This window comes from Anas acuta, chromosome 16 (genome assembly GCF_963932015.1).
Source record: "Anas acuta chromosome 16, bAnaAcu1.1, whole genome shotgun sequence".
Lineage (NCBI taxonomy): Eukaryota > Metazoa > Chordata > Aves > Anseriformes > Anatidae > Anas > Anas acuta.
In genome coordinates this window covers 10,485,377-10,588,486 of record NC_088994.1, presented here as the reverse complement: position 1 = coordinate 10,588,486, position 103,110 = coordinate 10,485,377, and the positions used below count along the sequence as shown (strand labels likewise).

At 41.4% G+C, this 103,110-nt stretch overlaps 6 protein-coding genes across 13 annotated transcripts; 2 read left to right on the top strand and 4 right to left on the bottom strand.

Moving 5' to 3' along the window:
* Positions 1-15,570: 15,570 nt before the first annotated feature.
* Positions 15,571-40,371, bottom strand: RTF2 (replication termination factor 2). Of its 2 annotated transcripts, XM_068700655.1 has the most exons (9): positions 40,216-40,371; positions 39,372-39,466; positions 39,177-39,270; positions 38,823-38,962; positions 37,963-38,041; positions 22,315-22,428; positions 19,902-19,956; positions 19,724-19,816; positions 15,571-17,067 (listed from the first exon to the last, which is right to left on the bottom strand). In XM_068700655.1, exons 1-9 carry the CDS (start codon positions 40,282-40,284, stop codon positions 16,880-16,882), a joined length of 927 nt encoding a protein of 308 aa, XP_068556756.1. In that variant the 5' UTR covers positions 40,285-40,371; the 3' UTR covers positions 15,571-16,879. The 2 variants fall into 2 exon arrangements, with proteins under 2 accessions (XP_068556756.1, XP_068556757.1); XM_068700656.1 differs by lacking the exon at positions 39,372-39,466 and having other exon boundaries at positions 40,216-40,352.
* LOC137865526 (beta-1,3-galactosyl-O-glycosyl-glycoprotein beta-1,6-N-acetylglucosaminyltransferase 7-like) lies at positions 26,263-33,370 on the top strand. Its single transcript, XM_068700653.1, has 4 exons — positions 26,263-26,679; positions 30,188-31,385; positions 31,853-31,948; positions 32,773-33,370. Exons 2-4 carry the CDS (start codon positions 30,410-30,412, stop codon positions 32,997-32,999), a joined length of 1,299 nt encoding a protein of 432 aa, XP_068556754.1. The 5' UTR covers positions 26,263-26,679; positions 30,188-30,409; the 3' UTR covers positions 33,000-33,370.
* A 437-nt stretch (positions 40,372-40,808) lies between the features above and the next one.
* On the bottom strand, positions 40,809-67,869 carry CASS4 (Cas scaffold protein family member 4). Of its 6 annotated transcripts, none has more exons than XM_068700646.1 (7): positions 63,929-67,869; positions 51,229-51,775; positions 48,130-48,234; positions 46,978-47,124; positions 43,827-45,152; positions 42,974-43,033; positions 40,809-42,261 (listed from the first exon to the last, which is right to left on the bottom strand). In XM_068700646.1, exons 2-7 carry the CDS (start codon positions 51,673-51,675, stop codon positions 41,848-41,850), a joined length of 2,499 nt encoding a protein of 832 aa, XP_068556747.1. In that variant the 5' UTR covers positions 51,676-51,775; positions 63,929-67,869; the 3' UTR covers positions 40,809-41,847. The 6 variants fall into 6 exon arrangements, with proteins under 6 accessions (XP_068556747.1, XP_068556745.1, XP_068556746.1 ...); XM_068700644.1 differs by having other exon boundaries at positions 51,229-51,657; XM_068700645.1 differs by lacking the exon at positions 63,929-67,869 and adding an exon at positions 60,498-62,823.
* Positions 67,870-68,656: 787 nt separating this feature from the next.
* CSTF1 (cleavage stimulation factor subunit 1) lies at positions 68,657-76,952 on the bottom strand. Of its 2 annotated transcripts, XM_068700650.1 has the most exons (7): positions 75,890-76,951; positions 75,267-75,437; positions 74,436-74,631; positions 72,932-73,209; positions 72,031-72,228; positions 71,056-71,446; positions 68,657-69,549 (listed from the first exon to the last, which is right to left on the bottom strand). In XM_068700650.1, exons 1-7 carry the CDS (start codon positions 76,007-76,009, stop codon positions 69,290-69,292), a joined length of 1,614 nt encoding a protein of 537 aa, XP_068556751.1. In that variant the 5' UTR covers positions 76,010-76,951; the 3' UTR covers positions 68,657-69,289. The 2 variants fall into 2 exon arrangements, with proteins under 2 accessions (XP_068556751.1, XP_068556753.1); XM_068700652.1 differs by lacking the exon at positions 75,267-75,437 and having other exon boundaries at positions 75,890-76,952.
* A 167-nt stretch (positions 76,953-77,119) lies between these two features.
* Positions 77,120-83,571, top strand: AURKA (aurora kinase A). The gene is made up of 9 exons (XM_068700654.1): positions 77,120-77,237; positions 77,455-77,545; positions 78,639-78,921; positions 79,490-79,568; positions 80,254-80,445; positions 80,761-80,899; positions 81,282-81,430; positions 82,100-82,274; positions 82,865-83,571. The coding sequence occupies exons 2-9, from the start codon at positions 77,492-77,494 to the stop codon at positions 83,054-83,056; spliced, it is 1,263 nt and encodes a 420-aa protein (XP_068556755.1). The 5' UTR covers positions 77,120-77,237; positions 77,455-77,491; the 3' UTR covers positions 83,057-83,571.
* Positions 83,572-83,961: 390 nt separating this feature from the next.
* Positions 83,962-90,210, bottom strand: FAM210B (family with sequence similarity 210 member B). Its single transcript, XM_068700657.1, has 3 exons — positions 89,940-90,210; positions 88,059-88,231; positions 83,962-87,247 (listed from the first exon to the last, which is right to left on the bottom strand). The coding sequence occupies exons 1-3, from the start codon at positions 90,108-90,110 to the stop codon at positions 87,031-87,033; spliced, it is 561 nt and encodes a 186-aa protein (XP_068556758.1). The 5' UTR covers positions 90,111-90,210; the 3' UTR covers positions 83,962-87,030.
* Positions 90,211-103,110: the final 12,900 nt, after the last annotated feature.

The window sequence follows — 103,110 nt, the reverse complement described above, 5'->3', positions numbered from 1 at the left end:
AAGTTCCTTCTGTTGGTTTGGTTTTATTACTTTTAAGGGGTGAATTTGCTGGGGCGCTGGCAAAATCCCTGGTGGGGCAGGACAAAGCAGTGTGCTGGGGTATACACCATACTATGTGCTCCATCTCAGCAGACATATGTGTCCTTGCACTCCTGACGCTCAGCAGATGTGTGCTGTTGGACACTGGCAGGGCACAGGTTCGCTTATAATGAACATGGTTTCAGGCTGCTCTTCTGTGGGCAGCTGAACCAATTCGGCTCACCAGTGCCAAAAGACAAGGGGATTTCATCTTTTGTCTCTTCTTTCTCCCTTTTTAGGCAGGACCCAGCTCCTGGCATTTGCTGGACCCCTCCACGTGTTGCTTTTGTTGTGTGACTTTTCTGCCAGATTAGGGCCTTAAAGTGGCCCACGGAGGCCACCCTGACACCCAGTTTCCTTCTCCGGCCTTATTTCCCCCTGCCAGCCACCCAGGGCATTCCCTCTGCCCTTACCTTCCTCTTCACCTAGAGGGAGGCTGTTTCCCAAACCCTGCTCTCCTAACACCCCCTTCGATGTGCCACAAAAACTATGAAACCCCTTGGGCTGGGATCATCCCTTGCAATATAGTGTATAGGGACCACCTCACTGGCAAACCCCAGGGGCTGACAGTCCTGGCTGGTGGCTGGAGGTGAGGAAGGCCCAGCCATAGCTACTAGTCCCAAGGCCACCAGCATGCCATGGCTCGGGCCAGCCCGGTGTTGATTCAAGCCAAGAATTCCTCGTCTGAGGGAGAGAAGGGGTTGCTAAGGCCGGCCTCCTCGTTCCTGGCTTTTATAAGCCCTTTCTGGCACCGTGGCGGTGGTTGGAAATACCTGGCCTTAAAGCCAGTCATTCCTGGCCATTGTATTTGTGAAAACTTTCTTCGGAGGGTGAGGGAGGCTGGAAGCACCACTCCCGGGTGAGCAAGAGCTGAGGCATGCACTCGGCCCTCTGCATCTCACTGGGGGCTTTTAAATGCAAATGCTGCCAAGTGCTCTGCAGCCCCCACCCTCGAAATGGCCATCTTGTGTCGTTGAGATTTATTGTGAAATATTTCAAGTTGTTAATTAGGCAATAATGACCAATGGAAGGGCATTTCCTGGCTGTTAACCGGAGGCTCCTGACCTCAAGGTCAGTTTCAGTCACCCAGGAATTATTAAAGCACGGAGGAGGAGGAGGAGGAGGAGGAGGAGGAGGAAGAGGAGAAAGAGGAGAGAATTGGGCCCAGGCAGCAAACCCCTCACGTCTGGAGCTGGCCATGTTGTGCGCCTTGCAGGCCACAGCTGCCTTGGGTCCCCCAGTTGCTTTAATTCCCCAATTAATCTCGGTGGCCATGAAGAAATGGCACAGTGAATATTCAAGCATTACTTTTTTTTTTTTTTTTTTAATAAAGTTACACCTGAACACGCAACTACCAATAAATTAGGCTGGTACTGGGCTTGTATGCCCTAAGCCCTCCCCACTTTTTAAGAGACTGACACCTACTCTCTGCTTTAAAACTGGGGCCTCTCCCCTGTACAGCCCTGGTGCTTGCTCTGCTCTCTCTTACAGGTGGCCTTGTTTTCACTACAGTGTCTTCCCGGGGTAAATTAAACCAATAGGAATTACTGTATTTCCTAAGGGGTGACCACACGAAATGGTGTGTTGGGTGTTCCCTCTGGAGAAACACAAAGTGCAGGCCCCTCCACGCTGCCCTTGGGCTGCAGCTTGCAGGCTATGTCTGAAGGATGAGCAGTAACAAAAATTAACATCCCTGTGCCCTCCTTAGCCACACCGAACTGGGCAAATAAACACTCCAAATATACTTTAAAAGTGAACAAAGAGCCAGAAGGGAGTGAGGAACCAGTCAGACAGAAACGGGGTGGCAACCCCCCTCTTTTCCTTGCAGGGAGGTTGCTATTGCTGTCTGGGTGGTGGCACAGTCACTTTTACTGACACCTGAGTCACCAGCTCCATCAGCAGCAAAGGCCCAGAAGCCCGACACTGTGGCTACTGACCCCAGGGCCTCTCCCTTCCTCCTCCAGATATGTTTCTCCGAAGGTTTCCAGGCAAATCCTGGAAATAATAGTGCAGTAAGTGGGCATGCAGAGGCTATTAAGGATTTGACAGGGCGCTTTATATTCACATCCTTGACCCAAAGCAACTGTCATGGTCAAGATTAGCTTTTGGCTAAAGAAACAGTGGTGAGGTACTGGATGTAGATGAAATTGTCAAGTTCAGAGCTTTAAACATTCAGTCTTCTGTGAAAAATAATTAACCTAAAAGTTCTGCACAGTTTGCAGTCTTTCTGGTTGACCTATCCTTGGCAGACCTGCAAACAGACAAGGCTTACCATGCCCTGCTAGAAGCAAGTGGAGGGTACAGTGCAGAGCATCTATCCTCAGCAGCCTTGGTGAGAAGACGACAACCCCTGGATCCTGTGGCACCGACAGCTTTGGCCTGGAGTGATTTGCAGTGGTCCCAAACAGTATCCACTCTCCCAAACCAGGAGACAATCTTAGAGACATGAGCACGGAGAAAGTTTCATTTCAGATCAAGCACTGTGTACTGCAGCAGCTCCCTACCTGTGGGACAATTCTCCCTAGAAAGTTTACCATCAACCAGTGGCCATGGTTCATTCAGCCATAATATTAAAAAATTGACCCATTCAAGCAAACAACATTTTTTTACATAACATTTCCTATTCTTCTTTGCCCGAGGGATGCTCTGAGCAGTGCTGTTTAATACGCACCGTATCCAAATGATCTGTCAGATCATCACACCTGGATGCGGGCACAAGTCAGGGTGTTGCTCTCCTTTCCTGTCCAGCTTCATCTCCCATTCCCAGAAAAAGCAGGTAAGTCCTGTTATCCTGTCTGATGAATCCTGATTATTTACTGTGATTTTTGAAGCCAATCACGATAAGTTGGCCCCAGAAGTACTAGAACATGAATGGCTTTTCTTGAACACTTCTTGAGGATCAAAATTCACTCACTTTTTTTCCCCGGGTGATATTATTCCCTTGGGTGGGTGTGTTAAACCAGCAACACCAGGAGGAGAATGAAAGGACCTGTTATGCTCTGTTGCAAGGTTTTCCTATTCTTCATGAAGAGCATAAAGCCCTTGAAACATATTAAGAATCACACAAAGCAGGATTTATATGCAGCCTGGATTGATGAGCTATGTTATGCTACCTTTTAAAAAAATCACAAAGCAAGCCACACCTAGCACAAATCAGAGTGGAATAAAGGCTTTTAACAGACAGTTGCTGCTTGTGAATTCTTTAAAAAATATTCCATCCTGTCTGTACAAAAGGTTGGTGAGGAATTTACAAACGTCCTAATCCCCCTCTAATCCCTTAAAATGCCGAGCTGTGATCGCACATGCTGTTTTGTGATTATATGTCTTCAAGGGCTTGTTTGGATACATATTAAGAGATACCAACTCACTTTTGTCATAGAAAGCCAAAATTGCTTGATATGTTTTGGTTACACATTACATTCTTCTGAGAAGAACCATCAGGTCTGCTTGGAAATGCAAGCTACCCTGCCTCACGCCACTGCCACAGCTTTCTGGGACAACCAGCATCTCTCCTCCATGCAGGAGGCTGGGTACTACAAGCATGTTGAAGAGGTGAGCAGAGGCAGAAATCTGCAGCAGGAAGCAGTGTTACAGCTCTGAGAAGCTGTGAAATAATTTTAAAAGGGAGAAGCTCCACTGCCCAAAGCTGCACATTCAGAGACCCCGTTCTGGTCCTCACACCTGGTTATGCACACGTCAGTGAAATGCCCTTCTCACTCTGCCACAGCTTCTCCTTTGTAAGCGGGTCAGCAATGGCTCATCTCATTTTTCAAAACATTTTAGGACCTATATATAAAAAGCTCTAGAGAAAGACACAGCGTGTTATTACATTGCTTGGTGGTGCCTTTAGCAAGCACTTAATGGAGACTATGGCTGTTTTAAGTTGTGTGATATTTCTATGTGCACAGATAACCAGGGCAGAGCCGACTCTTAACTGCTCATATGTGTTTAATTAGAGCTGCATTTTTAATCCTTTTAATTTGTATCTCTTTCTTAATAACCTCAGCTTGGCAAAGGTTGAAAAGGAATAAGTTTCATTTGAATATTGGGTAAAACTTGGTAACAGCAGAGCAGATCGTTTAGCAAAAGGGTTACAGCATGTTCTTTAAAGACTACAGGTAACAGTTTGGCTCCGCAATGAGCTAAGCCTAGGTTTTTGCCCTTTGAAAATCATTTCAGAGAAGCTTAGTGAAAACATGCTGGAGCTCAGTATATCATCCAAGCTTGCTATGGAAAGTTTAACTGTACCAGCGGGGCGGTATTTGCCTGCAATCTCAAGGCAGGTAAGATCACAGCAACATTGATGAGTTTTTGCAGCATAGTTCTTAAATCTTAATGCAATCGCATTATGAATTCTTATTTAATTTTTGCCCAAAAGGAAAAAAGTCACTGCAGACTACTGCAATACCTGCTGGTGAAATCTCCTGAGATTAAGAATCTACACGAATGCTCCAAGCCGAATTTGCAAAAATGGCTCTATAATCTTGAAATCTTGAATCCAGAGTTTATAGAAAGGATTTAACCTACTTCCCAAACACTTGCTGCTTTGTTTTAGATAAATATTAAACCTTATTTCAGGAAAAAAAAAAAAAAAACTCTCAATAAATACATGTAAATTGTAACTTTATAAAGATTAGCAGACAAAATCAGCAGGTCTGAGTTGTAAATGCTGTCATGGCTTTTACCCAACAGACTGGTGGACCTCAGCCCCAGTCAATGTCCCAGGAAGACAGATCGGACTCCGCAGGCAGATGGCTGCTGGTTTGGAAGAAATAAGGCAAAGAGATCACATAAAAGCACAGTGATTTCCGAAGTGATATTTCAGATGCATTTGGTGACATAATCTATTTCTGGCACAGTTTTGCTGTGCCATCACAATTCCATGTTTTGATGTTAAAAATGACCACACCAGAGAATTGTCTGTGGCCTTCAGTCAGCAACCATTCACATTCCACCTAGAAGGCACAGTCTGATATTTGCTGATTTTGATGTACCTGACTAACTTCTACTGGAGGTCAGTTCTCCACATGGTTAATTTTGGTGATCTCCAGACACCTTCCAGCAGATGCTAGGATCACTGTTTAGTGAACTTGTTTTTTTTTTCCTTTGCTATCATGCACGGGTCACTTGGGAGTAACCCATGAACCCCTGGAGGCTGCTGGAGCTGGCTGGGAAGCAGCAGTGTAGATTTTAAAAAAGGCTGGGTGTAAAAGGAATGACTTAATTTGCGCCCTGGCAAATCACAGCATCCTTATCCTCGGGACAACTACCTTGCAGACAGCAGCAATGCAAGTTTACAAATAACCTCATTTTCCATTCCTGAAGATGTAAGGAGATAGCCCAATTCATAGTTAATCCTCCACTGCTGCTGTTACTGCCTAAGTCACTGCAATGAAAGCACCTCTTGGGCTACCCACGACTCCTTCACTTTCAATATGATTCAATATGAATTTTTGTTCCAGATGCAGAAGGTTCAATATTACTTTCAGGCAGCATTCCTTCCCCTGTGAGTGCCAATGCCCACACTTAAATTAAATATAAAGGCATGTCTCTGCATGAAACTTGTTGCAGCTGTTGCATATCTGCATTAAGTGATCTTCAACAGTAGTTGTGCGAGCAGCACGTCTGCACCACTTTGATTCTCTCTGACTACTCCAATTTCGCCTCAGATTGTTGTGGCCACATAGCACTGGGGTGTTTTGAAATCAGTAATCGGTGCTCTGGTCAAACTTCTTGCTCAACATTGCTCCATGGCTGCGCTGTCCGTGTTTGATGGGTTATTTCATGCTGGGTATTATATGATACTTCCCAGAAGGCATCAGAGTTCTCAGACCAAATTATATAGTTTTCATAATTCCTTTTGTTTATCCCGTCACTCAGTTGTTTTCATATGGACCACTTTCTGACATTGTTGAAGAGCAAGGATAATCTTTGTGATCATGAAATGCCAACATCCTAGAAAAGCACGCAGAGCTTACCACACCAGTGGAGGGCTGCAGTGCCTTTGTGCTGAGGGACAGAATACTGGTGTTTGCAAATACATTGCTTCCCCTTCTAAGAAAACAGCTAACTAATGTGGTCCTCAGTTTAGCTGTTGAAAACCTTTTATCAGGCTCGGAGGAGGATTTTCACAGTAAGATGTATAGGTACACACGGGTACGGGCTGGTCAGCGAGGTACTTCCTCAAGAGTTTGCAGCTGGTGTAAACCTATCTGATGTCCTTGTGTTTGGGTTGCAAAATAGTGTATGACAGACACAGCATCTTCAAAATTACACATTTGCATGTGCATGGGGACAGAGTTGTGTCTTGCTTTTTGAAGTACAGATGGTGTATGACTGATTCTTCTGGAGTCAAACAGCAAAGGATTCCATCTTTCAGGTTGTTTGTCAGTGTAGAAGAGATCCATCTCCAGCACAGCTGCACTGTCAAATGTATCCCCAGGAAAAGAACCCAGTGCAGAGGTAAACTGACAGCAGCAGGGGCTCGATCTCTGTCACAGCAGGGAGTTCCACCTATGGACCTGCCTATGTCCTTTTTGCTGCTCTCCTCTTTTTCTGTACTTTCAAAATCTTTATTGCATCTATCAATCCTTGTTAGTGATACAGACAAATTCCTTGAAGACAGCCCTGCCTTGAATTCCTTTTCTAGCAATACTACTTGACTGGCATTCAAACCAACGCTCTCAACTACACCTCAGTCAGAGCATAATGGCAGCTGGTAGGGAAGAAACGTGAGAGGCTGACACCTGCTTGTTTTGCCCCAGCCAACAGTGCTAAAACACTGACTTTTCTTTATTATTATTGTTATTATTTTCCTTGAAGAAAGCCAGTGTGGGGTGCTGGCCTCTCTCAGACACAGGCTGGCTTCTCCTGGTACCAGGGAATTCTACAGACTTCCCAAATTCTGACCCGGACCTGCGAAGGCCTGCCCTGGCTGTGCAGCACCTCTACCTGATGCAGTGACACTGCCCCGCAGCCGCTGCAGAGCAGGGGCAGGCACATAGCATGCAAAGCAGCCAGAGCAATGGTGGGAAGGGACCCCCAGATGCTCATCCCCTCCCACATACTGCTCCACCAGCCCTGCCAAGGTCCTTTTCCAAAGCAAGCTGTCATGTCCTCAGCTACAAGAGTTCACTTCAAGCATTGCTTCCAGGTGCAAACGTCTTCAGTTTGAGTGAGCACGAGGCAAGCTGCAATGATGTGTACAGAAGCTGGTCACCACTGTCTGCAAGAGGGACGGGCAGTCCTGCCAAAACTACAGCCTGCTTTCGGTGGCTTCTACCAGGCTGGCTCGCTGCTGGAGCACACCGCCCTTCCAGCACCGTGTCGACCTCTAACACCAAGGGAAGACAGAAGCAAAGTTTGCCAGGCTCCGCCACGGTTGTATCATGTGGTTGAAACAGTCTGAACCCACGCTCTGATGCCACCAGTTTTAGTAGGATGTCAACCCTGCAAGCAAGACGGATCATTGTGCCATCTTCTCCAAAAATCGTTCTCTGCCTTTGATATGTTAATTCCGCATAAGGCAAATGCTCCCATTAGAATACAGTCCATGCTGGTCTCCGTGCAATCTGCACTATCCAGTTCAAAGTTAAATTAAAAATCCCAACCTGTGTGAATGTTGCAATCACATTATGAAATCTGTAAATCTATTTTTAATGTCTTAATGCTGCTCTAGTTGAACAAGGCAAATAGACTTGCTGCATTGCATTTGCTTTACACTTTTTTAGATTCTCATGCACTAGTTAAATATTCACTGTGCACTGTTTGCATTTCCAGTACTGCAAGACCCTAAAATAGAAGACAAGTTTTCCTTTCCCTCTTTTGTTTTTAAAATTTCAACTACAGGCAACTTGACTTGGGGATCTCTCCAAATCAAATATGAAGTGCTAGACATGGCAAGGAGAGCTGCTGAAAACTTTTCAAGGTATTAAAGATGTCAGAAAATGGGATTTAAACCCTGAACAGGCAGCTTTTTGCAGTGTTTTTAGAGGATGAGAGAACCAAGTATTTTATTCCAGCTTTGAGATAAATGAAAATGTTAATTCTGTGAGCAGCTTGTTTTAAACAAAAAGAAAACTATTAGAACATAGCTGGAACAACACAAGCAATGGGCCCAGCTGAACCGTCCCAAATCAACGTTACAGAACATTACTTCGGGGGGGTAGTTTGTGCTTTTCATTCTGATCTGGAATGGAAACAAGCTCTGAAGCACTGGAATTTTCTGCGGAACAAATACTCTCTTTTCTGACCAACTCTCTTTGAAAAATCAGCGTATTAAACAGTCAAATAAATCCTGCTGTTTTCACTTGGGAGCCCTCTGTTAAAAGCCGGGCACTGTTTCTCCACTGCCCTCTCCCTCTAGAGATGTTTTTCCCCCTCTTGCAGTCCATCTCCTGATTGCTATTGGTATTGCTCCACTCACAGACGAGATGCATTCCCTGATATTAAGGGGTTTTAATCTGCATACATATGAAAACAACTGAGGGAGCAGGGAAGGACAGAGACGGCAGATTTACCCTGTGATCGCCGGTTCTTCAGGGCAGGCACTTAGCAAACTGCTGCCCAGCTGGCACGCAGCAGCTCCTCCTGCACGCTGCGCTCCTGTGCCAGGCTCCAACATCATCTGCTTGTTGCTCTACAAGGTTACAGGCGAGTGGTGCACATTTCTGTAGGTGACCGAAGGGAAAGCCTTAGCAGGGCTGTTACCTCTAGCCGATTATTAAGGTTGAAAAAGAGATGACTTACAGCGCAGCTGGGGAGTTTTGGAGACTTTGGGCAGCAGAGGAAGCAAACCAGAAGGTTTAGGGAGGAAGAAATTCAGCTCTGGATTTGTGAAGCTGTCGCACTGGGTTGGGAGCAGTGGGGAGAGGAAAAGAGAGGGGGAAGAAAGAGGGGGATGAAGGAAAAGAAAGAGAGAAGAGGGGAAAGAGCGCAGCCGGCGGCTGGGCCGTGCCTTTGGTGCCACCGCATGGACGACAGGGCCAAGTGCACCTCGTGTCTGCTCGCCGCCGTATTTTGGCCCAAAGCCACAGAGAAGAAAAAAAGTCTCAGTGAATGGCCACAGAGGAGTGCCCCATTGCAGCGAGGTTTCGCTCGAGCTGGCTTTGGGGCCGGTGGCTCCTGCAGCAGCAGCAGCTCTGCCTCCAGCCCGGGGTGCCGCGGCTGCGCCCCTGCCCGCTCTGTGCTCTGGGGACCGTGATCAGGGAGAGCAGCACCCGCACACGTCCCCAGGTGCTGGTTCCCAAGCAGTTGGTGCTTGTGACCAAACCCTCACCATTTCAGCCCAATTCCAGCTCCCTTTCTTGGTTTGTAAGCACAGGAGCGCTCAGGCGACTCTGCCTATCTGCCTGGCCCTGCGCAGCTGGCCCGACCGACAGCACCTTGGGACTGTTTAATGACTCCTTAAAGAATGGAAACATGCAAACCAAATGAGCTATGAGTAGCTTAAATCTCAATGGGGAAGTAAATGGCTGCAGCTTAAGAGATCCAACCAGCCCAGCATGCCCACTGCTGACCACAATTCAAAGGCAAGCAGATTCGGTTTCATTGAATTAAACAAGAGGGCTTGTTCAAATATTAGGAAAGCCAAGGGAAAAAAAAAATCTTGGAGAAACAAATCCTGCTGTGCTGGATCAGCTCCATGGACTAACTAATCTGGGACTCTCTCCTAGGAGTTACCAGCCTCAAATCTCTCAGAAAGGTGCAAGGCGCAGACAGCTCACCCCTATCACCTCTGGCCCTAGAGGCAATAGCTGCAGAAAACGCAGATACCTGACAACTCCATAGTCTTGTCAGAATGGACATGGGTAAAGATTAGAGTTGAACTTCATAAACTTGAACAGACAATGCAGCTTTAATGACGGGGTTTTCATCTTTGTTAGTGTAATTTATTGGTCTCAATCAGACCCTGGCAGGGAAGATGAGAGCCGGCCTCAAAGGACATTTACGGGCTTGCAGCAGACACATGGAACCACGTTAGGAGTGCGGCGTCCTCACAAGATGCAGCGCAAAGCTCTGGCAGCTGCTGCCCATGCTCGGCTGCAGCCGGGACAGGAGCAAGGATGCAAGGACATGAGGACAGCAGGACAGGGCACCGGCACCAGTGGACGTGGAAGGGGAATTGCTGGGGGTGGGGGGTGCGCAGAGCATATGCATGTGCTGTGGCTGGCCTCAGTCAGTGCTCATAATCATTTCCATTCATAAGCATGTAAGAGTCAAGTATTCCCACTCCCCCATTGCCATTTAAAAAGTATCTGACCTAATTATTACTATCCCTGTTGTGTAAATTCAGCACTTTGTCAGTCTGAATAAATGTACATTAGCCTTAACATGAGTTAAACAAGTTTAAACAATGAAGCAAGCTTTATAAAGCTCCCTCGCTTTTTAACTTATTTGACACCACACTAAAGAGCCCATTTAGACTAAAGAGTTCAGCACATTTCGGGACCCATTAAATATCCAGGTTGAGACTAGATATTCCCTTTTTCTTTTTTTAATTTGTCCTACCGAGTTTGCTAAAGTCAGCATAATTGAGCAATAAGCTGCTTTGCATTTCTTTAGCTTTGTAGGCAAGTTGAAGAAAGCTACACCCATCCCGTTCAATGCAGCCCTTTCAAAGCTAACATGGCAAAAACCACTTATCGCTGCAAAGTGGATGCTATGTGGTTCCACTGAATTACTTTTAATTAAAAAAAGGGAAACTCATGGAATAAAAATATGACATTTATAACTGCTAGGAAAACTTACACTGTCAAATTGTTTCTGTTTTCATCTAACACCTAACAACATATTTCTTTCCAGAGTCAAGTCAGCCCACGGAAAAGCATTCCTCATGTCTTCTGTTTACAAATTACAGTTTGCTAATACAGACATCTGGTGTCCCTGAACATAACAATTAAGTCTTCAGACAACCTCATACAGCGGGGAAATACATGGCAGAGGAGGGAGTGAAAGACTGGACATCCATCCAGCATCAGAGAAGGAGGAGGGAGACGTGTCCTTAGCAGTAACAAGGAAAGCAGCAGGGACAGATTGAACACCTTGGTGTTCTCTACTGTGGAAACAACCCTGCTCTTTAAAAACTGCCCCATAAGTAGCAAAATAAGTAATCTATACAGCAACGAGACATGGCTCCTGAGTCTACCGTGACTCAAGATGCCATCAGATTTAGGACTTGGCCTGGAAGATGGAGAAAATTCAGCCTGATGAGGCAGCCTGCCTGCCTAACAAATGCAAACCAGCCCAAACGAGCAATCAGGGACCCAAAGCCAGAGCCCCATCACCCTGATCATTCCGTACTCCCCGCTCTGCTGATAACCATTAAGCAGAGCACTGGTCTGATTTCTGTAAGCAGCAGAAACAAAGGAGGCAAACGAGAGGGAAGGAGGGAACACTGGATGCAAAAGCAGTGGTGCAGTCTGACAGATGAATGCTTCTGCAAGGGAACGGGGTTGTTTTTCACTAACTCGTGCCCTTGACTTTTGAGAAAAAATCTTAGAGATGTGATGCTGACAAAATACTACTAAAAGGCTGGATGCGGTATAAAGAGCTGCTAGGGTAACATTTTTAAAAGGGAATTTCATTTTACTTAATGTCATAGTGAAATCGGTTCTTCTCCCCAAAAAGACCTGTGGTCAATTTGCAAATTGAATTCTGTCACTGACCTGTAAGAGATATTTTAATCCACATGAAGCTAAATGCTTGACAAAACCACAGCTATGAAATTGTTAGCAGTACCTCCACAGTAACCGGGCAGTTGGATGGATATTTAGATGAAAATCCTGGCTTACAGGCAGAATTCCCATCAACTGCAGATGGATCAGGATTCCATCCTTCTTGCTCATTTTGAAGGTTGGTGAAGTTTAAAACACAAAAAACCCAACCCAATTATAATTTCTAGCTGTCAGGAAGGAATTATATCAGTTCCATCTTACAGAAGGAAATCTGCGCTGTCTAGCAGTAATCAGTTCCATATTTGTGAAGCCTTCCAACAAAACACTTTTTGTCTATGATTTGTATTCATCTTAGGACATACTGATTTCAGACCCTCTGTGGATTGTAATGTATAAACAGCCCTTTTATTTTTAAATGCAACTAAGAAACTATTTGGCAGGGTCACTGCAGTTCTGAATCTTGAACAAAGTATACCAACTGCAACTGGCGTCTAGGCTGCAAAGCAAGCAAGACGGGACACTTAAAGGCAGTTGTGTTCGTTCAGTTTGGCTAATAATAGGACATTAATAAGAAATATTTTAATCTAACAAACATCATGCTTAAAAGAGAAGAATACTTAAAGCTTTTTTTGGTCAATTTGATAGGCATGTGATGATCTCATGGCATGGAAGTTGGAGACTGACTCAGAGAAGCTCTGAGGTTCCAGTAAAATCCCGTCTTAGCGAATAGCATGCATTTTCCCACTAGACACCTCTCAAGCTTATTCCCATTAGACGGAGAATAATTCTACAATTACTTCTAAAAAAAGGGGTTGAGAGAAATACAATTTTAAATACCTTTACAGAATGAACTGTGTCCCTTTATTATTCACTTTTTTTTTTTTTTTTTTTTTTATCAGCAAGTCACTAAATTCTAATCTTTGCAGCACAGGTATTACTCATTCCTCCTCTTCCACTCTGCCTTCCTGATGGTGTCGGTCATGCGTGTGTGCATGCTTCTTCTCTGAAGGATTTTAATTTAATTTTCTAGAGATTTAAAGCAGTTACACCCTCCCTTCTTTCAGCAGTGTAAAAAATCATTGCCTGATTTCAACTAAGGCTCACAGAGATATAAAAGCCTTGAAGACGCACTGTTTTCTACCAAGGTCTCGCAGAAAAGACAGGCTGGAGAGGTGAGGCCTCCAAGGGCAGTGCCCTTAGAGGGGGACAGGCTGCGGAGTTGAGCAGCTACCTGCTGGCGGGTGGATCAGCACATACCTCCAGCCCAACTTCCAGCAAACACGGAAGGGAAGGAGCTGTGGTCAGGTCAGGAGATGTGTAAGGAATGCAGGTACTGGAGGTTTGGGAACAAAGGACAGAAATCACCTTCTACTACAAAGTGCAGGAGCCACGAGAGACAAACACAGCTCAAACTCACCTCTTTTAGCTCTGAGATGCCTCCATACACAAAGCTCGTTATCCTCTACAAAGGCAAAAAGCACAGTGCCTGCCCCTCCGCTCCTCTTCCCAGATCTCCAAGTGCACGGGGGCCACAAATTGGTTTACGAGCTGCAGGAGTGCATCGTAGCTGTGCCCCCAGCATTGGAGGCTGCAGGCTGCCTCACAGCACCTGGTGCTGTTAAGGGTCACTGGGGACAAGGGGAAAAGGTTCACAGGATCTCCTGTAAGACAGCATGAAATACCACCTCTGATTTGGGGTGACTAGGGAATAAAGGTACAGTATGGACAAGTGATACCAGGCTGACCTCTACGGAGTCTCAAAACCTGAGGGTGTCCATACATTCAGTTTTAGAGGTTCAAATACTGAATGTACTGAATTCTATGTCCGCGTGCAGACAGACAGACAGATAGCTGACAGACTGTAGAACAGGATACAGAACTTTACAGCCCCTTTCCACCGGTGTGTATCAGGCCAGGTTTCATTACCAGCGTGACTGTTAGGCTACGTGAAGGAAATTGTTGAATTTCAGTCCAATTCTCAGTGGGCAGGTTCCACAACACTGACACAGAAATCTCCCCATTATACAACTGACACTAATTGAATCCTTTTTAGGCTCTTCAGAAGAAAGACCAAGACTGGAACTTCATGGAAGCAGAACTAACAGTTCTGTGAACTCCTCAGAACAGAGGCACATGGATGCAATGCTGTGGCAGACTTATGTGGCATCTCAAAAAATATAGAAGGTTTTGGACTTCTGCTGTCTTCAACTTTCACCAACATTCAAATTCACCTACATTAAAAGAAAATTAAATTGCCCTCCCCCACAAAAAGAAAACCACAACAAAGCAAACATCCTCCAGCAAACTATTCGCTTGGATCTATTAAAACTTGCCAAGTCAACGTTCCAGTCTCAACTGCCTAACCCAGCCTGCCAACAACAGAAGTGTCAGTTTTTTCCTCCTCTATTTTACATTAACAAAAGTCAATTGTGGCGATGAATTGCATCACATGCCAACAATATATCACATTCCTTCACAGCTGCTTTTTGTAAAGGGAAGGAAAAGACCTCATCTGTCACTGACAACACTTCTATAAACCATAAACATTTTGAGAACTCCGTCCACAAAGCCAGGATGGTAACCTACCACACAAAACCCTTCCTAATGAAGGGGCATAGGTTTATTTTCTGGAATTGATAGTTTGTGCTAAGTGTATACAAAGAATCGGTATACTAACCAAATCATGGTAGTTGTAAACTTATTTTAATAGATGAGCAGGTCAGACGGAAAAAAATGTGTCTGTTATGCCCCAAAGAGCAGGAAAGGTTTGTTACCAAGTCAGCAGGCAGGGCTTGCCCTAATATACTATGAAGAAAAGGGAGGAAGCAATACTGCACATTATATTTTGCTCCTATTCTTTAGCTGAGTAACAGCTAAATCAAAAGCATTAAGGTAACTCCGTTAATTTACCTCAAGATTTATAACTGATTTAAATGAAAGAAAAATAGACTCCTATAAAATACTAATAAGACTAACTTGTATTGTCAAAACTGAATTAGACTGCAAGTAAAGGGACAGCTATGGTATATATTTTAGTGCATTAACTTCATTATCGTTAACTAACAAATAATGAAGGACAATAATGAACAGGAAAAGAATACAAAAGAGGGAGAACAAAGCCGATTATTAGACATGCATATAAAGTGTGTCTGTTTGCTTCCTGGAAGCTCAAGTGAACCTCAAACTGTTTGATGTGATGGATATATGCATTCACATCTTTGGAAAACAAAAATGCTCACTGCCGTATAAATTCTACAACAAGCCAATAAACATTGGCTTCTTACACCTATCAAAATAATAAAGTCAAACCAGTTTCTTTCAATGCACTTGTATCATGAAGACCACCTATGCAAATATAAACACAGCGTTTTAATTCCTGATTAGTTATTGCCAATTATAAATGGGGACAGTTTAAAAAATAAATTATGAGGATAATTAACTATTTTCACATACAAACGTAACAATGTAATATCATGCAGTGGTTTTAAAAGCCTCCTACTTTCTGCATTTCTATTCTGTTAGTTTGAGCCGAGATCATAAAAGCAGCTTTCATTTCTTTGAAGAGGAATACAGGTGAAAAGCATCTGTCCCTCTCCCTGGTCATTTCATCTCGATGGTACTGGATTCAAATATTCAACCACTAACTGATTGCTATGGAACATGAACATTTTAGTAGGATTCCTGTGTTTGGAGAAAAGCTAAGAAGAAAAGGGCTAAATGAAAGCCTATGGCATTACACAATGGCTACCATTAAAAAGTTATGTTCTAACATTAACAAAATAAATTTTTGTGTGTCTGTTCAACTGAACATGATGCGTTATGGTCATATGACAAGAGCAAGTTTTATTTATATCAAAGTCACAGGAATAAAAAGCACAGATACAAAAGCAAAACTCAGTGAAGTACTATAATGCTGTATTTTCCTGTAACGAGCAGTTAACAGTCAAATAGTCGTTTGTGGTGGAGAATTTTGTCAGAAAATAATGTGTACTACAGATGTTCTCAAAGTCACACGTTTCTGTTGCCCACAAAGTAAAAGAGAAACATTCTCAGAGAGCAACTTCAGCCTTGAAGGGTTCCCTCCATTGGCTACCAACGGGTTTCTGATTTGCATGGCACATACCATATTTATTTTCTCCCTAAAAATCCAGCTAAGATCTGTCCATTTCTATTCTTTTACTAGGCATGCTTTTCTCTCTCTGTATAAATATTCATATTTTCAAGCAAGCTGCTGAATTTAATTCAGCCCAGAAAGGCAAATTCCTCCTCACAGATGACACAGAAATTTACTGTTTCAGCAGATGAGTAAGAAAACTCACACTTTTGTTCCACTCTGTTCTGATCCTCTAACAGAAGAATCAGAGTGCAGATATACTGATACTTCTAGCTTTACAAACACCACCGCTAAGAAACCTCCCAAGCCTTTTTGGAAAACCAAAAACTCATTATTACAGGCTCACCTTTATATCTAATGATTAACTATGAATGTATGTTATTAAAAGCAGATTACAACACGTACAATAAGAATATTGTACAGCTACTTTGCTGTTTGTACAAACATTTGTACAAACATAATGCTTCCATATATACTAACAAAATGTATAGTACTTGAAAGTGCCTACAGGCCCCTTAAGAAACATAACAGTTCCACTGAGAGCAAAGATTGATACTTCAAAAGGAAAGCATTATTGCTTCTTTTACTGTCAGAAAGTCTCAAAAGGCTGAATTTCTGTACCAATACAATGAAAAATTCAAACACATTTGCAGCAGATTTCAACAGACGAGGACAGCAGGCATATCCTCTTATCCTTATTTCTAGTACTGAGACACTGTGACCGGGAACGACAGCATCCAGCTGAGGGAACAAAAAACCAGTTGTGTAAATAATCCATCATTTTAGAATGAGGTCTGCTGATACAACATGGACTCTGGTAATCTATTTCTTATTTAACAAAAGTTGCAACTAACACAAGTTCATTAGCTATTCATAAGTTTATAAACTACTTGCGAACTGAGTAATTCCAGATAACATCAGATTACAACAACTGTTCTGTATTAGAGCTGTACAGAAAAAGCCTTAGGGAAGGAAAGCAGTAATGAACATTAGGATCAGGCTCATCATTGTTTCAGAAACAGTATGCTGTGTGAGTAACCCAATTGGAACACTCTTCCTTTGAACGTTTTGCTGAGCTGTGTGATGTAAAAATAGATTTGTATGCCTCAGATTTCTCCTCGCTGTCTGCGATGGATCTCTTCGTGGTAGTAGAAGCCGCCTTATTGACTTTTCCTGGGGCAGATGAACTTCCATTATCTCCTAGAGAAAAAGGAATAGAGTCAAACATACATTTTTCCAATTGTGAACAGTTATTAAGGCTGTTTTTTTTTTTTTAGTTATGTGTACAGATATGGAGTACATACATTTTTTCATGGCTATCACAAAAATATCCTATAATTGAACTCAATAGCAAGCATGTCCTTAGCTTACAAAATTTATGCTCAAAATGCATTTACAAACCTTGAAGAGAGTAATTCCTTCCTACTTGTGCAAACCCTTGCACTGTAATTCAGTACTGACAACATTTATTCCTCCAGATGAAAAATGGCTCTGAACTCTAATCTTAAGAAACACTAAAGTATTCCATCACCCTGAAGTACTGTTTGAAAATTAGCTATCAAATGACAGAAGCCAAACTTGTGACATACTATCCCCAGGGAATCTACTCTCTTTATTCTGTGCAAAGTCATTCATGACCAACAACTTCACCTACGTTTTTTTTTTGTTTTTTTTTTTTTTATATCTGGGATAGGAAAGTGTCCATCCATCCACTTCTCACACCATTTCTCTCAGTGTTATATCTAGTGTTACAAAAAAAGAACTCTTTCTTAATGACTACTCAGCCTTCTCTGAAGTAGGAGGACAGTGTTTTAAAAAGCATGTGTCAAATCTCTCGTGCAAAGAAATGAACACAGAAAGGTCTGCAGAAACTCTACATATTTAGTATAATTTAGGCACAACTGCATGTAAATAATTAGCATGGAGCCTGTCTGAAAATGCACTTATCCAATTTCTGCATGTAGTCATAGGAATTTTATGTGCAATCTTAAGCATCATATATCGGACCCTTTTTGTATTTGGAGAATGCTGCTTTTAATGCCACTAATAGTTGTCTGGAAAGAATTACTAAACACTGGATTTGAAAGACTGAATACATATGCTGGAAGTCCAGAAACCTTAGGGTGCCATGTTCACAAATTAATTCCTATGCTACTGGCATTCCTCACCCCATGTTTTTTCTTCATTTTCCCTCTCTCCTCTTATTCCCCTACTGGTCAATGTAACTGCTGTCAGAAACAAACCAATGACCTGACATTTCAAAAGGCATATTTTTCTCCTTTATGTTATTGGAAGAGAAAAATATATCATGTTATTAGAATTACTAAGTTCCTCAACAACTTAAAGCAATTATAATAATCACAAATGTAACACGTCTAAAAGCTTAGCCCTTATAAAAACAGAAAGTGGCAGGTTAGACGTTTCTAATGCAAATTCTCTCAGCTTATCACATAGAATAATTAAACAATGAAGTGTAGATAAATTTAGATTCTTCAAACAAATGATTCTGACTTTTCCTGTGGCTGTAATATACACAGTTTAATACTTCACCTTAAAACCTCAGACAGCCTTTAAACACACACCCATTCTTATATTTCTGTATTAACACATCAGTATGAATTGGAGACATTAAATAGCATAACATATATTACCTAAAGAGAGTCACCAAAGGACAGGCAATTTTATTCATACCTTCATAACTACTGTAGATACACCAGTACATCCTGAAGTTATATTTCAATGCTCCCAGTGAAGCATAGCAAAGTAATAGCTAAAACGGGGGACTAAAAGTCATCAGCTTGGGACTTTTTAATAAACTTCACTGAAATAAACCACCATAGAAGACTTTTTGAGTGCTTGAACTTCAGGATAACTACTAATTCTCCTCACACTATCTCTTCCAAAAAAAAAAAAAAAAAGATACACCAAACCCTGGACTATATGACTGTGTGAATAAGAATCTCTCATCATATTTGTTTAAGTCGGTTCCCACCAACTTTAAGCATGGCAACATTGGAATGACATAAACAAGCAAATCTGCCTTGTTTTCATGGCAAAAAATGCAGAAATGCAGTATAGTTAACAGCGTTTATTATTTTCATTAGTTATCACAGCAATTGCCAGTTTTGTAGATTTTGCAGATAGTACAGCAAAACTCCATTTTAAGAAAAAGTTGACTACAGTTTCTGTTGAACAAGGAACTTTGTTAAACTTCAAGAGGAAGCTTCCTACTCCAGCTTGAAAAGACAGCCTTTAGGATATATGTTCAAAACACTAGGTTCTTTGAAAAAAGAACAACATCATGGCTCACTTGAAGACCGGAGTTGACCTTTTATTACCAAGAAAGACAATAAATTAAGATAGGCTATGAAGAAATTTGTATTCTCAGTTCTCCCTGTTCTGCCTTTCAAAGTAGTATGGGGCAGCTAACAAATACACTAGGACTAGTGATGTGGTTAAAATAATGGATTTTTTTTTTTTTAAATGAGAGGGACCAAATTAAATTATTTTAAAAATTGTTTATCTTCTCTAATTTTTAACTGATAGTGTGTAATCAGTTTCAGAATGAAGTTATATAAATCAGTAAAGAAAAAGCCCAAAGAAAATTCCTTCCGTTCACTCACACCCAGGCTCACATGTACAAGAGACTACACTTAAACACACACATTTGGAAAAGCTCTAGCTTAAGAAATTCTTCATGCAAACTGAGTGCAATAACCTACTGCTCAGAAAAGAAGTGACCAAGTAGCTTCTGAAAACTCTGGTACAAAAATACAAAGAAGGATCTCTCCTGCAATATTTTTCAAAGCAGAACTATTCACTTTTTTCACATTTAGTTCAAAGCATTATCACCAACCTGAACTTTTGGTGAAGATGATCTGCCTCTTTTCCCCAGAACTGGAACTGATACAATCCTTTCTATTCTTGACTTTTGAAGGACCTGGAGCTTCTATGAATTAAAAAAAAAATAAATGAAATCATCAACCTATTTCACAACTCCTAAGAGTAAACATAATTAGTAGCTGTGACATTACCTTCAGTGGTATCTTGCTGAGAAGCTGTTGCTGCTGACTTACATTTCTTTGATTTCTGAAACAACACAAGTAGAAGTCTAATGATTTACTGAAGAATATTCAACTCCTAACTTGCACTTGATAGACACACAACAAGAACAGTGGAACTGTTCCCAACATAATTTTTCAACATTTTCATATTTTCAAAAAATTTAAACCATATTTTCAATATTATTTCTATAGGGGAAAAATAATAATATTTGAAACCTTAAAGGAACCTTGAAGAAAGACACAGAGGCCAAAATTCAACCGTCTAGATCTGATATTTTGGTTTGTATACTTTGCAGGGGAAAGAGGTATAATCATTAAAGTAATTCAAAACTGAACTCACATGGCAGGATAATAAACTAAAGGACTTTAAACAGGACACAGCTAACCATAATCAGTACAGACATTTTTCAATATAAAATTCAGAGTAATCCCACATCTTATATCTACTTTTTATTTAGTTAATAAAAAAAATCCCTTCTGGGTAACTTTCAGTAAGTGGGCTCTTTGATGCAAATCGCTTGGGAAGCAAAGGTGTGAAGAGCTAATCCATTTTTTTTAAAACATCTGTGGACCAGATTTTCCAAGTTAATTCATAATTGTCAAGATTAAAAAAACACCACAAGGAAAAAAAAAACACAAAACAAAACAGCAGCAACAGCAAGAATTTCATTACTGGCTTTGATTATATAAAATGTCAAACTGAAAAAGAAAGATATATTAAAACAGCTGTTGGCAGCGTTATCAAAAAAGCTGACTCCATATACACTCAGAATGGGGTACATATTTCAAAGAAGTTATACAACCCCCAAAAAATAAATTCCTTTCAATATGTTGTAAGAATTAGGAGAACCCATGCTGTCAAGAATACAATTAATGCTTGGGGAAAAAAAAAAATACTGTATCACATGCTGCTGCAAAGCTTAGCCAGAAGGTGGTGGCAGAGCGTAACTATTCCAAAAGCAGACTTGGCTCTCCTGCCCTCCTCCACTGTACACAAAAATATTCTTTTCAAGGTGCTTCAAATTTTGTTATTACGAATGGATTTAAAATAAAAAGTTACCTCCCAGTATATGGTATCTGAATTATGAGATGTTTGTCAATATATGCTATACACGAGTATATATTATACATATTTCAGCATGGGCACATATGACACACTTAAACTTGAATTATTATTGTTTTTTTTAGTACTAGTGCTAGCTGCATCTTCCTTATGCTTTGTCTTATGGGTATAAAGAAAAGTACTTTATGTTTTTTGTTCCAACTACAGTTGGTACACTCAGACTGCTCCCCTAGATAGCAGGAACTGAGTAACAGCAGTGCCTACAGGCTCCAAGCCAGTAACTGTTCACTGACACCAGAGCCGGAGCTCACAGATCTCAGGTTATAACCAGTGGAGCCAATGACAGCAGAGAAGAGTGATTCTAGCTGCAAAAATTCATCTGGCAAGAGGGCAAGGAAGTGTTGTAAAACTCATCAGTAACTGAGGACAAAACACAAGAGGCCTGCTGAGAGATCTGCAAATACTGTACCAGCCTGTGATGCACGTCTCTTCTAAAACAGAAATACTGGCACACGCAAATGCCTACACAGTGCTCAAGACCAAAGCATAATTTTTTTTCTGCTGCCAAGAGCAACTGTGCTGGCACCGTAAGAGAGAACTGCTCAGTACACCTTGGTGGTACTTCTCTTGTGTAGAAGTTAAGGATAGCATCAGCCTCCAGTCTATTTGAACCAAAGCTATGGGTGCTTCACTTACAAAAAGAGACACCTTCCTAATGAAAATTGAGTGCAAATGACTGCTTTTGGGAACGATTGCTCATCTGTTGGGATCTGTAATACTTTATCCTCAACTGTCTTTAAAGTCCTTTTAAAAAACATGCTTTTAGCCCATGCCTGGGCTAACCCAGGCCCATGCCCTGTGGTGCTGTACTGGCACATATGAGTGACTCCAATGAAAAGGAATTACATACTTGCTGGTAACTAAACTAGCATTCAGTTCAGCAGAATCTAGGAAAACTTTTGTATGCCATCTAATCTTAGATGCAGACAAAATCAAGCGCAGAAATAAGGGTCAAGTGATTAACATCTCCGTAAAGTCTTGGCTGCTGGAAGCATCAGGCAATGATGACTCACACTCTCAAGATTCCCCTAAACACGTATCACTTAATTCCATGATTTTCTGAGCACCACGCAGTGTCTGCTAGTTAAAAGCGTTTCAGTAGACACAATTTCAAATTGCTATTAACAGAATATGCACACAGAATCTCACGAGTTTTACATCTTCCAGTGGGAATAAAGACCAGGAGACCAAGCTATGTGGTCTGATCAAAATTTGCATTATAGAGAATAACTTATTTTAAGCAATATATAAAAATATTACCTTTTCTAATTTACTTTTGAGCTTTCTATCCTCCATTCTTTTCTTCAACACTTCCACATCTTCTTTATTACCATTAAGGATAATCACATCTTCCTCTTGAAAGGGAACACCACACTTTAAAAAAAAAGACAAAAATCACAGTTTCTTCAGGATCTTTATGCTGGTGAGCCTTTGTTAGAATTAACAGTTCTGTGTTTACCATTTCCAAAGTGTTCCCTAACTCTTCCCTTTACCACTGTATCTTTTCTGATAGTTCTTCTCTTCTAACACAGTCTAAAACAGCTTTTCACTTAAAACATCAAAGGGAAAATCTCCGTAGTTTTTACTACTGAGCAAAATACTACTGACTGACAGCATCCCTCTTCATCAAAAGGAAGATAAATATTCATCTTCACTGTGAATCATGAACTGGTGATAACCACATTTAAAAGCAGCTCCTGTGTCAATTTGTACAGGAAATTCTAAAATAATTTTGGAAGTATTACAATATTTTGTTCTTCAAAGCTGTAGGTTTTTTTTTTTTTTTTAAGTTATGAATGCATTTGATTAAGATCAAAGTATTATGACACACTGCTCTAAGATGTCTTTCAACTTACTAATAGTCATACAAGCAATAATGCCTGAGCAGCAATTCCTTTGTACTGACCAGGAACAGCACCAGGGAACTTTTCTCCCCAGCAGCTACAACAGAAAAACTTTATTTTATTTTAAATGATTATGGAGATAAAAAGGGGGTCATGAAAGTGACATTATTCATTAACCTTGCCTGGCCATCTCACCGTCCTTTACCTGATTTATTGAACACTACCAAGTTTTACATTTTCAAAGTGTACTTATTAATTTACCTGTATGTGATCTGCTTCATGTAATTTCACATTTATTTTCTGATTGAGTATACAGATGTTTCACTGCACAATTTGTAATCATCTAGTAAATCCAGGACATCGAATATGATGTTTTTCTGTTTTACGATCTCATTTTTTTATTTTTATAAGTTCTTTTGGTAAATCCAGAAGCTTTCTCCTTGTCTGCAAGATTAGTTTATAATTCTGTCTCTGCTGCTACTCTTATGTTTTCTGAACAAAGGATTAGAAAGGTTATTCATGCATTTGTAGCAGGGATTGTAGTACTGTACACACCTACTTTCATTTGTTTAACTACAGTATACTCAAGTGATGAACAATAAAAAAAAATTAATCTGAGTACAAGTGTTCAGAATGACAACAAAGGAGAATATTCATGTAAGTCAGGCGCAATAGTAAGTCTCACACAGGAAATGAGTGAGTAGCTCACATTTTTCCATTGTTACTCAAAAAGCTACTGCTAGAAATACCAGCTCAGTATGGCCTCAGACACTGGTGAGAGAGAAGTCTAGATAATCAAGACAGACCATTAATCTTTCTACTAAAGTGAAAATGACTGGAGCTGTACTGAGTCTAAAGAAGCCCTACACATACATTACCAGTCGGATGTTTTCTGAATACAGCCTGAAAGACAGCACCCACCTACAGGCTACTGGTTTGAAAAGTAATTTCTGCAATATTTTAAAGCATAACCTGTTAATACAAAAATATGAGGCTATTTCCTGCAAGTAAAAGTTTACATAAAAAGGCTCCAATCTGAATAAATGTTGCATTTAAAAAAAAAAAAAGCAAAGAAAACCAGGGTTCTCATCTGGAAAACACAGGTGGAACTGTTCTAAAATGAAAAATATTTACAATAAATGGGGAAAAGACTGTGTCCTGTTTTCATACACTGAAACAGATAACTTCTTGCCATGACAACAACCAGATTGTATTACAGAGACCAAACTGTTCCAAACACACTTTAAGTACAGCAAGTTACATACGTAGAACCAACTCCACCTTCCCAGGTTTCACTTACTCCAGTAGATACTATTTGTTGTTTGGATGTGCATCACATTTTTTTTAATTGTCATCATTGGTCGATGTAAAGCTTTATTTATTTTTTTTTGGCTATCTTTTCATACAAAAAATAAAAGGACTTTATCCCAACAATCTGAAATGCTGAGATAAAAAACAAAGAAATTTCAGTTTTGCAAACTCAGGAAGGTTGTTCCTTCCACCTAAGGTGTTCTGTGGCAGATATTTGTCTTACGATATCACAAGGTCCCCTTTGCTGTACCTTGTTTATACTGGGATTTTAAATACATATGAAGGTGCCTAGTGTAGTTCCTTAATGTCTTTGCAGCACCTTGAACAGGAGACGTTCACAAATGATACTGAATTTGTGCACTATTCTGGAGTGGACAAAAGCAGTAGAACAGCAGCTTGTAGATGTGAATGTGAGATTCAAAGGTTAATTGAAGGTTGGGATAAGGCTGGGATGTTAGCTGAAGGACATGCTGGATAAACTGCATAGTCTTTGTCTAAATGTCCTTTCAGGATCCAATTATAAAAAACATATTCATAACTGCTTATACTAAAATGGTTTAACATGCTTGCAACAAGGATTTAGTTAAAGGGTCTACAAGTAATAATAATTTCGTCAAAATCTTTTATTCACTTGTTTATGTACTCTACATACTCTACATGTTCACACACCAGCTTAACAAAAAAAAATGCACCCCAAAAACTTAAAATCATTAGAACAATAAAGGTATTAAGAGTTGTCAGAAGATGAATAAAAAAAAAAGCTGTATTTAAAAAAAACACACCAGTAACAGTCAGATTACTTTTTAGAATAATGAAGACCTTTTAATTTGCAAGTGTTTTCTTTGGTTTCATTTTCAGTAGTAACAGAATCTTAATTCAAGATCATTTCTTGCAACACGTTTCAGCTACAGAAGACGTTTGTACCTTGCTTCTTGCTGTAAGCTACTTTCATTTTTTTTTGTGCGTATGTAGAGCATCTAACATGTAGTTCCATCCCTCATCCCTGACTACTCCAGTCATCTTTGCTTGTTACACAATTGCATTATGTTTCCACAGCTAGATATTTACATCAATGTTACAGTTCAATATCCTATGGAGACCTGAAACCCCCTTCCCAAACTATAAACACCAAGTTCAATCCTGCAGCCCTCCTAAATACAACCCCTAGGAGGAAGGCAAAAGGACATGAACAGTTTTCCAAAAGAAATTCTCACCCACATAGGGGCTACATCACCACATCCTGACCGCCCCTCTTGAGGTAGGATTGAGACCTATTTAGAAACCAGCCTGAGCAGACATCCTACTCAGTCATGGACCAAATCAGTACTCATTTACCAGCCATGTAAGCTGACGCATTAACAGTTAGAGAAGACAATAATCTTTAACTAAAAACAGGGAGTGGGAGAGGGCGTTTTCCAGCAGCTCGTTCCCTAGGAGGCCAGTAGGGCACGAGCAGCCGAACACCACCTCTGGCACTTGTCCAAGGGGCCGAGGAGAGTGGCAATGGGGCAAAGAGACGGGGAAAAGGTAACTCGGGAAGAGTGGAAGAAGCCTCCTTCATACTAAGTCAGTGATCATGAACTTCACTCAGAAATTGTTGCATCTGCTACAAAAACAGTGTCCAAGCTGAAGCCTCTGTTCACAGAGCTGCCCTTAAAGGCGATGTACCTGCTGTACCTGCAGCTGTGCCTTAGTTTACTTCCAGGTTTTCTCCCTATTTATTTCTGAGTAATACACTATTTTAACCTGCAAGTATCCAAAATATGCCAGCCTTCTTATTTCTAGAGCCCCAAAGCTTTGTAATTCCAGTAAACTTATTTTTTTTCCACTTGTTAACACTCCACCCCCCAAAAAAATCTCAGTAAAAGCAGTAATGCAGTGACCACTCAGGAGGAACACATCTCATCTAGTAGCTTTAAGCTTCAGACCCTAAAAGTGACCAGGTACAATTCTTTCATATACCTGTGTGCTGCAAATTGGAAAGTTTCAGCAGGCAAACAGTTAAGAACCAGTGGGAGGAGGAGGAGGAGGAGGAGGAGAGAAAGGCGAGTTTCCCCTGCAGTTCTCATCACCCAGCACTGAGGTTAGAGCCTGTGGTAAAGCGATGCAATTCACAACCACCAGCGATGTACTCCACAGATCTGAAAGCCGGCTTTCGATCCTTTAAAGGCTGTGTCTGAACAGTGGCAACAGAAATTTAGAAAAGCTCAAGTTTTCTCTCATGATAGAGAAGCAGAGGATGTTTCTTCCGAGGCTAACCAGCATTACTGCAGAATAAATATGCTAAGCATTGCGGGAAGCCAGATGAAGCCTTAAATGAAAACATGCACGTTAATGTTTAACCCCTTTTCACTTATGTTGAGACTTCCACATGAGCAACAGAATGAAGAATGCTGTCTGAATTTTGCTGAAGGACAATGGGACTATTTATTTTTATTATGTTGTCTTCTCCTGGCTAATTCTGGGCAAGGTAAGACCAAATAATTTAGATTTTAGGACTTTGGGTTTTTGCTTTTTCTTTATTAAAGCACAGAATATTGTAATTTTTATAAAGTGCCATATCTGCATTTCAGAAAGACCACTTCACTTTAACAAAATACTCAAATCTGCAGTAAGGCTTTCTTTAAATTTTGTTAGAGATGTACAAGAAGGTCATTGCTGCACGTATTGTTTGTATCAATAAACTCAGAATTTAACAAGTATTTATAAATAATGGTCCAACCAAATTAGTATCTTACAACCATATAACTTAACAGTTTAAATAGCTATCACAGTGTTTGTTTTAGATTGTTACAAGATCAAACATTCTGAAAAAAATATAACAAAATAGGAAAAAAATAAGGATCAGAAGGTACACCTCCATAAATCTGTTTATATTTATCAGCAAACACTGATGCAATATGTTTAAGTGAGAACGATTTTAGATTTATAAGACAGTTAACTGGGATATATGAGTAAGTTTTTCTTTTATGTGACACAGAGGCAGCCTCAGCACACTCACCTGGCCTTAATGAAAAAAAGGTAGAATCCATTGAAAGTGCTGATTTTAACATTAAACTTTTAGAGGACTGAATTAGTATTCACTTGCTTATGAAATGTCTACACTAAGGCCTGCATGAATAATCTTTCACCTTTCAGACAAAAAAAGGCATAAAAAGATTTGGAAATACAGGAGCTAATGCCTTTTGCCCATTTAATTAGTACAAGACAAAGTATTCCTAAACCATTTGTTTCATTGGATTATTGCCATACAAACTAAATTTTACCTAACCATTAATATTAACCAGTACAAAGAGTACGGACAGAATAGGAAAATTTGAGATGCAATGATGCAGTCCAAAATCTTATGGCAGGAAGGAACAACGAACTATAAAACAATTCATTACTAACTATGAAATACACTGCAAGTTGTAATGGGGTTTTTATAAACTGAGATGATATTTTACAGGCCTATTTTCAGGTACAAGCATAATTCCATTTTTCTCTAGAGTTGACATTTAATTGAGATGGATTAAGATGACGATTTTCCGTTAGGTAATACCCATAAAAGCAGCCACAAAGATGCGTGAAAATCCCTACAGTGTGCTATTTTTTTTGAAGAATGCCAAGCACTGCTAAAGATTAAGACAACTTCATACTCCAGATTTAGAAAACCTATCCATGTAAGGTCGGATTTCAGAGAGATGTTTTGATAACAATAAATACCTATAGGGGCACTCTAGCATGATAAAACTAACGTAAGGCAAGACAGTTTGGGTTGTGCCTGGACAGTGGATCTTAACAGAAAGATCCCTTGCTCCTCAAGGGCAGGAGTGAATATGGTAGCAGAGTCCTTGACAGCAGGTAACAGAACAGAGGTTAGATGAATCTTGTCAGTCACAAATTTCCAACACAATGGGACCAAGAGCTACAGTTTCAGCTCTAGACCTGCTATAAAACACTAGCAGAAAGCCAATGCTGGCATTCTGTGAACATATCCTGAGGCTGAGTGACGTCAAATTCTGCTCTCTTAGGCAAGGCTTCATCATTTGGTCAACCCCCAGAAACATTTTTACTGTTAGGAAAGGTATTGTTTCCTCTTACGTGACACCGGATTGTTTGTGTACATTTATGCTGCTATAGTAATTCAATAGGAAGAATTCAGAGTAAATACTTAACAAGCTGAAACATCCCTGGTAGATATTATTTGATGGGTAATAAAAACGTAAGTGTACAAAATAAACGGGTTATAGCTTGGTTTCCTTGGGAACTAACCTTTGCAACCCATCCACAAAATCGTGTTCAATTAAAACAACCAAACAAGCAACCAAACACCATGAAACACGTACTGGTCATATACAGACAGATGCTCTCTTTTCTAAGCAAATACGAAGTCCCAAAGATTTCTTTAGCTGCTCTATGTCTCCAGTGTAACTTTTATGTGCAGAGTGGTCTTTCCACATGCTGGATCACAGAGATCTCATCACATTCCCTAATTCAGAGCAACCTCAATGCCTCCCCCCAATCATTTTCTAAGAATAAAACATTTTTTCTGGCTCCAGGTCCATAAAAAACAGTGTTTCCTAACAAACACTCCCTCTCCCTAGCTCCTGCTATTGGGCACATAATGGCTCTTACGCAAATCTATTCTTGGCTCTGGTAGTCAGCTGGTAGCAGGCTACAGCACTGGCATATTTCATTTTTACTGGAAAAATTCTTGCTTCTACCTTTTAATGACATTCTTGTTCTCCTCCCTTCTGCACAATACTAAAAGATTGATGTGGACTTGATTTGCTTAAGTTTTTCATGCAAACGGCTGAAAGACAATCAATCTTGTTTACACGGTAAATGTATCCCTCAGGAGCTAATGAAAAAAAATCTTCTGGGACCTGACTTCCTAATGTTTTTCTTTGGCCTATGCATTCAATGCAGGCTGAGTAGCACTGTTGACAGAACACTGAAACAAAATGGATGAATCCTCCACCTAACACACAAAGTCACTTCCTGAAATGCTAAGTGCAAAAGAGGCATTCTTTCAGCATGAAATTCAGTGCATACCAGTAAGGATAACAAGATAAATACATTCCTTCCCAACAGCCTAATAGATGTCAAAGTTTTAGTGTTTTACGGGATCTGTACTCTTGCTTAAAATCCTGTATTTTTAATGCTTTTAAAATTCTGTTTCTTTCCAACTTCGACTCCAATGACCTCTATTTTTGAGCTTCTAAGACTGTCATATACTGGTTTTTCATTTTAATAAGTCCACTGATTTTCTAACTAATACCTAGATCCTTCTAACCACAACAGTGGTCACAAAGAAACTACAAAACTATGCTTGTTCTTACATAATAGCAAATATGCTGTGATGCTGATAGCTGCAAAACATGGAATACTTAGAGGTGAAAATAACAGAACGCATTAAAAACAAATTCACTGAATAAGGTACAGGAGCATATGAATTTTCTTTAAAAGACATAAAATATTTCTTAACTATCAAGCTTAATGACAGCTGATGGACTCTTCCTCCCCTCCCTGGAACTTTCTCTAGGTAGTTCTGTACCAAATGTTTCAAGGACACAACTTCACATAATAGCTGTGGGATTTGGGACTGCTGCACTATCATGCTTCGGACATTTCAGTAAGAGAGGTGTAAGTAATAAAAAGAAATGGCAGCGGAAAAACTCCTATGCCAACAGCAATGTAAATTACAGTTATCTATTAATGCTAATGGAGGCAGGAGCATACTTTATCTCAGGATACGCACACATGCTAAAAATAAGGGATGACTGTTGTTCGCATGTGCTGTTTTCCAAAGCACTAATGCTAAGACGTGTGTGTGGGGGGGAAGGTCCAAAATGAGTTAGAAAGAAACGTTTGCTGACTTTATAAGGATAAGGAATGACGCATTTTGTAGAATGCATTTTCATCTTTCCCTTTTGTTTATTTAATAAATTTTTTGCTGACTTAATTCACTGAATTAAATTCTGTTCCTCCAACAGAAGCTAAGGTTTCCGAGGCCTTAAGGAAATCTCGTCAATGGCTGAGATTACACGCTGTCCCATACAGAGCTTGCCCACTGTTCCTGTGGGGGGGGGCTGGACCTCGACCAACCTACTGCACTGCTCACCTGCTGGAGCACACGTTGCTTCAAAGTAGGATCAACTTCTCGCTTATGAGCTAGACCCTCACACGATCTGAAGACAGTCTCCGGATAATAAAAGATGAACCCACTTGATGCAACAAAATCAGGATTTTTAGTGTGCATTGCAGTCTGTACGTTCATCTACACCTTCATCTACCTAAAGGATACACTTCTCGAAGATCCAAATGAACAGAAATTTAGTGAAAATACAGCAGAGTGTGGTTTTTACCCAGATGAACTTTGTTCAGCTCTTTTTATGGGGAAAACTGCTGCTTTTAAAATTGGAAACGTTTGCCAGAATACCTACCGACCTGAAACGTTCAGCTGCATTCAGACTCCATGCAACTGCTCCACGGTCTTGAAGACTCTACGCTTTATAACAAGACCACTGTCAGCTGAAGAAGGAAGCTTCTCACTGGCATACATTATCACAATTCACAAGGAGTTGGAAATGTTTGTAAAGCTACTAAGAGCTATTTATATGCCTCAGAATATTTACTGCATACATGTCGATGAAAAATCATCAGAGGATTATAAAGCTGCTGTACAAAATATTGTTAATTGCTTTGAAAATATTTTTATTTCCTCAAAAAGAGAAAATGTTGTTTATGCCGGATTTTCAAGATTACAAGCTGATATTAATTGCATGAGAGATCTAGTTCAATCCAAAATTCAGTGGAATTACGTTATTAATCTGTGTGGCCAAGATTATCCCATTAAAACAAACAAAGACATTATCAAATACATCAAAAGTAAATGGAACGGTAAAAATATGACTCCTGGGGTAGTCCAACCACTTCATATTAAACACAGAACGCAGTTTAGTTACAGAGAATACGTGCGTTCTGGAATGTCATACGTGTATCCAACCAAGAACATAAAATCTAAACCTCCGTATAATTTGACTATATATTTTGGTAGTGCCTATTACATTCTCACTAAAGAATTTGTGGAGTTTACACTGACTGATGCACGTGCAAAAGACTTGCTTGAATGGTCAAGAGACACATACAGTCCGGACGAACACTACTGGGTCACACTGAATCGTTTAAATGGTAAGATTTATGCAATTTTTACTGTGGATAACTCCTGCACCAATATTGCAGGGTCTATGAAACAGAGAGCTAGTGAGCTCCATTTTGGGGTTTAACGCCACCTTGCTTGAATTGTGTTGCATAAATATGGTGATTTCTTCAGTCCTGGTGCTGTTCCTTCAAACCCCATCTCCTGATGGCGAAATGAAGCTTGATTCCAGAAAATATTACTTATGGTGTAGACCATTAGCACTACAAGGCTACAAAAGTGTTGATTAAAAGAGTAATTTTTTAACCTACATAAAAGCTTATGCTCTCACAAAAAAAAAAAAAAAAAGAAACTGAGAACAATAAAATTTCTTATGATTTAAGTAACTGTATATAAATACTTGACAAGGCTACACTTAAAAAGTCTTCAGCAGTGAAAATTATCCCTCTTAGTAGAAATGAGTAGAAAGGAATCTTATCAGAATGTTGTGTTTTTAAAGATGCTCCAGGTGCTACACCAAACGCAGACTGGGAAGGAAACATACGAGCCATTAAATGGAAAGATCAAGAAGGCACCGCACACAAGGGCTGCAAAGGTAATGTGAAACGTGAACTAGAATATGATTCACTGACTAGCATTCATTGCAAATTACATATTATGTGTTAAGCTAGCTATTAAATGTGCCTCACTAGCCATGTATATTTTATTTTGGACGTGTGGAATAAAAGAGCAATCCATCCTCCTCCACTGTATCTAATTTAAATATGTTCTGACAGATTCTTGCAAAGATTGTCACAGTAACCACATACTGACAACCATTCTTTCAACCACCAGTTACAATACTTCAATAATTCAAGGGGGGCAATGGCAGGATTGCATCTATTTTATATTTCGGTGGCTAAGTTTTGCAAGCTTTTGTTTATTTGATTGCCTTCTTCTATTACATTTACCAATGCATTAACTTGGCTTATCAGTTTTCAGTGAGAAGTGTGAAGGGATTTACTCGACAAGCACGACTGTCAGATACTCACATCAGCTCGGAGATAAATCTCCTCATGTGGTGGCCACACACACACACAAAAGTTTAAAATACAAAACCATAAAACTCAGCTTAGTAAAACATTGCATGATTAAATAGGCACCCAAAAAGAAATAGGATATGACAAAAACTTCAGTATGCCCCACTATAAGATACAGTGTGTCACTGAAGCAGTTGGAGATACAAAATCAAGTTTCAAATCTAGTATTAAAAAATAAAAATCTACTGTTAAAAAACATCTAGTATTAAAACCTAGAGCAACAATGCTCTGTGAGAACTCAAAAGGTAATTTTTATTAATAACAGCACAGAGTCAAAATATTTTCAAGTGATTCAGGTCAGCTTTCTGCTGCTTTCAGATGCTTCTGTTTGTCTTTGCAGGTCATTACATCAGAGACATTTGCGTCTATGGACTGGGGGATTTACAGTGGATTATTGAATCACCTCACTTGTTTGCGAACAAATTTGAGCCTGCAACGTATCCCCTTGTTATGGACTGTCTAGAGAGACGCCACAGACTTAAAGTACTGCACCAGGCAGAAGTCCCAATTGAAGATCACTGGCGTTTTCAGGAAGATAGCTACTTCAACATGAAGCTGAACGTTTGAGTTAACCAACAGCTAAAAAAATACTCAAAATATTGACAGAACCCATCAAGATTTTTAGCCACAGACTTCACTTGCTTGGTGTATTGTGCTTACCCTCATGCTTTAATGCTGTACTACTGTTTCACCAGTGAAATAAGCAGTTTTATATATTACAGTAAAAGAAAGAGCAACAACTGCTAAGGGATCAGTTTAAAGAAAATGACATATCTAAATCTGCAACTTACAGAACACAAGGGTGACATTCATAATCCTTCAAGTGACTTATTCAACTGGAAAATACATGTTCCCCATGTGTCTTTAGCTGAAAAAAACTGTATGAAAGTAATAAAATGGAAGTATGCCTGAACAAAGGTGAAATATGAAGAACACAAGTTGTGTCTGCTGTATGTTTTATGAACTACATCACTTTGATTAACAAAGTTGACATAAACTGCAGAGTTTGTAGAGAAGCAGGTGCCAGCCAGCTTCAGACACAGTCCATTTCACTGTTTTTTCATGGCCATCTGCATCTCTAATTTCATTGTGTAGCATGGCAACACCACTCTTGCACTATTCATGCTTTGCTCCTAATGACCAGGGTGTCTGTAGCAGTAACATTAGCAGGGGTCCTGAAATGCATGTTTACCTCTAAGTCCCTGGTTCTGATTCTCTGCAGGAGCTCATGGCAATGAGACATGGGAAATTTGAGGCCAGAGAACAATGGAAAAAAAATGAGTGAAGAGCTTTCAGTCCCAGGGTAGGGAAACAAAACTTCCCTGAATCTTGCAACAGTCTGCGACAAGTGGTGTTAACATCTAGCACCATCTAGGACAAAGATCTTATTTTCCAGATCCTTTGCAGACCAAGCGTAGTTCTCACTAGCCTACAGCAAGGAAGTAGATTTTCGAACTCAGCACCAGGAAAACTAACTTAAAGACTGCACATTCTTCCAAAAATTCAAATGAATCAAGAAATGACCCAACAATAGAACACAAAATTTTCTTATTACAAACTTTCTCCTAGGTTCTTGGAACTGTAGTGCTCCTTTTCCCACACAAGTTTCTTGGAAACAATTTCTTTCAAGTGAACTTTAACCTAGAGGAGGACCATCTGGTCTATATTTATTTACAGAAACTTAAAAAGCTCAACCCTGTACTCAGTCTCATGTAGAACCCATGGCCTATCTTGTGGCTAATTGTTGATGATTTTTTTTTTTTTTTTTTTTTTTTTTTATGAATGGGAAGGAAAAAAGCCATGCACCATGTTCACACCGGGCATTTTGAGAGTCCTTCTGAAAGCCATTACTGAAGCTAATGGGTCCTGGGCACGTAATAACCATAACAATATTCAGACTGAATTTCTCTCCAAACCACACCCAATCCACTGTAAGGCACTCCCAGTGTTTATCTACTCTGTGTTGCTTTTTAAAACATGGATGCAACGTTCCTCATTATTGTCTTTGGAGACAATCCAGCACCTAGGTTTTTTACCTTTCATCACCATCGTACAGAACAACTGTGTTTCACCTCTGAGTTGACTGAAAAGGTGAAATTCAATAACAAGGAATTTAGTTTAACTCGCTTGGTTTGCAGCAACTGACCAGGAAAACTAAGAAAAAAATGTAGATCTCTAAATCCCTCTTAGAAATATAATTTATGTCCTATTTCGCCATGTTAATCTAGGAAAAGCATTGAGGAGTGACCCTCCTTTCTTAAAGAAATTAATATTTTAAACACAAAATTCTACACCTATAAAAACCCTAGGCAAAATCTTAAACAAGCCACCTCATTCTCAATTATTGAGAAATATTATTTTACCTATTACTGAGTGATCACAACTTCATTAAATTGTTGAAATTTTTTAAATTCTAACAACAATTAAAAGAGTAAGTTATAAAATTTTGAAAGCTGAAAGCATTCAACATGCATAGAGAAGCATTCATTAAAGTCCTGTATGTGCTACTGTGAAACAAGTAGATAGATCACAACTCTTGGATCTCAGCAACCAATGTTTACTAACTTTTGGAAACTGTTGATCTAAGAGCATAAATTGTCAATGTCACCGTGTTCTAGGAAACACTACAGTGCATAACATACTGCACACACCTTAACTCTGTGTCTGAAAAATGTATGCATAATTTCTGCTTTAAAAAGCCTAAGGCACATGTTCAATAGCTCTGTATCTAAGTTAAACATTTGATTAAGTGTTCTATATGGCATAAGCTTTAATAGTTAAGGCATTATTTCAAGTGTGCATTGAAATCTGTTAAACCTGGAATCACCTCCAAAAGAAACTGTAAAGACATGCAAGAGATTACACTTCAAAAAGCTGGTTAAGAAACAGGTTTGTAGGATGATCATCAGCCAGAAATTAATTATACAAAGTACAGGAAATATTATAATAAGGCATTCATGCTTCTCCCCTGCCTCCTGCCCCCTTCATACAGGGGGAGCTTCATGAAACTCTGAAGCTGGTCATCCCTTTGATTATGCCAGACCCGTGGAATTTTCAACACTGAGTGATATGAAAGCTCCTTCTCACTGCTGCTCTTTATCCTAATCATTCAATTACATTTAGCCTCAACAAAACGTACACACTGGTACTGGTCTTGCTCAAGAAACAATCAAATACAAACACAGTGATTGGAAACTATATGGCTTGGTCTTTTAATTTTAGTGCTCTGACAAAGAATTAAAACCAACAGTAGGTGGATAGTTCCAATTTAGAAGTGTATATTTTAAATTTATATTTTTTACATCACATAAAATCCTTCCTGAAGAACTGCAGGCAGGAAGGAGGCAGCAGAAAACTGCTATTATTCAGGACTTCCTCCTACAGAATACTCATCACCAGCAAACTTCAGTATCTTAAACAAAGCTGTTTCCCTTCCTGCCTACTGGGAGTCATATCCTGCACATTTGAGCCTACAACTTCCTACTGATAGTTTAAGTTTTCTCAACTTGTTCTACAAAACCTCAAAAATACGGCCCAGACAAAATATGTCTCTGTAAAAAGGTACTACAAGTTATTTGCATTCACAAGTTACTATTTTTTTTTTTTAACCTTTTTCAGCCTAAATAGTTAAAATCTTCAAAATTTGTCCCAAATCCTTCAGCACAGCATTTTGTGATAAGCATCTTTATAGCATGTAAATATGTTAATTATCTAATTCAGTTTATCTAGTTTAAAGCAAATGAGTATGAAGGTGAGGACTGCAGAATTACCGTTCAGGGTGTCAGATACCTGTATTCTTTGGCGAATGTTTTTACTGCATCATTAATGCATCTGTTTGGTAGATTCCTCTGGGGAACTGTTGTTTACAAATTAGCAGACCATCAAGATTGCTCTCTAGGCTCATAGGTGAGACTAACACACAAGAATAGTTTGTTTTGAAAGAGCTTTCTTGAATTTCACAGTAGTGGAGAAAAGAGCTGCTAAACATCTAGACTGACACTTCCCCAGTTCGCATCCATATTAGAAATCTCATCCCCTGGGATGAAATGAAAACAGCATACGTACAACACACAACACTTCATTTTTTTTTTTTCATTACTTTCATCTCATTTTATTATATTGCAATATAAAAACAAAGTGTGCTGGGTCAATGCAGCTAATTAGGGCTATGGATACTAAAACTGCTAGCCACCAGAAAGCATGGCAATCAGTTCCTCATGATCCTTTTAATAAAAGTTACAGTCCCTCTTCCTGATCCCGAGCACAGAATGAGAGCATTACCATCGTGTATCTAAAAATCTACTGAATTACTCTTAATCAAAGGGAAGACTAAAACATCCTCATGGCTGGTTACCATTGCCTTGGTGAATAAAAATCCAGTAACGAAAGGAAGACAGACTAAGCTATAATATATTCACTTCATTATTTCCAGAAGCATCCTTCTGTATATAGTGAAGTCACATACACGTAAAAACACTTGCACGCAAATAATGAAATTATGATAAATACTTCCTAATTATTAATAAAATTACATAAAACATGTGGGACTAATTTAGTTTTTATCAGATTACTAGGCTGGCCAAACCATAGAAAAAACATCCGGTTTCTGCATCTACTAATCCCATTACATCCATCTATCAACAACAAACTTAGAAACAGAGAAAAAACACATTAAAAATAAAGCAGCATCTGGCAACAGGAAAGCAGAGCCATTATCTAAAGGGCTATAGCAGCATTCTATAGAACAAAATTAACACTGAATGCAGCAAAATGAGGCTAAAGCTAATTAATTCTATTTCACATCACATACAACACCGTACTGAGAAAGTATTTGGTTCACAGATCTTGTTTATTGTAAGTACACGGTACAGCTTATCAAATATCAGGGTATTTGGTGAAAAATAACTGTGGCAAGTGTCACCACAAATCAAACGCAAATAAAAGTAGTGATATGAAAATGAGAGCATTTGCAACATGTATCATTGCCTTCATCTCCAAAGAGACCTTCATAAGGAGATCACACCACTATTGTGAAAATGAAACGCGGCCAGTATTTTCAACAGCAATCCATGAAATTGCTGAAAATCTGATTTTTTTTTTTTGCCTCCAAAAAAAGACAATGGCCCTTCAAAATACAGGGATCAAAACGTAATTTGGAAATGTAATCATTTTAAGCAAATATAGCAGACACTGATAAATACAAAGCAGACAAAGAAATCACCTTCTTTTAAACAAACTATAACCAAACATTTGAAAAATGACGTTTTGAAAGTAATTATTGCAACACCAAACTGTCTTTGAGAGCAAAAACATTCATTTTGACAATTACGTAGAGACTTAATTTAAAAAAAAAAAAAAAAGTATTTCAGGCCACCATAAAACAGAACTTATACACATTTCAATGTGCATATTCTGATTAAAAAGCCGCCTTACAATAGCGGATGTGAACATAATTGTTCATATATATCTACATCAATCTCTGTGGGTTACGTGTAAACCCATTGGTACTGAAGTTGAAGGAAAAACTCACCTTGTGACAAACTTCTGTTTTAATCTCTTTGAGAGCACGTTCCGAGAACACACAACCACACTTCCTCAAGAAGCAAAACCTTTAAAAAAAAGACATAAGATCACTTTTAAAAAACCCTGTGCGTCTGAAGCATGTACCTGCAGTGCCAAATTAACACAAAACAAATACTGCAAACAGCTGGTAGGACACAGCTAACTTTCTCTTTATACATGTTTGCAGCTAAACAAGGTATCTGCACATTTTGGATGTGCGAATTAATATGTACCTAATGTAAGTAGTGATGGAAAAATACTGGCTAATCGTTCACTGAACGAAGAAATACTTTGAAACTATCAAGCTGTGAACCAAACCTCTCTCATCTATCAGATTTAATATGTACAGAAAAAGAAATTTGTAATTTGCCCAAACCAGGATGCAAAGGAAAATCCTTCTTCAGCAACATAAAAAATAGATGCTAGCACAGGATTTTAATAGACATACACCTCCCCTTCATTCTTATCCTAGCACAGGGCAAAGTAGAATTCCTTGTTGCAATTTATCCCACTGCAAAAGGAGGTCTCAGTTGACCTTCTTCTACTTGCCCGTGTCAATCTCCCATGGTTTAGCCCCAGACAACTTTAAGTCACTTTTTCGCTGCAAACATCGCTCTCTACTCCTTTATTATAGACATAATTTGATTTAGGAAACAGGTAACATTTCATCTTTCCTCTTAAACATGGGATGAATAAGGACATGTGGTCCCCACAAAGGCTCAAGCGTGTACATGAGTTGCAACACTACTGATTTAAAACTTTTAACCCGCTACAAATTTAACATAGTACTCACTTTTATAATCTACAAGCAGTAACTAAAATACTGACCTATGCCTTCCATTCATTTCCAGTCCCACCACAGGGCATATAAAGCGTGCAGACTGGATGTCATCATATGTGTCACCTTTCTTGCTTTCTTTATCGCCACTCCAAGCCGGATTATCTGCAAGGTTTAGTTCTGTTACGTTCTGAAAGATAAATAAAATAAAATAAAATACAAACATAAGCCTCAGGCTTTTTACAACTGAATTTTGAGCCACAGTAACATGTCCAGAGATGTTTTTCATGGAGGATTGCTATTTTTAATGATTTTAATATACAGTGAGAAGACAAGCCAACTGAATTTTTGCAGCACATTTTAAATTTTGTGGCACGCTTTGGCATTAAACACAACCTTTTTACCTTAATGCTCTTGATATGTGATGCAGCTTCCACAGGTGTTTTATCAGCTGACTTGTCCAATAAAAATTCAATGACAGCATCTTTGTTATACAACCTATAACATAAAATTTTCAGCAATCACATTTGATGCTCATAATATTATTTTATTTACAAATTAGTACCTTTCAATATAGAAATCTGTATAGAAAGTCGTACCTGCCTAGCTCACAGGCTACAATCGGTCGACAAAGCTTTTCTTGACTCAGAGTGCAGTAGTACCACCTTGCCACCAATTCAGCAGTTTTGTCAACCTGAATGAAAACATACCCATGATTTTAAAGTAGCTTTTCTATAAGCAAATTGTTTAAATATCAATTCAAACAACACTTGAAATATTTATCAAATCCCCATGCACCTTACCAAAGGCGCACGCACCTTTACATTTAAAATTATCCCATAAAATAACAAAAAACTTGTGGTGAAAGTTCATAATTACTTTTTAGCTACTGAGCTCATTTCTGCATCTCGGGAGCTACTTTTTAAGTCTGTTTTCTTCCGTTTTGTCACCTGCGCTTAACCGCTGCCCTCAGCACTGTCACTATCTCTCCACACCTTACCCACAACCCTTTTCTCCCTAATCCTGGATCTCACCCCTCCCACCTCACCAGCTCGAGCTAACTACCGGGGCCATTCCTATAACGAGGGGAAAACCAACAACCGTATCAGGGGACGTCAGCTTAAAAAAAACCTCAAGCATCTCACTTTAAAACGCGGGTTTTGTGGCACATTCGGCCATAAAAGGCAGGCTGATATTCAAAGCGACTTTGACCGGCACACAGAGCAGTATGACCACACCGGAGACGGAAGGGAAGCGTTTTTATTTACTTATTTCCCATTTACTTGTTTATTTTTCCGCCCTTTCCCGTGCCCCTCTCCCCGCCTCCCGCCCCCCCGCACGCCCTGCACCCTGCGGCTCCCCGAGGCAAAGCCCGAGGCAGAGCCCGAGCCGCTCCGAACGCCCCCCGGGGCCCTCCTCGAGCCCTCCCCGCCCCGCCCAGACCTTCTGGGCCTTGGGGGGCCCCTTGACCAGCTCGTGCCGCTTGGGGATGGTGCCGCCATCGCACCCCATCGCCCCGCCGCGCTTCCGGGTTCTTCTCCCTTCTCCCCACACGTGACGCGTTTCCGGCGGCAGGAAACACTTCCGGCGTGCGCGGAGAGGGGCGCGGCAGCCACCGGCCGCTTGGGGGCGTGGTTTCTGGAGAGGGGGCGTGGCTACTCTGAGGGGGCGTGGCCACCCGGGAGCGCCCATCTGGAGGCCGTCGGAAGCTACCACAACGCCCAGCGGGGGGGGGCGCCCCGAACCCGGTTGCCTTCACTCCCCCCCTTAGCGCCGCAGCAACTTTCTTTTTCTATTTATTTATTCTTTTATTTAATTAATTAGTGAGCAAATTCAGGCAGAACGCCCGCTCCGGAGGATTTACGGCCACAGGAGGCGTTTCCAAACCCGTAACGCCCCCCCCCCCGGTGCTGAGACGACGCTTCCCGCGCTGAGGGGGGCAGAGCCCCGCAAAATGGCGGCGCTGCGGGGCGGGGTGAGGGGACGGGGGCGGTGCCGTGAGGGGCTCGAGTGGGCGCTGGAGGCAGCTGCAAACACGCAGGGCTTGGACCAACGTCAGGGCAAACGTGCAGATAGACCCGAAAGGCCCGGCTTTCACATTTCAGATAGAACTCCACAATAAATTAATCAGGAAAAATAAAAAGGAGCCGGGCACAGAAGCGCCAGGGGCAGTTCCCGGGCGCACAGCACGGCGCAGCGCTGAGGCGCCACACCAGCTCTGCCCAAGCGTGAGGTGTGCGCCCACAGCGCGACCCAAACACCATCAGCATCGCCCGTGTGCTGGAGGTGCTCGTCCAAAGCCTCGGTATTTACCGGACGAAACCACCTCGCTCCATATTTACTGACTGAAACCACCGTGCTCCGAGGCAGAGCACCAGGAACAGCTCCTTGTGTCTGTACCCGGCAAGGCAGAGCCCCCAGTTTTCTGTCAGTGCTCAAACAACCTGCTGGAACATTTCTGATTAATATCTATACCATACAGATCTCATCCTGTAACACACATTTTTACATTAAACAGCTGCAAAGCTAATTCTTCGGACACTTTTTTCCACCCTTAATTACAAGATCTGAGTCAAGTGCTCTAGAAACGATGATGGGTACACATAGCAATATGACAACTTAGACAACAGCGTGTTTAAATTTAAAGACAGACTTTACATACCCAAACAGAAAAACAAAAAAAGTAGGAAAATATATTTATCTGTATAGAAAAAAAAATAAAAAATAAAAATCAGATAATAAAATTTGCTCGAATACACAGCAAACATCTCTGCCCCAACAGTAAGATAACACTTCTAGACAGTGTCTGAACAGCGGAGGAGAAAGTACAGATTCAATACTACAAATCCTCTCTGTCTCTGCTGTTGTGTGGGTCTTCACCTGCTAAATGAGCATCAGTACCGGAGAGAGGACAACCTGGTAGGAATACTTGGGGATGACAAAGTTGGCAGCACCGAGTTTCTTGCACCCCCCCTTGGTTCCTACACAAAGGGAGCAAAGAGAACTCTAATAATGAAGAGATTCAAGTTTTCACCACTGTTCTAAAAAATAAAAAATAAAATCATGAAGCATCTTTCATTCCATCATTGCTCTAAACTGCTGTGTATATTTATACAGCTCATCATTTTGATTCTGAAGTTCCTTCATTGCGTCTGCATTTGGATATTGTATTGCAGCGTTTTTGGTGGCAAGAGCCAGGTTCTTCAAGAGGCTGCAAAACCGGCTGCTGCTGTGGAGAATGTCATTCCGAGCATCTCTTTCTTGAGTTTCCTGGCAGAGAGAATCCACTATCTTCTGACCCACCATGATGATCAATTTGCTGTGGGATATAAAGACTTCAGGTGGCTGGTTATTGCTCAGACTATTATTAAATACAGCAATTGCCTTTTGAAGTGCACCAAAACACAGCCTGCAATGTTCTGGAAGAGCTATTTTCTTTGCAGGCTCTTGCTTGCTTTGAATTACATTCTTTTTTGAAGATGGCAAGACCTAGAAAAGGGATAAAAAAAAGTAATTAGAGTCAGTTTGGGGTCACACTGGTTGTTTCTTTATTTGTTCTACTCTGTATTATTTGCATGTTTCTTCACGTACAAGTTCTTTTAGTTAACAGGCTCCAAATTGCCCCATCCCCAGCCCAGAATATTTTTGGAATAATTTTTCTTTCTACAAAGTACTGTGCTTCATAATGCTGTTTTTTCCCAATTACCTGTTCCCTAAACAGATTTCACTGAATGCAATTTTAGTAATGGATAGCACACGAAGTACTGTAGTTAAATATCAATCCTTTGTAGAGTCTGGACTTCAAGCTCTTGGGCAAAACACAGACTTGATTTTTAATGGTACTGTCTTCATGAGGGTTATGAATAATTAAAAATGTACTATAAAGGGAATCAGTCTGTATAACAGTGCATTACAAGATATTTTGAAATACAACTGTTCACAGCCTTATCCCAAATGATGTGCACAGGCAAACAGATAAAGAAGAGTATGACTTTAGTTCATTATATTTGAGGAAAATATTTTGCATAGTTTTTCAGCACTTATTTGAAGAACTAGTTATGAGAAAATGAACTATGAGAAAACAAATAGATCTTTATGTATAGATATGTGCTTCCAAGCACAAATTATTTTGAATTTTAACAAGCACAGAAATAAAGAACTACAAGTCCTTTTATGTAATAGTTTTCAAAGACAGAAATACCTTTGGTTTTGAATCTGTACTCTTCTTTGACACTTCTTTACCTGAAATGATTTTCTGTGCCTGTTAAAAATCAAAGTGAAAGCAAAATTGAAATGGTTTGCATAAAATATGTGAGTATAAATATGTTTTTCCACTTACTTCAGGAGAAGTAACATGAAATCTGTTTGCTTCATGTTATGGACTACAATGATAAATGTATTGGAACCAACTGCAGTTTTTTCTACTAAAATATTAGTGTCAGGATCCTGCAAGGTCTAAGACTGAAATCAGCTTCAACAAAACAAAACATTTCCTATATTCCAAGGACAAGTCAGCATTTCTTTGTAAAACCAATAAAGAGGAAGATTCTTAGCAGGCATTTCAGTAATTATAAGAAAAATAATTCTAACAAATGACCATTTTTATTCTAAGAAGCTTGATAATTCAGAGTTTAGTTTGGTAAGTCAAAATTTTCTACAAAAGCCTAATACATTTCAAGTTAGAAAGTCAGCATTTCTCGTATAATGATTTCAGAGCCAACAAATGAAATGTACAGGCAAGAAAGCAACCACTAGTCTAAAGAGAAGAAAAAAATTGCGAACTCCTAGCTAAAAATATATATATATATATATTTAAGTCTCTCAAATTAATTTAAACAGACAAGCTAAAAATCTTCTCTCACTGTTGTCTTGCTATGTGGGCAAATTCCCTAATGCCAGTTCTCTTCATTACTTAAAATTATTGGTCACTGCACCTGTGCCATCAAAAAGTAGTTGTGCAAACTGAAGTTTGCTCTGATGCAAAGATAAAATAGTGCTAATGAATTAATGCCTATAAACAATCAAGAATATGTGTAAAATCCTATCATACTAACCTGTAGTTGAACATATTCACAGTCCTCAATATCATCGTCTTTTGTTTTCTGTTGGGAGACCTGACTTTGGCTCGGCTTGTCGTGAGCATTTCTTTGAAGCGATTCTATTTCTATTCTTCTTGGCACTGGGATTTGTTTTGCCATTTTATATTCTGGGTTCACATTTGATTGCTTCGTTTCTTGCTCCTTCTCACTCTTTCTGAAGAGAAGTTTTCCATTGGCAATGATGATGGATACAAATCGCTTGATATCATCTGGAATTGTGCGAGCTACCATAACAAAGCGATCAAGATCATCTGGGCTGTTTTGAGGCTTCTTGAGGACCAAAGCCTCCAGTGACCAGTTGCAGTTGTTTAGAGCTTCTCTTGTTTCTGTTAAGATTTTGAATGAGTTGATAAGAATTTCCAGCTGTTTTTTAATTCTGGTCTGAAGATTATTATCAGTGATGTAGGAGGCATTTACCTTTATGCCTTGAGCAAAGGCCAAGAATTCTCTGAGTGATACTTTTATGTGATCAACTGCCCTATGAATTTCTTCAATGTTTTTCTCCAGGTGTTCTTGTAATCTCCACTTACTGCTCACAAAAATCATTAAGCTAGCAACTGAGCTGGATACACCATGCTGCAGTCTAGTCAGTGTCTCTATGGCTACGTCAAGATGCAGTTTAATTTCTTTGACAGGCTCTTCTGATGATGACATAAACTCAGCAGAAGAGTTTGAGAACTTAGAGACAGTGCTGCTTCTGCTGTCCGCACTAGGAACAGATAATCTGTCGTGTTCTAGTTTGGTGTCTCTTGAGATCTGGACTGGAACACGGTATGCCTGGTTTCCAGAACTGTTGTTGGGTTTTTCCCTCTCTTTATTGGACTGCAAAGTGTTGGGCAAACCTTTAGGAATATCATAAACGTTCCCTTCAGAAGTCTGGTTCTCTGCCTTTGGATCCAGGTGACTTGGGGGTGCCTCACAGCTACCATTTTGTGGCAAAAGGAGCATGTCCCTTGGGGGTGGAATATCATAAAGAGGGGCATCTGGAAACACTAATTTCCGTTGTGTTGGTGGAATATCGTATAATTGTGGATTCACACCTTTGGCTTCAGTACTTGTTGGCGCCTTGTACCTGGCTGGGGGTATATCGTATAGCACCTGGTTCTCCAAGGAAGGGCCAGAAGGGCTGTGTTCTAACCCCATTTTTTCAGGTGATACTGGAATATCGTAAATCCATTCTGACTTTCGAGGGTTTGGCAACGTATTGTAGTGGCCCCAGCACTTTTTCTGAGATCCCTTCCCTGAAGCATCGGTTTCTCTTTTGGGAGGGACATCATACAACTGCAACAGAGCACACAGGATTTATAAGCAGTTTTTTTTAAAAAAAAACAAACAAACAAACAAACAACAAAAAAAACAAAAACAAAACAAAAAAAAAACCAACAACTGAATTCTTGGAGTGTGCAAATGTATGTGACTCCAGTAATGTCAATGGAATTGTACCATGAAAAGTCTAACCCATAGTATTTATTTCCTTTCTAAAATGCACAAGCTGCACACATGGAGGTTAAAATATTTCAAGCACTACTGATTAAGTCACACAGCAGTATCCCCAGCCAGTGAAATCTGTGGTATCTTCCTTGGCGTGGGACACTTTCATTTAATCATTTTCTGAAATGACTATAAGAAAAGCTAAATATTAGCTTATTAGTAGGAAACATTAGACACTCAGCTTTACAGAGTGAAGCAGGTAAGATTTTATTAACCTCTGTATAAGAAAATACTTGATTTTTCAGTATCCCCACCCACATTCGTATGCATACGTTGACAAATAGAAGCTACCAATAGGTAGAACTAATCATTGTCAAATAGCTTCAGTGAGTTTACATTTTTTACTTGATGGGTTTTGCTAAGATGTATATAGATCTTACTCAATGCCTTAAAAAGATGTGTGCACAGCTGAAATCTATGAAATTGAAAATGCTCACATAAGGCCACTTCTTGTGTAAGAACATCCAAACTAATACTAAGAGACACTTTGGAATAGATCATATGTAAATTCCTTACAAGCACAAAGCACAAGTTGGAAGGAGTGGAGGAGCTACAAGTGTGTGTCACAACAAGAAACAACTGAAGGTACCACTATGTAATAAAAACTTTAGAAAGAACTGGCCAGGTCCCCTGCAGAAAATGTGCATGAGAAAGGGAGCGCAGACAAGGGTGTTTTAGACCAAAGCCAGCATTTTTTAAGTTTCCCCATGAAGAAGAATTCTAAGAAAAAAATCATTTTGGAAGCAATGATAAACTGTGTCTCCAAAAGGAAATCTGCTCCAGGCTGTTGCAGCTGGTTGGCACAGATGTTAATAGCCATGAAGATGCCAGGAATGCCAGCTTCAATGAGCACTTGCTCATATGCCAAGGTCCCCATTTTATTTTCACTGGGGAAACCACACTCTCTTCAAGTCTGGCTTCTCCAGCTGTGGTGCAGCCATGAACCTATGGCACTTCTCTTTAAGCCCACAAAACGATGAAGCCTCCAGTTTCCTGTGCTGGGCTGGTCTGCCCTGGAACCCTTCCCCAACCCTAGAAGTGTCCATGCACATGTGCTAGGGAACCTGTCAAAATTGTCTCGGATCCTAACACTGTTCAAGAAAACTGAAATATTTGGCATTCAGCTAATAAAGAGTTTCCATTGAGGCATTTCCTGTTGTGAAATTTGAGATCAGCCCTTTCTTCAAGGAGGGTGCTCCTCAAACAGTGAGGAGCAGACGGGATGCCTGCTCTACCCCTCAATACCACCCCCAAAACCAAGCGTGCTGCTCTCCCAGGTGGAATGGCAGGAGTGCCGCATGCAAGGGGAAGAATTTGTTTCTCTCTGCTTGAATACTACAAATATTCCGACATTCACTAACGCACAGTATTGAATTTGCTTTTCACACTGTCATAAAAAGAAGAGGTAGTCCTCGTCCTGGTAGGCATCCTGACTATCCAGGAGTCAGGCAGTATTCATCCTTTTGATATGAAGGACAAAGGACTGCTCTGAAGATGTGGTCTTATTCCCATTACCCTCACCTACAAACACGCTCAGGGGGAGGTTTAGCACACACACCCTACATCCCGGTAGCAAAAGAAGACTGTTCTCTCATGCCCAATGAACCTTACTTACATTGCCCACTGGTGAGTCTCTGTGGTTAACAGCTCCTGTCTTTTCTGGGCCGGATGGGATGTTGTAAAGCTGCTGCTCTTCTTGGAAGCATTCGGTGGATCTGAGCAGCACAGAGCCCTTTCGTGCTGTGGGCGGAGTGGCAGCGCTCTGGCCAAAGGGAAAAACAAAGAGGTTGGCTTCAATCCTTGCTGGAGCCCACTGAAAACTCTGCTGGTATCCAAAGACTTTCAGATCATACAGTTTGGATCAGGGCTTGATCTGCTGGAGAGCTCCTGAAGTGCTTTTCTGCAGAGCTGGACAGGACGGGGATGGGCACTAGGTGGTGCAAGGCAGCTGTCACCTGCAGCCTGGTGCTGGTGCTGAGCAGGGATCACCTCATTAATACAAAGCGGGTAAAACAAACCCACTTTGTTACAGCTTGGTACTAAGTGAATTCAGGTGGGCTGAACCCTGCACTGCCAGCTGGTACCAGGGAGTGTGAGGTTCCTGTGACTTGCTGTGATCCTGCACACCCCCCTTCGCATGGTGGGCAGCAAGATGGGGCTGGGACACACTGCAGAGACGCAGGGGGAATGGTGACATTTGCTCTCCACAGAGACAGGTTATCAAGAGGAAGATCATGAACCAGGATGTTTCAGTAGAAGACCTGATCAGCATGTTGTCTTTCCTCTGAATGAACTGGGGTTACATGATCTCATCTCTTGTATTTTGTTGCTCAGAGGGTGGGTGGTGTGGGTGACATTTAGGCTTTTTGTACATACACCACAACAAACATCCTGAAATCTTCCTAGGCAAGAGACACAGAGACAAAGCCCCTTTCCTGATGGATAAACCAAAGCAGAGAGGCTGGCCACTCTGATACTGGGAATTCACCTGTGGAAGAGTACCCCAGAACTCAGTGACAGTAAAACTAAAAGTGTTTGTTAGAAACATAACCATATTTAAGACACATTAATCTGAAGTGTTTAGCAGATTCAAAAGAGAACTGCTTTATGCCTTGAACTTCCCCAAAAATACACGGTTTTCTGCCAAATTTTGCAAAAAGCCAACAGGGAAATTCTAGAATTGAACCTTAAACCTTCAGCTATGTTTCCAAGAGGAGGGAGGCAGAACAGGGTCCCAGCTGCATGGGGGGACCACGGCAGGACTTACCCGTGTGAACAGGGACTCACGGCGCTGCATGGAGGGAACGTCGTACACCTCACTTCTGATGTTCGGGACTGAAGCCCGGGATGCTCTTGGGAGAGTGAACAGGTGCTTAGAAGGGAAGAAAAACAAATAATGAGGGAACTGCAGTCAGCAGTAGGCTCAGGACATCTTTGAAAACTCAACTAGCTGAATAGGCCACTTCTAGGGAGCTCTTAAGTGATTAAAAACCTTCCAGCTTTTCACTTATGGTGATAGAGAGGAGCTAAACTTACAAGCAGGCCTCATACTTTTTCCTTCACCTTAATTTCTGCTTTATTTCAAATAAGTACGGGCACATACAATTCAAAGAATCTGCGTGATTAGCCAAGGGAGGGGAAGGATTTGGAGAAAAATCAAGCTTCTGCTATCACTTAAATCTTACTGCCCAAAAGCAGAACCACTAAAAAAAGAAAGCAAGGGAATTTCTACTTCACTCTCAGAGAGCCATTAGGTCAGGCCGTATTTAGCAGGAGCAATGGCAGCAAAAAGATACAAGCTGAGGTGCATTATTCTGTAATTTCAAGGGATTTATTCATTTGGAAGGAGAAAACAATTACCCTCGATGTCCTGTCCAGCTCTTCAAACAGAAGTCTGATATGGGAATTACATTATTGAGGCCAATTACAAACTAATTCCCCTGTTTGCTTAAAACACTGTTTTAAGAGGTATGACCAGGTCTGTGGGACAATTAGTTAAGATGCCAAAATATGAATGATGGGAAAGGTCTTTTCATCAGCCTCAGAAACAGAGTTTTGTTCATTCAGCATGGTTTAGCCTGAGTCTCCATGGCTGCTTTACAAAGAGAGGATTACAAACTACTGACCCACAGAAATGCTGCTGGAGATGAGGCATTAAAACAAATTGTGTAATATCAGAATTAATGTAATATTCTCCATCATATAATAGTCGCAGCAACTAAATCCAGGGGAAATGGGGTAGGGCAACAAGACTCCAGGTTCATAGCTGCTTGTTCTGTCTTTGTGAAAGCTCTTTGCTCCTATCTAAAGAAAAGAGAGTGAACACGGATCCCCTCAGTGCTCTACAGCATGAGCCATCTTGCTTGCAAAACAGCACTAACTGGCATTTTCTTGTGGAAAAAATCTATTCAGTATACAGTAGAGGAAACATCTTACTATAAAATGATTTGTTCCCCTTAACTGATAACACTTTTAGTCACATGGAAGAAGATGCCCTAAGCTCTGGGCAACATTTTTGTATAGAGTGAAAACATACAGCCTTTGAGAGGTTTTGTTTTGTTTTATTGCTTTCAATCATCTCCCTCAAAGACTTACAGTGGCTTTACCCAGCTGCTCAGGGAACAGCTGAGTATGCCAGGAGCTTTGCCAGTTGTCCTGTAGGATCTACCCAGGGCAGTCCAGAATGCTTCGCTGCATCTGCGTGCAGCTTGTGAGCACCAAGGTACAGTTGTTGTAACAACAGCTGTGATGCCATGCAGGAGGCAGCTCAGGCAAAGCTGAACTTCTAGATAATAAAAGCAGGTTAAGGCTTTTCTTTTCCCTTTCTCCTTTCCCTGGTAGGGTAAGTAAGGCACGTCTAATGAAGTTACAGAGATAGGAAAAGCCAACGATCTCTAATATTGGGCCGTGCACTTGAATAGAGAAAAAGATGACAGCTTCAGGGCCTGATTTGCTGGTACAATGTGGAAAACCTGGACTGATCTCACTTCAGTTTGCAAATGTCTTGCCTTCTTTAGGGTTAGGAACACAGAGAAATCAGACCACAGCAACCACACAAGGGTCTTTTGGAGCTATTTCCCTGTTTGAGCTTGCCTTTATGGTAGGTGTACATGAGGTCTGGGTGTGCAGCTGAAGTACTGAAAATGGAGATTTCAGTCACTAGAGATGCACTGAATTTGTCCATTTTCCAGCACCCGTTTGCTACAAAGAAGAGACCAGCACCTCTGGTCCTGTAGCTTGCCTCCAACACAGCAGGAGGAAAGCTGGCCAGCTGAGTCCCGTAATCAGATGCTCATTAAACAGCCTGAAAGGCTATACAGTTCAGGGCTGAACGCCTTTCCTTTGCCAATTAACATTTCTAATGTGGTTTTCACACACAGAATAAAGAACTACCCTGGGCTGAAGAGCTCATGGGACCCAACAAAAGCTTGAACTTGAACTCCCTCCACACCTGCTCTATTTATCTTTTATTATAGAAGATTCCCAATTAATTTTATGCTGAAGAGAGCTCAAGTTTTTGATGTTAAGACACTTGATGTGACATTTAACAAAATTTCATTTTTCCACTTACATGTTTCATCTGAATGCTGAATGAAAGGAAGAGGGAGAAAGAAAAAGCCAGGCCAGCAGTTGTAATGAAATCCTGGAAAAATGGGTTGCAGTTCCCCCTAACCAGGGGTGCTGGTAACTGCTCTCATCCCACATACCCTGGTCACTGTCTCAGCAGCAGTAAAAACAGGCTGGGAGAGAAACTGGTACAGGCCCCATTCACTGTTGAACAACCCCGTGTTCTTCAGCGTGTCTAAAGCAGGCGCTTCTGCTTTGTGCAAGGGTAATGACAACCTCGAACAGCCAAAAAGAGAGACAGCAGCACTCTGAGAAACTACATCAAAGCCAGCAGTCTCAAAGGCCAATTTGTTTATTAGGAATCATCTTCCTGTGCAGATGATTGCAAAGACCCCTTCATGTGCCAGAGGACACTGGATAGATGCATGCTGTATACAGCCAGGGGAGAAAGCTCTGTGTCTTGTTTAACTTAGGGACGGGTTTGTAAATCATTTCTAGATTCCCCCAAACAAACTGTATATTCTGTACTTCCTGCTGTACTTTACAGCTGCCTTAAACTGTCAAAAACAGTGAGACACTACAGAATATGGAGACTCGTATACTGTCCAGATCAGCCTTTCTCCCATAATGCTATAAATTGTGAGACTTTATGGGAATTTCCTAAACACCATTTATTTGAACAACTTCGCTGCAAATTCCCCTGGATTTTTCAGGCCAACAGCCATTATTATTTCCCTTCTCCTAGGATTACTTTCATTACAACAACCTTTACTACTTTACTAGCCACTGATACTCTTACCTGGCGCGTTGAGCTTTGGGTCCGTTCATTGAGCAGCTGCGCAGCCAAGGCCGGTACCTGGTATATCCCTTGGGCAGGCAGAGTGCAGGCCCTAGCTGGTGGTTTCACCCATCCCTCCATCTTCTCGTACGTAGAGGATGCCACAGGAGGCTTGGGGACTGAGGGGACCTGGTAGATGTTCTGTTGGCCTGCTGGTGGCTCCGGGACATCGCCATGGGTGGAAGGAGGCAGCGGAAGGGCCTGAGCACCGGGCAGGAGCTGGAGGCGGTTGGCAGGAGCCAGGCCCTGCCTGCCATGGAGGGAACATTTCCACCAGCCCTCGCTGCCGATGACATTTTGGTCAAGAACAGTCAGGATGTCTCCTTTGCGGAAGGCCAGCTCATCTGAGCACTCCGCTTTGTTGTCATAAAGCGCCTTTGCCAAGGTGTTCTGGAGAGAGAAAGCCATGGCGTTGTGCTGTTATGTTACGCTGATAGAAACGTTGTACTAGTTCCCAGTTTGGTGTTCATCTCCGCTTTAATTTCAATTAAGTATAAAAGCTGGTGGGCTGCAATTAAAGAATGTTTCTCAGCATCGGTTTCAGAGTGTTAAATGTTTTCTAGCATCTGTCTACTATGTTGTGCAGCAATAGCATAATGCTGCTATGCGCTTCTTCATCACTGTGCCTACCGAGGCTCTTGAAAGCAGAGCCAACATTTATTGCTTGGATTTTATGAACACCATGCTATGAAAAATAGGTGGTTTCCCCCCACTGGCATTCTGTGGATTCTTTGTCAGAAGTCAGAGGAAATGCATCACCCAACTAAAAATAAAACTTGCCCTCCCTGACCGCTACCTCATTTATCTGAAGCCTTCAGATGCACATGAAAAAGGTTAACCGTTTCTTACCTGAAAAAAGAAACAAACACACACACTACTTATTTTCCCTAAAACTTTTTTTTCAAAGCCTTATGAAGACAGACCTCTCACTAACATCAACACTGAGGAGTTTAATACATGTCCATTGGTAATGCCAGTGGCAGGAATGCTGCCGCAGACGCAACCTCCAGCTGGATCCTTGTCAACCCCAACCTGGGGAGCTGGATCCTACCAATTCAGAGAATCCCAGGCTAACAATTTATGTGACACTTAAGCTAAGGGAGAAAAATCCAACTTTGCGCAGGTGACACCAAATGAATTGATCTCCCTGATAGCTGGTAAGTTTTTGAGGCAGAGCAGTGCATCCATAAACTTGGATCCATAAACTTGCCTGAACCATGTTTATGTTATGTTATGTTTCAGGCAAGAACACCTGAAACAGTGACCATGCTCCTCTCCATCACACAGGAATCACCGTACATTGAAGACCAAAGTATTTAGTATTTTTCAACATCTTCAGACAGCGCTTTTATTGTTTATTTGTTAAATATAGAGGAATCCAAGGAAGAAGAGTATAAGCAGCTTGCCTAAGATCACAGAAATGAGACAGCAAATACTCCTATTTTTTAAGCTTCTTCACCACAGGGCTGCCATATCTGTCTCAGCTGAAGCCTATATGTGTGATGATTGTGTTTTATTTTTAGCATATTTATATTGGGTATGTTTACTCATTACAAGACAGGAGAGTGAAAGCAGTTGCAAGAGGTAGCTTTATTAGCCAGGCATATTTGTGCAAAGGGTAGAAAGAATGGTGATGTAGTGCTTTTTAATACAACATACCATTTGTTTTCAGCTTTAAAATGCAACTGACTGCTTCCCACTGGCTGTTCCAGCATTAATTTCTTATCAGAAAGTGCAAGTAATGTCCAAAAAGATAGTGCCCAAATAGGAAACATGATGCCTTGTATTTTTATGCAGAGCATTTGCTGTAAAGAAACAGCTGGTTTGAAGCAGCAGCAGAAAGCCCATTTGCCAGCTCAGCTGATGAAAGTATCTTGTTGTTAGCAGCACACATTTCTTTGTGAGAATGACCATGAACAATGGTCTTTTCATGATACATGGATTGGTCCATCAGCAGCTGTCAGAGACAGACAACTGTCCCATTTTCCTTGTGGTGTAGTCTGATTAAAGTAGTTTTGCCATGAACACGGTAGCCCACTTTCTATTTGGGCAGTGCCAAATGCTCTGAACCACCCATGCTGAAGCCAGGCTGTCAGGAATCTCATCACAGAGTGCAGCCCAGGGTGGGCTTGGGCTTCACATGCTGTTACAAGTGAAAGGAGAATAAAAACAAAACAAATGGAAAAAAAACAAAACCAAACACAAACACACTTGACCCCCCTTCCCCTGCCTCATCCGACTTTTCCTACTGTTCAACAACACTTCTAGATGTGGCTTGACATTTAGCCTCTTTTTGCTGGGCACTCTACAGATGCTGAAGGACAGAGCCTCTTAATAATGTGCCAAGAAGATCCGTATAGGAACAGAGGAATTTCGTCCCCTTTGTGCAGACAGGCAGCTGAAGTACAAAGAACTTTATCCAAGGTCAGGCAGGACACTGGTGGCAGAGCCAGGGCATCTGAACTCAGGAACTGATCTCCTCTCTAATACATTATTCAACAAAACCTTTCTTCCAAGTTCCACTGAAACAAAGAGGAAATTTGGATCGCAGTATAGTTTTAGAAGTCCAAATGTCAACATTTTCCAACTAGTTCTTTCTTGTGGAAGTAGCATACTGAGCCCAATTCATTAATTAACCTGTGTGTGAAGTTACTCAAGTCTAATTTCAAATTGTATTTCTTTTACAGTAAGTGTACTTATTTTCACTAGGTAAGAATTTGGCCCGTACACACCAGTGAGAATTTGTTTGCATCTAGGCTGCAACCTAGGTTATGAGAGTGAGGAGGTACTCTTCCCATCAGTGATACTTCAACAACACTCAGACATGACTGCAACAAATATTAGCAAGAGCAATTATTCCAACTGTCCTCTTATCTCTCTTCCTAGACATTGCCAAGTCTGCTTCCGTTGCCAAATGAATGAATCAAGAGAACAGCTAGGTCAGCATGAGCAACACGGGAGTCTGAACTCCATTCAACAGCAAAGGTGTTCCACAGAAGCATCACGACTCAGCTGACCAACACTTCATTTAGCAAAGTCAGATGAATATATTCAGTAACAACCCCAGTGAATGAGGAGTTACATTTTAAACTTACAGCATGGAAATCAAATCTTTTCAACACAGGGATCTCTTTAGTTGAAGCACACTGCCCACTCCTTTGATTTTGTCAATAGACACTGTGCAAACACCCAAGATGAGACACAGTTCAGAGTAGAACAGAGTGGTTCAAATTTTTGAAAGCCAGCCCCATTTGTAGAGATCAAATTAGGGAGTATGGGCTCACATCAGTTGGCAACACAAATGCCCAGGAGCCTTTGAAATCATCTCAATTGCAAGCCAACCAGGAGATTGGAAGAAAAAAAAAAAAAAAAAAAGTAGAAGGAAACTTTGGAAACATCCCACTGAGCTAGAACAACAAGCCTGTTCTCTTAGATCTCCTTGTATCCCATCCATAAGGCTGGAACCTGGGAAAATTAAGACTTTGAATAGAGAATCAATGGAGACAAGCCCCAAGCTCCAGACTATAGAACATGGATGATCTGAGTGACTGTCAGACTTCTGCTGGCCAGCTGAGTTGTCGGAGCAAAAAAATGAAATGGAAAAGCTCTTTCACTGAAGGCAATGCTAAATCAAATTTCACATTTCATGGCATAGGTTCAGTGTGATAGTTTGAGAGCAAGTCTTCTCCATTCTCAGTTTCAGTATAAGTGCATATATTGTATAACTATTTCAAGAAGTGCAGAGAAACTCAGGTGTTTTAATGAATGTTTCTTCTCCTTTTGCCTTGGAACTAGTCTCTGAAAGAGTTTTATAAAAGATAAAAATAGGTAAGAATATTAGTAATTTGTAACCACCAAACTAAAGGAAGGTCCCAGGCAAAACTTTCAAAAGTAATCTTCTATTTGCATCTTCATCTCATACTGCAATAGCAAAAACAAGAAAACCAAACCACAAAACACACAACCACCTTCTTCCTTTAAGCAGACTCTTCTGCCTGCTCTGTGTCCACAACCTGGCAGAAAGCTGCAGCAACACGTAGTAAATCCAACCCAAGCAGCACCACACCATGCCACTGAAGTAACATAATTTCTGCTGAACACTCACCACCAAGAAATCAGAAGAAGGAACAACTTCACAATGTGAAAAACCAACAGGTCAAACAGGTCTGCCTTCATATCTTGCCCTTTGTTGCCCTTTGCTCCTCTGCTTACAGGAGTAGTAAGTCCCCTTTATTGCTTCCTTTCTGAGTGTTCTGGTTACTTACCAGCCTCTCAGGATCTGGTGGTATGGAAACTGTGTAAGCTTTGTAAGCTCTTTGGAGTCCCAGCTATGGCTTCAATGTGTATGAGCCCAGGATGCTGAAACAACTGCTGTAGATCAGCCTAATATTGGCAAAATAAAATGCAACAAGCTCCCAGCAATGCCTAACATCACAGGTGCTGATGTGTTTAGCTGTTTTATGGGATATGCATAGAGGAAAGCATTGAGCTAGCTCACTTGGGTCCTGGAAAGTGCTGTAGTTCTGGCAGCAGAGAGCACGCTAAGCATTAGCTGCTTTTCCTTGGAGCTTGAGGTGGTGCTGAACTCCTCAGCACTAGAAAAACCTACAACGGCAGCTAAGCTGGGTCAGTTATTAAAGCCAAACTGTTTCTGCACATGTTCCACTGAATTTAAATCCTCAGCAATGCTCCCACAGGGAAGGTACAGTCACACCAAGTAAACCAAAGCTCTGCAAGGCTGAGTAAAGAACTTGCCATCCCTGTCTGAGCCCCGTTCCCTTCCCAGCACCCAGGCCCCAGCTAGCCCTGCAGCTCAGCATCCTTCGGGCTCCATCTGCTCACATTATGACACAGAGGGAGTTACTGAGCAGCTGCTGGATGCCAGAATTCTTCCAAATGGCTCATTTATTGAGACACTTCTTATTGAGAAGCTGTCCTAGCCAATTGATTTTGTGATTGAAATAACAGTGGGAGCAATTCTGTGAATAAAAGTTAAGGTTATGTTTATAGCAGGTGAGCATCTGATCCAACAACACATCTAGCAAAGTATAACAAGCATGTCCAGGGTTTTGTGGAATGAGGTCATTTGTAGTGCAGGCTCTGCCTTATCTAATGCGAGGTTATTTCTCAGAAATCGGGCCCTATCTGCACTTTCAGCTGCCTAGGACATATGTACAGAATCACTGTGGCAGCCCCTTTCTGTCATGTAAGCAGAAACATTTCTGACCTGCCATTAACTATAAACAAGCCTCGCATTCCCAGGATCACAGAGACCTTATGGGATGCTTAGCTAGGAGGAAGCTGTGCTTCGGGGCCAGTGGGATCTGCATTTTTTCTTTATTACCAGAGGAGCGGAAATGGGCTGTCTAACACTGTCATCCACAAAATGCCATCTCGGGCCAGCTGTGTGTAGTTCTTCGTTATTTTATGAAGTCTCGTTAATGTGTCCTTGCAGTGCCCAGCATGTAATAAGCTCTAAAGCAATGTAGATGAGATCAAAGTGTTTTTCTTCTTCAGCATTTGTTGCTTCTTCCCCATCATCCCATAACCAGCCCCAAAAAAACACCCACAGACCTACGGTAAGATAAAGAACGTCTTAAAAACCAGTGTATCACCACATGAGAAAGCACCTTGGCAGACAGCGCTGCTACTCTTCCCGCTCACTTAGCACATTTTAACAAGATGACGGTAGAGCACAGATCTAGAAAACAGAGCTTGCATCCTCTGCAACCTTTTCTAAGTTGTTGTTCTCCCACATACGGAGCCTGTGACCTTGTAACCGCAACGCGGATCAGTCACGTATATTGAGCCAACCGTAGTAAATAACTTTGCTGTATAACACCTCTGGTGACATGGGTTCGACTAAATTAGGTGTGAAGAAAAGTCCTTGTGTACCTGGAAGTGCACCTACTTCTACTGAATTTTTGATCAATTCATCTAATTCAAGATCGCAGTAGGAACTCTCCCTTCTAGTTGGATTTTTTGCATCTCTATAGTTTGTACGTCCTTATCCTGCTCCCACTACAGAACAATACTTGAGAGCCTTCAGAATGAAAACTGTTAACTCCTGCTTGTTAATACAGAAAGGGAAAAAAATGAAGAGCCAGTAAAGCTGGTAATTGTACAAAATTGTGCAATTCTATGGGAAACAATTCCTACAGCCTCAGAATTGGAGTACTCACATAGGCTGGCATCTGTGCTCTATATATAGGATGAATGTCTGTGCCAAGGCAAAAAAAAAAAAAAAAAAAGCCAACCCACAATGTGAGAACATCATAAAATATTTACTGTTACTAAGCAATTCTGACCACTTTCTTATCCCAGTCTGTATCTTCAGCCTATAGCAATATGAAACACAGAACACAGGCAAACATTTCTAGAAAAAATCCTTCACAACTATCAAACAGTCATTTTAGCTGCTTACCTGCAGGTCTGCTAAAATCATTTCTGTACTCCCTTCCCCCTCAGTTCTCATTTGGAAACTCCAGTACTACTACATAGTGTTTTCTGTGATCCATAGGTACTACAGTCCTGATGGTATTTTCATTTTCAATTAAAAAAAAAGGAAATTTTCATCTATTTTCTTAAATTTGCCTCTTAAAAAAAACTATTGAGATAATTTAAACAAGATAATTTTTATTGTGGAAGCTTCTCTTGGGGATGAACACAAACATTTTTCCAACTTCTGTAGCTGCATTTTACATTTCAAGAAGTCTGTAAGTTCTTTTACTGCAGAAAAAAGGGACTTAAGTATTTGAGGAGAAGGAAAAGACCATTCAAGGCAGCGGGCTGTGTTTGCTATACAGCTATGTTCATGCCTCAGTGACACCCTCTGACATGTTTACAGAACCATTTCCAGTTAATCTCTTTACCTCTGAACAAAGCTGAAGAAATAAACATTCCCCTTGCCCTGCTAGCTGGGAACGTGCTTCCCAAATAAGTCCCTTTCAAAGGGTAGGCCAATTTAGTCAATTTAAGTTTTACCAAAGTCAGTTAATTGCAGACAGAGCTCACATGTTCAACATATGCAGGAGAAGCACTTGCATTAAGCATTCACATCTCTCTTTACATGCACAAGGCCTCCTTCTGGGTGCGGGGTCTGTATGGCCCTGTTGATGGGCAACATCATCTGCGGCTTGCAGAACGTGCTTCTACCTTTGTTTATTACAGAAAATAAGACTGTTCTTGTTATGCAGAGTTTCAGATCTTTTTGTATGAGCAAGGAGCGAATGAATGCCAGAGCTTGCTTTTATTGCCTGTTCAATGGGTTACTTGATTTTTGGAGAGTGGAAACAGATACTGATCATCAGGTTTTAAGTCCTGAATGGTCAAATCAGTTTTTGATAAAATAAAGAACTGATTTTTTAGAAACGTAGATGGAAACTTCTGCAGAGTCACATTTAATCAGCCAAGCAGTGGTGGGAATTAAAGGCCAGCTCTGTTAATTTTCCCCAACCACTCTTTCCTCCACAAGTGTTGCTAATCAAAGCCTGGCTGTATTAAAACCAACTGACACACGCCCACCCTCTTGCATGCAATCAGTACTTCATTCCCGCTCAGTGTTTTCACATGGGCTCTCATGCCCACACTAAAGGAAAAACAAACTGCTGTTTCCTGATATTTCAAAAAGTGTATATGTATCTGGTTTTTGTTTCCTCCTACTATCCAAAGGCTTTTGCTCATATGCTCCAGTTAATGTACTTTTTGTGCTTTTCTAAACCTTTTAGTATCCTAACTCATTTTACTACAGGATTTATTTCAAAACATGGGCTTAAAAACATAGCAAGTACTTCTAAGCAAAGAGCAGCTTAACAGCAATTCTTTGGAGCTGGGTCCATGCTGTTCTCTGCCCTCCCAGGGAACAGGCAAGAAATTCCTAAGATAAGTTGTCTGGAACAAAAGAAAAATTATTCATTTGCAGGGACTGTTGTATTTCCTTCCTCCTGAGTGCACAAGGGCGATGGGATGCCACCCCTGTGCCCTGCATGACTTGCAGCAGGTTCTGGGATTCTAGTGATGCCATGAAGGCAGCAGAAGTGACAGAGGCTCCAGGAGGCTGCTCTCAGTGATTCATAATGAATCAACAGCAACACTGCAACTCCCAAGTGCTCCGGCTTCCTCCACCTCCCTCATCGAAATGATCTGCCCCAAAATTACAATTCCTTTTCTTTTTCTCATCCAAAACAACCCTTTTGGACAAAATTTAATTTCTCTGAAGAAGTTTTAACTTTCCTCAGCGAAGAGAAGAGGTGGATTTCCACCAGCCGTGATGACTGGGGCACAGCACCACTCCTGTACAGCAGCTGCACGTTGCTGCCACACTGTCATTAACTTGGGGGCACGTGGGGACCGCGGAGGTCCCTGCCCTGAGTCGCAGCTGCCAGGGATCAGCTGTAACATCAGACTGAAAGATTCATTTAGCCTCACAGCCAAATAAATTTTGCTTAGCACAAAGGAAGCTAAAGCTGTCCGCACGTGCACAGCTCTGAAGTCTGGGACAAAACACTTACATATAATTGTGAATGGGATTCGTTCCATCCACTTACTCCCCCATTCTCCCAGAACAAAGCAGTATTTCCTAAAAATGAATACAACCACCATCCCTTTCCTCTTCTGAGCTTCAGTTCTCTTTGCAGAAGATCTGTAGGACATGGTCAATCACAGTCCTAGAGAGCACAGCCTTTCCCATACTCACATGACAGGCATTCAAATGACCTTACGTTTCTTCATCTGAGTGACTCAAGCTGTTAAAATATTTTCTTTATTCGTATCCTAGTAAATGGTATCAGATTGACATCAAGAATACAGCATCCTCTTTCTTGGGGGGTAAAACTGAAACTGTTGTTATTTATACACGTTATTTCCAATCAAATGAGGAAGGCAAAAGGGCATCCTCATAGCCAACCAGTGTCACTCACTATAACTTTATAGTAAGGCACATTACTGCCTAATATTTGTGGTACAAAACCTCACCCTTCTGAGACATACTGTTCTTTAAAAAGAAAAAAAAAAAAAAAAAAAAAAAAGATTTTTTTCCTCAGTTAAATTCGATTGTGCTTTAAAATATAAGACCTTGTATTTTGTTAGTAACTCATTTACAAGATCAACAGCGTGCTTTGAGAAGCAGCCCAGGCAGATCCAGGTCTAATGCCAGACACGCATTCGTTACAACTGAGATAAACAACACAGTTAAATTCATTGCAACAGAAATAAAATAATCTAGTACTTACATTGACCTTCATTCTGTTGTCTCCTATTTCCCTGTTACTCCATCACCTAAAACAGGAGGCTGTGATCTCTCCCAGCCCTTTCTCTCCCCGTCCAGCTTGGCAGAGCAGGCGGGAGTCCTCTGGGGGCTGGCTGGAAGCCTGGAAAGCAAACGCTCAGCCTCCCTCCACCTACCACTGCCTTTGCTGGGAGCTCAGGAGGAGAGCAGCTACTGGGAATGAAGGGAGTTAATTACATAGCAAAATTATCTCCGTGGTGCAATTGGCTTGCAGCTGCTGATGTTAATGAGGGCCTGCTACAGGACACCCAGATGTCCCTCCTGCAGAGTCCCCCTGGAATTACCTTTTCTGTTTTACGAGGGCGGTGGAGATGAACCAGAAAGTGATTTTATGGAATTTTGCAGCATCATTTTTTACTGCTGTTGTATTGTATTAAAAAAATAAATAAATTATGAACCTTGAAATATTAATGTTTCTCACAAACTGAACAGATCTTCTTTGTAGTTATGGAAATCACTGCAAAACAATCACTTTCTCACAAAGCACAAAACCTAAGGAGGAGAGGTAAACATTAACTGTGGGTGAAAGGTTTTGTTTCTTTGAATACTAAAAATTGTTTAATGTTGTTCAACAATAGTTGCTATATACAATTTTTCATAGTTGCTATTTGCTCAGCAGGAGCTCCGTCCAGGTTATTCTCATGCAAATGTGCTTGTTAATATCTTTCTGAGCTTCAAAGCTTTTCACACTTTTACTAATTTTGCTTTTGTGTTCACTGCTTTTTCTCTGGCTACAGCGTTTTCCTTCCTCTTTCCACATCAGCTTTAAGATGAAATTAGATACTCACTCCCACACCCACAATCACTGAGCTCAGACACAATGCATCTTACACGCTAAATGTTGAATTGAAAATGCTTTCTCAACAAAATCCACACCTTTGGGCTCAGGCTTGCAACTGACAAGCAGTTGTCCAAATGAGAGAGAATTGTCAGCACAACTAATTTGAATGCTTTCGTGGTCTTTCTTTCCTCCTTTCCTTCTTGCAGCCAGCCTTTTTATTAGCCTGAACACCCCACTTCATGCAGAAGATAAAGAACAGGCGCTCGTTTTCTACCCAGGAATTTCCAAGGTGCCACCAGCGTTTGAGGTGTTCCAGAAACACAAGTAACAGCACTGCCACAAAACTGCCTTCACATACGATTAACTGTTCTCTTGAGTTAATCCCAGGCAGGATCCCCAGTGTGCTGGGACGGGGATACCCCAAGGGACTGTGGCTGCGGGTCACCCGTGCTGTGGCAGTCGGGGAGCAGAGGCAGGGACCACCGCACCCCAGCCCCAACCTCCTGCGCTGAGAGGGGCTGGGGGAACGAGTCTGCCAAAACCAAGGCACATTGAGATTGAGAAGGGGGAGGAGAGGTGTTTACGTAAGTGCTTGCTTAATTGTCTGTGGGTTTTGTCTTTCCCAATACCCAGCCAAATCTGTGATTAGAAGTGTGGCTAATTGGCAATAAATTAAATGATGCAAAAATTCCCTGTGTTGAAGCTGTTTTGCCCATGGCAGAACTAAAGTTTTACCTCTAGGATTTCCCCCAGGAAAGACAGGCATTGAGTCCTCCTCCTCCTGACTGCTTCCCTGAGAGTAGCCCAAAATGTACTACCCCAGGCCCAGAAAAATGGAGACTTTACCATTCTCTCTTGTATTTCCTCTTGGCTGTTTAAATAACTCCCTGCTCAATGCATTAGCTGTGGCCTGAAGCACGTCTTTGCTCCAGGTTTGAGATGGAGTCCGGGTGGGTGGCAGCAGGCACCTTAGGGGCTGGGGGTATCCCTGTTCCCAGGTGCAGAGGAGCTCACAGAAACAAGCATTCACTCACACACTTGTTTGTGGGAAAGACAGGAATATAGAAACTGAGTGTTTTGGAAGGAGAGGAAAATATCAGATCAACTTAATGCATGCTAAAGAAATGCTCCTGTTTTTCTTTTGGCAGCAGCACAGAAGACGTTGTCCAGCAATGAGAGAGCTATTTCCCAAGCACAGGCTCTCATGCTAACGTGCTTTAAATTGCACCAAGATGTGCAACGTTTCCTGTGCGGACTGTCACAGGTGCAACAAGGAAGAAATAACATCTGGGTGTGAACTTAGACTGAACTCATTTTCAGAAGCGGTTTTCCATGTGGAGATGGAAGAGTTGGGGCACAGCAGTAATGGCAAAGCATCACCTGTCATAGGAAAGCTACTGATGGGACTTCAAGAAATCCAGGTAGTAGGAAAAACATCTTTTGATTTTCAGTACTGAGCATAGCATTCAGATATTATTACGAGTGGTACACAGAGGATACTCCCTCCTAAATGATTCATAAATGATACAGCAGAAAGAAATTTGTCTTTTTCTAGTTACTATTGTCCCTGAATTTGGCTGCGCATGGTGTTGCTGTTTCTAAGGTCCTTGGACTAGAACTGGAAACCAGCTTGCTACCATTAAATCTATTTAGCCATCAGCAAGCCATTTAGAAAACCTGAAAATAGCATTCCCCGAAATAGACGCTCTCTTTATATAGATGTCCTGCATCAGGTTCTGATGATGAGGATTGCCCTCTTACATTTACATGCCTCAATGGAAAATTCGGAGTGCCACGAATGGCTCATCGAGATAGTACTAACCTCCCCCACACAGCCAGTTTTGTATCAAATTTCCAGGCAGCAGTTTCTTTACAGTAAATATTGAGACCAGGGTGAAAAGAGTATTTCCATTACAGTGCTTATTAGACTCACAGACAGTAGGATAATCAAAGCATTGAATTAGGAATTGAGACTTCTGCATTCTCTGACCTTTACAGCTGCAGCAAGCTGTTTTATCTCTCTATACATGTATAAAAATATATATTAGGTACAATTTGAATATATAAGTAAATATGGAAAACCTCATAAACTAGCTTCAGTCTTTCAAAAGAAACTGAGATAATATTTTAAACCTTTTCCTGTTTTACATGTAATGTAGGGAAATTATCTATCATGCAATTGTTCATCTGGAGTATCCCCATAAGTCTCAAACAACATAAAAGCATACCAGATGTTATTACAGAACAACAAGAAGACAGATGGAACCTTGTGGTTATATATTTATTATTTCACAAGTGAGCTTATTTACAGGTATTTGCTGTTGGGAATCCTGCTTTATGTGGAGTGCTCCTCAAGAAGACAATTCTTCCAGTTAATGGTTTTGTCACAACAAAAAGCACAGAGGCATTAGGTACGTTAACATCCTAAGAGCCCTCCCTCGTTCCTCAGGATGAGAATACCAAACACGTCCAACATCACCTAGCATAACGTTGAATTCAAACTCTACTCTAGAACATATATATTTTAATTATGTGCTTTACTCAAATCAAAACCAAAAACAACAACAACCAAAACCAAAACAAAACAGACATACCTTTGCAGTTCTGTTGCTGCTGATGTTTTTATCCATAGTTGTCATTCACCAGCAGTGTCACTTGGAGCAATACAGATAATTACCGCAGGGAGAAGAGCCCTCAGCTGTGCACAGTCACTGTGTGCCAGGAACTACATCTCAAGAAAAGACATCTGACAGCTCTACCCTTAAAAGCACTTAGGAATGTGTGCAAAAGATTCTTGTCAAAGACAGTTTTTGCCACAGCAGATAAGATTGAAAAGAAGAAAACAAAGCAGAAAAACCCTATTAGCGCTCAGAACTGAGAGACAAGTCTGTCTGCAAGTGGAATTTTCCTTGATCTCTCTGTCACCAACTTGTCGCAATTAACCACAGTCAGAAGTCTCACCCTTCTTTTTTGCTACATGTTCCTGTATTTCCTCTTTTAGAAATGCAATGAATACAAGAGTACTACATACCACAAGAGGCTGCACAGTGCTGGATGGAAATAAGACTGCCACAGTCATATCAATCCAGGATTTCTAAGCCAGTATTTTACATGGTTTCCAAAGCTGTCTTGTCTTCTAAGGCACCGTTTTTTGATATATATGAAGGAGCTTTTGAAAATCGGATATATTCCCATACATACTAGGGGGTGAATTATATGTGGAAGACTTCTCCTAGCTGCACTAAGGCTTAAATATACACAGAACGCAAATGCACAGGCTTCAGCTTGTCCCGATGCCCTGGTCAGCGAGCAGAGCAGTTTTGCTGCTGCATTTGAAGGGCCTGTTCCAGCCACACGGACAACTTCCTATCCCAAGCTGCAATTTTCTCAACTAATTCTCCTTAATTACATTTTGTCATTTTTCTCCTGGGATTCAGCCTCTCACAGCAGCCTCTGTGTCCAGGAAATGAGGGATATTTCTCCGAGACCACTCTGCCCTCTTAAGCAGAAAGTTTGAAATCTGTCTCAATGGGTAGCAAGCGAGCCAAATTCCAGCAGTGCTCCTTTAGGAATGAGCTTCCCTGGATCCCTGGGCCAGTTACTGACTGCCAAGTCAGGGTGCCAAGGAGTGCTGAGAGGCCAAGCTACAAACCCATGATTAAGATCTGTCTCCAGAGCTGCTTGGCTTCTGGCTAGGCACGGCTCGCTGGCCTAACGCATTAGCTGCGGCATTACCTCACCACGTTTTCACGATGAATTCTTCTGAGCCACTTACACACCAGATGCATCCAACTGACTTTCAGGCAGGTGACGGAGACTTCCTTGAGAAAACAAATCCCGAGCATGACCGTGCTTCTGTGAGCGGAGGAGCGCCGCGGGATGTAGCTACTGGGAGTACAGACCGCGAAACTGGGGGAGGGCAAGCAGCTTCTCTGGAATTTGTTGATTAATAGAGGAACTGATATTCATTTCAAGCCACTCCTGTGTGAAGAGTAGGTGAATTCTGGTTGTATTTCCCTGCCTACTTTCAAGCCAGTGCTCCAACAAAGTCACAGGCAGTTTGAAGCTCCCCCTTTCTAAGGGCTTCCCAAGCGAAACAGACTGTCATCAGCTAGCAGCACTGCCTCCTGCCTCAGCTGGGCTGCTACAATTATGATTAGAGATTACCTCCTGTAATGCAAGGATTGAAGAGATCAAACCCTGAATGCATGGTAAGGCATTCCTTTGCCAAAGGAGGATTGCCTGAACTGTGAGAATGAGAGAGGAAACTGGTGTTTGCTGGTCAACGAGAGTCTCACCAGTGGAGTCTAAGTTGCCTTCCAATGGAAGATCCCTTTTTCTTGGAAGGACATGAGGTCACTGCTGCCTCTTTGGCATGTGCTTGAACCCATGGCAACTCATAATCTTGGGCAAGCATCTGGTTTTGCAAAAGCTTGTTTATACATTTGCTTCCTCTTTTTTTCCTGGAAGCAAAGCTGCCTTTAAGCTTTAAGGAGCAAAGAGCTTAATCTGGGATAATTACAGAGTTTGTTAGCCTCAGATAGACTCTGGAAGGTCCTAAAAACAAGAGCTTCTGAAAAACAAAGGTACAGAGTTAGCTCATTACAGTACTTGCACAGGCAGCTGTCTCTTCACTTTCTACAGAATACTAAGGAGCACTTAGCTGTACCAGGAGAAAGCTTCTTACAATCCCCAAGCCCTTTCCCACCATACCTCATGGTATCCCCCTATGGAATCCCACTGAGCTGCTTAAGAAAGAAATGCAGATAGTAGAAGAGATGGTTTGGTAAAACAGCCAGAAATAGATGTTTTCTTCCATACAAGAGGTGTACCAAGCTTGCTATCTATTACCATGGACAAAACAGTGGCAAGGATGCTCCCTTCACCAGCTGCGTTAGTCCAAAAGCATGAGACTCGCTTAACACTAGTTTGACTATATCAAGGAAAAACAATTCCAAAACAGGCCCCCAAGAAATCAAACATAGTTACAAGGCTGGTTTGTAACCTTCGTTAAGATAAACAGCTGTTCTGAAGCTGTTAGTAATATGCATGATCGACGCCTTCACATCTGTCTACTCTTGAGAGCCGTGATGAGTTCAGCAAAAAACACTTGTATGATTATATCACTTAAGAGTAGGCAGAGCTTTAGAAACAGTCTTTGTCTTCCTAAAGCTCATCCTGAAAACAACCCAAATATTGGAACATGTAATTTTTTTTTTTCCCTCCCAGCTGCATTAACAGAAGCATAGAACACAAGGATAACAACAAACGGCATCTTTGAGAAGGTAATTTCTCTGGATACAGCTCTGAACAAGTCTGCTTGTAGGCAAGCTTAATTTGCCTCGTCAATTTTACTCAAATTTCAGTACACTAAAAACAATCCTCTCCTTGTATTAGAGAAGATATTCCAGTAGGCAAGAGAAGGTAGATCTGTTATCCTCCCTAACCTACATTCTCTGTACCCTCACTACCCTTGAACTTTTGATAGTGGTTCCTCAGGCTAAACATGCTTAACCTTACTTCCTTGCTATTGGTTCAGCTGCTCACAGGCTCCCCAAACTCTAATTAGGTTCAGGTCACCTGCCTTTTCATATAGTTATACTGTGCATTCATGACTCCAATTATCTGAAAACAAAACAAAAAACTTATTTTTATTCAGGTAGAGGACATCCTATTTCCTCTAAAGCCAGAACATTTTTTTTGTCTTTGTATTTTGTCATCCTAGATCCACATTGCTCTCTGAATCCCTTCAAAACCTCTTGTATTTTTCAAACCATCTACGTAAGTAATGGAACAAGGTAACTAATTTAGCAAATAATTTACAATTCTTACTGTGAAAAACACGGCCTCTTACTCTAATTACCTACAGAAATCAAGCTATTTAAAGTAAATCAATATCAACATCTTGCAGCCTCAATTTTCTCTCTCCAACAACCATCAAAATTCTTATTAAAAAGTAGTGCTGAAAGACAAAAATCAAAGGGGCTTATTTCAGGATGTTTTTAACAGATTAAATCTCTAAATGGAATTAAGGAAGCTCAAAGTGAAAGCTAGCATGCTAACTTATCAACTTCAGAAGTGGTTTAGTATCTAAAACACCAAAATATCATTTTAAAAATAAGAGAGTCTGAAGACCAGTAACAAACGAGTTGCTTACAGACAGCTTCTTTAACAGAATAGGAACAAATGCTGCACTCCAATAAAGAATTATCACTAACAATTTAGCTGACTGGTTTTAATGTTGGAGGGCTGTTGCTGCTGAGATAGTATAGCACGCGCTTGCAACTGCGTCAAGACTTCCCTTTTCCTGCCCACCAAGCTCCAGTCCTCCTTGTTCCTCCAACAAAAAGCCACCAGAACCACCATCTTATGCCTCCCATGTTTCTAAAGTTTTAGAAACTTGAAGGGAGGCAGAGGAAGGAAGAGGATTGCTCAGCCTAAGAAAATTTGTTTTGTGGAGCTGAAGCATTCAAGAACATTAAATTTCATTCTCTACTTTTTGAAAATGAAACACCCCGTATTCTGTACTGAACATCTATGATTATGCCTGATCCAAATGTAGTACAACAGATTAATTCATCAAGCTGTAACACGACCCCAGATCATATCCTTCCGGCATTTGATTTGTCCTTTGTTACACAGAAAATAAAATTACATTTCCTTCTTTATATATTAAACAACTTTTAAAAAAGGTAATCTTTATTTAAATACAGACAAAACCTGTAACCCTCATCAACCCTTAAACAAGACACTTAATCAGTGGCAATGCTCAATCCAGCAGTAACAAAATAACCTTAAAGATCCTAATGAAAGCAAGTGCTGAGCTTATGGCCAAAGGAAGGTTCTCACACACGAAGCTCAGAAGTACTGTTTCACTAAGCTGCAGGCAGAATACTTGAATGAACACACTTAAAACTGCACAGGCCAGATAATAACATATCTGTAAGAATATGTAGTGAATTTTCAAACTTACATAAGGTTTAAGCTCAGATTTTTTTAAGGATCTGTATTGAGTATGGGTCTGGGAAACTTGCATTGTTAGAGATAAGAAATAGTGAGTCTGGGTTTTTGAACTAAAAAAAAATCATTCAAGTGCTATATAACAAAATTTCTAAGTAAAATGAAGCAAAGTGAAATTTCTGAGGTACATATATGAAAATTAATATGCACAAGTTTATTTTTTTGAGGGGTTACTGAAGGTGTCTATATCAAATTATTCTCATTTTCATGTGCTGCAGCACTGCCCCATTTTATAGTTGCAATGTAGATATTCCTTGAATTTGAGATTACACTTGTTAAGATAAATTCCAAAGAAGACAAGATTTCAATTCTGAGTTTTAATATCAGAACTAGAACACCATTGCTTGAATTCATCTAAACAGTTTAAAATTGTGTTTCGAATTCTTATAGCACAAGACTGGCTCAGAATCAAAGGTCCACTTGGCGAACTGGAGGAAAAAAGAAGACTAAAAGATACAAAACAGAGCTTTACTGAAGACGGCTTAAGGCTTCATTAAAATATTTGCCAAGTTCTGCTGTTACTTGTGTAATCCATTCTTTAAACAGACTTCAGTGGGATTGCACAGATACAATGCAGAGCAAAACTGGCTCTTACTGCCCAGTTTGAGCAAGATCTAGTCACATTATCTTTTGCAGGATTCAGAAAGATGGGAGAATACAATCCTTCCTGCAAGGATCATTTTATTCCGCACCCCAACTCCTTGAGTAAAATTAGAGATGACTTACAAAAATTAATGTCCCACACACTAATAAAAAATTAGCGTGGGGCAAAACTTCATCCTGGTGTTCCACGATTTTTCTGCCACGTTTGACAGAATTAAAAAAACGACAAGAAAACAGACACAGCGTGGCTCTCATCTAGGCATCTGTTGGCAGTACAATCAATACAAGATGATATAATGAATCTGGATAATCACTGTTTTATAAAAGTGTCCTTAGTCTGTTGTTGACCTTCTGTACCAAAATCTAGCCCTGTAGTCATCGCTGCAGGTCATGAAGCCAGGATTGGTAGGAGAATGGACAATACAGCGAACAATGCTGTTATGCCCAAGAGAAAGAAGATTTCTCCGTTCAGCAGTTCTTGAATCCCAGCAGCAGAGACTTATGGTCCTTTCATCTGGAAGCAGCACGTAGTCTTCTGTGTGGTTGAAGACAGCTTGTGTTCTGTGTACTTGCCGTCCACTCAAACCAGCTCCTAAATATATGCAGGAAAATATTAACTCAAATAGGATCTCTTTTAGGAAATTTGCAAACCTCCTGTATCTACTAATTGCTGCAGACTATTAAAAGAAGCCTTATTTTCTCTGTTATTATACAACTTCCATGTAGAACAACTAAATCAATTACAGATATTCTTTTGTAGCTATATAGTGTGTATCCTAGAATTTAGAGGACGGAAGGATGAAGCACTCCAGTTGTGGCAATCAAGTCCAACCACTCAGTATGAGTTCAAACAGTAAGCTTTAAAAAGCAGTTTTACCTTACATCTTTTGTATGAGGCTTACAATTGTAACTAGCCAGAAAGATCACAGGTAGCAGGAGACAGAGATCCTCGTTATCAATAATTTTCCTTTTGAATATCATATGGCATATTGTGTGACCTACCTTGGCCATACCTTTGCCCCCCCTTCAAATAAAACGTGTTTCAGATGCAGGCATTTATTTTCCAAGGAATAGACCTACTTTCTACCTTGTATTTTGCAAGGGTTTATTAAGGAGGTGCTGCACCCTGCTGGTTGAGAGCAAAAATACTGCTAGTGTACAAGGACTGCACAGATCCCAAAAGCTGAAACAAAAAATTTTCAGCATCCACTCCTCTGTCATGGTACAACACCCAGTACTTAAGCACACAGCTGCTTCACCGTAAAGCTTCCCCAGTCACGTAACTGCTATTGCATGCAGTTTCCATCTTTCATAATTTCCCAAGTCCTGCTGAGATCAAAGCGTGGTATTGTCAGCATGCTGGAAGTGTGGCTACCTCGTGCATAATTTCATCCTTCAAAAAAGTACGGCTGCAAACATTTTTCAGAATATTGCCATGGTTTACTTGAACCATTTATTTACCCAAGAGTCTAATTGTTAACTGCCCCAATGTGGATTTTATTCCCCTGCAGTCCATGGTACTCCTCAGGCAAGAGGCCTACTCTATCCCAAAAAGGATTATGCATTACTTTTGATCCTTACTTTTTTTTTTTATATATGTATTTTTTTTTGCTAGACCAAGGGTGCAGTATAAACTGACAAGCCCAAGAATAAAGATGATCATCAGCAAGAAAAGCAATGAGGTCTTCCACCTTCCCTCCAAATACTCATCATTTCTAGAACACATTAAAGAAAAACTAAGGAACAAAACCTTCTGCACAAGTGTTCTAAACTTTAGGGGATTCACATTTCGATTTCTTTTTCCCTAGCTTAGCAATCGCTCCCCTCCAAAAGCAATGGCATAATGCTGGTAGAGAAGCCTCCAAAATTCTACTTAAGACTCAGCAGGTTGAAAGTGACACAGCTTTTCTTCTTGATGTAGTTTACATGAAACGTTTTAAAAAATATGGGGCAATTTATCTTCAAAGAAGCTGTCTCCCCTTACCTTTAAGGATTATAGCTATATAACAGACTTAATCTTTCAGACAACACCACCACTGCCCCCTTGGTCAGTAGCTGAAAAAGAAGGTACTTGGAAGGTCACCTGCCACATACATACCTGTGTATTTGACCAGTGTTCGACCAGTGGATATCTCCCATAGTTTAGCTACAGAGTCTTTTCCACTTGACAAGATATACTTTGAATTTTTGGAAAAAATAGCTGAACAGACTTCAGCTCCATCATGCGCCTTCTCAAAAGTAGTGATACAGCGATTTGAAACACCGTCCCACAGTTTGATGCATCCATCCTTACTTCCTGTCACATACATGTTTGCACTTGCATTGTAATTTACTGAACAAATGGCATCTGTGTGCTGATCTTGAGGATTGCAAGACACAAAACACTGGAAAGTATTGATATCATAAAGTCGTAAAGTTGGGTGCTGGGTACCAACAAGAATGAAATCTCCCGAAGGGTGAAAAGAGATTGAGCGTAACATCTCTGCTTCCTGTTTGATCAAAAATACATAATTGGTGTAAGTTTATTAAAAAAAATAAAAAATAAAAAGCTAAAATGTGTCAGTTTTGGTGGCATTAAAGTGCTAAAAATTAGTTACACTATCAATTAGCATGACATGATGTATTTCAGCAAAATGGAAAATGCTCTATATAGCATTAAAAAGCTTGTGACAGCCTACACTTAAATATACCACAGTTTTTTTCCTAGAGCAGCTTGCTGTGCCCATTTATTTTTGGGATATTGCACAACAGTAGCAGAAGGTTTTGTCAGCCCGTCAAACCACCACATAATCCCAAACTCGTCTCTAGAACCACGATAACGTAACTGACTTCAAAGTCACCCATATTAGATTAGGTCTAGATTAACAAAAAGCAGACACAAGAGTCAAAGACTGTAAGTATACGTATCCGTTATGCAGACTCTTAACACAGAAAATGGCACGTCTGCAAATTTTGTTAGCTACATACTCCTACACACCTAACCACCTACATACACGGATGCAATTCAGCTCACTGATAGCTCAGTAATTACACACAAGCTTTGGTTGTTCTGAACTGGATGACAGTATCTAACCTGTATATATTTGAAGGCTCTTTTGGCAGAAGGCTTTGAATAGTCAAACAACTTAAGTGTGTAGTCCCTTGAACCAGATGCAAGGATCTGTTCTGTTGGGTGAAAAGCTAAACATGTAACTTCATCCACATGATCATACAGAGTCCGAATAACAGGATGATTTTCCATGTTTTGCTGTGCTGTCTCATTCATCATGACCTGCAACATGGAACAAGTTAGCATTAGAAGGGACATGCTTTTGACAGGTAATGCAGATTTTATACTTGATTATCAGATAACATCCCCGTATCTTTACAAAGGTCAATGGACTCGCTCAAGAATGAACTAGTATCAGCAGCAGTAAACTGATGCAAGAAAATGTATCACCTTCTTCATGAAGGGTCCAAATCAAAATATTATATTGCCAAAAGAATTAAGGGAAGGTGTACCAACAGGGAAAACAGCAACTTTCACTCATACAGAATACTACTGAGAATGTTGTGTATATTCTGAAAAACTACACTTTTGAATTGTTGCCTGGTAAGTGTTATCGGGAGAAAAAATAAAGCAAATAAATATGCGTTCTGGGAACCAGTACTGAAACAGCCACTGGATGCTGCAGAGGCCAGAAGAGGGTTCAAAGACAAGCTGTGTTTACACAGCACAGCAATTATCAACAACTATGAGAAGCTATTTCTGGCTCAGATCTCCAGGCTGCTGCAAGAAGTCACACAAGTATATTTTCTCTATGTCTTCTTTCTTTTCTTCAAGGGTACTTTATAAACCACTGCTGGAAAGGAAATAGGGTGAGACAGACATTAAGTCCAACTCACTGAGCCAGCCACAAGGCACAGACGTTGCATGAAACCCAGACAGCAGCTCAAGAATTCACGAAGTGGCTACGATTCAAGTCACATTTTACCTCAATAGGCATAGCACTTTTAGCCAGCATTCTCTCTGTATCAAGAATTTTTATTGAGGCATCGGCAGATCCTGTAGCTATTAACTGCCCATCTCTGCTATACGTAGCCACACGACATGGTCCCTTATGAGATGTGACGTAACAAGTCTCATATTCAGAAGCCTCAGGAGACATGGTCTGTACATCTGCATCAAATTCTAAGTCGATTCCTGTGCCTGGAGCTACTGTGTCCGACCGTCCAATTGCATACTGAACAGCACTGTCATCATTTTCCATTCCTGAAAAGAGAATTTGACACTCGTAAACCAGGTTCACCTCCTCTTTAGACAGACATGCTACGTCCAGATCTGTGCTATAGACTTTAACAGCTACAGCAGTCAGGCTTTAAGAGACAGCCCATGCTGAACAAGGCTAAGCTAGTGGAACAGGTTTAGTTGTACAGCAATATTCATGATGAAAGCAAGGTAGTTTGGCTATATCAAAGCTGAGCGCAGCTCTGTTAAACTTAACTGTGAAAATACAACCATGAACATCATATGCGTACCTAACAGTACTTAATATCAGTCACTTACAGAAGTCATAGACTGGACTATAGTCAACTTCTTATAGAAGCGAGAAGCAAGCCCCAATGCTATTACATGACATTTAAAATAAAAAAATAGAAGCATTTACCAATTACTCTTCTTTCCATTTTACTGCATCAAAGGAGAAAACTCCACCCCACAAACTACTATCCTAGCATTGCTAATGGAAATTATTACTTCACACCCACTCCACAGAATTTTTTTGTTTTGCAGGATAGATTCTGTCTACAGGACAAAGACAGTTCAGCATTGGAAGTCGTACCAACACAGGACATGCAATTTTTCAGCTATGTGCCTAACTGCTGTTACCAACTTCAACAGAAAAGTTTTTGCTGCTTTCATCTACAATCTGCGAGTCTAGCATGATCATTTCAGACAGACACAATGCTTCACCTATTTATACTCATGTAAATCAACTAGTTGAAGCAGCAGAACCAGTTCAGTTACAATACAGAGAAGACATGCTGTCATGGCTAAGCCTCTTCGAATAACCTAGACAGCTTGTTTCTACAGCAGCTCAGGAATTCTGACTACTGCGTGCTGCACAGATGTACTTTCAGAGAGAAAGGTATAGGGAGAGAAGAGGCAATACCTTTGCTGAGACCCCAGACCGTGAAGCTTATTTTCTTGAGAGTGGTATATAGAAGCTAATGAAGATGGCCAGTTCTGACAACGTTCAGTGACCTGTTTTGCTATCAATGCACACTCAAGAATGAAACATAGAACTGGAATGCACCATAAAAAAAGTAAAACACGTAGACAAAGGCTGCATCTAAATATACAAAAACTTTGTGGTATTACTAGAAATAAGCTTAGTATAAAACATGTATCGTCAGTAACACTAAAACCTTAATTCACATGGATTTAATCTAAGGATTTAGATACTGGACTTTTATGCTCATTTTTTTCCCCCACCTTACCTAATTTAATCAGGTGCAGCAGTTGTTCAGATGGTGCACAGACTGATTGTGGTTTTATCTCATTTATTAAGCCATTGGCAATATTTATGTATCCATCATATAGTAGCTGACTAATTATCAATTTATAAAGTTGCTGACGGTCTTTCAAGCTGACTTTTGTTCTATACATTGTGAGCAAGGAGTGCCTCGGAGGGGCCTGAAATATAAAAGAACAAGAAAAATTATATATGATAGAGACGCATGACACAATTAAAAGCTTTAAGTAAAACGCATGTGATGAATTGTGGTGCAGAGATATTTAGTATTTGCTTAGTTCAGGTTAGATTCAGAGACTGAGAAATGAAAGAAAATGGGAGAAAACTGGTGAGCTCATTTACTGCAGAAATGAAAATCTGGCCAATACACGGAATGCGAGCTGCACTAAGGAGCAACAACAAAAATAACGTTGTGGAGGGAAAAGATAGGCTATTAGTTCGAATTCATTCTGCGGGTATCCCTCGTGCTGGCACGGGCGGGCAGGTGGAGCCGGGCGGGCGGAGCTCGGGAGGCGATCACGGAGGGCCATGCAGGGCAGTCACAGCGCCGAGCCCGGCACCCCCTGGAGGTTCCCGGCCCGCAGCCGCTGCCCGCCCGGCCAGCCCCGAGCCCCGGCCTGGGGGGGGCGATACCCGGCCCTGGAGGGGGCGTGGGGCAGCGGCTCTGAATGAGGGCGGGGAGGGCGCTGAGCCCCGGCGGGGCTGCAAGGGCCGGGCGGCTTCTAGGGTGGGTGGGGGGCAACACGACCCGGTGTGTGCGTGTGTGTGTGTGTGCAGGGAGCGGCCCGGTACCTACCGACCCTTCCTTCTGCCTCCCTCGCTCTGCCCCTAAGATGGCGACCGGAGCGCGGAGCGCATCGATGGGCGGCGGCGGTAGGGGAGGAGGCGGCGGCGGCGGCCGGGCCCGCAGGACGCTGCGGCGCGAGGGCTGCTGCATCGAGCGCCCGCACATCGATGGGAGGCGGCTCTGCGGCGAGACAAGCGCGGCGGCGTCACGGCGCGCCCCCCCCCCCCCCCGGTCACGTGACGCGTGACGCCCGCAGGGAGCCCCCGAGCGGCGGGGAGGGGCCGGGCGCGGAGCTCCGGGGGGGACCCCCAGCACCCCCCCCCCCCCACCCCCGTTCCTCCATCCCCAACCTCTCCCCATAGGGCCCGTGCAGCCCCCGGCCCGCCCTGGGGGTCATAGGAAGCGGCTGGCAGCCGGGATTCTTTTGTGCCCCGGCCCCGGGAAGCGTCGAGGTGGTGCTTCAGCGGGTGTGCGGGCACCGGGGGCGAGTAACGGGCTGTGGAGCTGGCTGGCAGCGCTGCTGCTCCGTGCTGCCCGCCTCCCCGCTGCGCTCACTGCCACGCTTCCTGGTCGGGGCAGGCTGAGAGCCCGTCCCGACAGCACGCCGCCACCCGCCCCAAAGTCCTACTCACGTCAGCCTCAAGAAACGGCAGTCGAAGCGGACGCGGGTCGAGGAGGGGCGCTGCCATGCTGCCCATGCCCCTTGGCAGCTGCCGCCTGTCACATGCCGCGGCGACACGACGACCTGACATCTTCTTTTTCCCTATCCTGTACCGCTTGTAAACACCAACACAACGGGGCGGCCTTCGCACTGGTTCCTAGCGACGCGGAGCCGGTTAAGAGTCGCCTTCGATTATGGTTCTTCAGAGACCTGACAAACTGAACCTCGTCCTGGCCGCCGCTCGCCGGCCAAGGTCCTCCTCACAGGCGTGAGCAAGACCTCGCAGCTGCCTGGTCACTGAGCCACCAGCGCAGCCCCTCGCTCCTTGTCGCGCTTGTCCTCACGAGCAGCGCCGCTCACCCGCTGCCGGCGCTGTCCGGGCTCCGCTTCTCGATGACCCACAGGCTTTTAGAGGCTGCCACCGGCCGCAGCTCAGCACCGCTCACCTCACGGCGAAGCCAACCTGCGGGCCGAGCGTCCCCTCGGCGCGGCGCAGCAGGACAAGGCGTCCCCTTCGCACTTGTCCTCAAGAGCCGAGGGCACGTGGAGCGCTGCCCCGGGGGCGAGCGTGAGGCGGCGAGGCCTGCTTCACCCCGGCCCTCCCGGCTTCGCGCGGAGCTGCCACCCGCGGGGCACCTACCTCGCGGCCACCGCCACCACACAAAGGCAGGCGGGCGGCCCCACTCGCGCCCGGCTTCACGCGAGGTGGCAGCACCGCGGGTGTGTGTGTGTGTGTGTGTGTGTGTGGAGGCAGCGAGGGCGGAGGCCGGCGCCTCGCAGGCTGCGGGACTAACCTGGGGCCCTTCCCCCGGCCGCCGTCGGGGCGCTGCGAGGCCTGGGTGCCCGCGGGGAGGGGGCGGCAGTTGTAGCGTTGCCACAGGTGGGTGGTCTGGACATACGCGATTTGCGTAAGGCGGGAGGCGGCCGGGCAGACTTTGCGGAGCGCCGTGCGTTAGCGGGGCGCCGCGCCGCGCACTTGGAGTACGGAAGGAGCCGGCGGCGGGGCAGGCGCTACGTAAAATACGCATGGAGCGCAAACACCGCCCCCGGGGCGGGCGGTCCGGCCCGACGCGGGATACGCAGACGGGCCGCCGTTGCGCCTGCGCGGTAGAGGGGAGGGAGGGGGGAAGCGACGAGGCTCGGGCCTGGCAACGAGCGGCGCGTTGAGGAGACGCCAATCGGCGGGCGGGGCGCTGGGGAAGCAGCCAATCAGCGGCGGCGGGCGGCGGGAGGGCGGCCAATGGCGAGGGGCGGTGGTTTAAAGGGTATTTAAGGGAGGGCCGTTTGAATTCAAACAGCCTGAGCGGCCGCGGCCTGAGGTGAGCGCCTGTGGGCCTGGTGGAGCGGGCCCGGGGTCGGGCCCTCCCCGCTCAGAGGCGGCCTGAGGGGCTGCGGGGCCGGGGGTGAGGCGCTGCGCTGCGCTGCGCTGCGGTCTGTGGGGGAGGGAGGCTGGGCCCCGGCGGGCAGGAGGTGGGAGAGGGCCTGAGGTGAGGCTCTGCTGTGGGGCTGCCCGCCATCGCCGTGTTCTCGCCGTAGGTGAGGCTGTACGCGGGCCCTGCCCTCCTCAGGTGCCATGGACAAGAATACAAAAGAGAACCGTTCTGGGAACCCTGCTCGCGTCCCTAAGGTAATCCCTAGGCTGGTAGATGCGTTCCTCTTGATCACGCAGTTTGAGGCTCTTGTGACCGTTACTATTAAACTTACTAAATAACAGAGGGGGAGGAACACAGAACAGTGCCTTCTGTGTCTAGTAAGCCACAGTAAACTTTGTCTTGCAGTCTTTCTGTTGGAGAGCAATGCCCAAGGCTCATTATTTTCTATTACTACTATTTTTATTACTACTACTACTATGTGACTCTTGAATTGGGGAGCTCTCAAAATGATGAGGTGATTGAGGTGTAATGTAGGATCCTTTAGCTAGGGAGTAAATGTCAGTAGGTAACTTACTTGAGAAATGGCTTCCGCAGGAAAGCACTGTTAACGTTCGCATGCCTGTGTGGGAGTGCTCAAGATCTCTGTGACTGCAAGTGTTTATATACAGAATTGCAGATGTTCCTATTCTTTTACCTTAAAAACATGCATGCCCTGGTAAAGATTTAAGACAACAAAAGCAAAACCTCTTTTTAATCGTTTGTCTGTGAGTTGAACAAGAAAACAATATGTATCAGAGGTGTCGATGTGAGATGCCAATCATTAGTGTTTGAACTTAATTCTAGCTAAAGTATGCTAGAACAATTAAAGATTTCTTAAATATAAATGTAAACTGCCTTCACCTACTGAAAGCAAAAGTTTAAAAGCAGTTAACTGAATCTTACTAAATAAACTCTTTTGTTCTGCTGAACTCCTGTTGCAGTGCAAGGCATCTTAAAATGCACACCATTCAAGGGAGTAGTAGCTTAAAGCTGTATATCAGTTGCAAATATTTTCTATAGTAAAGGTCTGATGGCTTACAAGTTTTTACTGCTATTCAGGCTTGTGTGGAAAAGTTCTATAGCCAGCTATAAATAAGCATGCTGTTAACACGTTGGCAGCTCTCTACAGGTAAATTTAATTATTAAAATAAAAAATCAGAATTCCTTAATATTTCATTTTTAACTACTTAATGTTTTTCCACCTCTGTACCTTACTGAGGTACAACCCACACCCAACTCTATGGTATGGGATCATAAGGGCTATATAGTGTTATTCTATTACTAATGTACAATTGTTTCTTTCTGAAGACTGCAAATGCTGTTGTAGATGGCCCAAAACGTGTTCCTGTGTCTCAGCATTCTGCCCAGAGCCGGGTATTGAACAGTGGAGGTCAAGCACAACGTGTTCTCTGTCCCTCAAACCTTGCCCAGCGAGTTCCTGTGCAATCGCAGAAGTCTGTACCGTCAAACCAAAAACTGTCTAACAACCAGACAACACAGCAGCCCCGACCCAAGTTTCTGGTCCAGCCAATGGCTAGACCCCAGGTTCCAAGCAAGACCAATGAAAAACCTCAACAGGCTCCAGCACCTGGTAATTCTGAGGATGATGTACACATATTTATCAGTCTGTGACAACTGGGATATGTCCATGAAGCAGAGTGCAGTGAAGAAAATGTAAAACTCATGCGGATGATGTGGGGGACAGTAATGTAGAGAAATAAGTGGTTGCACCCAGAAACAGAACAGCAGCATGTACTATAACTTAGATGTTACCGTACTATTTGTGTTGCCAGAATCAGGTATTTAGAGCCAACATAAGTGTTTCTTTCCTCTGGAAAGCTTACAGATGCTCATCAGTCAGCTGTGAATGAATAAAATTGGCACTCCTGCATTAGTTTCTCCAGTATGCATGCTAATCTGATACACAAGGATATTGTATGGGTGGGGGGAAGCTTGTTTAATTTCAAGAAGACTTGGAATTACACTTTGATGCAATTCTAATTATGTTGCTTTGCCAATAGTAAACTACACTAGTTTTAACTATTGAATATAGTTGAATTGTAGATACTGCACAGAGGTTATACTTGTTCCTCGTGTGAGTTTGTGTTGTGTTGATTGGTCTATCTCTTAAAGTTGTTTTACTTATCTACTTTATGCAGCAAAAAGTTCTGAGGCAGAAAGCAGCTCTAAACAGAAAAATGAAGAGCCTACGAAAAAGAAAAATGAAGAGAATAAAAAGTAAGTTGCATGCTGAAATTTTTCCAGCTGACTGAGTGCTGTTGGGTTAGGCTTGCTTTTAACTTCCAGAACTTTGTGCTGCGACTAAGCTTGCTGTGTTGTGCCAGTAGCTGCTGGCTACTCCAGTCTTTGATTGCTAAAAACAGAGGCCAAACGCTTCGTAGAGGCAACATTTCACAATGAAACCTTAGGAAAGTTTACTTGGAACTGATAATCCTCAGGAACAAGAATTTACTGTAATCTGAAGAAAAGCTTTTGTTTAACGCTTTTCCCATGAGAGAATTCTGATAACCACTGCTCTAATCACAGCGTGTACTCCTGGGAAAATATTCCTCCTTTATATGTGCAGGAGGCTGGAGTCTGTGTATGAAGTTACCTTGTATTAGGGCTAGCTTTAAAACAATTCTGACAATGCAGAATTGTGTATTGAAATGTGCCTGGCTTAGTACACACAGTTCTGTTATTGCTGTAAGGTGTGACTGATGACAGTATTTCTCTGCATAAGCTTTATGAAGCCAGAGAGTAGCTTTCAGGATCTTGTCAGAGGTCTCAACATTTCGTCTGTTTGGTGGTGTTTCATTAAATCCCAAAATCTAGCTGAGATCACCAAGTATCTATTGAACAGGAACATTGTTTGTACATGCAGGTATCAGCTTTTGTAACTTAACTATCTCTCCTTTTGCAGAAGACAATGGTCTCTTGATGATTTTGAAATTGGTCGTCCTCTGGGGAAAGGGAAATTTGGAAATGTGTACCTAGCACGTGAAAAGCAGAGTAAATTTATTCTTGCACTGAAAGTACTATTTAAAACACAACTTGAAGAAGCTGGTGTAGAACATCAACTACGAAGAGAAGTTGAAATACAGTCTCATCTTAGGTAAACCTTAGTGAGCTATTTCTCTTTGCTTAGTTTATGCTCAATTAAAAAAAAAAAAGAGCTTGTTCTTGATAACATGACAGTGAAAACAGCAATCTCTTTTTAAACACATGACAACTTGAAACCAAGATTCTTACTATATTGCATAAAGAAGCAAGTCTTACCTCTGCTTCATTTGCAATGAAGCAAGCAATACATGGCAGTCAAGACTGTACTGTTTTGTGTGGCATTTATATTAAATCATATGTCCTGTACCTGTAAGTATGATAGTTGTACAAATACCTTGTTCAGAAAAATCTTTAAATCTTCTTGCAGGCATCCCAATATTCTCAGACTATACGGCTACTTCCATGATGTTACAAGAGTCTACCTTATTCTAGAGTATGCACCCCGTGGAGAAGTCTACAAAGAACTTCAGAAGCTTACCAAGTTTGATGAACAAAGAACTGCAACTGTAGGTCGTTCTAGCTGCTTGTACATCACTTGTTCTTATCTGGAGTACCTGAAGCATAAAGCTATCCAGATGAAATTCTGTCATTTGTGTGAAGCTGACTCATGAGATGCTTGTTTGATGCACTTGTAATCTATTTCTCAATATGTTGAGAAGACAAATTACTGCACGGCATTACTTAAACTTAACAACGTTCAGTGTTGCCCAATGCTACAAACTCTTGGTCATTTCAGGCAGAGCTTGTATTATCTTACTTCAAGTGTGTAAGGAATCATTGCTTAAATTCAAACCATTAATTATGCTTAGGATATACTATGTTCTAGACAGTAAAGCTAGAATGCTGGTGTCTTCATGCTTGACAGATTTGTTTTCTTTCTATTTGCAGTATATCACAGAACTAGCAGATGCCCTATCATACTGCCACTCAAAGAATGTGATTCATAGGGACATAAAACCAGAAAACCTGCTGCTTGGCTCAAATGGAGAATTAAAAATTGCTGACTTTGGATGGTCTGTGCATGCTCCATCTTCTAGGTAAGAATGTTAAACAGTGTTAAGTTAAAGTTAAACAGTGAAATACTTATGTGGTGAAAATGAAAGTGCTAGACTTCTTGTTCAACTTCTAGTTATGGAATGGAGGCAAATGTGAGCTTCCTAAAATACTGGGGGAAAATATCCTTTAAGAACTGGGTTACTGCAGTGAGGGTCTTAACTGGTGTGGCAAAGTGAGACAATATTCCTTCTGCTCTTTGTGTATTTCAAAACTTGCTGAATCAGAAACAAGAGGGTTGGGGCAGTGTACTGGTGGAGGCTTGTAGTGGTTCCTGAGGTGACAGATGAGAACTTCCATCGAAATACCACACACCCAGAATATACTTAGGGTATGTTTAACTAAACTGCACTGCATCTGAAAAAGGAAGCCTGTCTGACCTGTGAGCTGGTGGGAGGGGAAAAAGAAGGGCAAGACTGACTGCAGTGATTTTAAATGCTTTGAAGAAATTTTTTTTTCTTTAAAACAAACAAAAAAAACCAAACATACAAACAAAAACAAACCTATTGCTGGAATGTCAGTGCTGCTGAGTCCATCTGGGGTAAACTGCACTGAGGTATGGATAACTGCTGGCATTAACATCTTGATTTTTCTTAGAACAGATCTTAATTGCCATAAAGGGTAAATGATAAACTGTAACTTTTTTTTTTCAGGAGAACAACTCTGTGTGGGACACTTGACTACTTGCCTCCTGAAATGATTGAGGGAAGAACACATGATGAAAAGGTGGATATTTGGAGCTTGGGGGTTCTGTGTTATGAATTCCTTGTAGGGAAGCCACCTTTTGAAGCAGCAACATACCAGGAAACCTACAGAGCTATTTCTAGGGTATGTACCACAACTTACTTAGACTAGCTGAATTTTGCTTTCAGTTCTTCTCTTAAAGCTTAACTACAAGTTGTCTTGAGGAAGGGCATGTAGAACTAGAACTATAGTGAGACATAATGAGATATGCACAAAACTAGGCTGCTAAAACTGTCCTCAGTCACTCCAGTATTACCTGAAGAGATTTAAGACTTTGCCTGGCTTCTTGTTTCTGTCCTGTTTCTGCCTGCATCTGAATATCCACCTCTTCATAAAGCAACTAGTCTTTTCCACCTTTAATTTTTCTGGCTTATAAAATTTAACATTCAAGGTATTAAACTTTTTTTTTCCTGTTCTGTGCATTAGAAAGGTTCCAGCAAACTAGTCTTGTATTTGAAATACACTGAAAAGTACACTAGTACTAGCTTAACATCTACATGCAGCAAGAACCTTGTTTTCATCATAACCCTGTTGAAATTAAATAGGCACAGTGCACATCCCACAAGGCTGACAACTTTTCTTCCTATCTGTGCCTTGGAGGGTGGAGCCCTGTGGCTCTTTAATTTTGATTAGTGCCCAAGAACTTTGCATGATCTCTTGTTTCCTTTTACCAGGTGGAGTTCAAGTATCCTGCATTTGTAACAGAAGGTGCAAAGGATTTAATTTCAAAGCTCCTGAAGCATAACCCATTCCATCGGATGCCCTTGAAGGATGTACTTGTTCATCCCTGGATTACAGCAAACTCTACAAAGTTGCCCAACAGCAGAAAGAGTGATGTTACTGCCCCACCCAGAACGCAGTCTTAACAAGGATAATCTCATTGGATCAATGAGAGGAGTTCTGTACTGTGACTGCTGTAATATAATAAGAAAAGCAGGTCTTGGAATCCAGTGGCAATAAGGAACACAAGTCTTTAGGTTGGTTGTCAGCTTGAACTTATCTCAAATTTCAGTGTAAATCTATTTGACTTCTAGCTGGAGGTTGTGGAATACTTAATATACTTGAAATATAACTACACGTGGGCCAGGTTTAAGTATTATGCTGTTCAAGGCCTTTATGATGTGGTCTGTCATGGTTATAGATCATTGTTCCAGTACCAAGAGGCAGTTGTGATTCTGTCTTATTGAACAGTGCAATATCCCAGAGATGCCTGCCTATGAACTCATTGGGCTGCTAAGGGTATCGTACCTGTGGTGTAATCTGAAACTGAGTCAGGTGAATGCATTTGTGTCCTGAATGATGTATGGATTTTTGTCTCTAATTTTGCCTTAAATGTGAGCACTCAACGTTTAAAATAAAGACTTGTTATATATTGTTACAAGCATGGTACACTTATTGCTTCTGCAGCCCCCATCTAAATCACTTGTCTTTAATGTCATACTACAGTACAGCTTGGCTTCACATCCATGATTACAGAGCAAGGTTTTTTCTTGGTTGAAAAGTAAGCTGATACCAAAGTGCTGATATTCTTGAAAGAGGTGTGTGTGGCTACTTTTCTTCAATCACAACACAGTATTAAAAGGTAGGAAATAAATGGCATAGCATTAAGAAGCTTCTTAAGACACTAAAAGATGTTTGCAATTTTGAAAAGATAGAGATTTAAAAGAAACTGACTTAAATTGTGGTGCAACTTGTTTGTAGACAAGGAAAGACACTGAGAAACAAAACATGCAAACCACCTCTTTTCTAGTAAAACACTTCAAGCAAATGCTATGAGAAAGCAATTTATTGTATTTTTATTAACATAAGACCTTAAGGTCTCCTTCACTATTTTACAAACCATTTAAAAAATGACTTTTTTACAAGCAAGGATTCTAGATTTTAAAATATATTCTCAAATTAATTTAAAATATACTTTGCAGAAACTTATCTAAACAAATTGTCAGTTTATACAACTCTATCTTATTAGTAGGTAAGCTGAAGTCTGGTCCCAACTTAATGAAGCCCTCTTTCTTTACTGAAAGAAAAGCTCTAGTGCTGATGCCTTGTTAATAACTTCTAGGTGCATTTGCTTTAAACAATTCCTGTTTTAGAGAAATACTTCTTGGAAAAGGAAAACAAGCCTGTATCCTACTTCTCTAACTTTAGGACAAAACACCTATTTTGTTTAAAACTAACTGATCAGATAAACAAGAATCTTATCACTTGACTATTCTGAAATCATTGTTACCCTTAGTTAAGAGAACAGTGACCTGAACAGCTAGAGGACACATAGTAAAGAATGTTTCTTAGATCAGGGGCAACAAGAGCTCATTATGTTTACTCTTAAGATACACTGTCTGTCTACTTGACGCTTTGTATCTCCACTCACTCCAGAAGACAGCAGGTCCTGGAAAGCTAGGGAAGTGTTGGTTGCATGTAACAACACAGTAACCCTTCACTTGTTGTTTATGTAGATCCTGCAGGTTTTTACTCACTAAACAGCCAGCAATAAACTTTAAGTAACAATATAATATCCTGACTTATCAATGGTAGAAGGCAGAGCTTCCTTCAGGGACAAGCTGACATGAAACAAATTCTAATTATGGTTTAGATAGCAGCAAGGTAGTTAGCTTGTAGAGGGTGCTGTCAGCTTCAGCAGCCATACAGCAAAGCAGGCATAGAGTGGGACAAATCCTGTCTTTTTAATTTTTTAAATAAGCTAGCCAAAATGGACCGGACTGCTATTCCTCATACACACCAAACAGCAGAGCATTGGCTCTGTATCCTAACAAGCAGCTGTGCACAACAAGCTGTGCCAGAGGATTGAGCATATAGCTCCCAGGGAAGCAGGCCATACTGCAAGGCTGAGTCAATATGTCCTGTCAAAGGTTAGTATTTTGAGAAGTGTTTATCTATGTAATATGCCTTTGTGTTTATGCTACACATAGATCAATATAGATCAAGTCGGTGTACCTGCTCACTGGCAGCGGTTTCCATTTTAAGACACAGGGCTAACAGCACACCCTATCTGTGACAAAGCCATTGCCAAGGTTTTCAGGAGGTAGGCTCTAATAACAGCTTGCTTCCACAGGACAAAGGAAGGAAATGTCTCTTCCAATTTCCCCGTTCTCTGATGAACCAAGGGGTAGCAACAGCACAGAGGTGTAAGTACATATGTAGCTACAATTTATTTTTCTAGAGTGTGACCTCTCCTTTCTCACTTGCGATCTCAAGAATCCTCAGAGCACCCAACCAGTCTCTGGGTTGGACTTTCTGAATGGTAAAGGTGTTAGAGTGTAATTTAACATGTCTGAGCTGCATTAACAGCTTGCTGACAAAAAGAGAAATGACTTGCTCCTCCTCCTCTAGGACCTTCAGCACTATTCCTTCTTCACGATTCACTAACATGGCAAAAAACCAAACTTTAATGGCCATTTTCTGCCATTTTAGTTCAGTCAGATTCCTGTACAAAGAGCTCTGTGCCAGAGCCACCTTGGTACAAATGACAAGCATAAAGATGGAGGCAGACAATGTAAAAAGAACAGACCTGGAAGGAGGAGCAGATCTAAAAGATTCTTGGATCTGGCTTCAATCATCTCACAAAACCTTAGTCCTAAGTCTAAAACTCAGGTTTACCATGGAATGTTAAGCCAAGAACCTAGTTTTGAGATCCAGTCTTCGGTTAACTGAGTAGTATGTATTACACCTCTAACTGGTACATTCAGCAGACAAAAGCATAACAACATTCTGACAGAATGTCATAATATGCTGTCATATTATTCTGTCATAATAATATTCTGACAGAATAACGTTCTGTCAGACAAAAGCATAATAATTACTCTTGATATCTGAATTGTAGTGTCTGGATGTCAGTCCCAGATCTGAGATTCATCCACAGGAGCAGAAAGCAGTTGTGGTCAGTTTTCAGAAAAAAAAAAGTGTCCCCAGTACAAAAGTTAGGCCTCAGTACATGAAAAACCCATAGATACCTTGCATCTGACTTGGTCTTTGGAATATGTTCACAGGAGGTAATTCTGGTTATACTGATTTCGCTAAACTCAGGATCTCTTAGTTTATAGCATTAAAAAAACAAAAACAAACAAACAAAAAAAAACAACCAACCTTAGAAAGGCCAGAAAAGCACATTTTCAAACAACAAAATCTTGAAACATGAAAGCAACACAAAGAAGCTGTAGCTTCAGAGAAGTACATGAAGTACATTACCAATTCTAGCTAAAATAATTATCACTGTGCAATAATTAAGCATATGGGTACTCACTAAAATTAGCTTGGCATGGGTGTTGGATTGGAAGACCAGGATCATAACATGTCTTTTATAACAAGAACTCCTACATATTGCCTCAGATCCCAATATATATTTGCTTACCAAAAGACCTATTCATATAGTAGGATATTGTTTAATCCACAGACTATTAGGAAAATAAGATTATTTCCCAGTAATATCTATGCAGTAATAAACTACTGCTGCAGCTGTATTTTGATATGAAAAAAGTTATAGTCCAAAAAACTAGATTATAAAGACCCAGAACTGTGTGTTCAAAAGACTGTTCATTGTCAAGCATTTATATTACCACTTGCAGTGGAAAACAGATATTTTAACAGCTATTTCTGAGGAAAAAAAAAAAAAAAAAGAGGTGGCAAAGGGAAAAAAAGATAAGGGCAGCACTTTTCACTGCATTACATTTACCTGAAAGAACAAGTGAGAAATGCAAGAGAAGGTCAGCATTAACATGAACCCAAATAAGTATTTTAAAGAAATTTATCAATCTGAAAAGCTACATGAATATTGAACATTAAAATAATAATAATAAAAAGAGTAAAAAACAAGAAGAAGTTATTATGGATTTGGGGTAGGTGGTTTGAAGAAACCAATCTTCCGGCAGTATCGGACAATAAATGGCACAGAAACTATAGTAATGCTGATTCGTACCGGAGCAAACAATTTGTGAATAGCATATGCCAACACAAAAGTGCTTGTACCAGCAGCCATTTTAGATTGCAGCGAGGATTCACTGAAACCAAGTTTGAAGAGAACTGCAGTCATATCCACACCACTGTGGAAAAAGAAAATAAGAATTCTTAGCTTATTTTAAAATTGCACAATAAAGAAGATTTAAATTAAGAGTATTGTTTACTCAGGGAATTTAACATGACGTACTTCCAACTCTGGAATTTGTTTAATTTTACATGTTAAATAACAAAAAACAATGAACTCTTCCGACACTAACAGCCAAATTATTTCTATAACAATAGTACATATAATATATTGAGATGCACTTCTTTGTTGTTGTTTTTTCACTGGCCAGGTCCCTATGAAGTCAAACATCCTCTTAGCTATACAGCTGTACAGATACAGCATGGAGAATGTTCAGCACCATCCTCAGCATTTCCTACCTGTCTCTGTTATCTGGCATTTTCTTTTTTAACCTGATCCTCTGTTTTAGTGGCTGTTGCCTTCTGCAGTTTGAATGGAGTTCAGCACCCAGAAAAATAAATTTATCTCTAAGCTCCAGCACTTTCATACAGCTCTATCTCTACAGGCCATGCTACTGCTTGAGAACAAAAGATATCTCTGCAAAACAAAATAAATTCCTCTTTAGTTACTCTTGCACAGACTCTACTCTGTTGTTTTCACCAGCCCACCACAGTCAATGAACTTATATAGAATGACCAAGCAAGTTTATATTCACTCATACCTGATTGGAAATTAGATCCATTTATGCATCAATCAATACCCAAAATTCAGAAGATTCCTGTATATAGCTCAAACAAGCACAGAGCACATCTCTTTCCAGAAATAAGCACAATGGTAGAACATTTTTCTTGTCCAAACCATTACCTAGAGGCTATACAGTCAAACCGTACCTTGACACAGCCAGGTAGAAGATTCCTAGAGATACTAATGAAATTCCAACATGGAATGAAACCCCTACGGCACCATATTCTTTGAAAACTTTTTTCAGCTGTTGGGATTTATTGAGTTTCTTGTTTTCACTGCTGAGATCTGTGGCTGCTTTGTTAGGGGATCCACCCACATCCTAAAGAGAAAACAAAACATTAATTAGCATTAAGTACAATATTATATTCTAGTCAGTTGAACAGATTTGAAAGAACGAAGCAACTGGCTTGAGTACAGTGCTACTTGGAAGGCTTTGGGAAAGATAGTAATGTGCTTTTGCTTTTTCATTTCAGAATAGCTGATGCCTGTAGGCCGAGTCCATACAAGTTCCCATTTCCAACTATTCACATCAAACAGGTGTGCTGAGCTTGGTGCAAGTTCTTACATAAATGCAGGTTCCATCATTAAAAAGAATTGTTATGATCCCAGCCTTCCATCTGATCCAAACGGGTGCCAAGACACACTCACGCAGCTTTTGAGAAGTGAGACTGAGATGCCAGAGAATTTTGCTCATACCCAGCTCAGCTTTGTACAGCAAATTCTCATAACACAGCTAGGCAATTGATGGCACTGGAAGCCTACACGATGCCACACTGATTCCAGCCTGCTAACAACTTACTGATAGAAGAGGTCCAGCATTCAGGCTCCTACAAAGAACCCTCTGTAGGTCGGCTGACAAAAGGAAGAACAAGGGGAGTGCTACTGCTTTTGGTTCATTCTTGGACTTGGCAAGATTGTCAGCTAGGATTTATTCTGATTCTTGTATTTTTAAAGTTTTCAAACATAATGAATAATGTTAGATTTTTTTTATTTTTATTCTTTTACTTTGGCTTATGAACCAAGACAGTACGTGAACAGAACTGAAACTTGACTAAGAAAGAAAAAAAAACAACAAACAAAACACAACAAAAACTACCAACAAAAACTCACCCAACCTCTTTTTTGCTAAAACCAGATTTAATACTAGACAGTAAATGAAGAAACAAGATTCAAATACTTCTTTTTAAAACAAGCTCATTAAGCAGAAGACAGGGTTCACAGGTAAATAACCTTAGTACTTCCAGCCACGTAACACTGTGGCTGTACTACACGGCGGCTACTTTACCATGTACAGCAGTGCTTCTGAAGTCATTCTCACTCTTCAGTTTTATTAGAGGGAAGGAGAAGGAATTCTGATTTTAAATTCTGTTCCATAAAATTTAGATACCGAGTTACGAACTGGGACTACTTGAATTAACCAAGCAGAACAGTCTCGTAACACCTACTGCCAAAAGCAGCACCACATGCCTAGCCAAGCACACTCATTTATTCAACAGCATGATTTTCGTAAAAGCCGGGCATGGCTCGAATGGCATTTTAGCTTTTAACACAGTGATGTGTCATCCAAAGAAAGATGGGCACGATCTATTTAAGGAGCCCAACATGAGGACCGATTTCAGAGGAAAACATTTCATTTCAGGTGCCAGGGAAACAGGAGCTGACTGCCCACGGAGGTAGGTGTGGAGGTAGGTGCACCCTGGGCCGGTGCAGCACAGACACGTTGAACAAATGGTTCTTAAGCACCAAAACCCAGCTCCTTCTCCCTTCACCCGTGCTCCGAGCCCCCCACAGCTGGCAGTTTCTGGGTGGTGCCGAAGCAGGATGCTGAATAAACCAAGCGCTACCTGGACTGCCCCGCACGGCCCCGTCCAGCTGGGCGAGGAGCGCAGCCCACCAGCCACACAACCTCCGCCCCCATCACCCCAAATCCCCCCTTCTCACCCCAAAACAGCCCCCGCCCCCCCAGCCCTGTGGTGCCACCTCCAGGCAGCTCGCAGGGTGCGGAGGGGCCGTTCCCCGCCGCCTACCTTGGCCGAGCTGCCGGCGGCGGCCCTCAGCGCTACGAGAGGGGCCGGCGGTGGGCTGAGGGGAGCCCGGCCCGGGGCAGGGGGCGGGCAGCAGCGGCGGCGGCGGGCGGCGGAGGCGAGGGGGGGCCCGCGGGGCGGCGGCGGCCCCGTGCGCAGCAGCAGGCGGAACATGGCAGCGCCCGGGGCGTGCGGGCGGGCGCTCAAACCTGAGAAACGCCGCAGCCGGCGGTGGCGCGGGCGGGCGGGTTCCCGGAGCTGACAGCGGGGAGGGTGGTGGCGGGCGGGCTCCTTCTTAAAGGGGCAGCGCCCGCCTGGGGAAGGGGGAGTGTTGGGGACGGGTGCCCGCTGAGGTGGGCGAGGTCCTGAGGTGGGACGGGGCAGGGTGCGCTTGTTTTGGTGTCCTGAGGGGTGTCCCGTGGCACCCCGGGGCGCAGAGGAAGCCTGCTGACAGGGAGAGGCATCACGTGTGAAGCCTTGTTGGCAGACCACAACCTTAACGTGCAAAATAAGAATTAAAGACACCAATAAAGCACAACCCCTGTGGGACAAGCATGGGAGGTGGCGGGGAGGTGGCTCTGGCAGGGGGCTCCCTGTGTCCCCATGAGATCCATTTTTAACCAGTTGATGGGAAAGATCCATCCATGGCAGACTGGGACAAGCTCATAGCAATTCCTGGACATTTGTCGTGTAATTCCTGGAAATTTGCATTGTCATTCCTGCACATTTGTGAAATTTGTGTTTTTTCAGCCATTTAACCTTCCAGGAGGGCCCAGGATGTACCCTGGGGTGCATCAGTTAAGGCACTGCTAGCCAGTCAAGGGAAGGGATTCTCTTGTCATTGTCACACAGTCATCAGTGCTGGTGCAGCCTCACCTCGAGCACTGTGTGCAGTTTTGGGCAACACAATACAAGAAAGAGGTAAAACTGTTAGAGAGACTCCAAAGAAGGGTATGCAAGATACTATTCAGAAAAATAGATAGAAAATATTCAGGAGTGTCTGAAGTCACTTGGTTTGAACGCTTCACCTACAGAAGTGGAGGCCGAGGGGAGGCCTCATGGCGGCCTGCAGCTCCCTCACGAGGGGAGTGGAGGGGCAGGCGCTGAGCTCTGCTCTCTGGGGACAGCGACAGGACCCGAGGGAACGGCATGGAGCTGGGACAGGGGAGGGTCAGGCTGGGGGTTAGGGACAGGTTCTGCACCCAGAGGGTGGTCGGGCACTGGGACAGGCTGCCCAGGGCAGTGGTCACGGCACTGAGCCTGCCAGAGTTCAAGAAGCACTTGACCAACACTCTCAGACACATGGTCTGATTTTTGTGTGGTGCTGTGTGGTGCTAGGAGTTGGACTCAATGATCCTTGTGGGTCCCTTCCAACTCGGTATATTCTATGATTCTATGCTAGTGAACGTGGCTTCATGCCTGCTTGTTGACCGCTACCCCGCACAAGGCTTTCACAACCCCACTGACCGCAGCTTCCCCAAATGGTGGCTCCTTGCCATCACCGAAACGTCTTACTGCTAGCAGAGGGTAAAAGTTGTGTAACCGTATTGCTGTGCAGACATAATGCATCAGCCTGCTAAGTTCTGGCAATAAAATACTCCTTTTTTTTCCTAGTTATTCAGCATTCCCTCTTCAGGCCAGTTGTGGTTTTTACAGTGGTGTAAGCACATAGGGCAGTACAATAGGGGAACTGTGTCAGATAAATAGGAGGTTCTCCCTCCGGAAGAGCTTGCAGTTTAGGAGCACAAGCTGAAACAGCACAGGACAGCACTGAATGGCACAATGCTGAAACAGCCTGGTGCACGGCTCTTGTTAAGTAGGATGCACCACAGAACAGATGGGTTTCGAGGAGTGTCTTGCAGGAAGAGAGGGAGAGAGCTTTGCATGCATTAAAATAGTCTGTTCAGGGCAAAACAAAGAGCACTGCCAGTTCTAGGGTTTTGCGCTTTCTTTAGTTCTTGTTTCATGAATCTAGTCTCTCTCTGAATGCTTTGCAGAGGAATAATTTCTCAGAACATGTTTCACATATTTATTATGTTTTTCTATTACTGTTCCAAAGCAGTTTGCTAATGTGTTTTCTGTGACTATACACTAGCACCACCTGAGCAGAAAGATGACATTAGCATGGCAGGGCTGTAATCATAGCACACTACAATTTGGGCAAAGGTTTGTTTCCTGAATTATATCAAATCCTGTGAGTAACGTCACTCAGCATAGGAGTTGCCAGTTAAGTTCCACTGGCATGGAGTACCACTGGGCTCTTTGCTTAGTAGCTTTCAGCTCCTTTCAAATCAGATCTAGGAACTTGGAATCATAGCTGCAAGCTTTGATGAAGAAAGTACTGAGAGCCATGTTTCTGTCTGAGATTATCCTGAAATAAATTTGTAAGCAGGCGCAACACAATGCAGGTGTTGTAGTCCAATGCATTCGGGATTGCCAGTGCAAGTGGTGTAGAGGTGGTCTGTCCATATGCACTGCAGACTTCCCTCTGTCTGGCAGATGCTTCAGAGCCAGCGCCTGGTAGAGAACACAGAGCTACTCTCCTGTGGCATATGTTTTATGCTGCGGATGGAAATCTAGAAATCCTGGGAAAGTGGAGAAAAGAGCAATAGGTCAGTTAATGAGGCATAAAAGCAGAAGAGTTGGCAGTTTTAAATGCTCTGTCTGGCTGTCTGCTGCCTCAAAAATCTCCGTGGGAGATTTTGCTTAGAAACAGGAAGCAGCAATACCAGAAACATCAAATTATAGATGCTCAGTGAAAAGCAAGTAAACACCCTGGCTTAAGATACTTTAATATAAACATAGTTTGCAAGCACAGAGAAAGGAACTAAGAGATTGCCAAATGCAGTATTTAAAATGTAAGCAGAAGATGCATTTCAATTTCACTGAGGCAAACTTTTTTCTGTAATGGACACTCTCATATAATTTATCTCAGAATTGTTTGTCATGCTTTTATCAGAAATTTTGTAATGAAGTAACATAGGGATATCCTTTATCAAGGTATCTATTATAAAGCCCTTACACTTTTCTTCCCATAATTTGACTTTATGAATGAAAGATTTCTTCTGACAGTTTTACAGCTCAGGAGAAACAATGGCAGAATTGAAGTATTCCATGACACCAATTTCTGTAACTGGAAATCCACCCTGAAAAAAAATAATCCAGGGTGCAAATCCATTGGTCAGTCTGTGGTTTGCCAACAGCGCAAGCTAAGTAATGCCATTGACACTTGTGGGACCCTGCAGTGAGCTTATTCAGGAATGAAGTTCATTTGTAAGGATAAATGTGATTAATAATTCAGTAACTGCTAACTTTTAATAATGTCTCGATATTTTGATGATGAGGAAACCTTAGAAGTCTTCTAAATTTTATAAATTGTATGACAGCAAATTTGTTATATGTTTTTCAAATCTTTCCATCTCCTAATAATCTAGGGATAGTGAATGTGATAGCTCCTAAATATAATGCCTTCTAATGGGCATGTAAGAATTGGTTCCTGTGTGAGAGTGGGAGGCAATTGCTTATGCGTGATGGAAGCTGTATCTTTTAATATTATTATAAATGTAGTAATGCCATGTACCACAAATATAATGAGACAAGTTGGGATCAGATCACGAACCTCATTCAGAAAAGAAGCTAAAGTAAATTTTTTTATATTATAGTAAATTAAGGGCATGGCATGTGAAGTAGAGTTTTAAGAGGCTCAGTTCTTTAATACATTGGCTTTTTCACATCATGTTCCAAGGTTGCTTAAATTATGAAAATGAGGTAATGTGGGTGGTGGATAAAATTAACCTAAATTTGAATTATATAAGTAAAACTTTTTTTTTTGTTTTGTTTTACTGAAATAAAGAAAATTATATGTGAAAAATATAACAAGTTTCCTGTATAATATTTGATGAACCAAATACAGTTTACAAACATATTTAGTAGGAAATTTCTAGTTCCATGAACACCTCAGTACATGGAGTTGTCTCTCAGGGACAGGCCATCTTCTTTCTTAAGCAAAACCAGTGGAAAATCATTAAACTTGCTATCTTTTATTCAAATGGGAGAATACTATCCTGCTAGAGTAGCTAAAGCCAAAGGAAGCCAGTCCAGGTATATTCATCTGTGAGACAGGAATTTGGGGCAAAAGTTCTCCAAACATGAAAGCAAAGAAAAGCCAATTAATCTGCAAATCCTTGAAGAATGTGGCTGTAAGGTCCTGTTTCATTCCAGTTCCCAGGAAAAATGTGGGACCCTGCACTGCAGAACATTGATTAACCAAGCAAAGGGAAATGTGACTTCAACCCAAATCACTCTAAAAGCTAATCTGACCAAGGGATGTTTTTTGTGGAAACCTCTGCACAAATATGAATTTCATGTACGAGGCAGATCTTGCTCTTTGCCCACTGACCCTCTTGTCTTGATGAGAAAAAGGCACGTAAAGTAAAACAAAAATAGAAGTGAAAACATCCAAGTTGCTTGTATTTATGTGACCTGCTGCTGATTTCATGTGCCCATCTGCATCACGCATGTGGGTGAGCAGATACTGTCATTGTGGAGCAGCAGATCCCTCTCTTTCTCATGGAGGAAGCATATTTTTTTCAGGATCTTTGTGCCTTAGTTGATACAACAGGTCAGTGGCATTAATTCTGCTCTCTGCAAGTGTCCTATCCAGTCATCTTCTGATGAGATACTTTCTCATTTGGATGGTGTGATGTACAGTCATTTGGATGTGTGTGATTGAAAATCACATTCAATGTCTCCTGCTAGGTGAGGGATTGATAGCCCCAGCAAAGCAGGAAGATTGTTTTTTCACAGAACAGATAAACTACAGGGAATTGCAGCACAAGCAGCATCCTTGGCACCCACTGATGGGTTTCACCCTGAGGAGGAAGGTAACTCAGTCTTCTTGTCCAAACAGCTCTTGGCCTTTTTGCCCTGCCTCTATGTAACAATGCTGCCACTAAAGACACACACAACTTGCTTCAGAGAAGTCACCTGCCATTCTCACGTTTTAGTAACTATAAATCTGGCTTAGACTTGATGCAGCAATAATTACTATACCCACTGCTAGTTCCTTGAGATGTGGTAATAAGTATCAATTCAGTTTGGAAAACAGACTTTTTCATTTATTTATTTATTTTTTTTTTTTTTAATTTTTATACTTGGCAAAGTTTCTATTCCTGAAGAGTTTACAGTCTGTGGAGAAGTTATCATCTTCCACCCTTAGACTGATGTTTACATTGCAGTGAAGTGCAAACTATTCAGGAACCTGGGGTTTGGCATTGGGATAATATTTCCACTGGCTATTTAATCATTCAGTGATAATTCCACTTCCTTTATTTATGAATATAACACAGAGAGGGATGCAAAATGGTGCTATTTACTGATGAATTTCTTTGAATTTCTCCTTCCATTATAATGGGTTAAGTGGTATTTTGTGAAATCAAACTGTATGGTGACAGATTTGGAAGCTGAATGTCTGAATTGCTTTGCTGTCTGTGTCAGACCCCCTCAAAGCTGTTTTGCAGCTCTTCTCTCTGATTCCCATGGATGCTCAAATTTCCACAGACTCCTGTAGATTTACTTTTGGATTTGACTCACAAATGAATTGATCATTATTTAGCTACATAAGAACTTAGGAAAAAATAGGCAAGAGACATATTTTCTGTTTGTTTTACTAGATGTTCAGCAATTTCAACTTGTTTTCACAAACACAAAAGCCAGTTGTCCTCTTTCCCTTCAGGCATAAAAGCTCTGTGAATAGTTGATAACATTCTGTTTTTGCAGCCCATGATTTAGATTTTCAAGTGCAGATTTCCTGCCCTTTGCTCCTCACCAGTATTGCTATAAAGCAAATTGTCAGCTTATTTAGACAAAACAAGTAACAGTCAAGGCCAGACACCCTCTTTTCTACCTCTCCCTTCGTAATACCATAATGAGATTCTGGCCAAACAACTCAGTGCAATGCAATATTCAATCTGCAGCGTACTCAGAAAAGGCTGATATGAATTACTAAACACAGTCATTAGCCCTTATTTGTACGAGGTTATTGGAAATTCTTCCCCCATCTTTCAGCTGGTTATATGTTGCTGCTCTAGGACAGAGCCTTTCAAAGTGAGTGACAGCCAGAATTGTATCTGCTTTTAATGTCAAAACCTTAAAGAAAAATAGTATTACTTGCATTGATGCAAGCATTTAATAGACGTGAGGAGTCCATAATACAAGCTAAAGAGCATTAAAGGTTACAAACCACAGTTTTTAACATCCTCCTGATCTGCTGGTGTTTCTAGCAATCCCTAAATTTGAGGAATATTCTTTTAAAGCCTGTAATCTATCACTTATGAAAGATTTGTGTCATGTTTTCAGGTGCTGTTTTGTAAAGGGACCACTATAAAAACATCATTCTGTATAGGGCTGTCAGCTTTGAGATCCTACAAAATAAGGAGCCTGTTCTTGGCCCTGGGCATGTGACCACCCTGTGACTTGTCATGTTCTTCTTGTGACACTAGACGAAGACACAGCTGGCACAAGCACCCATCTATCATGAGTCAACAAGTGTGAACGCAGATATTCTGCCATTATGAGTGAAGTCTTTTAACGTGTCTGGCAGCTGTTGCTTGAGAGCAGGCATTGTAAGAACTTGTTTGGGACCAGAGCCTGATGCAGAAAGACTTTGGCAAATTATCTGCAGCAGCAATGAGGCAGAATGATTCACTGGTAGATATTTTTCCCGTACCCAGCACATGCCTTACAAAGTTCTGTCAATGGATGGCACTGCTGGCTTTTCACAGCTGGGCTAGTTTTGGAAACCGGCTTCTTCAATGCATTTATGATTCATTGTTCAGTTTAAACCATGAAAAGTTGCTGTCACAAAGTGGTTATTTCTATAAGAGTTATGCAGCTAACTCCCCTGGATTGAAGATGGGGCAGATGTGGGCCATTGAGGAGCTCTGTTAGAGCAATGTAGCTGTGTCTCCAGCCAGTTCTCATGCATCACTCCCTAGTTCTCATTAGGAAAAGGCTGGCTGTGCCTCTTTCTGTGTCAGCACAGAAAAGAGAGCAAGTTTTTCTTTTTCACTGCGAAGGCCTACGGCACATTTTACTGATAGGAGCTCAACCTGCTTGGGCTCCAAGATAACCAGAAGTCATGTAGCTGTTTTGTATTGTGCTGAGCTAATGAGCTCTGCTGAGAAAAAAGCTGTATTCTTTCAGGCCTGATACCGTGCTAATGTGGTTACGTGGCTTCTACTAAAACTTGGAGCAGCTGCCAAATGTGAGCATATCTGCTGGGAATATGGACAGATGCCAGCTCAATTGCTGAAGGTTTTCTGCTGCTGCACAAGGTTTTTTCCACGTCCTTCAGATGTGCAGCCAGTTGCCAAAATGCACTTTTAAGAACCACAGTGTAAAATCTGCTACAGGAGCAAGTCTGGAGGAAGGAGGGCTCAGAAGGTAATCTCCGAGCTAGAAAAAGGGGGAGGAAAGCCATTTTGCTGCGTTATTTCCCATTTTCTTCAATATCGTTATCCTCTGGAATAGTACATGATAATTCACTTATTATTCATGGATTTAACAAATTATCTGTTTATTCTGGGCTACTTCTCAGTTGATTAAACTAAGGGAAGTTATTCTCAATTGCACTGTCATAAACCCAGAGTTGGTGTCTAAAATGGAAGAGAACAAAAGGGGAATCAGAAAGGAGAGATGACAGAATTGAAACCAATAAGAATCTTTGATTTTGTACAAAGTTTACTAAGCATTCAAAGAAAAGAAGAAACAGGAAAAAATAAAATAAAATTGGGGTCAGAAGAAAAGCTGTCTGTGAAACAGATCTTGTTTCAGCAGCCTGGATGAGCTTTGAAAAATAGGCTGATTCCTAAAGCTCCTAAAGAAACTCAGCCTGAAAATACTCTTTGTTTAGGTGGATGCAGTTAAATGAAGTTAATAGCGATGCAATTGCATAAAACTGATGTTATCCAGTTATCCTTCAGAGATCTATGCCTTAACTACCAGTCTGCCATAACAGCAGATTCAGTCCTATGGAAACCCTAGATGTTTCCCTGGTACATCACCTCCCACATACTGACTGCTCATTTGCCTTCTGGAAATGCCTTTAAGATAATTAAGAAAAATAATAGATTAGTAGACTATTTTGTTACTAATTGGGTTCAGAATTTCTGAACCCTTGATGATCTGAGGGTTTGTTAATAATCAGAAATGATCGGCATCCCACAGGGCCACCTGCTTTGTTCTTGGTTGTCTGTGAAATGTCTGATTTTTAAAGGATGTGTGCCACAGATAACCCAAAGAGGATGATTTAGGGGAAGATGTTTTTATGCCAGAGTAGAACTGAATTTTGCTGACCTGAAGATAAGATATTTTGTTCTCATCTTTGGGGTTACAAAATCTAATTTTGCCTATGTAATTGAGAAACCTTCAGCAGCCTCTGACAGGACTGCAGGCAGAGGAATGATACTGAAGAAAAAGGTCTAACAGGACACTTTGTGTGCTATAAACTTCACTAGGTTAAGCAGTTCTGTTCTGTACTGACTCGCAAAGAAAATAAACGTCAGTGTTTATCAATTGCTGATCATGGTCCACGTGAATTCGGCTTTTTCATACAGCCCTTTGAGTCTGGAGTTGTTGCTGGATAATGCTTGAACCCACAAACGTTAGGCATGTGGTTGTAAGCACGGTTTCCATGGGAATTGCGTTAGAATCTATTTAAAGAATGGAAGGGAAATAAACATATTTTTTGGATTTTTTTTGATAATGCCAAAATAATTGATGCGAAAAGCTAGTGTGAAGCAGTTCACACACTGCCAAAACGATGCACAGAGATGTTTAATTCTGCCTTTGTTAGGCATGAAGTACTTGTGACAGAAAACCACTATGCAGACAGAAGTTGTACGAGCATTTGTAATTCTGCTCTCTATTCACTCTCTGTGCCCACGAACTGTACTGATAAGCACTGCAGCCTTCCCTCGCTAGTATTTAATGTTAGGATTTAATCCTCAATGAACAGAAAAAGCTTGGGCTTAGATTAGAGGGAGCAGAAACAATTTTGTCCTGAAATACTGCCCTTTCTCCTACTAATTGTTTATAAATGAATACGGTAGTGGATATCATCATTTTACTGGAAAACAACAGTTCATCCAAAGGACAGAATTTATTCTATTTGGTTTGATTTATTTGTCTTTTACCTTCATGTTTAAATTAAAGTAGTGTTTTAAGTATGTGATAGCATTAACATTATTATTATTTTTTTCCTTCAGTTATTAATTGAAAATTTGGACAAGTTCTTTTTCCAAAATATGTATAGAAGTCAAAGGAAGGGAGTTTAAAAAAATACTGTCATCAACTCTCTTATCTTCCCTTCAAAAACAAGGCTCCTGTTCTTGTCACTGGAGTAGGATGTAAAGAAACAACATTTTGTCACATCTGGAAGAGAAAATGAGCAGTTTACATTGGTCTGTTCTCTAAATATCGTCTACCGCATCTGAAAGCCTTTTAGAAAGTTGATCACAGTTTCTAATTTTCTGTTATAAGGCTGATTGTTTTTGTGACATCTAGGTTGCCTTATTATCTGTCTTGGATTTGTAGCGTGTTGATGGACTCCTCTTTATTTTTATTTTGTAGGAGATGGAAGGACGTTAGGTATCAGCCTTGCAAACTATGTAGGGAAATGGCTTGGCTATGACAAGTTCTGTTTATTTGACTTGCTTTGTGCTCTCTGTTGTCTTTCTTTAAAAGCAGAATGTTTAAGTTAGCTGGGACTTTCTAAGCTAACCCAGTTAAGTATGCTCAGGGGAAAGATGCTTCCACAGCACAGTGGTGCATGTAGAAGAATGACTGAAGCTACTGCAGGGAACACAAGCAGAGGGCAGGGCAATGGTTCTGCATATTCCTGAGAGAGCTGAGTGAAGGGTGCTGAGGCCCCCTGTTCAGAAAGAGAGACACCTGAGTTAGAATGGGAAGCCTTCATCCTGCAGCAAGGGTGGCAGTGGCAAAGGAGTTTCTCTTTCCTTTATACTAACATTGTAAAATACATGCAGTTTTTTGAAAAGCAAGTTGCTGGCCTGGGATATTTTGTTTAGAAAATGACAGAACTGGAATCAGGACCCACAGTATTTGGTCTGAAATAAAACTTCCTGAGCTCCTTTTCATAAGAAAAATACAATCATTTTAATTTTCAATTCAGATCAAACAGCTACTTTTATTTTCCAATTCAGCCAGCAGCTGAACTAAATGCAGGCTTGCACAGCCCCGCTCCATGCTTCTTGGTGGTTACCTCCTAGAGGATGGATGTTTCCCAGGTACCTGTTAGAAATCACAGAATTGAAGGGGTTGGAAGGGACCTCAAAAGATCATTGGGTCCAACCCCCCTGCCAAAGCAGGTTCCTTTGAGCAGGCTGCCTAGATAGGCATCCAGACAGGCCTTGAATATCTCCAGAGATGGAGAGCTACCTGAGCATATCAACCTGGGAAGGGGGGTGGTCTCCAGAGCGACCCTGTCAGCCCCTCCAGCTGGTCACTGGGTCTGAGGCCAGGAGAGAAGGTGACACTATCAGCCCTGCAATCATTTTGGGGACATAAGAACAGAAACAGTGTCTTTGTCTTTGGGCTCTGCAGGATGGCCATGAATTTCTGATCTTGTCTCAGAAGAAGGTATTCTAAGACAAGGTTCTGGCCAATAGTCCTGTCCTTTGCCATGTGAACCTCTCAGATTTTTTCTTTCTTTTTTGCTGTCAGAATAAAGTCAGGAAGTTAGGAGGAAAACAAAAGATAAACCCTTTGGTCCTTTCTGCAGCTCTGAGGAGAGGCATATCCTCAGAGTAACAAATCAGGGCATTCAGCACTCACAAATGCTCCGGGATAATAAAGCAGCTTGCAAAGAGATAACGAACAAAACCAGCCTGTGCAGCGCCTCTGAGTAACTCTGTGGGTAACCATGAGGTGCAAGGCAGAGAAAGAAGGGGATGGGAACAGGGGGCAGAATTGATTCAAGAACCAGAATCTCATTCCCGGCTGCCAGGGAAGAGTGGTTAACAGCGAATGTAAATGACGAATTCAACAAGATCTGCAAAATGCCTTGTCTGTGTCATTTTGATTCAGGTCGCTGTTGCTCAGTGCTGGAATACCACCATCAGTGCTGAATATGATGAAACTAATAGCAACTAGGAATGTTAATTAAGAACTGGGTCAGCTGTCCTTTACGATTAGTGACAGTGTTACCCTGCTGTGATACCTAAATAGACTTTCTCACACATCATTGTCACACATTAATTTTTCAAAGCGTACGGACGCCAGATCAATAGTTTATCTAGTACATTTTCTGAGCCACCTATAAGCAACTTTACACATGTGAGATTGGAAAGAAATCGTCTTGACTTTATGATAACCCATTCTCTTAGAGCAATTTCCCTTGGAATAGGATCTTCACACTAGGTGCAGGAGGATGCATTTCCTGGACAGGCTCTGCAGAGGTGCAGCTTTGGCTGTGCCTGGCTACCACGCTTCCAGCCCTGCAGGCAGCATCTCCTGCGTGCTCATTTGAACTGCTCTGAGCAGATCACCACCATCTGGAATGGGGGAACTGCTACAGGGAAAATGCACTCATTTCAGAAACTTTCCCTTTTACTGTGGAGCAGATATAAAATAGTGATGGTGGTAGCACATGCCAACATGTGCCTCGGTACAGGTTGCCAAACAGGGCAATTAGGGCCTGACCTTGTGGCAAACTGAGCATGCGCTGCAAGAAATGCTTAAAAAATCCTTGGGACTTTTCAAATCTTTATATAGAGGAATGAGGAGATAATCAGTTCACAGAATGTACTTTAGGGGACAATACCAATCAAATTGAAATTCTAAGCTGTATATTCATGCTTGGCAATTCTTTTAAATGATGTAAAATGCTAGGTAGAAAAATGGTTCTCATCTAGGTTAACAATACCTGCTGTTGCATAAGCCACTGGAGCTAAAAAAAAATGCTTAAAAATTACTTCCAGAAATCTAAATGGGACTGAAGATAAAAATTGGACTAATTTCCTCTGGAACCTATATTATGTGGAGCTTGTTGTTATCAACATCTGAATTGCATTTCTGAAGCAGCAACCTTATGCGGTCTCAAATTTGGACCCATATTGTAGGCTTGTATTTTTGTAGTTAGAAAAGCTCCAAATGAAGGAAGAAACCTTTGTTATTAGGAAAACTGCTTGATGATAATTGAGAAAACAACCTAGTCTTGCTCTTTCCTGCTGTAGGCTACCAGATGATAGCTTTGTATTTTTCTTCTGTAGTTGGAACATTTGTGTATTAGTAGGGCACAATAATGTCCTTCAGAGAAAATGTTTGGCTTCCTGGGCATTTGTTGAAGATCATAGACCAGACCCAAACATTTTTCTCTTCTAAAATATGGTTGTTCATTTAATAAATATTACTGAACTTGTAGCATTACCATCCCCATATCTGCCTTAATATGAAAGGACTTAAAGGTTGCACATTTCCATGTTCAAAGATTAAGGCAACTTGAAAAGAAAACTAGATGAATAGTCTGTAATGAATACTGGGGTTTGTGTGTGTGTGAGTATGACTATGGGAGAAAGTCTGATTAGCAGATTTGCCCCCTTCTGATTCCAAAGGGTTTCAGAATTATTCGCTTTCTTTCATAAGCCGTATGGTAAGACTACTATGTGCTCGCAGGTATATATTTTGTTGTAGCCCAGAGTTTCTGTTTTATTAGTTGTATCCTGAATAAAATGACACAGACCATCTTCTGATGTTCACTGGAACTTCAATTTTGTAAAATCTCTTGGTATTTAAAAATCAATAAAGCATGAAGCTGAGAAAGCTAGTAGCCTGAGTGCTGAACATAGTTAGGGAAATCTGTGGACCAGTACAACAGCTTTAATTGGAAATCACTACACTTTATGTGGCTTGGGACCTTGACATTTATATTCAAGGATTTCTTACTAATAATGTTTTTGCTGTTTTCCCTTTTGGCTTTAAATAAAAATACTTTATTTAATGCATTTGTAAGCTTTTCCATCCTCTCAGAAATCAGACAAACAGCCACTCATTTAATAATGGAATAAGTAAGGTGAAGAAGTTGTTTATGTGTTGATATTCAGTGCACCCAAAATATCTTGAGGGAGGAAACAAGTGTCTGATCCTGCAACTCTCT

Excerpts from the sequence above, each read along its gene's own strand:
- LOC137865526 (XM_068700653.1), top strand. The coding sequence starts at position 30,410 with ATGAACCCACTTGATGCAACAAAATCAGGATTTTTAGTGTGCATTGCA. Across the intron at positions 31,386-31,852 it reads CACACTGAATCGTTTAAATG|ATGCTCCAGGTGCTACACCA; the intron begins GTAAGATTTATG and ends GTGTTTTTAAAG. Across the intron at positions 31,949-32,772 it reads CGCACACAAGGGCTGCAAAG|GTCATTACATCAGAGACATT; the intron begins GTAATGTGAAAC and ends TTGTCTTTGCAG.
- FAM210B (XM_068700657.1), bottom strand. The coding sequence starts at position 90,110 with ATGTTCCGCCTGCTGCTGCGCACGGGGCCGCCGCCGCCCCGCGGGCCC. Across the intron at positions 88,232-89,939 it reads CCGCCGGCAGCTCGGCCAAG|GATGTGGGTGGATCCCCTAA; the intron begins GTAGGCGGCGGG and ends TTTTCTCTTTAG. Across the intron at positions 87,248-88,058 it reads TTCTACCTGGCTGTGTCAAG|TGGTGTGGATATGACTGCAG; the intron begins GTACGGTTTGAC and ends CTTTTTCCACAG.
- AURKA (XM_068700654.1), top strand. The coding sequence starts at position 77,492 with ATGGACAAGAATACAAAAGAGAACCGTTCTGGGAACCCTGCTCGCGTC. Across the intron at positions 77,546-78,638 it reads ACCCTGCTCGCGTCCCTAAG|ACTGCAAATGCTGTTGTAGA; the intron begins GTAATCCCTAGG and ends TTCTTTCTGAAG. Across the intron at positions 82,275-82,864 it reads CCTACAGAGCTATTTCTAGG|GTGGAGTTCAAGTATCCTGC; the intron begins GTATGTACCACA and ends TCCTTTTACCAG.
- CSTF1 (XM_068700650.1), bottom strand. The coding sequence starts at position 76,009 with ATGTCAGGTCGTCGTGTCGCCGCGGCATGTGACAGGCGGCAGCTGCCA. Across the intron at positions 73,210-74,435 it reads GCTGCACCTGATTAAATTAG|GAATGGAAAATGATGACAGT; the intron begins GTAAGGTGGGGG and ends TTCTCTTTTCAG. Across the intron at positions 69,550-71,055 it reads AACACTGGTCAAATACACAG|GAGCTGGTTTGAGTGGACGG; the intron begins GTATGTATGTGG and ends GCATATATTTAG.
- CASS4 (XM_068700644.1), bottom strand. The coding sequence starts at position 63,973 with ATGACAACTATGGATAAAAACATCAGCAGCAACAGAACTGCAAAG. Across the intron at positions 47,125-48,129 it reads GTGAGTCCCTGTTCACACGG|AGCGCTGCCACTCCGCCCAC; the intron begins GTAAGTCCTGCC and ends CCCTTTGGCCAG. Across the intron at positions 43,034-43,826 it reads GTGAATATGTTCAACTACAG|GCACAGAAAATCATTTCAGG; the intron begins GTTAGTATGATA and ends GATTTTTAACAG.
- RTF2 (XM_068700655.1), bottom strand. The coding sequence starts at position 40,284 with ATGGGGTGCGATGGCGGCACCATCCCCAAGCGGCACGAGCTGGTCAAG. Across the intron at positions 39,271-39,371 it reads GTAGCCTGTGAGCTAGGCAG|GTTGTATAACAAAGATGCTG; the intron begins GTACGACTTTCT and ends TTTATGTTATAG. Across the intron at positions 38,042-38,822 it reads GAAATGAATGGAAGGCATAG|GTTTTGCTTCTTGAGGAAGT; the intron begins GTCAGTATTTTA and ends TTTTTTTTAAAG.